This window comes from Salvelinus fontinalis, chromosome 15 (genome assembly GCF_029448725.1).
Source record: "Salvelinus fontinalis isolate EN_2023a chromosome 15, ASM2944872v1, whole genome shotgun sequence".
NCBI lineage: Eukaryota > Metazoa > Chordata > Actinopteri > Salmoniformes > Salmonidae > Salvelinus > Salvelinus fontinalis.
Window position 1 is genome coordinate 12434684 of NC_074679.1, and position 144179 is coordinate 12578862.

Below are 144179 nucleotides of genomic sequence, written 5' to 3' on the forward strand. Positions count from 1 at the left end.
GCTGTGGCGATCTGGTCATACTCCTATTCATAATAGGATCCATTTTATCACACTTGAGTCTCGTAATTGGATTTACTTGTGATCGGAAAAATCTACAAGTACGCTTTAATTGCCTGTAAAGCCTATTCCTATCACTCAGAGCGAATTGGGATGTTCATTCACACACACTGTTCAAAGGTAAACTACACCGACTGATGAAAATGCACATGATTTACTTACTAAGTGATTTGGACCATGATTTACCTATCACGGACAAACACACCAACACAGACGTGAAGAGGGCACTACAACGCCTCTTCCCCCTCAGGAGGCTGAAAAGATTTGGCATGGGCCCTCAGATCCTCAAAAAGTGCTAAAGCTGCCCCATTGAAAGTCTCTTGAATGGCTGCATCACTTCTTGGTATGGCAACTACTCAGCACCCAACCGCAAGGGGCTACAGAGGTACTGAGCCATACGCACTACCATCACTGGGGCCGAGCTCCCAGCCATCCAGGACCTCTATACCAGGCAGTGTCAGAGGAAGGCTCTAAAAATTGTCAAAGACTCCAGCCACCCAAGTAATAGACTGTTCACTTTGCTACTGAAGAGTAAGTGGTACCGGAAAGCCATGTCTGGGACCAAAGGCTCCTGAACGGTTTCTACCCTCAAGCCATAAGAATGCTGAACGGTTAATCAAATGGCTGCCCGGATTAGTCTGCAGTGCTTGAAAAAATGTGTTTGCCAGGAATGTCCAGAATGTTTTGGTGTCTCATTCTTTACTCCAGTGAAGACAGTTGTCTGGATCCACGTTGGATCCAATATCCCTGGCGAATGGATGTTGATCATCTGTTGTTGTATGCTAGATTTACAACAGGGTCTCGTTACATTTAACAGAGAAAGCATCAAGATAATGAGTTCATGTTTTTGTGCCTCGGGTTGGACACCGAGTCTAGTGTGCACAATTGTGTAGAATATATTATTGCGCACACCCAACGTTATTCCTATAAATTATTCTGGATAAGATGACAACAAATCACATTCCCCTAGTGGGCTTATTCCCAATGTCATCTTGTTGAGTTGAGTTGAGTTTATTTTATTTTTACAGGGACAGTGCACATTAATCAACGTTTCATTAAAAGTGACGGTTTTAGCCAGCCGGCTAATTTTCAACCGCAGTCCCTGGGCAGGTTATTAAAAACAATTACAATTGTAATGAAAGAACATGATGAATACATTTTTTCCATGTTAGATCAGCAAATTTAACCAATACAAGGGGCTTGAAGTAGCCTACTTGAACTTGAATGTGGAGTTGAGAAATTCAAGTAGTCTACTGCTTTAATTGAATGGTGTTGCGCTACTCTGTTGCGATAAAAACACGTGCAGTTATTATGATGACAACATCTAACGTTGGCTTCAATTTGTCTTTCCATACATTTTTATTTTAATGGAAGGATTTGTATCTGAATTTTGTTTACTTTCTCGTTATAAATACAGCAATGGTGAGATTAATGTTACCACTATTCATGGCATTATGTGTCTGAATCACCATGCATGCATCCAATATATTTAGTCAGGCAATGTGCAAATTATTCTCATATTTTATTATGTAATAGTAATTTGAATATCAAAGCCTAAAAAAATGTATTACTCTTAAAGTGCTAATGGCCTACTTGTGACACTTTTTGCATGCTTTTTTGGGGTGTGGGGGGGGTCTATATTAGGCCCCATACTTAAAATTATATAAAGGATACAATTTTATAACATTGAGGTCCTACAATTAAGTGCTTGAAAAAGTCCCTGAAAGTCCTTGTATTTGACTTTCGAATGTCTGTATGAGCCCTGCTTAAAGGATGTATAGTCCTAGGCCTATAGGTGGGTAGACCTACATGTTGAGTAATGGGTAACTTGCAAATATTCACTTTTATTCTTCTAAGTACACATGGGGAACTGCATGAAAATCCTATTTACGTTTGTTTCAAACCATTTGGAAATGTTGATCCCAATGTCACACATTGAACCCATTATTTTTAGAAAGACCCTCCCTCCCCCACACACACGCCTATTGACGCATTTGTACAATCAAAATAAACTATCTGCTGTAAACTAATAAACTAGAATACATAATAATAGCAAGCATGCATGGGCTTGGATCAAGACATAATTATTCCAGCAATAGTGCCCCGCAGTGGAGGAGTCAAAATATTCGTAAAACCTAGCGGGCAAACAGGGAAGAGGTTCCAATCGTTTTCCACCATTTCATTTTTCCCATAGGGGATTTTAGAAACACTTACAATAAGGGCTGTGATTCATGTAGGCTTACCCTGGCGTCATGTTTTGATAACCGTGTAAATCTCTCAAGGACAAGGTGACTTATCAATATATGCCTGCTCGCAACTGCCCCCTAACTGTGAGGAGGACTCAGTTCTCACACCGCTAAAGACTGGTGTCGCTTGGAATCCAATGTGTACACTTGAGATGATCTACACTCCTTGGTCTTCATATTTGGGCCATCTTTTGGTGACACAGGCTGCAGAGGGATCTCAGCATCAATATGTTGTATGCATTATGTAGATATACATATTACAGGGTGTGTGTGCCTTTATACATGTGAATTGTGTCTGTATTGTGTCTATGTTTTGTAAGTATTACATGGAAAACACAAATAAATTGAACAAAATTATCATTATTTTTGGACTGCTATGGTGTTTTTTTCCATCAACCTCCCAACATTTGCTGACTGACTGAAGAAATGGTCAAGCTGAGAAATTATTAAATTGCTTAGTTCTGTCATGTTCCCCCTAGTCTCTTCCGACAGCCGTCTTCAAGGCCTACCTTCAAACTCAGTGCCTCTTTGCTTGAAATCATGGGAAAATCTAAAGAAATCAGCCAAGACCTCAGAAAAAACAGTAGAACTCCACAAGTCTGGTTCATCCTTGGCAACAATTTCCAAATGCCTAAATGTACCATGTTCATCTGTACAAACAATAGTACGCAAGTATAAACAGCATGGGACCACACAGCCGTCATACTGCTCGGGAAGGAGACGTGTTCTGTCTCCTAGAGATGAACGTAATTTGGTGCGAAAAGTGCAAATCAATCCCAGAACAGCAGCAAAGGACCACCATACACCGTGTCAGCGTGCACTGTGCCCGGTCCGCCAACAGGAGTCGCTAGTGCTCGATGGAACAAGGACATCCCTGCCGGCCAAACCCTCCCCTAACCCGGGTGACGCTGGGCCAATTGTTTCCTGCCCCATGGGTCTCCTGGTCGCGGCCGGCTGCGACAGAGCCTTTACACAAACCCAGAATCTCTAGTGGCATAGCTAGCATTGCGATGCCTTAGACCACTGTGCCACTCGGGAGATCCCCTAGAGGCAACTTCTACCGTAAGTGAAACTGGTGATGGTAATTATGAATGGGGTGATGATGTTCACTGCTGGTCCTGGCTGAGGTGTGTTTGTGGGACTTCCCCCTTGTTCATGAGGAGTAGAATAATGCCTGTCTCAGCCTAACAGGGGGTGAGGATGTGAACACATACATACCTAATGACCACTAGTGCTCCCGCCCTGCTATATTTCCTGCCACAGAGATGTCTAAACAACACATTGATCAGAGTTATGCATCATATTTATTTTTAGGAACTATTTCTGGCTTAAGAAGGCGGCGAACGCCTTGGAAGGGAATCCTCAAACTGTTTCCAGGTTACTTAATATAGGTAATGTGTATTTACTTAGTGAGTTTGTATAAACTTATTGTCATTTTTTCCAGTAGTTGGTATTACTTGTTGGCGAAATACTCTCAGCTGGAAAGCAAAGCTATGAAAGTCAGGCCTTTCTGTTTTTGCGTCCCTGAATGTTGTTTCAGAAGCATCTGCACCCCACCAAGACAAACACTATGAGAACCAAAGACATACAGTGCCTTCAGAAAGTATTCATACCCCTTGACTTATTCCACATTTTGTTTTGTTTCAGTCTTAATTCAAAATGGATGAAAGATATAAAAAATCTGATCCGTCTAAACACAGTGCCCCATAATGACAACGTGAGGACATGTTTTTAGACATTTTTGCTAATTTATTGAAAATGAAATACAGAAATATTTCATTTACAAAAGTATTCACAACCCTAAGTCAATACATCACCTTCGGCGGCGATTATGTCTGTGAGTCTTTTCAAGCAGACATAATCTTGAAAGCAGATTTAAGTCAAAACTGTAACTCAGCCACTCAAGAACATGTACTGTCTCTTGTTAAGCAACTCCAGTGTAAATTTGACCTTTTGTATTAGGTTATTGTCCTGCTGAAAGGTGAATTTATCTCCCAGTGTCTGGTGGAAAGCAGACTGAACCAGGTTTTCCTCTAGGATTTTGCCTGTGCCTAGCTCCATTCCATTTCTTTTTTTATCCTGAAAACTGTTACAAGCATACCCCCAAAAATAATGCAGCCAACACTGTGCTTGAAAATATGGCGAGTGGTACTCAGTAATGTGTTGTATTTGAATTGCCCAGTAATGTGTTGTATTTGTATTCAGGACAAAAACTTAATTGCTTTGCCACCTTTTTTGCAGTATTACTTTAGTGCCTTTAGGATGCATGATTTCTTCTTTTCACTCTGTCAATTAGGTTAGTATTGTGGAGTAAGTACAATGTTGTTGATCCATCCTCAGTTTTTTCCTATCATAGTCATTAAACTCTGCAACTGTTTTAAGGTCACCATTGGCCTCATGATGAAGTCCCTGAGCGGTCTCCTTCCTGAGTTAGGAAGGACAACCTGTGTCTTTGTAGTGACTGGTTGTATTGATACACCATCCAAAGTGTCATTAATTACTTCACCATGCTCAAAAGGATATTCAATGTCTGCTTTTTGAATGTTTTACCCATTTACAAATAGGTGCCCTTCTTTGCAAGGCACTGGAAAATGTCCCTGTTTTTTGTTGTTGAATTTGTGTTTGAAATTCCCTGCTCGACTGAGGGACCTTAAGTATAATTGTATGTGTGGGGTACAGAGAGGAGGTTGTCATTCAAAAATCATGTTAAACACTATTATTTCACACAGAGTTAGTCCATGCAATTTATTACTTACTAACTTATTTAGGCCATAGCAAAGGGATTAAATACTTATTGACTCAAGACATTTCAGATTTTAATTTTTACATTATGGGGTATTGTGTGTAGACCAGTGACCAAAAAATCAAAATGTAATACATCTTAAATATTTTAAACTCTTTTTAACACAATAAAATGTGGATAAATTCAAAGGGTGTGAATACTTTCTGAAGGCACTGTATGATACTGACTTGTAAGACTCTTTGCTATGTCCCTATATGGCCTTGTAGGGTCCCATGATTCAGTACCCTCTCTTCAGTGATGGTAACAGCACCGCCCCGCTTTCTGCAGTAGCCTGACAGGCAGCTGTGAGTGTGCAGGACAGGCCAGGCTAGGTGTTTGTAGTTGGAAAATGGTCTAACTCTGACATTTGAGGCCGTCTTTTATACAAAATCTTGTCTCTCCACTCTCCCCCGCCCACGCCCTCGTAGTGTCTGGAGGAGTTGGACTGGAGTGTGAACCTGTTGGGTGATGGACCCTGTTCGGCCTGCTGTCAGCCTGCCCCCTACTGGATAGGCTCTCCCTGCCGGCCTGCAGCCTCACAGCCTGCTACCAGTTGCCATACAGCCTCATACTGGCCAGCGCCTTCTTAGATAAACAGCAACACCACATCGTACTGGCCAGTACCCTGGCAGGTAAACAGGCTCATTAATACCCTTTTTAAACTGATATACAAATATTATTAGCATTAGATTAGCATTAGATCATTTATATAAGTGGTGAAAAGCACAGGAGCCAGAATGGAACCTTGGGGACACCAATTTTCAACTCCACATGGATACATTGAGATCTGTTTATGAGGTGGTTCTTGAAATGTGACCTCAGAATCATGTCATCGTCCTCAGGCACAGAGCACCTGAAGTTGGTGAATCTGTCCCATAACGCCCTGTGCGCTACGGGCTTTGAGCTGGTCTTGAAGACTCTGCCTCTTTCACACAACTCGATCTGTCTGCCATCCGCTGTGGACCCACTGAACCACCCTGCTTTAGAACATCTGACGTCAGTCCTCCTTTCCCAGGTAAACACACACACACACACACACACACACACACACACACACACACACACACACACACACACACACACACACACACACACACACACACACACACACACACACACACACACACACACACACACACACACACACAAATGCACACACAAACACACACACACAAATTCAAATAAAGTTATTCTATTGTGTACTTTCACATTAAGTACACAAACATTAATTGTTTGTCTAAAGAAATGCATAAACTATCACAGGATCTACAGTAAGTATTTACTTAGTAGAGGAAATTTGTCCAGGAAGGTACACAATGAAGACTGCAAATACAAGAAATAGATCAGTAAAATGATAAAGAAGCTTTTAACAGAATTTGTTGAAACAATTGGTTGGGTTTCTGGTAATGAAACTTTTGTTTCTCTGTAAAGTGTTTGTTATCTGTGGTCTGCTAACCAGTAAACCTAAACCACGGGTCTGAGGCAGGCACCTTGCAAGTTGTGAAAACATTTCACAGTTTGAAAAGGAAGTTTGTCATCCGCTTATCTGCTGCACAACTTTGCCTTTGGTATTCAAGCTAAGACACGTGTTGATATGATAGTTAGGATACAATGGTTGTATCTTAATTGTATATTTCACTTAATGGGGAGCTATGGCAAGATGATATTTAATAGAGGAGCAAATGTAGTTGTCACACCCTGATCTGTTTCACCTGTCTTTGTGATTGTCTCCATCTTCCCCATTATCCCCTGTGTATTTATACCTGTGTTCTCTGTTTGTCTGTTGCCAGTTCGTCTTGTTTGTCAAGTCAACCAACGTTTTTTTGTCTCAGCTCCTGCCTTTCCCAGTCTCTCTTTTTCTCGCCCTCCTGGTTTTGACCCTTGCCTGTCCTGACTCTGAGCCCGCCTGCCTGACCACTCCACTTGACCCTGCCTGCCGTCCTGTACGTTTACCCCACCTCTGGATTATTAACCTCTGCCTACCCTGACTCTGAGCCTGCCTGCCGTCCGGTACCTTTGCCCCTCCTCTGGTTTACTGACCCATGCCTGCCTTGACCTGTCTATTGCCTGCCCTTGTTGGATTAATAAACCATTGTTAATTCGGCATTGTCTGCATCTGGGTCTTACCTTCATACCTGATAGTAGTGATGGCTCCTCTGTAAGTAAGATTCATGTCAACTAGTAATGTTTAAACTGAGAACTCAACACTGACATATTGGGTGATAGTACTATGTCTAACTGCCTGGTTAAGGGCATACCATGAGATCTGGGATTTGATTGGTCCCTTGCTGAAAATGGAAAAGGAGTCACAGAGAACATGGTTCTCATTGGTTTCTTTGTGTGTTCCACAGGATGACTGCTCCCTGACCCACCTGAATCTGGCAGGAAATGGACTGATGGACAGCAGCGTTTCCACCCTTGCCAGGTGTGTGTGGTTTCTCTCAATGTACACTACTGTTCAAAAGTTTGGGGTCACTTAGAAATGTCCTTGTTTTTTAAATAAAAGCACATTTTTGGTCCATTAAAATAACATCAAATTGATCAGAAATACAGTGTAGACGTTGTAAATGACTATTGTAGCTGGAAACGGGCTGAATTTCTTTTTTTTAATGGAATATATACATAGTTGTACAGAGGCCCATTATCAGCAACCATCACTCCTGTGTTCTAATGGCATGTTGTGTTAGCTAATCCAAGTTTATAATTTAAAAGGCTAATTGATTATTAGAAAACCCTTTTGCAAACTGTTCTGATTAAAGAAGCAATAAAACTGGCCTTCTTTAGACTAGTTGAGTACCTGGAGCATCAGCATTTGTGGGTTCGATTACAGGCTCAAAATGGCTAGAAACAAAGAAATTTCTTCTGAAACTCGTCAGTCTATTCTTGTTCGGAGAAATGAAGGCTATTCCATGCGTGAAATTGCCAAGAAACTGAAGATCTCGTACAGCTCTGTGTACTACTCCCTTCCCAGAACAGCGCAAACGGGCTCTAACCAGAATAGAAAGAAGAGTGGGAGGCCCCAGTGCACAACTGAGCAAGAGAACAAGTACATTAGTGTCTAGTTTGAGAAACAGACGCCTCACAAGTCCTCAACTGGCAGCTTCATTAAATAGTCCCCGCAAAACACCAGTCTCAATGTCAACAGTGAAGAGGTGACTCCGGGATGTTGGCCTTCTAGGCAGAGTTCCTCTGTCCAGTGGCTGTGTTCTTTTGCCCATCTTAATCTTTTATTTTCATTGGCCAGTCTGAGATTTGGCTTTTTCTTTGCAACTCTGCCTAGAAGGCCAGCGTCCCGGAGTCACCTCTTCACTGTTGACTTTGTATTTAGCTAGTTGAGCTGCCTGGGTCTTTTCCAAGTGTCTGCCCTGTACACTACCTCTGGTTCATGTGACCTGACTGTCCAGTACTGAGATCTGTATGTTCTGTGTGTTCTGTTGTCCAGGCGTCTGCTTCTCTGTCCCTCCATGGTGTCTGTGGACCTGTCATGGAACCCAGCGGTGACCTCAGCGGGACTCCACAGCATCCTCTCCAACCAGCGACCTTTGACCTATCTCAACCTCCAAGGTACAGGAGGCCTATAGTAGTCTATTGGTTCTCAGTCTGATTCTGTCTCTTTCTTAGTCCTAATTTGTTACCTCTCTCTCTCTTTATTCAGGTTGTCAGGTAGCCGGACCCTGGGACAGCTCTAGTTTGACGACTTGTCAGACCAGGTCCAGGACCTGTGGCTGTGCTCCCAGATGCTCAACAAACTGGACTGCAAGGCGCTGCAGCAGATCTGGGGCCAGAGGAGGCCCGGGGGCTGCTTCCTCTCCAGGGATGCCAAGTGCCTGCTCACTACTACCCCTTCACTGTGAGGGAGACTCCTTGAGTTTTCACACCTTTAAAGACTGGTGTCGCTTGGATTCCAATGTGTACACTTGAGATGATTTACACTCCTTGGTCCTCATATTTGAGGCATCTTTTGGTGACGCAGGCTGCAGAGTGATTTCAGCATCAATATGTTGTATGCATTATGTAGATATAATTATTACAGGGTGTGTGGGAACGCTTTCAAGACTGTTGGAAAAGTATTCCTCATGAAGCTAGTTGAAAGAATGTCAAGAGTGCAAAGCTGTCATCAAGGCAAAGTGTAGCTACCTTGAAGAACCTCAAATATACCATTTGTTTAACACTGTTTTGGTTACTACATGATTCCATATGTGTTATTTCATAGTTTTGATGTCTTCACTATTATTCTACAATGTAGAAAATAGTAAAAAATTAAGAAAAACCCTGGTACTGTACGTGTAAATTGAGTCTGTATTTGTATTTTGTCTAAGTTTTGTAAGTATTCAATGGAAAACACAAATATTAAGTGAACATAATCATCACTTTTTAACTCTATTTGCCATGGTGCTTTTTTCCATGCAACCCCCCAACAGTTGCTGACTGACTGAAGAAATGGTCAAGCTGAGAATTTATTAAATAGCTTCATTCTGTAAAGTTCCCCCTAGTCTCTTCCTACAGCCGCTGTATCTCCAACACAACTCTGGGGGTGGAGCGTCATGAGTCTTGCAAGTGAAACAATTTTCACACCCAACTTGGTGTGAGTTTCTAAAGACCCACAGCTTCACACTGTAGTTTCCTTTCTTGTTTGTTAAACCACTGACTGGCCTTCTTCTCACTGTTTAATATTTCCACAAAGGAGGGTGTTGGGTGGGCTTCAAGATACTGTGGGAAAGTTCCTAGTCACACATCAGTGTTGTCACCTCAGTGTATCGCTATATCACTCAGAGATTGGGCCACGGTGATTATGGTTAGAATAACTAATTTCATCACCTGTTATTGTAATTTCCAATTTATAAAAAGCAATTACTAAATGGTCTCTGTTAGTTCAATTTGTGAATGGTGCTACTGCCACCTTGATAACATTTGTGAGAATACCCATTTGTGTACAGTGCTGCAAACCACACTATTATGGTTGGGGACATTTTTGAAAACATGCACAAACCTTTTCACAGTTTGAAAGATGTAGTATGCATGCATACTGACATACTTTATAGAGAGTGCAGCAAGTGCAAATCATTGGACACGTAGACTCTTCCCACAACTACTGTGTCTAACCTATCAGTTTGAGGCGAGCCAGACTAAGACATGCATGTGGTTATGCTCTAGTCTAGCTAGAATCCTCTCAGAAGAAGATATATAAACATTACACTACATAAACCTATGTATATTTTATTTGAGTCTCCCCCAAACCTCAACCCTTCCCAGTTGGCTTTACAGCATTTTATTTTACCAGTAGACCTGTATTTTTTTGGGAACTCAGTCGGGTCTTATTGTTGAGAGTTATTAAAGTAGAATACACAAGGTGTATCTTCTGCTGACAGGCTGCAGAGGGATCTCAAGCATTCATATTATATTATATTTATGCACTATGTAGATATACAGTGGGGCAAAAAAGTATTTAGTCAGCCACCAATTGTGCAAGTTCTCCCACTTAAAAAGATGAGAGAGGCCTGTAATTTTCCTAAGTCACTTTACCAAAACCCAAAACGACTTTTACTGTTCACATCTCCACCACCACAAATCATGAAGACATCTCTGGTCCTCCTTGCCCTCAGTATGCTGGCTTGTTCGGGTGAGATTTTATTTAACTCAAGTACTAACTACTGTACATGCAGCATATACATTGGGTCAGGGTGCAAGGGGAACTGTGGGCAGGGGGCCTAAATCAACTCCAAGTTCACTTTTAGTTTTAGTACAATACAAGTTAAGTACCCATCACGTGAGTGACTGTATAATTCTTTCTTCACAGTTTGGGAAATCCATGGGCGAATACCAAGAGGTTTTAACCCTGATGACCAGGAAGTAGTAGAAGCACAGCCGGAAAAGTGCATGGTAATAGTATGCTATGGTCCAAATGTTATGAACTAGCAGAAAGTGTAGACAATTCTGCAACGTCCTATTGGAATACTCAACCTGATACTGTGTAACAGAACTTAACCATAGACATAAATGTAACTAAAAACATACATGGACTGAAGAAACTATTGTCCAACCTGACTTTCACTCTCACATTACATATTCAAATGTACTTAAACCATAACACTGAATACATCACACCATAATTTAATTATTAATAATACTTTTTGGGGGAGGGCTTATATTTGTATTATTTCACAAGTTTGTAATGTAAATGTATTTTTTTGCATATCCCAACTCCCCCTGAGACACCCACATGGAGTGGGGTCACGGTCAGGGTCACCATTGTAGAGAACCCCTGAAGCAATTAGAGTTAAGGGCCATGCTCAACTGCAGCGCGACAGATTATTATCCTTTTTTCTGCCATGTCCTTTCTTGTCTGTTTGTGCTTTCCAAAGGAGAACAAGCTATTGGGAACCTGCTGAGTGTGTAAGTGGGCACTGGAAAAAGTGAAGGAATCCAGCTCCACTTCCTCTAGCCAGGTAGCTACCATAGCATTACAATTCATAAGTGGCCCTTCAATAAATTGCACTATTTACTATTTACTGTGATATTTCTCTGAAAATGTCAACTGTTGTTGATGATGATTTCTTGTCAACAGGAGGAGCTAAAGCAGAAGCTGTTGTCTGTTTGCGATAATGTTGGCTTCCTAAAATCTATGTGTAAAGGCCTGGTGAAAAAACACTTGTGGGTGCTGATTGAGGAGCTTAGCACAAGCGATGATGTGAGGACCATCTGTGTTAACATTAAGGCCTGCAAGTGAGTACAAGAAACCGTTCGACATACTCTTTAGTCACTGTTCAGACAACTTTCGGGCTCCTGAGTGGCACAGCAGTCTAAGGCACTGCATCTCAGAAATAGAGGCATCACTACAGACAACCTGGTTTGATCCCGGGCTGTATCACAACCAGCCGTGATTGGGAGTCCAATAGGGCGGCGGACAATTTGCCCAACATCGTCCGGGGTAGGCCGTCATTGTAAAATCAGAATTTGTTCTTAACTGACTTGCCTAGTTAAATAAAGGATAAATAAAATATTGAACTAACGGTATAGCCATGATCACTTGTGCTTAATAATTTAAACACTATTGAGTAGAATGTATTCATTAATATGAAAATATGGGTTTATGTCTTCTGATTTCCACTCATGTTGTCTTTTTGTGCAGCTTTAGACCAAAGGAAGTTTTGGACCTGAGCTACTGACCAAGCAGCCAGTATCCAGATTCCAAAGTGAGAAGATGGATGTTCAGGTGTCAAGACAATGCTATGCTGCCAGCCTCTTGCTCTTTCTTTTTCAAACTAGTCACAACACAAGCATATAAATGAATAAATCTGTTCCGGAGTTCCAAATTAAGCAGCAGCAGCTGAAAAGATGAGCTCCTACAAATATTGAAATTTAAATGTTTTTTTAGAGTAAAGTACATCGAAAAAAATCAAAAGAAAACTGCAAACTGAATAGGAGACCAAACAAGCAGCAAACAAAGAAGAAAGGCTTTTGAAAAAGTATCAATTTTTTCATAAAATTATATCGTTTTCTTAGCTAGCTAAGTTGTTTACCTGTTGCTAGGCAGTTGCTAGGGACATTCCTGGAAGAAGCTAGCTAGCTAACAAGGAGTGTCTAGTTGGCAGAAGAGAAGAAGGGACAAAGAAGGGACAAAGTGGGACAAAATAAGGACAGAAGAAAAGGGAAAGGGGGGAAAAGGGACATTAAGGTGAAGCAGTCCTCTAAAGACACAAAAGACAATAATACAAGAAACAAAACTTCTATTGCCTCTCCCTCTACGATACGCACTTCTGGGTTGGAGCGAGTAGTTGCATTCCGCTTTGCTCCACAGGTAGTATAACATTTCATTTCATTACAGTACAACAGTTTGATTTGTTTGATCTTAGCTGGCTACATAGCCGTCTTTGTATCCAAGATAATTGTGTAGTCTAGAGTAATTGTCGAGGTTACCTAGCCAGTTAGAGGTTACCTAGCCAGCTACACTTTCAAACAAAGTCAACAACGCAGCCACTGCTAGCTAGCCTATTTCACCAGCCAGCAGTACTATATCATTTTAGTCAATAAGATTTTTTGCAACGTAAGCTTAACTTTCTGAACATTCGAGACGTGTAGTCCACTTGTCATTCCAATCTCCTTTGCATTAGCGTAGCCTCTTCTGTAGCCTGTCAACTATGTGTCTGTCTATCCCTGATCTCTCCTCTCTGCACAGACCATACAAACGCTTCACACCGCGTGGCCGCTGCTACTCTAACCTGGTGGTCCCAGCGCGCACGACCCACGTGGAGTTCCAGGTCTCAGGCAGCCTCTGGAACTGCCGATCTGCGGCCAACAAGGCAGAGTTCATCTCAGCCTATGCTTCCCTCCAGTCCCTCGACTTCTTGGCACTGACGGAAACATGGATTACCACTGATAACACTGCTACTCCTACTGCTCTCTCCTCGTCTGCCCACGTGTTCTCGCACACCCCGAGAGCTTCTGGTCAGCGGGGTGGTGGCACTGGGATCCTCATCTCTCCCAAGTGGACATTCTCTCTTTCTCCCCTGACCCATCTGTCTATCGCCTCCTTTGAATTCCATGCTGTCACAGTTACTAGCCCTTTCAAGCTTAACATCCTTATCATTTATCGCCCTCCAGGTTCCCTTGGAGAGTTCATCAATGAGCTTGACGCCCTGATAAGTTCCTTTCCTGAGGATGGCTCACCTCTCACAGTTCTGGGTGACTTTAACCTCCCCATGTCTACCTTTGACTCATTCCTCTCTGCCTCCTTCTTTCCACTCCTCTCCTCTTTTGACCTCACCCTCTCACCTTCCCCCCCTACTCACAAGGCAGGCAATACGCTTGACCTCATCTTTACTAGATGCTGTTCTTCCACTAATCTCATTGCAACTCCCCTCCAAGTCTCCGACCACTACCTTGTATCCTTTTCCCTCTCGCTCTCATCCAACACTTCCCACACTGCCCCTACTCGGATGGTATCGCGCCGTCCCAACCTTCGCTCTCTCTCCCCCGCTACTCTCTCCTCTTCCATCCTATCATCTCTTCCCTCTGCTCAAACCTTCTCCAACCTATCTCCTGATTCTGCCTCCTCAACCCTCCTCTCCTCCCTTTCTGCATCCTTTGACTCTCTATGTCCCCTATCCTCCAGGCCGGCTCGGTCCTCCCCTCCTGCTCCGTGGCTCGACGACGCATTGCGAGCTCACAGAACAGGGCTCCGGGCAGCCGAGCGGAAATGGAGGAAAACTCGCCTCCCTGCGGACCTGGCATCCTTTCACTCCCTCCTCTCTACATTCTCCTCTTCTGTCTCTGCTGCTAAAGCCAATTTCTACCACTCTAAATTCCAAGCATCTGCCTCTAACCCTAGGAAGCTCTTTGCCACCTTCTCCTCCCTCCTGAATCCTCCTCCCCCTCCTCCACCCTCCTCCCTCTCTGCTGATGACTTCGTCAACCATTTTGAAAAGAAGGTCGACGACATCCGATCCTCGTTTGCTAAGTCAAACGACACCGCTGGTTCTGCTCACACTGCCCTACCCTGTGCTTTGACCTCTTTCTCCCCTCTCTCTCCAGATGAAATCTCGCGTCTTGTGATGGCCGGCCGCCCAACAACCTGCCCGCTTGACCCTATCCCCTCCTCTCTTCTCCAGACCATTTCCGGAGACCTTCTCCCTTACCTCATCTCGCTCATCAACTCATCCTTGACCGCTGGCTACGTCCCTTCCGTCTTCAAGAGAGCGAGAGTTGCACCCCTTCTGAAAAAACCTACACTCGATCCCTCCGATGTCAACAACTACAGACCAGTATCCCTTCTTTCTTTTCTCTCCAAAACTCTTGAATGTGCCGTCCTTGGCCAGCTCTCCTGCTATCTCTCTCAGAATGACCTTCTTGATCCAAATCAGTCAGGTTTCAAGACTAGTCATTCAACTGAGACTGCTCTTCTCTGTGTCACGGAGGCGCTCCGCACTGCTAAAGCTAACTCTCTCTCCTCTGCTCTCATCCTTCTAGACCTATCGGCTGCCTTTGATACTGTGAACCATCAGATCCTCCTCTCCACCCTCTCTGAGCTGGGCATCTCCGGCGCGGCCCACGCTTGGATTGCGTCCTACCTGACAGGTCGCTCCTACCAGGTGGCGTGGCGAGAATCTGTCTCCGCACCACGTGCTCTCACCACTGGTGTCCCCCAGGGCTCTGTTCTAGGCCCTCTCCTATTCTCGCTATACACCAAGTCACTTGGCTCTGTCATATCCTCACATGGTCTCTCCTATCATTGCTATGCAGACGACACACAATTAATCTTCTCCTTTCCCCCCTCTGATAACCAGGTGGTGAATCGCATCTCTGCATGTCTCGCAGACATATCAGTGTGGATGACGGATCACCACCTCAAGCTGAACCTCGGCAAGACGGAGCTGCTCTTCCTCCCGGGGAAGGACTGCCCGTTCCATGATCTCGCCATCACGGTTGACAACTCCATTGTGTCCTCCTCCCAGAGTGCTAAGAACCTTGGCGTGATCCTGGACAACACCCTGTCGTTCTCAACTAACATCAAGGCGGTGACCCGTTCCTGTAGGTTCATGCTCTACAACATTCGCAGAGTACGACCCTGCCTCATGCAGGAAGCGGCGCAGGTCCTAATCCAGGCACTTGTCATCTCCCGTCTGGATTACTGCAACTCGCTGTTGGCTGGGCTTCCTGCCTGTGCCATTAAACCCCTACAACTCATCCAGAACGCCGCAGCCCGTCTGGTGTTCAACTTTCCCAAGTTCTCTCACGTCACCCCGCTCCTCCGCTCTCTCCACTGGCTTCCAGTTGAAGCTCGCATCCGCTACAAGACCATGGTGCTTGCCTACGGAGCTGTGAGGGGAACGGCACCTCCGTACCTTCAGGCTCTGATCAGGCCCTACACCCAAACAAGGGCACTGCGTTCATCCACCTCTGGCCTGCTCGCCTCCCTACCTCTGAGGAAGTACAGTTCCCGCTCAGCCCAGTCAAAACTGTTCGCTGCTCTGGCACCCCAATGGTAGAACAAACTCCCTCACGACGCCAGGTCAGCGGAGTCAATCACCACCTTCCGGAGACACCTGAAACCCCACCTCTTTAAGGAATACCTAGGATAGGATAAAGTAATCCTTCTAACCCCCCCCCCCCTTAAAAGAGTTAGATGCACTATTGTAAAGTGGTTGTTCCACTGGATATCATAAGGTGAATGCACCAATTTGTAAGTCGCTCTGGATAAGAGCGTCTGCTAAATGACTTAAATGTAAATGTAAATAAATGGATGATGAAGTTATTGGAATGATTATGTTCTGAAATAATGTTGTGGGAACATGTATTATAATTATGCAATGGCCAAAGGCCAGAGGGGGTGTGGTACATGGCCAATTTACCATGGCTATGGGCTGTTCTTATGCACCATGCAACATTATAGTATAATGGCCCTATCCCACAAACCCTCAAGGTGCCTTGATGCTATTATAAACAGGTTACCAACGTAATTAGAACAGTAAGTTAGTCGTTTTGCGTCATACCCGTGGTATATTGTCTCATATACCATGGCTTTCAGACAATCAGCATCCAGGACTCAAATTATCCAGTTTATAATAGTGTATGTGTCTGTCTTAAATTGCATTACATTTTGTATCATCTACAAAGGTAAACCTTTTGCTACTTTAGTCACATATGTTGAAAAAAAATTATGTTTGTTTGTGTGAACTTTTTGTCCAGGAAAAAAATAAAGGTCAATTGATAGAGAGTACAACTCCTTCTTTGACACCTCTAACATAACTCTAGAAATGTATCTAATTTGAATTTTTACTGATTAACATATAGTAGAATTTGTTTTATGATAAAGCATTTAATTAACATGTCTCGGAACTCATGTTGGCAAACTTTTTTGTTTGGAATCTCAGTTTTCTGTAAAGAATCTTGATTGCTTGTTATGTGGCTTAAAGTATCTGTCCAGTGTTTCCAGATTTCTATGAAATATGACTTATAATGAATTACAATATGAGTTTAAAAGTTTTCCTTCCCAAATGTTTAATTAAGTTTGTTAAAAGGCAGCTTTTCTGTGAATGGTGTGGGTGTACACCAACAAGAGAATGGGGTGGGCGTATACCGGTCATTACAAATATTAATGTGAGTATACTGCTGATTGGCCAGCTCATCCTCTTCAGGGAGATGACATCAAGTTCTATGAGGAAATAGCAAGCATTTTTGAAAAGGTCTGTTTATTAAGATAAGTTTGAGATGGGTTTTTTTAAGTGTTTTTTTCTCCAATTTATGTTTCTGCTACAAATACGAGTATAGGATAAGTCAACAACAATATTTGGGTAGGAGTTGATCGAACTTTTGCAAGTGAGATTTTCACTGTACGGTTACTTTAAATGACATCCAGCAATGGCTTTCATCTGAAACATTTTTATAGAAATATTAATTCTAGAGATACTCCATGTCATCAATTAAATGAAACATGACATTGCTAATACAGTACCATGCCTCTGATGAAAAGCTATTTCCCAAATTACGTTGAAGAATAATGTATTTTTACAGAACTCACTTGCAGAGCTTAATTTTAGCTAAAAACTATCCGTAGTTGAAAAGTTATTCAGTCAGCAGCATCAAACTGATAAACTTATTGCACAAACTTTTTTTCACAAAGACTAGAGGAAGTCAATTCGATCACAAATGGTCTCCAGCTGTTGTCTGATATGTCCCTGTGGAGTGGAAACACATGAAATATTGTAAACCATAAGATTTTATCAAGGCTCATACAATCTTATAACAAGCGTTAAACCTGCAGGCCTGTTTAAATCAGATCAAGTATATTTGTCACATGAGCCGAATTCAACATTACAGTGAATTACAGTGAAATTCTTACTTACAGGCCCTAACCAACAGTGCAATTTAACTAAATAATAGGTATTAGGTGAAGAATAGATAAGGAAAGAAATAAAAAACAACAGTAAAAGACAGTGACAAATAACAGTAGCGAGGCTATAACTGTAGCCAGGCTATATACAGGCACCGGTTAGTGGGGCTAATTGAGGTAGTATGTACATGAATGTATATTTTGAGTGACTATGCATTAATGATAAACAGAAAGTAGCAGCAGTGTAAAAGAGGGGTTGGGGGGACACAATGCAAATAGTCCAGGTAGCCATTTGATTACCTGTTCAGGAGTCTTATGGCTTGGGGGTAAAAGCTGTTGAGAAGCCTTTTGGTCCTAGACTTGGCGCTCCGGTACCGCTTGCTATGCGGTAGTAGAGAGCACAGTCTATGACTGGGGTGGCTGGGGTATTTGACCATTTTTAGGGCCTTTCTCTGACACAGCCTGGTGTAGAGGTCCTGGATGGGAGGCAGCTTAGCCCCAGTGATGTACTGGGCCGTACGCACTACCCTCTGTAGCGCCTTGCGGTTGTAGGCCGAGCAGTTGCCGTACCAGGCAGTGATGCAACCAGTCAGGATGCTCTCAATGTTGCAGCTGTAGAGGCTTTTGAGGATCTGAGGACACATGCCACATCTTTTTAGTTTCCTGAGGATTTGTTGTGCCCTCTTCACGACTGTCTTGGTGTGTTTGGACCATTCTAGTTTGTTGGTGATGTGGACACCAAAGAACTTGAAGCTCTCAACCTGCTCCACTACAGCCCCATCGATGAAAATAGGGGCATGCTCGGTCCTCCTTTTCCTGTAGTCCACAATCATCTCCTTAGTCTTGGTTACGTTAAGGGATAGGTTGTTATTCTGTCACCACCCGGCCAGGTCTCTCACCTCCTCCCTATAGGCTGTCTCATCGTTCTCGGTGATCAGGCCTACCAGTGTTGTGTCGTCTGCAAACTTATTGATGGTGTTGGAGTCGTGCCTGGCCACGCAGACATGGGTGAACAGGGAATACTGGAGGGGACTGAGCACGCACCCCTGAGGGGCCCCTGTGTTGAGGATCAGCGTGGCAGATGTGTTGCTACCTACCTTCACCACCCGGGGGCGGCCCCTCAGGAAGTTCAGGATCCAGTTGCAGAGGGAGGTGTTTACTCCCAGGATCCTTAGCTTAGTGATGAGCTTTGAGGGCACTATGGTGTTGAACGCTGAGCTGTAGTCAATGAATGGCATTCTCACATAGGTGTTCATTTTGTCCAGGTGGGAAAGGGCAGTGTGGAGTGCAATAGAGATTGCATCATCTGTGGATCTGTTTGGGCGGTATGCCAATTGGAGTGGGTCTAGGGTTTCTGGGATAATGGTGTTTATGTGAACCATTACCAGCCTTTCAAAGCACTTCATGGCTACGCACGTGAGTACTACGGGTCTGTAGTCATTTAGTCAGGTTGCCTTACTGTTCTTGGACGCAGGGACTATGGTGGTCTGCTTGAAACATGTTGGTATTACAGATTCAGTCAGGAACATGTTGAAAATGTCTGTGAAGACACCTGCCAGTTGGTCAGCACATGCCCGGAGCACATGTCCTGGTAATCCATCTGGCCCTTCGGCCTTGTGAATGTTGACCTGTTTAAAGGTCTTACTCACATCGGCTATGGAGAGCGTGATCACACAGTCGTCCGGAACAGCTGATGCTCTCATGCATTCCTCAGTGTTGCTTGCCTCGAAGCGAGCATAGAAGTGATTTAGCTCGTCTGGTAGACTCTTGTCACTGGGCAGCTCGCGGATGTGATTCCCTTTGTAGTCTGTAATAGTTTGCAAGCCCTGCCACATAAGACAAACGTCGGAGCTGGTGTAGTACGATTCAATCTTAGTCCTGCATTGACGCTTAGCCTGTTTGATGGTTTGTCGGAGGCCATAGCAGGATTTCTTATAAGCTTCCGGGTTAGAGTCCCGCACCTTGAAAGCGGAAGCTCTACTCTTTAGCTCAATGCAAATGTTGCCTGTAATCCATGGCTTCTGGTTGGGGTATGTACTGTACGTACAGTTACTGTGGGGACGACGTCCTCAATGCACTTATTGTTAAAGCCAGTGACTGATGTGGTGTACTCGTCAATGCAATCGGAAGAAGGCCGGAACATGTTCCAGTCTATGATAGCAAAACAGTCCTGTAGTTTAGCATCTGCTTCATCTGACCACTTTTTTATAGACCGAGTCACTGGTGATCCCTGATTTAATTTTTGCTTGTAAGGAGGATAGAATTGTGGTCAGATTTACCAAATGGAGGGAGAGCTTGGTACGCGTCTCTGTGTGGCGTACAGGTGATCTAGAATTGTTTTACCTCTGGTTGCGCATTTAACATGTTGATAAGAGAGTAGGCAAAACTGATTTAAGTTTCTCAGCATTAAAGTCTCCGGCCACTAGGAGCGCCGCCTCTGGGTGAGCGGTTTCCTGTTTGCTTATTTCCTTATACAGCTGACTGAGTGCAGTCTTAGTGCCAGCATCTGTCTGTGGTGGTAAATAAACAGCCACGAAAAGTATAGATGAAAACTCTCTTGGTAAATAGTGTGGTCTAATTTATTGTCCAATGATTGTATGTTGGCGAGTAATATTGACGGTAACGGCAACTTTCCCACTCGCCTTCTGCGGATCCTAACGAGGCACCAAACTCTGTGTCCTCTTACCTGCGTCTCTTTCTCTTGCCAATAACGGGGATGTTGGCCTTGTCGGGTGTTAGCAGTATATCCCGTGCATCCTGCTTGTTGAAAAAATATCTTAGTGTAATCCGAGGTGAGTGATCGCTGTCCTGATATCCAGAAGCTCTTTTTTGCCATAAGATACTGTGGCAAAAGCATTATGTACAAAATAAGTTACAAATAACGTGAAAAAAAAACATAATAACACAATTGGTTAGGCGCCCGTAAAACTGCTGCCATTTCTTCCGGTGCCATTTTACCACACATTTCAACAGCCTTGAGGGCTAACACAGATTGGTTACAAGCCCTGCATCATGTAGGATCCATGTAAAGCAGAGATATATATCAGATGTCATGACCTGCTAATGCTTAATACCTTCGGCTCAGCTGCGTCAGAGACAGAAATGTGCTCCGACCACCAACTGCCTATCAAATGTGTGCAGCTTAATTGTCTGCGTTTAGGCATCATGTACTCCACCTTCCTCAGGGCCCACTTACATCGCCAGCAGACTCCAGGAAGCGTTGCTTTAACCTGGCTCTCAACCTGTAGCGTTTTGAAACAGCTGATTGCCAGTTGAGTCATTCCTATATTTTGGTTCTCATAACTTTTTGGGGGGAAGATTATTATTTTTTTGTATAAATTAGCCATAGTGGTGTCGTTGTAGGAAGGGGTTGTTTTCTTAAATAGAGAATTACAACAAACTAAAAAGGTGGAAAGAGATTTTTTATTTTATTTATAAAGGCACCGCAAACGAGAAATGACCCGGCAGCTTCTGGTTGGTTGAAGCGGAAGAGCGCTAGAGCGACAGCGGGAAAGAAAGAGAAAGTTCCCTGCCTATCTGCCATGAGTTGAACCTCATCTGATGCACAAGTCCAACAACAGTGAGATTTACTGATAAGGCTACACACAAAGACACAGATAAAGCATGTGATAATTACCTTGTTTGTGTGGGAGATCGTCTGCTGGGTTATTTCCATTATCTGTCTGATAACTGATAGTGATGTGCACTTCGCCAACGATTCGTTCTTTTTGAATGACTCTTTTACTGACTCAACAGTCATAATTTGTTTTTTTCTGAGTTGCTCAGTCATTTTAGTCTCTCGTTTTGACCTGCTAATGCTTAATACCTTCGGCTCAGCTGCGCCAGAGACAGAAATGTGCTCCGACCACCAACTGCCTATCAAATGTGTGCAGAAAAATAGATCATGAGCATAGAGAAGAAAAATGCATGTTTAGAACTGATAATTGATCGCATGACTGCAATTAATTGATTAGTGAATGTTATGATGGACACAACAGCTTTGTAAAACCAAAACAAACCCTGCATCTTCCGGGAAGTAGGGGTTGCTGAAGCACCCCCTGAAAAATCAGGGGGAAAAAATGTATATTATATATATATATATATAGAATTGATATATTTTTTTATATAATATTAATATTTATATATTTATATTTTATTTATATATTTTTTAATGTGTGTATATATATATATATATATATATATATATATATATATATACACACACATTAAAAAATATAGAAACGCAACAAGCAACAATTTCAAAGATTTAACTTATTTACAGTTAATAGAAGGAAATCAGTCAATTCAAATACATTCATTAGTCGCTAATCTATGGATTTCAAATGACCGGGCAGGGACGCAGCCTATCACCCACTGGGGAGCCAGGCCCAGCCAATCAGAATATGTTTTCCCCACAAAAAGGCTTTATTACAGACAGAAATACTCCTCAGTTTCATCAGCTGCCCGGGTTAGAGAGTCCCCGCAGTTATGTCAGTGGGGCGGATGGGTTTAAGGTCATTAAATATTGGGTGGCTGAAAGCGGGTTGGTGTTGGATGGGTTGAATTCTGAGAAACAATACCTTAAAAAATCCATGAATGTATAATTTTTGTGCAATTTATGAGGCTTTCCTTTCATTATTTTAGGCTATCTGGTATTACTGCTTAAGCCTACACTTTAGGGCTTAACTGCATGCACGCCAAATAGCCTACACAGCCAATAGTCAATAACTTTTTTTGCACGTTCCCAAAATCATTAACGTCAATCCAGAGGCAATAAGGACACTGTCAAAGTTTAATTCAATAAGACAAGCTGCAAAAGGAGAGTTGAAAATAAAGAGGAGGGAGGGCCAGAAAAGTAATGTTTGGAAAAGATCTGGAGTGGTATGTTATGTGTGATGATTGTGAGGCGCTATACTAATTCGACAGTAGATATCTCAGATAGGTGGAGTGAGGCCTAAGAGGGTTTTATAAATAAGCATGAACCAATGGGTCTTGCGACGGGTATACAGAGATGACCAGTTTACAGTGGAGTATAGAGTGCAGTGATGTGTCCTATAAGGAGCATTGGTGGCAAATCTGATGGCCGAATGGTAAAGAACATCTAGCCGCTTGAGAGCACCCTTACCTGCCAATCTATAAATTATGTCTCGGTAATCTAGCATGGGTAGAATGGCCATCTGGAACAGTACGGTCTGGGCCGCGGAGGTGGAAATCCCAGATGATGTTGGGATCCAGGATGTCATCCACAGGGATGCAACATTGTTCCAAACCTCCTCTGCGTGTCTGAACCACTTGTCTACCGCAGGAGCTTCGGTCTGGCTCGGAGTCCACGGAGCCAGGGCTTGCTGATATCTCAGGACGCAATGGAAGAGGGTCAGCCCGGTGGAGGTGTGAGGCAGTGAATTCTGGGCGTACTCCGCCCAGGGAAGGAACCGGGCCCACTTCCCCTGCCATTCCTGTCAATGGCTCCGAAAGAACTTCCCCATCTCCTGGTTTATCCTCTCCACCTGCCTGTTGGACTGGGGCCGGTACCCAGAAGTGAGGCTGACCATGATCCCCAGCTTCTCCATGAAGGCTTTCCATACCCGTGACGTGATTTGGGGGCCACGGTCGGAGACGATGTCCTCCGGGAAGGCCATAGTGACGGAAGACCTGCTGGAACAGTCCCTCACAGCGACCTGGAGAGTGGTAGGGAGACCAGAGAGAGGGGTAAAATGGCAGGATTTAGGGAATCTGTCCACTACAACCATAATAGTAGTGAAACCATCAGAAGAGGGGAGATCAGTGACGAAATCAATGGACAGATGAGACCAAGGCCACTGAGGCACGGGAAAGGGAATGAGTTTCCCTGCTGGAGCATGCCAGGGAGATTTAGTTTGGGCACATAGTTGACATAGTGGGCGACATCCTGCACCAAGGTGGGCCACCAGTACCTTAGATTGAATAGTGCTGGTGAAAGCTGGGTGTCCAGCGATGAGAGATGTGTGCGCCCAGGTCAACAGCCGATACCTTATCCCAGTGGGAACGTAGGTGCGCTCTGGAGGACAGGTTGCAGACGCGGGTTCCCTCTCCAGAGCCTGGCGATCTACACTATCGGTCAAAAGTTTATTTTTACTATTTTCTACATTGTAGAATAATAGTAAAGACATCAAAACTATGAAATAATACATGTAGTAACCAAAAAAGTGTTAAACAAATCAAAATATATTTGAGACACCTGTATTTGGAGAGTTTCTCCCATTTGTCTTTTGGTACCCTTCTTTAGATCTGTGCCTTGACACAATCCTGTCTCTGAGCTCTACGGACAATCCCTTTGAACTCATGGCTTGGTTTTTGCTCTGACATGCACTGTCAACCCTGGGACCTTATCTAGAGAGGTGTGTGTGTGGTGGTCAATTTATTTACAATCAAATGAGGAGAGACAAACTTATCACACAAGTCAGAGTTATAATTTTAAAAATCTTTAAGGGAGCAGGTCAATACAACACAAACATATAAAGTGAATCGATTGAGTGCTCTACGATAATGATGGCTGGTCGACGAATCACCCTCAGCTCAGATACACCCCCTTCAGTCTACATGACAAACAACAGATGTATGGAATGGGTCACAAGGTTAAGATTTGCATGAAAGATACTTATAATTCACAGCAGACAGTATCTGCTGTAAAAACTGTTCTCATTGTGTAGAAACCAGGGTCTAGCCCCGAGCCATCTCTCCCTGGTACCTTACAGAACAGAAACATTAACTCATGCTCTGGAATGCGGTATCAACCAAAGACGTCGTACATCTCCTGTCAGTGTGAAATCTCCTAGAGGCCCACTTTCAGTTCACACATACACAATAGAGTTATAAGAACCCTATATTATGTTGCATAAAACAACCATTTGATGCAATTGCAGTATTATAACATAATCTTGCAATTTTGCTCTCACGTGACTTTCCAAATCATGTCCATTCAATTGATTTTACCACAGGTGGACTCTCAAGGATGCGAATGGAAACAGGATGAACTTGAGCTTAATTTCGAGTATCATAGCAAAGGGTCTGAATACTTGTGTAAATAAGGTATTTTTTTGTTATTGTAATACATATGCAAACATTTCTAAAAACCTGTTCACGCTTTGTCATTATGTGGTATTGTGTGTAGATTGATGAGGGAGAAAAACTATTTAATACATTTTAGAATAAGGCTGTCACATAACAAAATGTGGAAAAAGTCAAGGGGCCTGACTCTGGCAGTCATGAATAATTAAATGTCCATTGGGGTGGATGCAGAGTAAAGATTGTTGAGGGGGTAGGGTGGAATGACCATAGGGGGAGCGGCAGCATGACAATTGAGTGAAATAAAAACAAACATTTTAATAAAAAATATGTAATAATATACATATTGACAACTGCAACAGTGATGAATGTCATTGGGGTGGGGCAGAGTAAAGTCTGTTGGGAGTAGCGGGGGGGGGGGGGCAGCAGGTAAGGTAAGTGAAAGTAGAGGGTGTGGGGGGAGTGCAAAGGGGAGCAGGTAGCTGACTAGTAGTGGCTATTCAGCAGCCTGATGGTCTGAGGGTAGAAACTATTGGCCAGTCTTTCAGTTTTTGCCATGATGCTCCTTTACTGCTCGCATCTGAGTGATTGAATTGGGGAGAACGGTGCATAGCAGTGGTCCCTGAGGATCTTCTTGGCCTTCCTGTGACACCTGGTGTTGCAGTTGTCCTGTAGGGCAGGGAGTGTTACTCCAATGGCACGTTCGGCTGCACGTATCACTCTCTGAAGAGCCTTGGGGTCTGCGGCGGTAGAGTTGCCGTACCAGGCTGTGATGCAGCCCGACAATATGCTCTTAATGGTGCTCCTGTAGAAGACTGTGAGGGCCCTCGGGGACAGGCTGAATTTCTTCAGCATCCTGAGGTTGAAGAGTCGCTGTCGTGCCTTATTCACTATGACGTCCGTGTGGTTAGACCATTTCAGCTTCTCTGAGATGTGTACGCCGAGGAATTTTAAGTTATTGACCATCTCCATGGAGGCTCCATTGATGAGGGTGGGGCCATGTCCAGACTGATTTCTCCTGAAGTCTACTACCAGCTCCTTTGTTTTGCTAACGTTGAGGGAGAGGTTGTTTACCTGGCACCACCCCGTCAGAGTGCCTACCTCCTCCCTGTAGACTGTCTCGTCGTTGTTGGTGATCAGGCCTACTACTGTCATGTCATCAGCGAACTTGATGATGGAGTTTGAACTGTGTGAGGCCAAGCAGTCGTGGATATACAGGGAATACAGAATGGGACTGAGGAAACACCCTCGTGGGGCCCCCGTGTTGAGGATCAGTGTTGAGTATGTAATGTTGCCTACCTTCACCACCTCTGGGCAGCCCATCAGGAAGTCCGTGACCCAGTTGCATAGGGGGGAGTTCAGACCCAGGCTGTGAGCATTGTAATGACCTCAAAGGGCACTATGGTATTGAAGGCCAAGCTGTAGTCGATGAACAGCATCCTCACATACTGTATGCATTCCTTTTGTCCAGGTGGGTAAGGTAGGTGTGCAGTGCAATGGCGATTGCGTGTTCCATGGATCTGTCAGAGCGGTTGGCGAATTGGAGAGGGTCGAGTGTGTCGGGGAGGGAGGAGGGGATATCGTCTTTGACTAGTGAATGACTACTAGTCGGTAGTCATTAATTTCAGTTACTTTCAATTTCTTGTGCACATGGATGATAGTGCACATCTTGAAGCAGGTGGGCATAGAGGCCTGAGCTAAGGAGAGATTGAAAATGTCAGAACCCTAACCCCTTGAAAATGTCAGAATTCACTCTGAGGGCATGGCTAGAGATGTCGTCTGTGCCGGCAGCCTTGTGAGGGTTAACATGTTTGATTGTCTTGCATACACGTTTGAATGACTTGCATACACCGGTAGGGTGTCGTTGGTTACCGTGATGTGGCTGTCTTTCTTTTTGTAATGCGTGATCATTAGGAGCCCCTGCCACATGTCCGATCTGCTGAATTGCTCCTCCATTTTGTCACTATATTTGTGTTTTGCCATCTTGATCGATCTGCGTAAATCATATTTGTCATGTTTAACCAAACTATTGTCCCTGGTCACCTTGCTGTGTTTATAAGCAGCATCTCCATTTTTCCGTTTTCCTATAAGGCTGCTATCAATCCACGGTTTTTGATTCGGGTACGTCTTGAAAGACACTATCAGTATTCTGTCATCTATGCGTTTCTTTGATGAATCCGGTGACGGAGTCGGCCTGTTCATTGACGTTTTCTCCAGAGGCTACCCAGAACTTATTCCAGTCCACTTGATCAAAAGTCTTGGAGCGTGAATTCTGATTGGTCGGACCAACGCTGTACAGACCTGACCGCCGGAACTTCCCTCTTGAGTCTTTGTATTTACTTAAATATTACATGGTAAAATTATAATAAATAATAACCTATATGAACTTAGGGACTTAATAATAGTATGACGTACTAGTAATAGGGCCTACATAATAGAATAAAATGTCTTCAACTCAACTTCAGGAGTAAAAACAACAGGCGAGTGAAGCGACCGACCTTGACTTTAGTGCTTATTTATATTTTTATTTTGCTATGAAATAAACAACACACAAAAAAAAAATTGCGCTGCAAAAAAAATATAAATATATAAGCACTAAAGTCAACATCAGTTGCTTCACTCACCTGTCATCTCTAGTTGGCAGTTTTTGCTCTTGTTTTGAATACTAGTTGTTCCTGCCGACGCCCAGCACCTGGATCTAAATGCACTGCTGTGCACAGGGTTTCTCTTTCTTTTCTTGTCTACAACTCTACCTTGGTGTGGTTGTCATCTCTGTCTATTATGTAGTCCCCCCACATGTCCTCCTACTCTTTCAGATACCCTCCTACTCTTTCAGATACCCCCAACCTTGAAGCTTAAAGGATTGAGCAGAGGCTGGCCAAAAAACTAACCATCTAATTAGCATTTGACATTTTTTCCACATACAGTGAATTTTACATCAGCTAATTCCATTAGACCTATTTCGTTACATTTCATGAGGACTCTTTAGATACATTTCATTAGGCCTATTTAGTTACTAACTATATGCCTTACATTTTACCTCAAAAAAGAAGGGCCACATATTTACCTGCACAAACCAGCAGAAGACTAATACTGGTTATAAGAGAACTGGCCCTAATTCTCCTCAGTCACAAGATACTGAATGTTTTGGGCCAGTGTTGTCGGCAAAATACATTTTATGCATATAATAACACCCTTGAAATCCTTAGTAGTTACCACAACACTTTCTCGTTAGCAGTTACCACGACTAACAGTGTTACTTGCGGTTACATTTTTTGTGATATTCTGATAGCACTGAATATAGCATTTGTCAGGTGAGGGCTGGATTCAATCCGTATCGCAGAACTATTGCGGAAGATCCATGTTAAAATGTGAAGGTAATTCCCGATTAAGCTGACATATGCATAGTTTATTGATAAATGCAGTGTCCGCGGACGTGGGAACATTGCCTTTAAATTTCAGCTATAACTTGAATCTTCCACAATACGAATTGATCCCTATTTCAAAGGTTGATCTTTCCAATGTAAAGTGTCCAAAAGGGAGACACCAAGCCCCTTTTTCTAGACTGCATTCCAGCGAGATAGTATACATTAATAGCAAGGGTTTTATTGTGAAATTAAGGAGACCGTTTTGAATAAGTTTCAGTATTTAATTCAATGAAAATTGCAGTAGCAATACAAGTGACTTTAAAGACTGCCATTCCATCCAGACAGTTGTGTATGAAAATAATGTAAAGCTAAGCTATGACAGCGTGTTCATCTGAAAGAAAAACAGACAGAACATGTATGCTCAGACCCATATCCAGGGCAATCGTGGGTGAATGGTATCTCATTTGCATAGCTTCAATTTCTGACAGGCAACCCTTGCATCCACATCACTGACAAGTGCATCAATCAGTTGTTCTTTGTATTTATTGACCAGTCTCTTGCAGACGCCTTTGAGCTTCCCCAAGCTGCGACAAATAGAGTCCAGTTTAGCAGCAATGTTATCCTGCAAGTAAAAATATAGAGCTATATCACAAACAGAATGTGTTAGCTTGTGTCATTGGTGACAAATTAATTTGCTTACATAACATTGTGAGAATTGCATAGATATACAGTCGAAGTCAGAAATGTACATACACCTTAGCCAAATACATTTAAACTCAGTTTTTCACAATTCCTGACATTTAATCCAAGTAAAACTTCCCTGTCTTAGGTCAGTTAGGATCACCACCTTATTTTAAGAATGTGAAATGTCAGAATAATAGTACAGAGAATGATTTATTTCAGCTTTTATTTCTATCATCACATTCCCAGTGGGTCAGAAGTTTACATACACTCAATTAGTGTTTGGTAGCATTGCCTATAAATTGTTTAACTTGGGTGAATTTTGGCCCATTCCTCCTGACACAGCTTGTGTAACTGAGTCAGGTTTGTAGGCCTCCTTGCTCACACGCTTTTTCAGTTGTGCCCACACATTTTCTATAGGATTGAGGTCAGGGCTTTGTGATGGCCACTGTCATCATTACCCTGTCATTATCACCATTCAGCTTGGCCTTGACCTTGTTGATGATGCCCTTACACGCAGAGCAGGTACCTGGAAGGACAGCTTTGATCTGAGGGAGAGGGAGACATTTTAGGCTACAAAAAATAACCAGGTATTTACTTAAATATGACATGGCAAAATTGTACCACCAAATAATGACATAAACCTTGATGCACGTTTCTTTCTTTCTTTCTTTGGGATTAATTAAAACAAGCATCACTAGGATTAGTCTGTTTCTGCTCTCTTGACATGTTTGACATGACAATGGGTTACAAGGAGTTGGGATTTTTTGTTACCACATGAATGTTACTACATGCAAACCCCAATTTATTTAGGCTACCCAGCTATAACATAACATTCTGAAAACCATATATTTCATAGAGCTTGGTGAGAGTGTTATTGGCCTGTGTCGTTATTTTGAAAACAACCTTCCCACAACTTTCTGGGAAAGGTGCAGGATAGTTGCTTCCCACAGACATCAAATCCGTGTCTATTCCACGTTGGTTCAACGTAATTTCATTGAAATGACATGGCTACAACGTTGATTTAACCAGTGTGTGCCCAGTGGGTTGGCTTTGGAACATTCTCAGCACATTTAAGGATTTTCAAAAAACTATTTTCTTGGTATTTCATTACTTTAACATAAGGTTTCCTAAAAGTTCAAACATGGTTACATTTACATTTTTGTAATGTTCTAGGAACGTTCTCCAACTGGTTTGATATCGGGAATGTTCTCAAATAGTTCAGAGAACGTTAAGAAACACAGTTCTCCAACTCGCACGCCCCCACGCCTCTAACTCAATCATCAAGTTTGCAGACGACACTACAGTGGTAGGCTTGATTACCAACAACGACGAGACGGCCTACAGGGAGGAGGTAAGGGCCCTCGAAGTGTGGTGTCAGGAAAATAACCTCACACTCAACATCAACAAAACAAAGGAGATGATTGTGGACTTCAGAAAACAGCAGAGGGAGCACCCCCCTATCCACATCGACGGGACAGTAGTGGAGAGGGTAGAAAGTTTTAAGTTCCTCGGCATACACATCACGGACAAACTGAAATGGTCCAACCACACAGACAGCGTGATGAAGAAGGCGCAGCAGTGCCTCTTCAACCTCAGGAGGCTGAAGAAATTCAGCTTGTCACCAAAAACACTCACAAACTTTTACAGATGCACAATCGAGAGCATCCTGTCGGGCTGTGTCACCGCCTGGTACGGCAACTGCTCCGCCCATAACCGTAAGGCTCTCCAGAGGGTAGTGAGGTCTGCACAACGCATCCCCGGGGGCAAACTACCTGCCTTCCAGGACACCTACATCACCCGATGTCACAGGAAGGCCAAAAAGATCATCAAGGACAACATCCACCCAAGCCACTGCCTGTTCAACCCGCTATCATCCAGAAGGCGAGGTCAGTACAGGTGCATCAAAGCAGGGACAGAGAGACTGAAAAACAGCTTCTATCTCAAGGCCATCAGACCGTTAAACAGCCACCACTAACATTGAGTGGCTGCTGCCATACATGTAAAAAATGTGTCACTAGCCACTTTATATAATGTTTACATACCCTACATTACGCATCCCATATGTATATACTGTACTCGATACCATCTACTCCATCTTGCCTATGCCGTTCTGTACCATCACTCATTCATATATCTTTATGTACATGTATCTTTATGTATATCTTTATTACACTTGTGTGTATAAGGTAGCTGTTGTGAAATTGTTAGGTTAGATTACTCGTTGGTTATTACTGCATTGTCGGAACTAGAAGCACAAGCATTTCGCTACACTCACATTAACATCTGCTAACCATGTGTATGTGACATACATTTTGATTTGATTTGATTTCTTCTGTGGGAATTTCAGTACTTCAGCATAAAGTTGTTTTCATGGTTCTATTTATTCATGTTCTCAAATCTTTCAGAGGATGTTAAGAAAACCATAAAAAACATAAACTTTAGTAACGAAATATATGGTTTTCAGCACCTGAATGTAACGGTCCTGACCTGTTTTATGTTGTTTTTGTATGTGTTTAGGTCAGGGCATGTGTTTTGGGTGGGCAGTCTATGTTATCTGTTTCTATGTTGGTTTTGGTTGCCTGGTATGGCTCTTAATTAGAGGCAGGTGTTTTGCGTTCTCCTCTAATTAAGAGTCATATTTAGGTAGGGTGTTCTCACTGTTTGTTTGTGGGTGATTGTCTCCTGTCTGTGTCGATGTTACACCATACAGGATTGTTTCGGTTTGTTCGTGCGTTTTTGTAGTAAGTACTTGTTCGTTCGTTCTGCGTGTGTTATGTCAGTTCGTCGTACTAAGTCTGTCTATTTTCGTTTTGTTAGTTTATTCAAGTATAGTTTGTTTCGTTTTGTCTTATAAATAAAACTCATCATGTTTTCACAACCCGCTGCGCCTTGGCTCGATCACTACACCTCCTCTTCTTATGAAGAGAGAGAGGATGCCGTTACACTGAACAGCTTCTACCCTCAGGCCATGAGACTGCTGAACAGTTAATCAAATGGCTACCCGGACAATTTAAATTGAACCCCTTTGTTATTTGTTTCTTGATCTAAATTGACTTCCTTGCACTGGCTCTATGCACACTCACTAGACTCAATCTACACACTCACAAATACTACACTGACACTCCAACACACACACACACACATGCATATTGACGGCACACACACTCACACATAGACCCACTCCCACGTACACTGCTGCTACTCTGTTTATTATATATCCTGATTGCCTAGTTACTTTTACCCCTACCCACATGTACATACTAAATTACTTAAACTACCTCGTACCCCTGCACATTGACTTGGTACTGGTACTTAGTACCTTGTAAATAGCCTCGTTATTGTTTTTATTGAGTTACAATTTCCTTTTGTATTCATCAAATATTTGTGTTACTTTTGAACTCTGCACTGTTGGAATGGGCTTGTAAACACTCCACTGTAAAGTATACGACGCATGTGACGAACAGGATTTTAGTTTTCTTATTATGATCTTATTGAGTGCTTGTTTCCTTTGAAATTGAGTCTATTTTAATAGATGAAAATGTACAGATTTGAATGTTTAAACTAAACTTGGCATGCTAGCTCCATCCTGGTGGCTCAGTGGACTAATTCTGTGTTACAATAAAAAATAAATGTTTTTGCATAATTAATGAATAAGGAATTTCCATGTGTCCTATCTGTGCTTGGAGTTCAAAGAAATAAGCTAGCAGTGTTATTAAGTCTTTTTGAAACATTTTGTGAAAAACCTCAAAATAACATAGAATTTCCCTTCTCAAAGCATTAATATAACCTCCCAGAAAAACATTAAAGGAACCAGAATAAAACGTTCTTAGAACCTCCCTGCAACCTAAAAATAAACATTCACAGAACAGACAATGTTCTGTTTTACTGGTCAGGAAAAATATGGCTTCTTTCCCACATCCAATGTTAAACCAAAAACATACGTTCCCACACCTTCCAACAAACCAAATGTGCTAGCTGGGTATTATGTAGGGCAGTGTTTCACAACTACAGTCCTTGAGTATCCCCAATAGTACAAATTATTTTGTAGACCTGGACAAGCATATCTGATTTAACTTATTAACTAGTCATCAAGCCCTCAATGAGTTGAATCAGGTGTTTTTGTCTGGGGCTACAACAAAAATGTTTTCTGTTGGGGGTACTCACTAACACAATACAATGAAAAGTCTCCAACTCTACCTCGGCATGGTTGTCATCTCTGTCCATTAGGTAGTTCCCCCACATGACCTCCTCCTCTCTCAGACTCCCCCCACCTTGAGACTTGAAGGACTGAGCAAAGGCTACCCCCACACACACACAAAAAAAATACTATTAGCATTGTCATTTTATGATATTTTTGAAAAGCAGTGAATTCTTTACAATAGCTACATGGTCAATCCATTTGGATTCAATCACTTTTTGACAGCACCACTTTTTGATTTGAATGATTCCTTCCGTATTTGTCAATTGTAGAAGTGCTCAGGAAGTGACTTTTTACACCTGAATGCCCAACATTAAAGAGATAAAGGTGCTCAAAGTTCTCCCATTTTGCATCCCCCTCCATACCATCAGACATCCATGTCTTCATCACTGGGAAATATTCAATGGTTGAGATTATCATAATTTAAAATCTTACAATAAGGGCAGTCAAATATTTTATCATTTCTGGGGATTAAGAAAAATAATATACAGTATATATATTATCTTTTAATATGAATGATCTAAAACGCGTAAACTTCCATTTTTTTCATGTTCACAGATGTAGTTTAGACCCTATTTTACATCATCTAAGGTATTTGTGTTGTGCCCGCCATCGGTTGAGACACATCGTGCTCTTGTGGATACGGTGGATATGATGTTTTGGCTGATAAATGCACTAAAATATGAATCAAATTGAAATGTTCAAATGGTACCAGAAAGATGGTTGGAGGTCCACACATCAGAGAATGTTGACTTGAATGGGAATATCTGTTGTTTTAAATTATACTGTCAATCCTCCATAGGAAACCTATTGAAATCATAAAAGATACCAGAATAGACATGACCATTTAAGTTGACATTAGGCGGCGGGTGTACCGGTGGTCATCTTTGTGGTAGGAATTAGAAGTAAAAATTTCAATTCAATTAAAATGTTAATGGTTTACCATCTAAATTGCAGTGGTCTGAAGGGATAGGTCCATTTTATGAATTATATTTTCTATGATTGAAATTACACCTATACTGTATTCAGAAGCATGTTGTGTCTCAACCGATGGTGAGCACAACACAAAAAGCTCAGATATGAGAAAGGGTCTAAGCTACAACATGAAAATAATCGGAGTTTAAGCGTTTTTAGATAATTGACGTTAACGATTTTCAAAATGACAATTCTTTATAAAAAAAAATATTCAAGACAAAATAAAATACTGTAGTTTGACAACACTTTGTAAGCTTTTGAATTATATCAAACTCACCCATTTATCTTTTCCAATGATGAAGACATGGATGTCTCATGGTATGGTGGGGTATGCAAAATAGGTACATTTTGAGCACCTTTGTCTCCTGAATATTTTGGCACTCAGGTCCAAAATGTTACTTTCTGAACACTTCTTCCATGGGCAAACATGTATGCAATTAAAACATACTTACCCTAAAGCTGGATTTCAATATTAAATTTTCCTGACTTTTCACCCATATTTCACAAAAGAAGACCCATATATCATATATTTACCTGCACAAACCAGCAGAAGACCCATATATTTACCTGAACAAACCAGCAGAAGACCCATATATTTACCTGCACAAACCAGCAGAAGACCCATATATTTACCTGCACAAACCAGCAGAAGACCTATATATTTACCTGCACAAACCAGCAGAAGACCCATATATTTACCTGCACAAACCAGCAGAAGACCCATATATTTACCTGCACAAATCAGCAGAAGACCCATATATTTACCTGCACAAACCAGCAGAAGACCCATATTGACGACCCTCATCTTCTTCTCAGTCAAAAGGAAGGTAGAAATGGATAATAAAGCAACTGTTGTAAGCCAGTGTAGTTAACTTGGTCCTGGTTGGAGAGCACAGAACGTCTGCTCTTTTCTACCCATTGACTCTGGCTTGATTGGTTGCCGTTGTGGAGGGGAAGGAGCGTGGTTAGCAAGGTTGAGGGATTGGATCTGAGCCCGGGTAAGGTCGGTGGGGGGGGAAATGTTGTCGTTTAAGATATTTTATACATGTGTATTGAAACACTATCATTCTTCAAAGCGAAGATCAGAAAGCTGACTTCCTTTTTCGCTAGCAATACCACAAATAATTGCCCAAATAAAGGGAACACCAACATAAAGTGTCTTAATATACTGTTGGTCTACCACGAGCCAGAACAGCCTCAATTCACCTTGGCTTAGATTCTACAAGTTTCTGAAACTCTATTAGAGGGATGCATCTCCTTTCTTCCACAATAAATTCCATAATTTGGTGTTATGTTGATGGTGGTGGAAAACGCTGTCTCAGGCACCGCTCCAGAATCTCCCATAAGTTTTCAATTGGGTTGAGATCTGGTGACTGAGACGACCATGGCATATGGTTTACATAATTTTCATGCTCATCAAACCATTCAGTGACCACTCGTGCCATGTGGATAGGGGCTTTGTAATCCTATGGGGGCGTAGCCATGGTAGCCAAAATATTGGCCTGCCTAGCATTGTTATACATGACTCTAAGCATGATGGGATGTTAATTGCTTAATTAACTCAGGAACCATGTGTGGAAGCACCTGCTTCCAATATACTTGTATCAATCCCTCATTTACTCAAGTGTTTCCATTATTTGGGCAGTTACCTGTAAATGCAACATCCTGACTTGTGGCAACTCAGTGTGCAGCCTATAACTCTCATAACCTAGAGCCACATTTTCTAAACGTGTACACAATTGGCAAGCCCACTTACATGTTATATGATAGAAGTGCTCTCCTGACCATGCTAATGCATGACATTGAAATTAAATGGAATGCTGCAGGGATCTGAATCTGAAATTAGCTGACCACAATGCCTCTCCCCAATGTTTCAAGGTTTAATGTCACGTATACAAGTACAACAGTGAAATGCCTTTCTTGCTACTGTAGCTTTAACCACAACAATGCAGTAATCAATAACAATATAATACTAAAAATAACAAGGTAGAACAAAAACACACAAGATATAAAAATAAGAAATAAGAAGAACACGATAAAGTAAGTAAGCATACTATATACAGAGTCAGTTCTAGTACCATGATTATAATGTGCAGGGATACTGGAGTGACAGAGATAGATATGTATTGGGGTAAGGTGACTAGGCATCAAGTGATATAATAAACAGAGTAGCAGCACCATATATGATGATTGTATGTGAGTGGGTGTAAGTGTGTGTAGAGTCAGTATAAATGTATATACATAATATATGTGTGTGAGCAAATGATGGAGTGTGTGTGTGTGTGTGTGTGTGTGTGTGTGTGTGTGTGTGTGTGTGTGTGTGTGTGTGTGTGTGTGTGTGTGTGTGTGTGTGTGTGTGTGTGTGTGTGTGTGTGTGTAGGGCATTGTGAGTGTGCATAGAGACAGTGCAAAAATTTGAATAAAATACAAAGGTCAACTCAGATTGTCTGTGTATCCACTTTGTTAGCTATTTAGTTAGCTATTTAGCAGTCTAATGGCATGGGGATAGAAGCTGTTCAGGAGCCTGTTGGTGTCAGACTTGATGCACCGGGACGCAGAGAGAACAGTCTATGGCTTGAGTGGTGATATAGAGGTCCTGGATGGCAGGAAACTCGGGCCCCAGTGATGTACTGGGCTGCCCACACATGCGATCGAGGGTGGTGCTATTGCCATACCAAGCAGTGACGCACCAGTCAAGATGCTCTCAATGGTACATTTGTAGAACTTTTTGCGGATTTGAGGGCACATGCCAAACATTTTCAACCTCCTGAGGGGTAAGAGTTGCTTTCGCTCCCTCTTCAAGACTGTGTGTGTGTATGTGTGGACCATTTTAAGTTCTTAGTGATTTGGACACAGAGGAACTTGAAACTCTCTACCCACTCCCCTACAGGCCCGTCGATGTGGAGGGGGCATGAGGGCAGTGTGGAGTGCTATTGAGATTGTGACCTACTTTTTGTGTGTATCTACCAGTGGAGGCTGCATGCTGAGGGGAGGACAGCTCATAGTAATGGCTGGAATGGAGTCAATGAAATGGTATCAACCAACTGGAAACCATATGATAGATACCATTCCATTGAGTCCATTTCATCCATTATTATGAGCCGCTCTCTAATCAACAGCCTCCACTGGTATGTACTGACATGTATGTGTAATAGTGATGCACGGGTTGACTCATAACCTGCAGTCCCCGTGGTTATATCTGCGGGGCAGACGGGTTTAGGGTAATTAAATATTGTGAGGCTGAAGGGTGGATGGGTGGCTGGCGGGTTGAATAAAGAGAAACAATACCTTAAAAAAATGCAGAAATTTATAATTCTTGGGGAATTTATAGAGGCTACGTTGAGGTTTTTCTTTCATTATTTAGGCGATCTGGTATTGTGCATAAGCCTAAACGTTAGGGCTTAAGTGTATGCGCGCCTACACATCCAATCACGAAATAATGCTTTTGGGAACAAGCAGAAAACCAAATAATGCTTTTGGGAACAGGCAGAAAACCAAATAATGCTTTTGGGATCGGGAAGAAAAAGTTCACTTCAATCCACGGAGGCAAAAAGGACATTGTCGAAGTTTAATTCAATAAGAGAAAAGCTGTGAAAAGAGAGTTGAAAATAAAGAGGAGGAAGGGACAGAGAAGTAATATTTGGAAAAGATTTGGTGAAGTGGTAAAAGAGGATGATAGCAGTGCTGTTTGTGGGTTAGGGTTGGGTGCGGGCCTCAGATTTTCACCTTATCACATATAGTTGGGCGGTTGCAGTTGGCTTATTGGCTATTGCGGTGCGGGTGAAGAAACAGCTGACCTTCGCATCACTAATGTGTAACTGCTAGATGCACACACACATATACACACACATTCACACACTACATGTTCATGTTTTAAATGTATGTAAATTGTAAACTATTTTGTCTGTAATGTTTTTTTCATTATGTGTCAGACCCCAGTAAGACTAACTGGAGATCCTAATAAAATCGAACTCATTCATTCATTACAGTAGGGAACTACAGTCACCAGAAAGCTGCCAGTCAAAATCATAGGCGAAATTCTCAAATGGGATCTGGGGACATGTTCAGATGCTTGAATTGTTGCAATTTACAGTATAATTCCTTTAGTCTGCACCTTTGTGGCCCCAAATAATCAAGAAGTTAAGGACTGTCAGCAAAAAACAGTCAGAGAAAACAAACATCCATGCTCATCATAGCTACATGTTCAGTTCCCATCTTCCACAATCACCTGGCAGTTTCCCTGGTGTCAGCACAACTCCACTGCCCCATAAAGTGTCCGTAAAGTGACCATTTGACTTGCCACCGTGCTGACTGAATACGTTTGTAGGGACAACAGTTTTGAAAACATTTATAATTGAATCGCTCTCACATGCCAATAGAGAACCAATGGTGTGCTAACTTTTTGTAGCATTTCTGAGAACGCTAATATTTTTTTAAGCTGTAGCGCAGTTCTAAAACCAGTTCAAGAAATGTAGTTGCTTGGCAACAACACAACTGCTGCTTCACCAGGCTACCCAATTCATAAGAAGTACAGTTGAAGTCGGAAGTTTACATACACTTAGGTTGGAATCATTAAAACTTGTTTTTCAACCACTCCACAAATTTCTTGTTAACAAACTATAGTTTTGGCAAGTTGGTTAGGACATCTACTTTGTGTATGACACATTTTTCCAACAATTGCACACAGACAGATTATTTCACTTATAATTCACTGTATCACAATTCCAGTGGGTCAGAAGTTTACATACACTAAGTTGACTGTGCCTTAAAACAGCTTGGAAATGATGAAAATGATGTCATGGCTTTAGAAGCTTCTGATAGGCTAATTGACATCATTTGAGTCAATTGGAGGTGTACCTGTGGATGTATTTCAAGGCCTACCTTCAAACTCAGTGCCTCTTTGCTTGACATCATGGGAAAATCAAAAGAAATCAGCTAGGACCTCAGAAAATTGTAGACCTCTACAAGTCTGGTTCATCCTTGGGAGTAATTTCCAAACGCCTGAAGGTGCTACTTTCATCTGTACAAACAATAATACACAAGTATAAACACCATGGGACCACGCAGCCGTCATACCGCTCAGGAAGGAGACGCGTTCTGTCTCCTAGAAATGAACATACTTTGGTGCGAAAAGTACAAATCAATCCCAGAACAACAGCAAAGTTCATTGTGAAGATGCTGGAGGAAACAGGTACAAAAGTATCTATATCCACAGTAAAACGAGTCCTATATCGACATAACCTGAAAGGCCACTCAGCAAGGAAGAAGCCACTGCTTCAAAACTGCCATGAAAAAGCCAGATTACGGTTTGCAACTGCACATGGGGACAAAGATTGTACTTTTTTGGAGAAATGTCCTCTGGTCTGATGAAACAAAAATAGAACTGTCTGAACATAATGACCATCGTTATGTTTAGAGGAAAAATGGGGAGGCTTGCAAGCCAAAGAACACCATCCCAACCGTGAAGCACGGAGATGTCAGCATCATATGGGGGTGCTTTGCTGCAGGAGGGACTGGTGCACTTCACAAAATAGATGGCATCATGAGGTTGGAAAATTAGGTGGATGTATTGATGCCACATCAAGACATCAGTCAGGAAGTTTAAGCTTGGTCGCAAATGGGTCTTCCAAATGGGCAATGACCCCAAGCATACAGTGAGGGAAAAAAGTATTTGATCCCCTGATGATTTTGTACGTTTGCCGACTGACAAAGAAATGATCAGTCTATAATTTTAATGGTAGGTTTATTTGAACAGTGAGAGACAGAATAACAACAACAAAAAATCCAGAAAAACGCATGTCAAAAATGTTATAAATTGATTTGCATTTTAATGGGGGAAATAAGTATTTCCACGGTCCGGATCCACGGTCCGGATCATCCGGCGACGATCCACGGTCCTGTTCCTCCGGCAACGGTCTACGGTCCGGTTCTTCCGGCGATTATCCACGGTCCGGAGCCCCACGGAAACGGAGGGATCCACGAGCGGAGCGGGATCTAAGTCCCGAACCGGAGCCGCCACCGAGGCTAGATGCCCACCCGGACCCTCCCCCATAGAGTCAGATTTTGCGGCCGGACTCCGCACCTTTGGGGGGGTTACTGTCATGCCCTGACCTTAGAGAGCTTTTGTATTCTCTATTTTGGTTAGGTCAGGGTGTGACTAGGGTGGGTACTCTAGTTTTGTATTTCTATGTTGGCCTGGTATGGTTCCCAATCAGAGGCAGCTGTCTATCATTATCTCTGATTGGGGATCATATTTAGGCAGCCTTTTCCCACCTGTTGTTTGTGGGATCTTGTTTTTGTGTAGTGCCTGTTAGCACTGCATTTGCTTCACGTTTTGTTTCTGTCTGTATTTGTTTTGGTGATTTTCATTTATTAAAATTATGTGGAACTCTACGCACGCTGCGCCTTGGTCCATTCAGTATAACGATTGTGACAGCATGCTGTCTTCCCTGCTCCTCTGTTTTACCTCTTTCCTTTTGTGTCTTCTACACCTCTCTCCCCACCTCCTCTTTCGCCCTTTTTTTAATAATGCACACCATATGTGCATTGAAGTACAGATTGAACTTGTATTTATAATATTACAATTATAATATTTATAATGCATGTATTATGTGTTTATAACACCTGGATAATGAACTTTCAATAAAGCATTTCACAGTGTACTGTTTTTTGTCTGTGTATATTAATTACAAATCAGCCTTTACTTGAAACATGTTTCTAGTCTATTGCATAGTTACAATGTGTAACCATTGATGTCCCAGGAGCAGGAGTGGTAAACACTGTTGAAGTGTATAATTGTAATACATACATGCAGACACAGCATCATTCAAAGAATGGAGTTTGATACACCTGGTATTGGATATGACTGAAAAAGAATGTCTCACAGAGACATACCTAAACTGCACCTTTATGTGCCAAGGAAGAGTACATGATCAATGAATATATTCATTGTACAGGCTACAATGTGGGGATCTCATACGTGGTAAGAACTACAGTACATGTATATAGCACTTGCATCCTTGGCACAATAAAGTTAATATATTCTACTTTATCCATATGCTTCATTAATGCCATTCAGACTTGAAGTCGATACAACAACTATGATAGCTGAGGTTCATAAATAGGTTCTGAACTAATATTCATACAAAAAGTTTTAGAGTCCATACACAGATAGGCTACATACTGTAGCTAGCGACACATCCATAGCCATAGAGTTATTTTTAACCTCCACTACACAATAAACAAATAAATAGTAGCTATGTTACTTCAGCTGCATTGCATGGCAAATATAAGCAAGACAAGCTAACACAATTGTACATTCAATTTGCAGTAAATGCTTTAGCTAGCTAGATTCTTTACATCCACTGTTTCACAAGATGACAGCCTGGTTTGCTGGTTTTCTCAGGAGTCCCTAAAACATTAAACAGCATGAATTACAATTTTATACGCATGTCATAACACTAGCTGTCACGTTCTGACCATAGTTCTTTTGTGTTTTCCTTGGTTTAGTGTTGGTCAGGACGTGAGCTGGGTGGGCATTCTATGTTGTGTGTCTAGTTTGTCCATTTCTATGCATGGCCTGATATGGTTCTCAATCAGAGGCAGGTGTTAGTTATTGTCTCTGATTGGGAACCATATTTAGGTAGCTTGTTTTGTGTTGGGGTTTGTGGGTGGTTGTCTTCTGTCTTTGTGTTCATTGCACCAGATAGGACTGTTTCGGTTTTGCCACATTTGTTATTTTGTATTGTGTAGTGTTCTCGTTTATCGTCTTTTATTAAATATGTTGAACACGAATTACGCTGCGTCTTGGTCCGATCCCTGCTACATCTGCTCTTCAGACGAAGAGGAGGAAGGCTGCCGTTCCACTAGCTAGTTAGCTGGCTAATGTTAGCTAGTAAGCTAACTTGCTAAATAGCGATTTTCGTAAATTAACTTTGACAAAAAAATATTCAGAATCGTTTGTCTCGACACTAACTAACATATTCCTCTCAATTGTAATTTTTTTGCTTGACTCGTTATGACGTTATAATTATTTACATTTGCTTCCACCGTGATGTTTTGTTAGCCAATTTGCTGAAGAAAGTCACCAGCGAAGGATGGCTCGCGCCAAATTCTTCATTGGAACCACTCGATAGGACCCAAATGCATAATGAGTGCTCTAACTCCCCCTTGCGGTGGTCTGGAGCAATGAAGCCGTGTTGCTGGATACCTCTAAGTCCCACGGTGTAAGCAACTTTTAAAGGAGGAACCACTGTATATACTGTATACTGTATCCTTCACTATCTATTCTTTACTATCTATTACATCTTAGCTGCTCTGTCACTGCTCATCCATATATTTTATACATATATATTCTTATCCCATTCCTTTACTACATTGTGTGTATTAGGTTTTGTTGTGGAATTTGTTAGATATTAGGTTTTGTTGTGGAATTGTTAGATATTACCTGTTAGATACTGCTGCACTGTCTGATCTAGAAGCATAAGCATTTTGCTACACTCACAATAACATCTGCTAAGCATGTGAACGTGACCAATAACATTTGATTTGATTTGAGACGACCTTGTCTACCCATTTTATGGGTCAGGGATTAATTAATAGTTGTGTATAAATCCTGGGGGAAATGAATACAATTATTGTTTTGACAAATTTGTGACACCTGGCTATATGCCTGTGAGGAGTCTGTAGTTCATTAAAGTCATTGAGAGAGTCTTGCTGTAATATCGACAGAAAAGCTCTTTTGAAGAGGCATATAATGTTGGGGTTATAGTACTGACAAAACAAAGAGAATGGATCGTATGCTCTATGTCACTGAAGCAGCCTCTTTTCTTCTTACTTCCTTAGGCAATCTAACTGACCATCTGGATATAGTCCAGGCCTTCCTAGCCGAGGCGAAGCAATGAAGCCGCCGAGTGGATTTTGCTGTGTCATTAATCACAGCTCACTTTTGCTGCAGTTTCTCTTTTATTATTCTGTCAATTACTTTTTTTATTTTAATTTTGACTACCCAAAGAGACAAACTGCCACTCTAGCCCATTTATAATGGCTTAGAGCTAGACTATTTTGTTTGGCACCTCTTTCTTCCCCATCCAACACACTCGCACGCACATATACCCACTCACTCCATTGCACCACAAAGAGTGTATCTTGTGAGATGTGTGATATATGTCAAACGAACATCAGACCAAGTGCATGCAGTGTGAAATGACTGATGCTTACTCATCTATCTGAAACTATTATACAGCTATTCTTGCCTGTGTTATGACAAAGACAGAGAATAAGGGCACGTCTTTAGAACGGTCTCTGCAATTTACTGTCTTGCTGGTAAGCAACTCCAGAGAAGATTTGGCTTTGTGTTGTAGGTTATTGTCCTGCTGAAATGTGATTCCTTCCCCAGTCCCTGGTGTAAAGCAGACTGATGCAGGTTTTCGTCTAGGATTTTGCCTGTGCTTAGCTCCATCCCAATTATTTTCATCCTGAAAAACTCCCCAGTCTTTACCAATGTCAAGCATACCCATACCATGATGCAGCCACCACCATGCTTGAAAATAAGGAGGCAGGTACTCAGCGATGTGTTGTGTTGGATTTGCCCCAAACGTATGCATTTAGGCCAAAAAGTGTATTCCTTTGATGTGTTTTGTTTTCTTCTTCAATGTTACTTTAGTGCCTTGTTGCATATATATGCATATTTTGGAATGTGTTTATTCTGTATATTTTTATTCTTATTTTCACTCTGTCATTGGTGACATCCCTAAGCAGTTTCCTTCATGTCCTGCAGCTCAGTTCAGAAGGACAACTGCATCTTTGATGTGTCTGGGAGGTTTATGACATCATCCATAGCATAATGATTACCTTGACCATGCTTAGATATATTAAATGTCTGATTTGTTATTGTTAACCATCTACCAACCACTGCCCTTCTTCATGAAGCTTTCGAAAAGCTCCCTGGTCTTTGTAGTTGAATTTGTGCTTATAATTCAGTACTTGACTGAGGGACCTTACAGATGTTTTATGTATGGGGAACAGAGGAAGGGGTAGTCATTAAAAAATAATGTCAACCTCTATTATTTCACACAGAGTGAGTCCATATAACTTATGTGATTTGTTAAGCCACATTTTACTTCTGAACTAATTAAGGCTTGGCTAAACAAAGGGGGTGAATACTAATGTGACTATATTTTAGTTATTACAAAGTAAACCATTTTTACTTTGTAACTTTGTTACGCAACACCATGTAAAAAAGAGGGTGCAGACTTTCTATTGGCTCTACTTTACACCAAAGTGATTAAAAAACAAACTGTAACATTGTCAATGCAATACAGGCTAATGTCAGGCCACTACCAACGGGGGTGCTAGAGTCTGGTGGTTGAGGCCTGTATCAGCCCTGGTGGACTGGCCTGTGTCATGACAAAGACAAACAGGGGAACAAGACAAGTGTGAGTATTTAAAACTGTCTCTGCCCCCTGCCAGGAGAATCGTCCACTACACTTCTGAACAGCTGCCTAATGGGGCTACTGAACCTAGGAGCCGCAGTAAAAACAAAATAACAGCTTGAAGATAATTAAAGTGGTACAGTTGAGCAAATGATGAGCCAATTAGCAACAGTTAATAAAGTAGTGGGTGGGAGAATCAAAGGCACGGCTGTCTGTGTAGGGCTTTATGAATAGTTTGTGACAGATGTGTAAAAAGACATGGAAAACTGTATCACTCAGTGACTTGGTGACTATATTGCGTATTGATGCTACAGGATGTTGCAGTATAATCATGAGAACACAATGCACAATGCTGTCAGTAGAGGGTGTTCTTCTGCATAAAATATGTGATCAGTCTAGATGGCCACATGGCATGTAGTTGTTAACAGTTCTACCATGTGAGCTATTCAACATTTTATTACCAGAGATTTCAAAGGGAAATATATTTCAACATTTTTTGTGAAGGTAGAGCATCATTATTTCCAGGAAATATCAACGTGATTCCCATATTATTTATATTTGTTATGAGGGAATGTGCATCCCTTTCTTAGTTCTCATGTGGAAAATGTGTATGGAGCTGCAGAAGGGGAAGCAGGTGAGGATGAGGGGGGAAGCAGCCTCTTCATCACGGTAGATGGGTTCTCATAAGATATTATATCTAATAGGGCAGCAGGCCCCAGGTTAACCAAGGTTTGTCTTAGCTAATATTATATTGGAGGTCATACAGGTGGAATATAAGAGTCATACCGCCGAGTTATCCTCTTTCCAAATGAGAGGAAAAGTCCAAGCTTATGTTATGGCCTCCCTTTTGGGACATTATTGAGTTATATTGCACCAAAGCAGTTCTTAAATGGATACTTTTGGGATTTTGGCAATGAGGCCATTTATCTACTTCCCCAGAGTCAGATGAACTTGTGGATACCATTTTTATGTCGCTATGTCCAGCATGAAGGAAGTAAAAGGTAGTTTCACAAGAAAATATTAACTTGCATTAGCGCAATGACTGGAAGTCTATGGGTATCTGCGCTAAAGCTAGTTAGTATAGGCTCGCGAAACTACCTCTAACTTCCTTTATACTTCAATGTATAGTCAGCACAGGCATACATGACTGTGATGTTTTCTGTGTTCCGAGTATGAAGACAAAGCTATCTATCTCGAGTTAAGGACAGTGCTTTATATATTCTGTAAATAGTTTCCCCAAACGGCGATAATAAATTGATACCATTGATTAAAAAATTCTAATCAATTTCTTTTTTATTCTGTGCATACAATCTATACAATACAGTGGTCTTTGACTATGGTTGCAAAATTCCAGGAACTTTCAATATTTTCCCTGGTTTCCCAGAAATCCTAGTTGGAATATTCCATATTTCCTGCTTATTGTCTTCTTATTCTAAAAATCCTCCAACTGGGATTTCGGGAAAACTAGGGAATTTATTGAAAGTTCACGGAGTTTTACAACACTATCTTTGACATCTAATACAGCCAAGTTTCAGTGCAGGTTAGATGAACTTATAGAGAGACACATTTACTACCATACCTTTCCTTTGACAATTCATAAGTTATAATAATATTTTAACAGAAAACAAATATACATGAGGATGATCAAGAAATCCTCAAAGAACATTGCTATTCCTCAAGAGAAAGGAATATAACAGGAGTGTGTCATAAAGAGTGACATTAAAGGGATAGTTACATCTCAACAAGCATGTCTTGATTCGACGAAAAATGAGTTTACATTGTTTAAAGTGAATAGCCATATCTGAGTGACCATTTAGTGCAATTGGAGCAAGCATACATGAATGTAAATCAAAGCTGAATTTCATGTAGCTCATGCATTGAAGCTTCTCTGATCAAATACCTTGACAATAACAGGTTGTATAGGAAAAAAATGTCTATAACTTGTTTTGGTTTACTTGTTATTGTGTATAGAATCTAATGTAATTGTGTTGAAATGTATATTAGAAACCACACCAAGCCACCACAACAGGTATGCAGATTTTATGACATATATTCAAAAACAATTGATCTAACCACTTGTTAGAGGTTGCCCGCTTCCTAAATTCACCTAATTTCTCATCAAATCCATTATCCTTTATAAAACACATCAAGAAACAAGGTCATGATGAGTTACCTGAAGAGAACATTATCACCAGACTTTAAGTTGCAAATTTAGATATTCATTGTTTTGAAATATTCACAAAATCTGTTTGACAGGTTTGTAGTCCTTTTGTGGTGTCATATTTTTTAAACTCAAATGTGGATGGGTAAGCAGCTAGACTAGGAATTTCATTAGATTTATGCAAAAGATTTTTCTCCTTTGAACAATACTACCTCAGAAATCTTGATACATTTCCGCTTCGTCTAATTCTTTTTGTTGTTCCTCTCCAGTGACATATCCAAAGTATGGAATTTTTTGTATCACAGAGGGACGGATTCTTGGGAGAATGGGTCTGTAATTGTGAGCTTGAGGCTATCAAGACTCAGTAGAGCCATCATACGAGCATAGAAGAAAAGGGATTTATCTTCTATGCTTTTGATTAATATGCTGTTTGTAACCTCAACTGCTTGCATCAAAGTTAGCGTAAGTGAATAAAATATGATTTTATTATTTCAGAACAGAATCTTCAGCTATAGAGAACAAGTGCTTCAACATTTGGGCTTTAGGTTAAACAGGTGGTTCAAACATACTGCAGCTGATGCTAAATAAGCAAGAATGTATGCATAAAGAAAGTTGCCGAAAGTTGCTTTCCTTGCTCTACCTGTCTCAGTAGTAGACACACGAGTACATTCAGTATATTCATGCATGATGCGTCACCTGCATTCTCCACTGGGAAATCCCACAAAGAACAAACAATGCTCAGCTGTCCTAAAAATCTAACAAAATCGGAATAAAAATCTAACCCCACTCTCCCTCCCTGTGACCACAAAGTCAGGTTATGTGATCTGTCGCAACATTTTCCCCTTCAGGCTAAAAGGGAATGAGGAAGGTTGGCTCTGACTCTGACAAAGCCATTCCCTTAATGGCAACAGCAATATTTTGGAGTTTGGATCCACAGCTCAACAGAGGATTTCCTCCATGGTTTCAGGCGGCCATTTTGTGGGAACAATGGTCCTCTCCCTCACGCCTGAGGTTGGCATCTAATCAGAGCTACTGTCAGAGCCATCCCTGCGCATCATGGGAGTGTGCCACTGTGCCTCTCCTCCCTCCTCTCTTTCCTTCTCTTCCTCTCGTTATCTCTCTCCAGCACTCTCTATTTCTCTCTCTCTCTCTCTCAGATGTTTTCCAGGACATCACAGGGCACGTAGCCTCTCTTCTTTCCACTGGCCACTCGGATGAAGCCACTGTGTTCATCCTCACCGCTTACACAAATCTGATGAAACAGTGAAGAATGATCTCGTAATTTAGTTGCTTTTTGTACAAACAAAACACAATTTAACACATTCAATTCACAATGCACAGTGGCCCTAAAGGGCGAAGTAGCTTTAGGGTCACTGTAAGAAATATATAATTCTCCCACCAAACAACAATGACACCTGTCTGTATTTGCCTGATAGTCTTTGATAGAGCTGCAGAGGGGTGGTTTGAATAGTCTTTGATACAGCTGCAGAGGGGTAGTGTGAATAGTATTTTATACAGCTGCAGAGGGGTAGTGTGAATAGTATTTTATACAGCTGCAGAGGGGTAGTGTGAATAGTCTTTGATACAGCTGCAGAGGGGTAGTTTGAATAGTATTTTATACAGCTGCAGAGGGGTAGTGTGAATAGTATTTTATACAGCTGCAGAGGGGTAGTGTGAATAGTATTTTATACAGCTGCAGAGGGGTAGTGTGAATAGTCTTTGATACAGCTGCAGAGGGGTAGTTTGAATAGTATTTTATACAGCTGCAGAGGGGTAGTGTGAATAGTATTTTATACAGCTGCAGAGGGGTAGTGTGAATAGTCTTTGATACAGCTGCAGAGGGTAGTTTGAATAGTCTTTGATACAGCTGCAGAGGGTAGTTTGAATAGTCTTTGATACAGCTGCAGAGGGTAGTTTGAATAGTCTTTGATACAGCTGCAGAGGGTAGTTTGAATAGTCTTTGATACAGCTGCAGAGGGGTAGTGTGAATGGCTGTGTGACTGGAAACAGCGGATGTTGCTACTCATTGGGGATGGAGGCAGGGCTATGAGGTCACTGAGTCATCTTCAAAGTGTTAGGAATGGATGCATCTCCATTGGGGGTTACTAGCATGAACTCTCCTCTGAATCCTAAAATGGCCATGCAAAGCATTGTGGGAAAAGGATTTGAGACGGCAAAGCCATTTGCCATGCCAAAATGGTAATGCCATGGAATCTGCTGAGAGGGGGGGGCTACCAATTGGCCAGCTCAGGTCCATCCTTTGAAGTGAATGTTCCGGGAGAGAGTCTTTGGATTGAGTGCCCAGGACTCCCATTGCCTATGGGAATTGGTGAGCATATGAACTGTGTCTGATGTCCACTTGTATCTGGGGCTTAAACATGAACTGCAGCAAGTAAAGTTGTACATGGAAACATTTAAGGGACTAACTATACAATTCTTTAACAACAGATAATAACAATCATGTTTTCTTGTATATTAGTTCAATTGGGGATAATTGGGTACTTTTTTGTCACAAAATAGTTTGACATAATTATCGTATGATTTAAAATAATGCTGTTATGGAATTTTCAGATTTTATTGGAGACATACAGATAGAGGATGACAGGAAAGATAGAGAGATAGAAATATAGAGAGATGGAAAGATAGAGAGATAGAGATAGAGATAGCAAGATGGAAAGAAAAGAGGGCTAGAGATAGCAAGATAGAAAGACGGAAAGATAGAGATAGCAAGATAGAGAGACAGAAAGATAGAGAGAGGTTGTCTCAAAAGGCAGCAGGCCAGATTCAAACCTATGCCGATACCGTAAACATGCGTGCCGGAGGCCGGGCATTACCACTCAACCAGACAGGCCACAATTATCATTGTATTGTGGGTAAGAGTGAGATCACATACCTGGCCCTCCTTCAGAGTGATCTGGCCTTGCTCCTTACAGCCGATGAACGTCCGGTGACACCTGAACACTCTGTCTCCGGTCTTCACCTGGTGAGCAAAGGCTGCTGGAAAGAAACCGATCCTGTCCTCGATCATGCCCTAGATCCATCATCCAGAGGAAACATTATACACCATCACAGCTACTGGTCATACTAACATGGCAGCAGACTGGTGCAGACCCAGCGCCAGAAAGAATCCGTTGGACCGGCCTTTGATTTCCATAGGGGGTCATGTTTTTCCACAGGACCTCCTATGTGTGCACCCGCTTGAGCGTTCACAATGGGTTAATGGGTCTAACAGTAAAGCACATAGGCAGCTGGTGAGTTTCAAATTCAACTAAATTCATATGGACACATTGATACACTGTGATCCATTGGCGGCTAAAGAAATGACAGCATAGAACTCCGAGACAGCCTATAGGCCAATGCAGCAGTAGGCCTATAACTTCCATCGTCAACTAAGTAAAATACATAGGCATAAAGCCGACAAATACAAACAGTAGAAAATATCCTGATGAAAATTCTGGTTCTTTCAATCACATTCATCTCTCTGCCTCCCTTTCTATCTGTCTTGTAATTAGCTATTGCTAGTGAAGTGCAACATTGTATCAAATCATCACTTGGTCCAGCCTGAAGCTGTAGCTGTAGCTAGTGAACTTGCAACATTGTATCAACTAGTCTATTCTGGGCCCATGTGAGTTTCCTGCAGCAGTGAGCTCAGGACAGAAATATGTTTTTTTTATTTTTATGATGTTTCCACTGGATATATGGGATTATGATATTTTGCTCTTTCACACCGAGGCTTGGTGATTATCGAGGCCGGGAGTGATGGATAGATTTTTCACATACTGAGGAACTATCATTCGCAATGGATGTAAAAAAAATAAAAATAAAAATAAAAAACAGACTTCGTTGACTTGTATGAGATGAAGAAAACATTGACTGAGAGGCTCAGCTTATTAGTGGTGTACGTGGTGAGTTAAAACAATCAGAAATCAGATGGGCTCTTTCCTACAAATGCATTCTGGAGAGAGATGCACCATATTCTCCACACAAACCTCCCCTTCTTCTTGATACAACATTTTAAATTATAGTCAAAACGCATGCCATGCTATTTTGGTCCCGACAGCATCCGATACATGGTCTACACATACTAAGACAAAGGGGCGCTGTTTCATTCGCTTGGATGCTTTAACTGAGATTGATGAGTCTTTCTGTTGGCACGTGTCTCGGTCAAATAAATGATCAATAAGGAGGTAGGGTAGGGTAGGGAGGCAGAGTGGGGTGGGCCAGGCCCCCTAAGGCCCCCCCATAACGCCGGCCCTGGACTGGTGTAGTGTAGTGGTTTAAATGTCAGTACTAGCTGTCTTCCACTTAAATACATACCTTCCACCAGTCATCATTGGAGTCGTCAGCCAGGACAATTCTGTCTCCGGGTCTAAATTAGAAAAAAATTGCGTATTAAAAAAATCAACGTCTCTGATGCTGTAAATTAGATTTAATCTGACAATAAGAAAAACGAATCTGAAATAATGTTTCAATTATGACTCGTTGCTTCCTAGAGTGATAATGTCTCTTTAAAAAATATCCTGTCTATTGAATCAGGTCTGTGAGAGGGAAAACACTGTGGTTTTAGTTTGAACATGTTAAAAATGGTCGTCTATTAATGGACCTTTTGGTTTATTAAATATATTGCCAATTGGAATATGTTTGGAATCATGCTTTCATGGTATCATCACCATCATCGTGGGGCGACAGGTAGCCTAGTGGCTAGAGCGTTGGACTAGGAACCGGAAGGTTGCGCAATCGAATCCCCGAGCAGACAAGGTAAAAATCTGTCGTTCTTCCCCTGAACAAGGCAGTTAACCCAATGTTCCATGGCCGTCATTGAAAATAAGAATTTGTTCATAACTGACTTGCCTAGTAAAATAATAAAATAATCATGTTGCAGTAGACTAATAACAAATTATACAGAAGAAAGTTATCACAAGACAGGTGTCACAACATGTAATGTAAAAAGAGAGTGACATTTCTCCACCTTTTGATGAGGGTGCCTTCAAAGTCTACAGTACAATGTGATTTATTGTATCTGTCTGAAGTGTTGATTAGGGTCTGTAATGGGATCCTGAGACCTTGATCCTGTCTAGCTTGTCTTTCATAGGAGAAGATTTAAAACAACACTTTGAAGCAGCACCCAACTGTACAGCAGCTTTTTGTGAGTTGGAAGTCATGCTGTGATGTGGGTGTGAATGAATTTCAAATGAAGTGGGGGATGATTGAAGTCTTTCTGGGGAGCAAGATCTCAGATGATTGGAGCGTCTGAGAGGAGACAGTGTAGACATTATACACGCCAGGTCCAAGGACTGGATTACTAAGGGAACAATGGAGTAAAATGGATACTTAGGGTCAAGATCTGTTGAGAGAGAAACTCTTATTTCTTAAGGGCCCATTGCAAAATGACAAAGAAAACGGTGCCCTATATGTTAATATTTACCTAGTCCAGACAATTCTCACTGGGCACAGATGTCAATTCAATGTCTATTCCACGTTGGTTCAACGTAATTTAATTGAAATGACATGGAAACAACCCAGTGGGTTGCCAGGTTTCCACAGGTTCCCGAAAATATCAGAGATGTTGATATTTGTCTCATTAAGAATGAGTGGGTGTGGTATATGGCCAATATACTAAAAACCTCCGAGGTGCCTTATTTCTATTATAAACTGGTTACCAACGTAATTAGAGCAATTCAAAATAAATGTTTTGTCATACCCGTGGTATACGGTCTGATATATCCCGGCTGTCAGCAAATCAGCATTCAGGGCACGAACCACAGTTTATGATAAGCAATAAACCATCAGGTATTGTTTCTATCTCATCATATTGTGATTGTGTCAAATCACAACCATATTTATGTAACAACATCTTTATAAGCTAATGAATCGGGTCAAATCATAACCATATTCATGTGTCTATCTTTATAATAAAATTAATTAATGTGGGTTTATGCCTGGCTCATGATTAAGAGATAGTCTTATGGTCGTTAAACTGAGCAAAGTACAAGCAGAAGACCACACACAAATCACAGACAATTTAATTGTCATGCATAACAAAACAGACAATGTTTATTCATGTTGTATTAGAGAATAGCACTGGCAAAGAAAAGATATCTATTGAGCAGTGATTACAGTGTACATTCAGTGACGTCTGCCTGCTTATCGAGGTAAACACAGTGTGTTCAACATTCAAGAGAAACCTAAGGTAATTGTTAACGTCGTGGTTTTAACAAAGAAAATGCAGGAAATGTCCAGTCAAGGCCAAGGCCCATCAGAAATCAATCAAACACCCCGTTTTGACAGTGAGCTAGTAGGAGCTTCTGGCCCTTGTAGATAAGAGAGTTTAAACTAAGCAGTCCCATAAATCAGTCACACCATTTATGACACTGTTTTTGTAAGTATTACAAAAGTGAGACAACGGTAATGTGTGACTGACTGGCCATTGGTGCCTGCTACCAGGTTAACGGACAGCTTCGGTGTGTGTAGATGTGTGTGTAGATTTGTGTGTGTAGATATGTGTGTAGATTTGTGTGTGTAGATATGTGTGTAGATGTGTGTGTGTAGATATGTGTGTAGATTTGTGTGTGTAGATATGTGTGTAGATTTGTGTGTGTAGATATGTGTGTAGATTTGTGTGTGTAGATATGTGTGTAGATTTGTGTGTAGATATGTGTGTAGATTTGTGTGTGTAGATATGTGTGTAGATTTGTGTGTGTAGATATGTGTGTAGATTTGTGTGTGTAGATATGTGTGTAGATTTGTGTGTGTAGATATGTGTGTAGATTTGTGTGTGTAGATATGTGTGTAGATTTGTGTGTGTAGATATGTGTGGGTCGACTGAAGCTTATTTCCATTACAATTTGCCACCACAATTGGGGGCCAGTCACAAAAAGAATATCAACTTGGAGAGAGAAAGGGAATGTGTGTGTGTGTGTGTGTGTGTGTGTGTGTGTGTGTGTGTGTGTGTGTGTGTGTGTGTGTGTGTGTGTGTGTGTGTGTGTGTGTGTGTGTGTGTGTGTGTGTGTGTGTGTGTGTGTGTGTGTGTGTGTGTGTGTGTGTGTGTGTTTGTGTATACCACTGACCTCATCTCCAGGTCTTCACTCTCCTGGGGAGTGAATGTAAACAAAGCAACGTAGGTGTTGAGCTGAAGTGTGTCCTTCTGCAGCCATTTCCTCTCCTGCAAGGCAAAACACACACACGCACATGCATACAGACACACACACAGACACACACACACACACACAGCAGCTGTCAGCACGATCCACAAAACAGAGTATAGACGTGCAAAAAACTACTACAGGTTTGTTGTTATTCCCTAATCAAATCGCAAAGGAAATGCATTACTTCTTTCATTCCTTTTGATTATTCCTAGAATAGAATGAGCTCTTGTTCTGATGGAAAAAGAGAGAATTGGCAAAGTCGTTCTGCCACCTGCTACTGTAAAGTTTCCACAACATTATATACATGTGTGGGAGGAAGCATCCTCTTGTTGAGTTGATCTGTTTTCATAAGCTCCCAGGAAATTAAAAGACAATAATAGCAGGGGCGGAGAGGATGTTGTTAGAGAAGTGCTAACACAATTATCGCAGACACATTCAGTAACCGTATTTGTACACACTCGCACCTTTAGGCACTTTCTACTTTTGTCACAATTAGTCGTAATGTCACAATGACCCAGAATGCCAGGCGGTGTCTGAGAAAGGCCCATAAAATTGCCAAAGACTCCAGCCACCCGAGACATGGACTGTTCTCCATGCTCCAGTCTGGCAGACGGTACCGGTGCATCAAGGCTCAGACCAACAGACTACTAAACAGCTTCTATCCCCTGGCCATAAGACTGTTAAATGGATAATAACTACTGCTCACCCTCACACCTACGCGGCTGCTATAATGATTATTGGTTTGATGTATTACTACCACTACGCTGCTGTTCACTGATTATTGATTGCCATTAGTACCTATCTATTTTAGCCTGTTACTTGTCACTGTTACTCCTGTTTACATGTTTACTGAGCGTACAAAACATTAGGAACACCTGCTCTTTCCATGGCATAGACTGACCAGGTGAATCCAGGTGAAAGCTATGATTCTTTATTGATGTCACCATAAATCCACTTCAATCAGTGTAGATGAAGGAGAGGAGACAGGTTAAAGAGGATTGTTAAGCTTTGAGACAATTGAGACATGGATTGTGTGTGTGTGCTGCTGGGCCTGGGTGAACCGTTCTGCTGGCCCTGGGTGAACCGTTCTGCTGGCCCTGGGTGAAATGTTCTGCTGGCCCTGGGTGAAATGTTCTGCTGGCCCTGGGTGAAATGTTCTGGGTGAAAATGTTATGCTGGCTCTGGGTGAAAATGTTCTGCTGGCTCTGGGTGAAAATGTTCTGCTGGCCCTGGGTGAAAATGTTCTGCTGGCTCTGGGTGAAATGTTCTGCTGGCCCTGGGTGAAATGTTCTGCTGGCCCTGGGTGAAATGTTCTGGGTGAAAATGTTCTGCTGGCCCTGGGTGAAAATGTTCTGCTGGCTCTGGGTGAAAATGTTCTGCTGGCTCTGGGTGAAAATGTTCTGCTGGCCCTGGGTGAAAATGTTCTGCTGGCTCTGGGTGAAAATGTTCTGCTGGCCCTGGGTGAAAATGTTCTGCTGGCTCTGGGTGAAATGTTCTGCTGGCCCTGGGTGAAATGTTCTGCTGGCCCTGGGTGAAATGTTCTGGGTGAAAATGTTATGCTGGCTCTGGGTGAAAATGTTCTGCTGGCTCTGGGTGAAAATGTTCTGCTGGCTCTGGGTGAAAATGTTCTGCTGGCCCTGGGTGAAAATGTTCTGCTGGCTCTGGGTGAAAATGTTCTGCTGGCTCTGGGTGAAAATGTTCTGCTGGCCCTGGGTGAAATGTTCTGCTGGCCCTGGGTGAAATGTTCTGCTGGCCCTGGGTGAAATGTTCTGGGTGAAAATGTTATGCTGGCTCTGGGTGAAATGTTCTGGGTGAAAATGTTATGCTGGCTCTGGGTGAAATGTTCTGGGTGAAAATGTTCTGCTGGCTCTGGGTGAAAATGTTCTGCTGGCTCTGGGTGAAAATGTTCTGCTGGCCCTGGGTGAAAATGCGGTAAGGCACAACATAAACTTTAGGGGATCATTATGGCAGACTAACAGCTCTCTGGGGACATTTCCTCCGCCCTGGGTGGTTATAATTGTCTGTATGTTGGCCATTACATTGGAAAATGTTAAAACAATGATAACTGCAGTAGGGCCAATGAGACAGAGGGAAGAGTTAAACGAGCAGCAAAAAAAACTTTAACTTCACAAATCAGTGTAAGAAAACAATGTACAAGCCATTTGATTACTTCTCAATCATTCAAGAAATAGGGACCTAACATGTCCAGAGAACAGGTCTTGTTGGTTCAAGACAGGTGTTTTTTAAGACAAGGGGATGTAAGATGTGCAGGGAACAGTTGTTGGTTGGTTTGGAATATAGGACAAGAAATGGGCTGTACATTTGAATAGGCCAGCTAGTAATTTGTGTCTCTCATTTCAGATAGAGGCAACATGGGACAATCTGCTCCTGCAGCGTGTGGTTCATTCCTCTGCTCGTTATCCTGTAGAGCCTGTGTCTGTGTGTCCTTGTGTTTGGGTGCCAGGCTGCTTTTATAGACCTGCCTTCAGACGAACAAACGACGTCCTCCCAGCTGTGCTAAGCTTGCCAGATAAGAGTGGTGGAAAACACCACTTTACATGTTTCAGCGAGCTGGCCAGGAGAGATCGCATAGGGTGTGTGTGTGTGTGTGCGTGGGCGCGTGTGCACGTGTGTGTGTGTGTGCGCGTGTGCACGTGTGTGTGTGCGTATGTGTGTGTGCACATTCACATGCATGTTTGCTTGTATATATTTGTGCTTCTCTGTACTTTGTGTGTTTTTGGTCATTTCCAAAGTTGACATTAAGGATAAACATGTAAAATGAATGATAGAGGCTGGCTAGGAATATTACAATTATGAAACGTTCTGGGAACATGAATACGGCATTTCTTATACAAGTATTTTTTTCATTCTACCACCGTAGAAGCCAGAGAGAGGGCAAAATAAATCTGTCTGAGATTTGCTAAGCAATATTACACTACAGGGAACAGTATGGAGTTTGCACTAGTTTTGTAACATGTCAGGCTGCACGCAGAAAATAAATATTGCACAGACCAGAGCTGGAGATATAAACATCAGGGTCAGAGCCTATTCATATCTGTGTGTGTCAGTGGCCGAGGCAAGGGTATAATTTGTCTGTAAGGGAGATATGTTTTTCTCCTAACTCCTGGGAAAGTAAGTAGTAATGGGAGTCTGGCCAATAGTAAGTAGCCTGCTGATGGACACCCACACAGCAAGAACTGGCTCAGGATCAGGTCTCAGGCTGAAGGCACAGAGTAGAGTACAGCCCACCAGCACGCACAGCACAGACACAGTTCTCAGAGGCTTTCAATAGAATACTGTACAATATCTCAGGACATCCTTTAGTCCAGAGCTATGATTTGCTCAGGGCCAACAGACAACAAAAGCTAATGCCTCGTCAATTCTCTTCCTCGCCATAGACTAATTGTGACATGTTGAAATCTAAGTTTAGAAGCTAGTTATTGATTGGATTTTCACACTGCTGCTCTTTTGGGTAGGTCCAAGCCCTACCCATTATAGACAATGCATGTTTCAAATTGGGATGACACCAACCTTACTAAGTCCAGAGCTCATTCGTCTCCAGAGCAGTTTGTGCTATCCTTAGACTTTATGTCTGTGTTAATCCGTAGGACAAATGGGCAATAGACTAAGGATAGCCGTGGGTTAAGAGACATTCTAGAGGGACATTTCTGCAGCAAACACAAACAATAAGGACTGAGAAAATATTCAGTCACTGGGCTCCACTGAAGAACAATAACTTTGCATTTCCATTTCCAGATCTGAAGTTATTATGATGTGTCATGAACAGCTCTTGCAGTGTTTACCTGCGTTCTATGTGCCAGCAGTCTTTCTCAATGCATTTGTGTTTCGTCATGAGAGCTCATCGCTCAAGACAACGGAACTGTACTGTAGATGAGGCAGGCGCCTCGCAAGAGACATTATTTGTGACCTCATAAAACAGTATTAAAAGGATGTTGGTGTGTTCTACTCTGTTCCGCCTGTGTAAGACAAGACAGGCTGGCCGTTTCTCACACCCTCAGCTTCCATACTCTACCCTTTCCTCTCTCTACTGACCCTGTTGTCTCAAAACATCTGGGTGTTCAGGGGCATCCTGGATGAGCACACAATTACACAATTTCTCATTTAAAAAAGATCTGTAACTCCCTTAGCCACTGATGTGCTTGGGCGGGAATTAAATGAGTAACACTAATGTAATTCACAGTAGGAAAAACTCTGTGTGGAAGTTGAACTTTTCTCTCCGCTGTCCTCCTCGGCGTTACAGGGAGTCTGGTTACTATACTGTGAACTTTTCTCTCCGCTGCCCTCCTCGGCGTTACAGGGAGTCTGGTTACTATACTGTAAACGTTTCTCTCCGCTGCCCTCCTCGGCGTTACAGGGAGTCTGGTTACTATACTGTAAACGTTTCTCTCCGCTGCCCTCCTCGGCGTTACAGGGAGTCTGGTTACTATACTGTAAACGTTTCTCTCCGCTGCCCTCCTCGGCGTTACAGGGAGTCTGGTTACTATACTGTGAACTTTTCTCTCCGCTGCCCTCCTCGGCGTTACAGGGAGTCTGGTTACTATACTGTGAACTTTTCTCTCCGCTGTCCTCCTCGGCGTTACAGGGAGTCTGGTTACTATACTGTGAACTTTTCTCTCCGCTGCCCTCCTCGGCGTTACAGGGAGTCTGGTTACTATACTGTGAACGTTTCTCTCCGCTGCCCTCCTCGGCGTTACAGGGAGTCTGGTTACTATACTGTGAACTTTTCTCTCCGCTGTCCTCCTCGGCGTTACAGGGAGTCTGGTTACTATACTGTGAACTTTTCTCTCCGCTGTCCTCCTCGGCGTTACAGGGAGTCTGGTTACTATACTGTGAACGTTTCTCTCCGCTGCCCTCCTCGGCGTTACAGGGAGTCTGGTTACTATACTGTGAACTTTTCTCTCCGCTGCCCTCCTCGGAGTTACAAGGAGTCTGGTTACTATACTGTGAACTTTTCTCTCCGCTGCCCTCCTCGGAGTTACAGGGAGTCTGGTTACTATACTGTGAACGTTTCTCTCCGCTGCCCTCCTCGGCGTTACAGGGAGTCTGGTTACTATACTGTGAACGTTTCTCTCCGCTGTCCTCCTCGGCGTTACAGGGAGTCTGGTTACTATACTGTGAACTTTTCTCTCCGCTGCCCTCCTCGGCGTTACAGGGAGTCTGGTTACTATACTGTGAACGTTTCTCTCCGCTGCCCTCCTCGGCGTTACAGGGAGTCTGGTTACTATACTGTGAACTTTTCTCTCCGCTGCCCTCCTCGGCGTTACAGGGAGTCTGGTTACTATACTGTAAGTGTTTGTGTTCCTTACCGGTGAATCATCAGGTTTCCTCTCAGCTACGTGGCAATAGGGAATGGGCTCCGTCCCATTCTCAAGTGATGTGAACACTGGAAAATGTCAAAACATTCAGTAAATCACCCCAAATCAATGACAAATAATTCAATTATCAAAGACAACACTAAAGCTATCAACACTTTGACAATCATAGAAAAGACAGCGAAGCTTGGATGAATCTCGATAGCAGTGGGATTTCATCTACTGAACATCCTGGAAAAAACCGAAGTATTTATTTTTACACCGAACGTCCTGGAATAAACATAAGCATTTATTTTTACTGTACAAGCTGTGATAGAAAAGCTATTTCAAAGACAAATACATAATTTCAGAATCCCATACTGGAATCTGTCCCATATTTTTCCTCTTCTTAGTGAGCACTGTCCAGATATTCAAGTAGGATTGGGGAGTGATTACAGTCTCTACATGTGGCAAGTAGAGAGGAACACAGAAGAAGGTTACCCTTCCTCAATCATCAGGGGTCAGATGATATTCTTTTTGTGGAGCTTCTAAAGGCATTTTGAATAATGTGAGGTCTACTTCAACCAGTGTCCCTTCTACAACTTCATTGTTCTGGGTGAATGCTACTGCTGTTTTCAACTCTCTAGAGACAGCAGGAGCGGTAGAGATACTCTTAATGATCGGCTATGAAAAGCCAACTGACATTTACTCCTGAGGTGCTAACTTGCTGCACCCTCGACAACTATTGTGATTATTATTATTTGACCATGCTGGTCATTTATGAACATTTGAACATCTTGGCCATGTTCTGTTGTAATCTGCACCCGGCACAGCCAGAAGAGGACTGGCCACCCCTCATAGCCTGGTTCCTCTCTAGGTTTCTTCCTAGGTTTTGGCCTTTCTAGGGAGTTTTTCCTAGACACCGTGCTTCTACACCTGCATTGATTGCTGTTTGGGGTTTTAGGCTGGGTTTCTGTATAGCACTTTGAGATGTCAGCTGATGTAAGAAGGGCTATATAAATACATTTGATTTGATTTACTGCATGCAAAAGGTCAGGGCAATAGGCGTATTACTCTTCCTCTTTGAGATCTTACATAGAACTGTACATAGAACTGAGAATCCAATGCATTCAGTCAGCATCCATTACATTCAGTCGGCATCCATTACATTCAGTCGGCATCCATTACATTCAGTCAGCATCCATTACATTCAGTCAGCATCCATTACATTCAGTGAGCATCCATTACATTCAGTCGGCGTCCATTGAGCAGTCAGTAATGCTTCATTCGTAAAGTCTATGCATAACAGAAGTGCATTTCCCAGTGTCACTGATGGCTGCCTCTTAGTCACTGATGGCTTAGTGGCTGATGGCTGCCTCTTAGTGGCTGATGGCTGCCTCTTAGTGGCTGATGGCTGCCTCTTAGTGGCTGATGGCTGCCTCTTAGTGGCTGATGGCTGCCTCTTAGTGGCTGATGGCTGCCTCTTAGTGACTGATGGCTGCCTCTTAGTGACTGATGGCTGCCTCTTAGTGACTGATGGCTGCCTCTTAGTGACTGATGGCTGCCTCTTAGTGACTGATGGCTGCCTCTTAGTGACTGATGGCTGCCTCTTGTACACCATGTACAGTACTCACCATTATCACTGTGCTTCCTGGTGAGTTCATGTGGACTGCTGTGAGGGTCCTCCTCCTCTGGAACCTGGGCTAAGTCACTGGTCTATGGGAGCAGATAGAGAGCATTACATCTAACTGACAGATTGTTGCCAGTCATTCAGATCCTACAGTAGCTAGATACCTAGACCACACACACATTTCTGATCTTTAAAGTGATGCAGCAGAGTTTTTGTAGTTGCTAGTAGTTTTGAAGTAGCACTCACCAGTCAAAATGGGTCCCCGAAAATTGTGTACAACGTCATCCATTTCTTATGATATGTTACATCCTTATTTAGTTTTTTCCCCCTGCAGTTCATATGATATGTTACATCCTTATTTAGTTTTTTCCCCCCTGCAGTATGATATGATATGTATGATATGTTACGAATTCCAATTTGTAAGTGCTTAAGATCCTGTTAAATCTCTTTAATGTTTGTGACACATCTCCTAGAAATCGTAGAGGGTGGTCTAGATTTAGGACCACCAAAAAAGCTTTGATGCTATCTTGAATTTACAAACGCTGCTCAACGGAGCACAAAAACTTTGACTAATATTATGACTGAGCAACAGTTGAAGGAATCATAACAACATATGAACCCACCAAAGCAGTACTGTACAAGTTCTAAATCGTTGCCAATTATCATTGTAACCGCGAAAAGTGTACAATGTGTATGACAAGTTTAACATGCAATTTATGTATTATGTTGAGTGTAGAATATAGTGCGTCTATTTTGTATGCAGCACTACTGTGTGTCTAAGACTATTTTCCCCTCGGGGACATTAAAGTTCATCCTATCTTATCCTTACCAGGGATGTACTGGTAAACAAACTAGGTGGGTGAACTGAGTTTACCCTCTGCTATCACTGATGCTAACCATTGTCCTAGTTTTTAAGCGCCAGGTACTTCAGCTTAAAAATAGCAGCTGCAGTTGGCAGGACTTCCCTGGTGGTTTTAAGACATCATTTCCAGGACTGATTCAAGCCGCAGATACAGTTTAAATTAGATTTACACAGATAAGCTGCAGAGAGGAGAAGAGAAGATAGATACTCCCTTTTTCTTTTGCAATGGCTGCATTGTTTACACTTTGAGTCTTCAAGTCCTCCTCTCTGTCTAAAAGCTCAGCAGATATCTCTCCTAGAATAATTATTTCAATCCTCTCATCATCATCATCTCTTCCTGGAGTAGATTTCCTTTATTGGTAATATTTACTCCACAATGGCTGTATCCAAGTACACCTTTATTGGTCATATTTACTCCACAGTGGCTGTATCCGAGTCTACCTTTATTGGTCACATTTACTCCACAGTGGCTGTATCTACACCCACCAGACATGCCACCGGGGGTCTTTTCACAGTCCCAAAATCCAGAAGAAGTTCAAAAAGCGTACACTATCATATAGAGCAATTATTGCATGGAACTCCAATCTCATATTGCTCAAATTAACAGCAAACCTGGTTTCAAAAAACAGATAAAGAAACACCTCACGGCACAACACCTCTCCTCTATTTGACCTAGATAGTTTGTGTGTATGTATTGATATGTAGGCAACCAGTGCCATTTTTTTATTTATCTAGTTCTGTCCTTGAGCTTTTCTTATCTTTTAATGTTCTGCATTATGTCACGTTTCATGTTTTGTGTGGACCACAAGAAGAGTAGCTGCTGCTTTCGCAACAGCTAATGGGGATCCTAATAAAATAACAAATCTGAGTACACCTTTATTGGTCATATTTACACCACAGTAGCTGTATCTGAGTTTACATATATCGGTCATATTTACTCCACTGTGGCTGCATCTGAGTACACCGTTATTGGTCATATTTACTCCACAGTGGCTGTATCTGAGTACACCGTTATCGGTCATATTTACTCCACAGTGGCTGTATCTGAGTACACTGTTATTGGTCATATTTACTCCACAATGGCTGTATCTGAGTACACCGTTATCGGTCATATTTACTCCACAATGACTGTATCTGAGTACACCGTTATTGGTCATATTTACTCCACGGTGGCTGTATCTGAGTACACCGTTATCGGTCATATTTACTCCACAGTGGCTGTATCTGAGTACACCATTATCGGTCATATTTACTCCACAGTGGCTGTATCTGAGTACACCGTTATCGGTCATATTTACTCCACAGTGGCTGTATCTGAGTACACTGTTATTGGTCATATTTACACCACAGTGGCTGTATCTGAGTACACCATTATGGGTCATATTTACTCCACAGTGGCTGTATCTGAGTACACCGTTATTGGTCATATTTATTCTACAGTGGCTGTATCTGAGTACACCATTATCGGTCATATTTATTCTACAGTGGCTGTATCTGAGTACACCATTATCGGTCATATTTACTCCACAGTGGCTGTATCTGAGTACACCATTATCGGTCATATTTACTCCACAGTGGCTGTATCTGAGTACACCATTATCGGTCATATTTACTCCACAGTGGCTGTATCTGAGTACACCGTTATTGGTCATATTTACTCCACAGTGGCTGTATCTGAGTACACCGTTATCGGTCATATTTACTCCACAGTGGCTGTATCTGAGTACACCGTTATTGGTCATATTTACACCACAGTGGCTGTATCTCAGTACACTATCATTACTCAAGGTAGAGCTGGCATGCGCTTACAACAACACCATTACCGTAGCTTTTCAATCTATACTTTGCCTTTTTGTACATTCATTGCTGTAAGTAAGAGACAGAGCTCACTTGGCCTACACTAACATGAGTCTACCGTCTCTACCATTAATCCAGCTGAATATGATGTATTCACTTGACCCATCATCCATGCTCCCAGGCCCCAGGTTAAAAGGAGTGATCGAACTCTAATTAATTAAATTAATTAAGATGGGATAACAGCAGCCGTAGAACTGCGCCTGAGCACAGATACACCAACAGGTTTCCTGGGTGCCAGTGTCTCTTCTTATCTACTGCACCCCTACATTCCGACACTCATTCACTCACAGTAGGCAAAGACGAAAGAGAAGTAAAACCAAAAATCATGCTGGTTAAGTGTGCCTTCAATTCTATATAAATCACTGACAGTGTCACCAGCAAAGCACCCCCACACCATCACACCTCCTCCTCCATGCTTCACAGTGGGAACCACACATGCATAGATTATCCGTTCACCTACTCTGCGTCTTACAAAGACACGGCGGTTGGAACCAAAAATCTCAAATTTGGACTCCTCACACCAAAAGACAGAATTCCACCAGTCTAATGTCCATTGCTCTTGTTTCTTGGCCCAAGACAGTCTCTTGTTATTATTGGTGTCATTTATTATCTGCAGCAATTGGACCTGATTCACGCAGTCTCCTCTGAACAGTTGATGTTGAGATGTGTCTGTTACTTGAACTCTGTGAAACATTAATTTGGGCTGCATTCGGAGGCTGGTAACTAATGAACTTGTCCTCTGCAGCAGAGGTAACTCTGGGCCTTCCTTTCCTGTGGCGGTCCTCATGAGAGCCAGTTTCATCATAGCGCTTGATGGATTTTGCAACTTTCAAAGTCCTTGAAATTTCCGGATTGACTGACCTTCATGTCTTATTAAAGTAATGATGGACTGTCGTTTCTCTTTGCTTATTTGAGCTGTTCTTGCCATAATATGGACTTGGTCTTTTACCAAATAGGGATATCTTCTGTATACCACCCCTACCTTGTCACAACACAACTGATTGGCTCAAACGCATTAAGAAGGAAAGAAATTCCACAAATTAACTTTTAACAAGGCACACCTTGTTAAATGAAATGCATTACAGGTGACTATGAAGCTGTTTGAGAGAATGCCAAGAGTGTGCAAAGCTGTCATCAAGACAAAAGGTGGTGTCACGACTTCCGCTGAAGTCGGTCCCTCTCCTTGTTCGGGCGGCGTTCGGCGGTCGACGTCACCGGCCTTCTAGCCATCGCCAATCCACTTTTCATGTTCCATTTGTTTTGTCTTTGTTTTACACACCTGGTTTCAATCCCCCAATTACTTGTTCATTATTTAACCCTCTGTTCCCCCATGTTTTTTTGTGAGTGATTGTTTGTATGTATACCGTCCGTTATTGTGGACTAGTTTTTGTGTTGTATATATTTGAATTCTTGAGTAAAGTACGTTCATTACTCATATCTGCTGTCCTGCGCCTGACTCCTCCACACCACCTACACACAGGCCGATTACAGGTGGCTACTTTGAAGAATCTCAAAAATAAAATATAATTTGATCTGTTTAACTCTTTTTTGGTTACTATATGATTCAATATGTGTTATTCCATAGTTTTGATGTCTTCACTATTATTCTACAATGTAGAAAATAGTCAAAATAAAGAAAAACCCTTGAATGAGTAGGTGTGTCCAAACTTTTGACTGGTACTGTTTGTCACCTCAAACCTTGTGTGTCACACCTGTTGTTTTGCAGCAACAGTCTTCCAATGACCTTCCACCTGCCCACCACCACCAACAATAAAATTCCATATTGTATTCTGTCTCTGTTGTCATTCAGTTAAGCCTTTACTTGACTGAACTGTAATAGATTGTGTTGTTCTTACAGAGTTCCTGTGGGGGGACTCGGAGGCACTGGCCCTCTTGTCCCTTTGTGCCAGAGAGGTCCCAAACCGGAGAGCTTCATACACAGGGTCCACTTTACTGCCACAAGCTGGGGAGAGACAGCAGAGAAGAGAAGCTTGTGTCAGTCAAAACAGCCAGACAAATACAATCTAGTTGTGCATCAATTTACTGTAAGTGTATTGACATTTTGAAAGGCAGGCCTATATAAATCGCTTTGGCTTGTCTCACATTGCTTTCAACAATAAAATATATATTTTTTTAAGGAAACTTCCATTGTCTTATAAAGGATTGCTGAGTGTCTTCTCATCTTCAGTTTTCTCCACTGTTCATACACCTTGGTTTGTAATGACATATATTTATCTCTAGAGTATTGTAAGGCAAAGGGACGGAACGCGTGCTTACCAATGGGCATGACTTCTTTGATGCAGCCAAATTGCTCTGTTATCAGCAGTGGGGAGCTGTAGTACCTTCGAAAGCCCTTTGGCTGTGGAGGGGGAAAGAGAAGGGAGGGAGGAAGGGAGGGAAGGAAGGATGAAGGGCAGGACCATCATAGGGATCAATACATCAACAGGCAGTGCAGCACACCACTAGCAAAATACATTAGAGCCACTGCATAACCTAATTTCTCTATTAGTTTCCACATGCACTATGCTGTACTCTAGTCTGGGTTTGTTTCTGTTTACAACAACACAACATCATTGTTTGGTGAGACAACAACAAGCTGGCTAAAGCAGAGGAGACATTTTAGACATATCCCAAGCCAGAACAACTGGTTAAAAGCCTTTGACCATTACAGACCTCTCTGTGATCACCACCTGCTGATCACTCTCCCTACCTCAGCCATGCTAAACAATATTAAACAATGTGAAAATAAAAAATAGCTTGATGAGGGTTGAGTGAAGATGTGCATCTGGAACAGGATCAGATTAGTCCAGTAGGGTAAGCAAAGATACATTGGTGGGTGGGCCTGCAGGAACTTGTGTGGGCCCAAAATAATATATGTTTTAAAGCAAATTTTCTGCTATTCTACACATTTTGCCATGAGGCTGAGATAAAATGCTGCAATTTTAAACCTAACTTAAGCTAGAACACACAGTCCCTTCGGAAAGTAGGTTAAAGCCTTATTTTAAAATGTATTTAAAAAAAATCAACAATCAATCTACAAACAAAACCCATACTGACAAAGCAAAAAAATTGATTTTTAAAATTATACTAATTTATATATTTTTTAAAACTGATATAGCACATATACATAAGTATTCACACTCGTTACTCAGAACTTTGTTGAAGCAACTTCGGCAGTGATTACAGCCTCAAGTCTTCTTGGGTATGACGCTACAAGCTTGGCACACCTGTATTTGGGCAGTTTCTCCAATTATTCAATTATAACAGGCTGTCATGTGCCTTTTACTGAGGAGTGGCTTCTGTCTGGCCACTCCACCATAAAGGCCTGATTGGTGGAGTGCTGTAGAGATGGTTGTCCATCCAGAAGGTTCTCCCATCTCCACAGAGGAACTCTAGAGCTCTGTCAGAGTGACCATCGGGTTCTTGGTCACCTTCCTCACCAAGGCCCTTCTCCCCCGATTGCTCAGTTTGCCTGGGCGGCCAGCTCTAGGAAGAGTCTTGGTGGTTCCAAACCTTCAATGGTGCAGAAATGTTTTGATACCCTTCCAAAGATCTGCGCCACGACACAATCCTGTCTCGGAGCTCCACGGACAATTCCCCTCGACCTCATGGCTTAGTTTTTATCCTGACTTGCACTGTCAACTGTGGGACCTTATATAGACAGGTGTGTGCCTTTCCAAATCATGTCCAATCAATTGAGTTTACCACAGGTGGACTCCAATCAAGTTGTAGAAACATCTCAAGGATGATCAATGGAAACAGGACCTTGCACCTGAGCTCAATTTCGAGTCTCATAGCAAAGGGTCTGAATACTTATGCAAATAAGGTTTTTCTGTTTTTTATTTAATACATTTGCTAAAATGTCTAAAAACCTGTGTTTGCTTTGTCATTATGGGGTATTGTGTGTAGATTGCTGAGGATTTTTTATTTTTATTATCCATTTTAGATTAAGGCTGTAACATAACAAAATATGGAAAAAGTCAAGGGGTCTGAATACTGTCAGAAAGCACTGCAAGTGTGTTGACTGTGACAATGGCACCGGATTATGAGCTGCTATGTCTGCTAAATGAAAAAAATGAAATAAGCAGTGTCATGGTGCATATAGCCATAGAAACACAGTGACATATGCCTTAATGTGGTCATATTCGTGGCCTTTTGGAGGTGTGGTTTTCAGTTTGTTTTTTTTGGCCACCCATCCCATGAAAGTGAATGTCATTCCAGTGTACTTCTTGCTATAAATTATGTCTGATGGTGTTTAGGTAAAAATACAAATAATGTCCCATTTGGAACACTGACAAGTAGAGAGCATTCCATTTTTTTTGCTCAATCTGATCTGCCGGGTCCACCCTGTCCCGCCCATACGTACGCGGCTAGATTAGTCCAGCATCAATTCTGTTACTTTGACTAGTTTGTGTACAGTTAGTACAGCTCAGTTGACAGAGTGCCAGACTGCAGATTTCCGGGCCGATATCCACATAGTCTCAGAGGAGGAGTGCTGGTCTCGGATCAGTTTTTTTCCTTTTAGAATATAATGAATTAGATGGGGGACCTGATTCTAGATCTACTACTCTACTCTGAGACACTTTTTGAATACAGTCCCAGAGTCATTAACAGGATGTGTACCAGTCCCTTTGCTGTTATGATCCGTCCCATTCCTTACGTACCAAGTGCAAACAAGGACACTCCTCTATATGTCTATCATCTACAGTGCCTTCGGAAAGTATTCAGACCCCTTGACTTTTTCCACATTTTGTTAAGTTACAGCCTTATTCTAAAATGTATGAAATGCAAATCCTTAAAATTACACAATACCACATAAAGACACAGCAAAAACAGGTTTTTAGAAATTGTTGCAAATGTATAAAAAAACAGAAATACCTTATTTACATAAGTATTCAGACCCTTTGCTATGAGAATCGAAATTGGGCTCAGGTGCATACTGTTTCCATTGATCATCCTTGAGATGTTTCTATACTTGATTGGAGTCCACCTGTAGTAAATTCAATTGATTGGGCATGATTTAGAAAGGCACACACCTGTTTATATAAGGTTCCACAGTTGACAGTGCATGTCAGAGCAAAAAACAGGCAATAAGGTCAAAGGAATTGTCCGTAGACCTCCAAGACAGGATTGTGTCGAGGCACAGACCTGGGGAAGGGTACTACAAAATGTCTGCAGCATTGAAGGTCCCCAAGAACACAGTGGCCTCCATCATTCTTAAATGGAAGAAGTTTGGAACCACCATGAGTCTTCCTAGAGCTGGCCACCCGGCCAAACTGAGCAATTGGGGAAGAAGGGCCTTGGTGAGGGAGGTGATTAAGAGCCCGATGGTCCCTCGGACAGAGCTCTAGAGTTTCTCTGTGGAGATGGGAGAACCTTCCAGAAGAACAACCACTCCACCAATTAGGCCTTTATGGTAGAGTGGTCAGATGGAAGCCACTCCTCAGTAAAAAAGGCACATGACAGCCTGCTTGGAGTTTGCAAAAAGGCACCTAAAGACTGTCAGACCATGAGAACCAAGATTCTCTGGTCTGATGAAACCAAGATTGAACTCTTTGGCCTGAATGCCAAGCGCCACGTCTGGAGGAAACCTGGCACCATCCATACGGTGAAGCATGGTGGTGGCAGCATCATGCTGTGGGGATGTTTTTCAGCGGCAGGGACTGGGAGAATAGTTAGGATTGAGGAAAAGATTAACGGAGAAAAGTTCAGAGAGACCTCACACAGTGGCGAAGGTTCACCTTCCAATAGGACAACAGGACCCTAAGCACACAGCCAAGACAACTCAGGAGTGGCTTCGGGACAAGTCTCTGAATGTCCTTGAGTGGCCCAGCCAGAGCCCGGACTTGAACCCGATCGAACATCTCTGGAGAGACCTGAAAATAACTGTGCAGCAACGCTCCCCATCCAGCCTAAAAGTGCTTGAGAGGATCTGCAGAGAATAATTAGAGAAACTCCCAAATACAGGTGTGCCAATCTATGTTTTCCAGGTGTTCCAAGCTCAAGAAGACTTGAGGCTGTAATCGTTGCCAAAGGTGCTTCAACAAAGTACTGAGTAAAGGGTCTGAATACTTATGTAAATGTGATATTTCCGTTTTTATTTTTAATAAATTAGCAAAAATATCTTAAAACCTGTTTTTGCTTTGTCATTATGGTGTATTGTGTGTAGATTGATGAGGGAAAAAATGTATTTAATACATTTGTAACATAGCAAAATGTGGAAAAAGTCAAGGGGTATGAATACTTTCCGAAGGCACAGTATCTAACCATGACGTTTCTCTGTTACCGTCTCCCATACAATCAATATTTCCCATCAGAGATGTCATTCATACATCCAGAAAAATTACAGTGGATGGCCTCCATTTTCAGAATTTCAGTTTCTCAGAATCTCGCCCAAGAAATAGTAATTATCTTAGGCAAGGATGGTAATGTCAGTGCAATACATGACAAGACAAGTAGGTAGAATAATTAAACTACAGATGTAGGATCTTATTTTGATCACCCTGTTGCAGGAGAACTGTCCTGCAATACAATACATTAAACTTGTGTATTTGAGGTTTAAAAAAAGGCTTCTGAAGTTTGTAATTTCCACTTTGACATTTTAGACTTGATTTTCCTTACGAAAAATGTATCAATCCATACAAAAATGTCCATTACTTATAATCCACATAATAATTCAAATTTCCTGTTGCCGCAGGATTAATTCCTGCTGTAGCAAACTGGCTCAAATTAAGATCCTACATCTTTAGGTGTTAATCACATACTAAGCTTATCAAAACAAGGACAGATTCACCCTGGTATCATATACAGTGAAAGGTCATTTCAAAATCGGGTATTAACTGACAATGAAATCAACTTATTGTGTTTAGGTGCTTGGCAGCCATTATTCCTGCAATAAGCACAGCCACTCTGCCTCAACTGTACAAAGAAGAAGCATTTCTGTTTGATTAAATTTTGAATAATCAACCGTGGGTTCAGGCAATCTGCATGTGTACTCTGCCTTGATTAATTCTCAATGTGCCGCGGCTGGTAATGAGAAGGTAAAAGAAGCAACTCTTGAACTTTATAAGCACCTCTGAAGTGCCACCCAATGTCAGGCCCTGTCAGAGCGCAAGCTCCTTAATGAAAAGGTTGTCTGGTTGATGCATGAGACCACTGAAACTCATCTACTGAAATAACATGGAGGTTTGAATCCAGTTTGAATGGTCACTGGTCAAAAGTGTGGAATTATCGTTGTGATAGTCATGTTAACTGTTTGGGAAATATAAAAGGATGTATGTTTTCACTGACTGTGTCATACAGTACACATATTGGTGGGATAGCCTATACCTACAGTGTGAATGTTGTAGGCTGTGTTTACACAGGCAGCCCAATTCTGATCTAAAAAAACAAAACGAATTGGTCAGAATTGGGCTGCCTGTGTAAACGCAGCCATATTGACTGAAATACTAAGAAATATGATTTCAGCTGTAGTATGTAAGTGGCCATTTCATATGACTATGTCTAATCTAATCTAGTCACTGTTTCACTGTTATGACATGTCATGGTGTAATATTTTGATCTTCAACTCAAACAACACATCATGATATAAATTTGGTTTCATGTACACTCTTTTTTCTCTGACCAAATTCTCTTGCCAAGAGAAATAAGCAGGGTTGAACAAATACAACCTGCCAAATTTTGCGAAACCTTAATTTAGAGGCGAGCCCCACTGGGAGTATATTCTGGTTTTATGCTTGACCCCTCAACCTCATTTTCCACTCCTGAAAGCTGATCCCTATCTCCACAAGGCTCATCCTCAATGCATTAGGCAGCTCATGAAAAAAAGGAAAATGGAGGGCAAAGGGAACTCTTGTCTTCCTGTATCCTGAGCAGTCCCATGGTCACGGTACACACGTTTCACTAAACCCCAAGTCAATCCTGATTACCCCTGTTCAATCCCACCCATTCCTGGCCAGTTCTTTATTTCAGCTCAGTAATGTCCAGTTATTCCCAGTGATTCCCTGTCAATCCCAGTTAATTCCCTCCCATGCAGGCCAGGGGCACCTGGACTCTGGAGAAGTTAGTCACTGGAGAGCCAAGCAAATGGAAATCACACATGATGGAACCGCACACGCTATATATTTTCCGCGTGGGACGTGTGATTCGGTGTGAATGACTAAAAAGCCCCAGTGCAGTCGTGACTGCCAGTTCCCCAGAGTACATTGGACAACAGTGAAATGACAGATTGGTCTTGGCATTCTCTGCATCCCCCCCCCCCCCCCCCCTCATTAAAATGCAAGCTCACAGTTCACATACTGAGATAAATGAGGGAGAGTGATGAATCACACTGTATATAATGGAATTGCCTGATAATGGGAGGACACAATACCAGCTATGTGCAGTAAGTTCAACCCAGTCAGAAATATGGATATTTCAGATAATGGACAATAAAGTGTTCTTTTTCTAGTATTATATCACCTTTTTTATGAGCTGCTTATTGACTCCTCTGGCAGTGGACTGTCAGCACCACCATGATTATTAAATTCCGTAATTGCAGTACCGCATTACTAATCTACCTTTCATGTCTTTGTGATGAGTACATTAACCTCTGAGGAGTCCTGCCTCGCTGCACAATATGTTCCGCACCACAGCTTTAATCTGGTATTCTGGTGGGACTGTTGAGACAAATATATGTGAATCATACTAAGCAATAGGCTGTAATTGCCATGGTGTACTTCTAACAGAATGGCATATAGCACTTCAATATATTCCAATGTAATAAAAAGATTCCTCGAGGCCAGACCTATTGACCTTGGATTAATGCTTAATGCGGGGAGAAATACTGTAGGCACGAAGGGAGCTTGATGGCACCGATGATGTTAATACAACATTTTCAATACATTCTCTGGTTAGCTGGGGAGAACACTGACGACACTGATGACAATGACAGTGATAGAATATAGATGTAACTCTATGGATGATGACAGTGACGATGTCATTGATGATGACATTGATAACGACACTAATGATGACACCGGTGATGATGTCCATAGAGATACAGTATATATAATACCTTTATTCTATATTTAATTCTGTGATGATGTTCAGGCTCTTACCAGCTTGCCTTGGCAGCGTTGCGATCCCACTCCTTTCTCACACTTGTGGTGGATGCTCATCTTGCAGGCTTTGCAGCGGAGGCCATGTTTGGCCGTGTTGCCTGCCAGCATCACCACATGCTTGGAGGTGGTACCTGTCAAAAAAAGCACAACATGAAGTCCATTTCATCTTTAAAGAGTCATCAAAGTTTGGTGATGTATTCATAAATTATTTGGCTGAATTATCTACAATTTCCATGACACAATTCATTTGGCAATTCCCATGACAGAATATGATTCCCAAAACACAATTTATTCAACATTTTCCATGACAGAAAAAATAGGATACAATCACAACTACCATGTCATGTCATAACTGCTTTCATCAGACTACAGGAGAAGGAAGAGAGGACAGGTGCGTTAACTCAGTTCTGTTGTAATCACGGTGGTTGCAGCTAAATGTACTACTCAGACATTGCACATTTGCAGTGCTGTCAATCTCTGACACAGCAGTGTTCACCTTGAGAGTGCAGTGGACCATACTTTTGTCTAGACTTGACTGTCTGGTTAAGGTAATCAAATCCAGTGTTAAATTAAAAACGGAACAAATATGACCTCCCTCAACCCCAAACCATGTCCCCAAATTTCCTCTTAAAGTTTCATTAAATTGGACCCAACTTAATCCAATACTCTTCTCCTCAGTGTCCAGATGCACTTCTGTTCACCTTCAATATCTTTCCCGTTTCTGGATACAAAGGAAGTTTGATGAAAAAAATCCCCATGCGGAATGATGCCTCCTGTCTATGTGTCTACACCACTAGTGGTTTCATTGATGTATGAGTCAGAGACATTGTAATAATTGAGGACTAATTAGGCTTAATTGCATTCGGAAGTTATGAAACAGACAATGTGACTGTCTGTAAGCAAGAGAGAGCGAGACAACAGTAGAGAGAGAGAGAGAGAGCAGAAGAGATAGAGGGAGGGGAAGAGAGAGAGCATGTAACAGTCCTGACCTATTTATGTTAGTTTTTATGTGTTTTTGGTCAGGGCATGTGTTTTGGGTGGGCAGTCTATGTTATCTGTTTCTATGTTGGTTTCGGTTTGCCTGGTATGGCTCTTGATTAGAGGCAGGTGGTTTGCATTTTCCTCTAATCAAGAGTCATATTTAGGTAGGGCATTATCACTGTGTGTTTGTGGGTGATTGTCTCCTGTGTCTGTGTTATGTCTTACACCATACGGGATTGTTTCGGTTGTTCGTTTCGTTTCGGTTTATGTAGTCTGTTCCTGTGTCAGCGTGCTTCGTGTATATGTAAGTTCGTTTGTTCAGGTCTGTCTACATCGTTTTGTTATTTTGTTAGTTATATCCAGTATAGTTCGTTTTCGTCTTTGTCTATTTTGTTTATTTAATAAATCATTATGTGTTCAAACTTCGCTGCGCCTTGGTTCCCTCAATACTCCTCCTTTTCCGAAAATGGAGAGGAGGAGGAACGCCTTAACAGAATCACCCACCAACCCAGAGCCAAGCAGCGGAGTCAAAGGAGAAAGGGACAGGAAAAGAAGGAGCAATGGACATGGGACGATGTTTTGGACGGAAAGGGTGTCTACACATGGGAGGAGATCCTAGCTGGTAGAGATCGCCTCCCATGGGAACAGCTGGAGGCACTGAGGAGAGCGGAGGCTACCGGAGAGAGGAACCGGAGCTATGAGGGAACGCGTCTGGCACGGAAGCCGAAAAAGCCCGTGAGTAACTCCCAAAAATTTCTTGGGGGGGGGCTAAAGGGTAGTGGGCCAAGGGCAGGTAGGAGACCTGCGCCCACTTCCCAGGCTCACCGTGGAGAGCGGGAGTACGGGCAGGCGCCGTGTTACGCAGTAGAGCGCACGGTGTCTCCTGTACGAGTGCATAGCCCGGTGCGGGTTATTCCACCTCCCCGCACTGGGAGGGCTAGATTGGGTATTGAGCCAGGTGTCATGAGGCCGGCTCAACGCATCTGGTCACCAGTGCGTCTCCTCGGGCCGGCATATATGGCACCGGCCTTACGCATGGTTTCTCCGGTTCGCCTACATAGGCCGGTGCGGGTTATTCCACCTCCCCGCACTGGTCGGGCAACCGGGAGCATTCAACCAGGTAAGGTCGGGCAGGCTCAATGCTCAAGAGAGCCAGTACGCCTCCACGGTCCGGTATTTCCGGCACCACCTCCCCGCCCCAGCCTAGTACCTACAGTGTATACACTACGCACTAGGCTACCAGTGCGTATCCTGAGCCCTGTTCCTCCTCCAGTGCGTGTATCTAGCCCGGTGCCTCCAGTTCCGGTCCCACGCACTAAGCTACCAGTGCGTCTCCAGAGCCCTGAACCCACTGTATCTTCTCCCCCTACTAATCCTGATGTGCTTGTCCTCAGCCCGGTGTCACCAGTGCCGGTACCACGCATCAGGGATAGAGTAGGCTTTGAGAATACAGTGTGCCCTGTCCCTGCTCCCCGCACTAGTAGGAAGGTGCTTATCATTAGCACGGTGCCTCCAGTTCCGGCACCACGCACCAGGTCTACAGTGCGCCATATCCGGCCAGAGCCATCCGTCTCCCCAGCGCCATCTGAGCCATCCGTCTCCCCAGCGCCATCTGAGCCATCCGTCTCCCCAGCGCCATCTGAGCCATCCGTCTCCCCAGCGCCATCTGAGCCATCTGTCTCCCCAGCGCCATCTGAGCCATCCGTCTCCCCAGCGCCATCTGAGCCATCCGTCTGCCAGGAGCCTGCAAAGCCGCCCGTCTGCCATGAGCCTGCAAAGCCGCCCGTCTGCCATGAGCCTACAGAGCCGTCAGCCAGACAGGAGCCGCTAGAGCCGTCAGCCAGACAGGAGCCGCTAGAGCCGTCAGCCAGACAGGATCTGCCAGAGCCGCCAACCAGACAGGATCTGCCAGAGCCGCCAACCAGACAGGATCTGCCAGAGCCGCCAACCAGACAGGATCTGCCAGAGCCGCCAACCAGACAGGATCTGCCAGAGCCGCCAACCAGACAGGATCTGCCAGAGCCGCCAACCAGACAGGATCTGCCAGAGCCGCCAGCGAGCCATGAGCAGCCAGAGCCGTCAGAGCGCCATGAGCAGCCAGAGCCGTCAAAGAGCCATGAGCAGCCAGAGCCGTCAGTGAGCCATGAGCAGCCAGAGCCGTCAGAGAGCCATGAGCAGCCAGAGCCGTCAGAGCGCCATGAGCGTCGTGAGCCGTCAGCCTGCCATGAGCGTCGAGAGCCGTCAGCCTGCCATGAGCGTCGAGAGCCGTCAGCCTGCCATGAGCGTCGAGAGCCGTCAGCCTGCCATGAGCGTCGAGAGCCGTCAGCCTGCCATGAGCGTCGAGAGCCGTCAGCCTGCCATGAGCGTCGAGAGCCGTCAGCCTGCCATGAGCGTCGAGAGCCGTCAGCCTGCCATGAGCGTCGAGAGCCGTCAGCCTGCCATGAGCGTCGAGAGCCGTCAGCCAGCATGGACCTGCCAGAGCCGTCCAAACAGGACCTGCCAGAGTCCTTCAGCCGGGATCTGCCCCTTGTCCCGGTGTTGCCCCTTGTCCCGGTGTTGCCCCTTGTCCCGGTGTTGCCCCTTGTCCCGGTGCTGCCCCTTGTCCCGGTGCTGCCCCTTGTCCCGGTGCTGCCCCTTGTCCCGGTGCTGCCCCTTGTCCCGGTGCTGCCCCTTGTCCCGGTGCTGCCCCTTGTCCCGGTGCTGCCCCTTATTCCAGTGATGGTCCTTATCCTGGTGCTGCCCCTTGTTCTGGTGCTGCCCCTTGTCCCGGTGCTACCCCTTGTCCCGGTGCTGCCCCTTGTCCTGGTGCTAGCTGTTTATTTAGGGGAAGGTAGTGTTAGGGTGGGCATTAGAAGGGGTAGAAAGAAGAGGGGAGTGACTATGGTGGTACGGGGACAGCGTCCTGAACCGGAGCCACCACCGTGGTCAACTGCCCACCCGGACCCTCCCCTGGACTTTGTGCTGGTGCGCCCGGCGTTCGCACCTTGGGGGGGGGGTACTGTAACAGTCCTGACCTATTTATGTTAGTTTTTATGTGTTTTTGGTCAGGGCATGTGTTTTGGGTGGGCAGTCTATGTTATCTGTTTCTATGTTGGTTTCGGTTTGCCTGGTATGGCTCTTGATTAGAGGCAGGTGGTTTGCATTTTCCTCTAATCAAGAGTCATATTTAGGTAGGGCATTATCACTGTGTGTTTGTGGGTGATTGTCTCCTGTGTCTGTGTTATGTCTTACACCATACGGGATTGTTTCGGTTGTTCGTTTCGTTTCGGTTTATGTAGTCTGTTCCTGTGTCAGCGTGCTTCGTGTATATGTAAGTTCGTTTGTTCAGGTCTGTCTACATCGTTTTGTTATTTTGTTAGTTATATCCAGTATAGTTCGTTTTCGTCTTTGTCTATTTTGTTTATTTAATAAATCATTATGTGTTCAAACTTCGCTGCGCCTTGGTTCCCTCAATACTCCTCCTTTTCCGAAAATGGAGAGGAGGAGGAACGCCTTAACAGAGCAGAAGAGATAGAGAGCAGAAGAGAGAGATAGAGGAAGAGTGAGAAAGAGCAGAAGAGAGAGGGAGAGCAGAAGAGAGAGAGCAAAATATAGAGATGGGGAAGAGGGAGAGAGAGAGAGAAACAGAGAGAGAAAAATAGAGAAAAAAGAGAGAAAGAGCAGTGGAGCTGCTATAGATGGAAGGAAAGTATCATAGAAACCTACCAAAAAACAATTAGCCAAGAAATTCAAACTGTTTCTACAATAATTTTCTTCCTGCTGCTTTTGCAACAGCTAATAGGGATCCTAACAAAATACCAAATACCAAAATAAATAAACATGTAAATAGACAACCAAAGAAAATGAACAACAATGACAAATGGTTTTATGAAGAAAGCAAAAACCTAAAAAAGACATTGAGGAACCTATCCAACCAAATACACAGCGACCCAGAAAAGCTGAGCCTATGCCTTCACTATGGTGAATCACTAAAACAATACAGAAATACACAAAGAAAAAATTATGGACAGCACATCATAAATCAGCCCAATGTAATTGAAGAATCCATAGAATCTAACGACTTCTAGGAAAATTGGAACACATTAAACAAACAACAACATGAAGAGTTATCTATCCAAAATGGAGATGTATGGATAAACCCCATGTCCTATCTTGTAGGCCCTATAACAAAGAACAAACAGACAAAACATATACATGAACAAATACAAATCTTAGAATAAACTATTAAAGACTACCAGAACCCACTGGATTCTCCAATTACCTTGAATGAACGACAGGACAAAATACATACCCTTCAACCCAAAAAGGCCTGTGGGTTGATAGTATCCTAAATGAAATTATAAAATATACAGACCACGAATTCCAATTGGCTATACTTAAACTCTTTAACATCATCCTTAGCTCTGGTATCTTCCCCAATACTGATAACCCCAATTGTCACGCCCTGACCTTAGAGAGCCTTTTTATGTCTCTATTTTGGTTTGGTCAGGGTGTGATTTGGGGTGGGCATTCTATGTTCTGATTTCTATGTTTTTGTATTTCTATGTGTTGGCAGGGTATGGTTCTCAATCAGGGACAGCTGTCTATCGTTGTCTCTGATTGGGAATTATTTTTAATTTCAAAAAATCTTTTGACTCAATTTGGCCTGCAATATAAATTGATGGTAGGGGAAAGCGGTGTTGGGGGGAAACCATACAACATTATAAAATTCATGTAAACAAACAACAAGTGTGCGGTTAAAATGGGCAAAAAACACACAGATTTCTTTCCTCAGGGCTGTGGTGTGAGACAGGGATGCAGCTTGAGCCGCACCCTCTTCAACATATATAAATTAATTGTCGAGGGCACTAGAACCATCTGTAGCACCAGGCCTCACCCTACTAGACTGAAGTCAAATGTTTACTGTTTGCAGACAATCTGGTGCCTCTGTCCCCAACCATGGAGGGCCTACTGCAGCACCTAGATCGTCTGCACAGATTCTGTCAGACTTGGGCTCTGGCAGTTAATTTCAGTAAGACAAAAATAACCTATTTCCAAAAAAATTCCAGTTGCCAGGACCATAAATACAAATTTCACCTAGACATTGTTGCCCTAGAGCACACAAAACACAATACCTACCTCCGCCTAATCATCAGCCCTTCAGGTAAATTGCACAAAGCTGGGAACGAGAGACAAGGCAAGAATATAACACAATAGATCGGGTAAAAGATAATACAAAGAAAAAACCAACCGTTCTTTTGTATTTTTTTGTACCATCATCTTTGAAATGCAATAGTAAGGCCATAATGTATTATTCCAGCCCAGCTGCAATTTAGATTTTGGCCAATAACAGTGTATGTGCAAAGTTTCAGACTGATCCAATGAACCATGGCATTTCTGTTCAAAATGTTGTATCAAGACTGCCGAAATGTGCCTAATTTTTATATTAATAACTTTTCATGTTCAAAATTGTGCACTCCTCAAACAATAGCATGGTATTCTTTCACTGTAACAGCTACTGTAAATTGGACAGCACAATTAGATTAACAAGAATTTACACTTTCTGCCAATATCAGATATGTCTATGTCCAGGGAAATGTTCTTGTTACTTACAACCTTACAACCTACTAATCACATTAGCCTCAACCGTCCCATGGACGGGACACCAAACCCAAAGAAGTTCCATGTGTGTCAGGTGTATACTTTTGTTTCAAAGTAGATTTGTTTAAGACTAGCAAGGAACACTCTGTGTGACCCTGATTTAGCCCACTGCAGTAAAAGGTTAATTTGCCTTAGTGAGGCTGAAACAAAGGGTCACAGGTTAAGAGCCAAGTGATACGATCCTCATGGCATATGTCTTCGGAAAAAAACGACCTTTATTTACAGAAAGCCAAAGTGTGCTGCTGATTCCTAGACCCCCCAAAATACCATTCATTAAAATTTGGCAGTCAGTCAGAAAGATAGTGCCGAGCATCTGCTATCATCACCAGGTTTCCTTCACCCAAACAATGCTCTCTCTCTCTCTACCTCTCTTTCTCTCTCTCTCTTCTGCTCACAATATCTCTCTTTCTCTCTCTCTCTCTTCCACTATATCTCTCTTCTCTCTTTATAACAATGTGAAAATAGTTGAAGTATGAAATGAAAATTAAATAAACAGATAAATATAGGTTGTATTTACAATGGTGTTTGTGCTCCACTGGTTGCCCTTTTCTTGTGGTAACAGGTCACACATCTTGCTCCTGTGATGGCACGCTGTGGTATTTCACCTAATAGATATTGGAGTTTATCAAGATTGGATTTGTTTTCAAATTCTTTGTGGGTCTGTGTAATCTGTGGGAAATATCTGTCTCTGATATGGTCATACAGTTTGCAGGAGGTTAGGTTGTGCAGCTTGGTTTCCACCTCATTTTGTGGGCAGTGGGCACATAGCTTGTTTACTCTTGAGAGACAGGTCTGCCGATGCAAGGCCGTACCATCTGAGTCTGTACATAGTCAAAGCTTTCGTTAATGTTGGGTATTCTGCTACTTTGTACTCTCTGTTTAGGGCCAAATAACATTCTAGTTTTCTATGTTAAAAAATATGTATTTCCAAAGTGTTATTCTTTCCAGTATAGCCAATTGATGTTTTAGTTTTTCATGATTTGGTTGGGTCTAATTGTGTTGCTGTCCTGGGGCTCTGTGGGGTTTGTTTTTGTTTGAGAGCAGAGTCCCCATACCAGCTGGCAGAGGGGACTCTTCTCCAGGTTCATCTCTCTGTAGGTGAGGTCTTTGTTATGGTTTGAGAATCACTTATTTTTAGGTTTTTGTAGAATTGAATGGCTATTTTCTGGATTTTACAGATATAGAGTTGAAATGTATTCAAGTTTGAGTTTGCATCCCAATGTTACACTTCATATACAGTACGAGTCAAAAGTTTGGACACACCTACTCTTTCAAGGATTTTTCTGTATTTTTACTATTTTCTACATTGTAGAATAATAGTGAAAACATCAAAACTATGAAATAACACATATGGAATCACGTATAATCCCAAAACGTGTTAAACAAATATATTTTATATTTGAGATTCGTCAAAGTAGCCATCCTTTGCCTTGATGACAGCTTTGCATACTCTTGGCATTCTTTCAACCAGCTTCATGAGGTAGTCACCTGGAATGCATTTCAATTAACAGGGGTTAACAAGTTAATTTGTGGAATTTCTTTCCTTCTTAATGCGTTTGAGCCAATCAGTTGTGTTGTGACAAGGTAGGGGTGGTATACAGAAGATAGCCCTATTTAGTAAAAGACCAAGTCCATATTATGGCAAGAACAGCTCAAATAAGCAGATAAACAACAGTCCATCATTACTTTAAGACATAAAGGTGTCTTTTACACCCTGATCTGTTTCACCTGTCTTTGTGCTTGTCTCCACCCCCCTCCAGGTGTCGCCCATCTTCCCCATTATCCCCAGTGAATTTATACCTGTGTTCTCTGTTTGCCTGTTGCCAGTTCGTTTTGTTCGTCAAGCCTACCAGCATTTTCCCCCTTGCTCTGTTTCTAGTTCTCCCGGTTTTGACCATTCTGCCAGCCCGGACCCTGAGGCTGCGTGCCTTTCTGTACCTTGTCACACCACACTGGATTATTGACCTCTGCCTGCACTGACCCTAAGAATGCGTGCCATTCTGTACCTTTTGGACTCTGATCTGGATTGCTGACCTCTGCCTCCCCTTGACCTGTTATTTTGCCTGCCCCCTGTTCTAGTAATAAACTTTGTTACTTCGACACTGTCTGCATCTGGAATTCCCCTAAAACGTGATAGAAGGTCAGTCAATATGGAACATTTCAAGAACTTTGAAAGTTTCCTCAAGAGCAGTCGCAAAAACCATCAAGCGCTATGATGAAACCGGCTCTCATGAGGACCGCCATAGGAAAGGAAGACCCAAAGCTACCTCTGATGCAGAGGATAAGTTTAATAAAGTTAACTGCACCTCAGATTGCAGCCCAAATAAATGGTTCACAGAGTTCAAGTAACAGACACATCTCAACATCAACTGTTCAGAAGAGACTGTGTGAATCAGGTCTTCATGATTGAATTGTGCAAAGAAATCGCTACTATAGGACACCAATAAGATGAAGGGACATTAGAGCGGTGGAAATCTGTCCTTTGGTTCCAGCCGCCGTGTCTTTGTGAGACGCGGAGTAGGTGAACGGATGATCTCTGCATGTGCGGTTCCCACCGTGAAGCATAGAGGAGGAGGTGTGGTGGTGATTTTCTGGTGACACTGTCTGTGATTTATTTCGAATTCAAGGCACACTTTATTTTTTTTATTTTTTTTTGTTACCCCTTTTTCTCCCCAATTTTCATGTCCTCCGAAACACGACCCACCAAGCCACACTACTTCTTGACTTCTTGCTCGCTTAACCCGGAACCCAGCCGCTCCAATGTGTTGGAGGAAACACCGTCCACCTGTTGACCATGTCAACGTGCATGCGCCCGGCCCGCCACAGGAGTCGCTAGAGCGTGATTGGAAAAGGACATCTCGGCCGGCCAAACTCTCCCGAAACCCAGACGACAATGGGAAATTGTGCACACCCATCTTGAATCTCCTGGTCGCGGCCGGCTGCGACACGGTCCGGTATCGAACCAGGATCTGTAGTGATGCAACTAGCACTGCGATGCAGTACCTTAGACCGCTGTGCCACTCGGGAGGCCCAATTCAAGGCACACTTTAACCAGCGTGGCTACCACAACATTCTGCAGCAATACGCCATCCCATCTGGTTTGAACTTAGTGGGACTATCATTTATTTTTCAACAGGACAAGGACCCAAAACACACCTCCAGGCTGTGTAAGGGCTATTTGACCAAGAAGGAGAGTGATGGAGTGCTGCATTAGATGACCTGGCCTCAACAATCACCCAACCTCAACCCAAATGAGATTGTTTGGGATGAGTCGGACTGCAGAGTGAAGGAAAAGCATTCAACAAGTGCTCAGTATATGTGGGAACTCTTTCAAGGCTGTTGGAAAAGCATTCCTCATGAAGCTGTTTGAGAGAATGCCAAGAGTTGTGCAAAGCTGTCATCAAAGCAAAAGGTGGCTACTTTGAAGAATCTAACATATTTTGACTTGTTTAACCTTTTGCCAATAGGTGGCGCAATTAGCATTTTTTATTTCTGGGTGTCGCCAAATTAAACTGCCTCGTGCTCAATTCTTGATCGTACAATATGCATATTATTAATTCTATTGGATAGAAAACACTTTCTAGTTTCTATAGCCGTTGGAATTTTGTCTGTGGGTGACCCAGAACTCTTTCTACAGCGAAATCCATGACAGGTACTGCGATGGTCTGAGAGCGAAGCTCTGATTTCAGATCAGTTTTGAAAGTCTGTGTATATCCTATGGAACGACATGAACTGCACCCGCCTTCCCCTGGATGTCAGTAACCAATGAGAAGTGGAATGGGCTTGCTGCGTAGCTCTCAGAGGTTATAAAAGGCCAAGGAGCGAGAGGAGCCTTCCTTTCCACGCTGAGCATTGCGCAGAGAGGGACCTCAGGATGCCATTTTCAAACGCTCAATTTTAAACGTTAGATGTATCCATCTGTAATTTAATTAGACATAGGTGTTAGAAGCATCATAACGAAGCTATTTTAAACCGAGTTATATCAGATTATGCGAGTATATTGCTATTTTTCGGAATTTCCTCAGTATTGCGCCTTGAGGATTTGGACACGTTATGGCAAAATAGCTATGGCTAGCTAGTGTTAGCTGCTATATCAGAAGTTGAATGCAACGTTTTACAACCAAGCAACGGATCTTTTGGACAAAGAACCACCATGGCAAGATTCTGATGGAAGCTCGTCGAAAAGTAAGAGCTATTTATGATGTTATTCCGTTTTTATGTGGAAAAATGTAAACTCAATAATGGTGATTAGTGACGCCGTTATTGCGTCACTAGTCTGACTGTAACGCACACTGTATGTCTAGTAACGTTAATTTTAAAAATCTAACTCTGCGGTTGCATTAATAACTAATACATCTTTCATTTCATGTCCAACCTGTATTTTTTTTGTCAAGTTTATGAATAGTTTTTGATTAAAATATTTGTATTTTCAAAATGGCGCCGGCCAGATTGCTTGAGTAGTTGAACACTATTTCCATTGTGTAAGCACGATTTGTGCCGCTAAATATGCACATTTTCGATCAAACTCTATATGGATTGTGTAATATGATGTTACAGGAGTGTCATCTGAAGAATTCTGAGAAGGTTAGTGAAAAAATTAATATATTTTGGCGATGTTGAGTTATCGCTCTCTTTGGCTAGAATCAATGCTCTGGTAACGTTTGCATATGTGGTATGCTAATATAACGATTCATTGTGTTTTCGCCGTAAAACACTTAGAAAATCTGAAATGTTGTCTGAATTCACAAGATCTGTGTCTTTCCATTGCTATGTGCTGTGTATTTTTAAGAAATGTTTTATGATGAGTAAATTGGTAATACACGTTGCTGTCTGCAGTAATTCTAGGAGCTTTGGTGAGATTTGTGATGCTGGCTGCAATGGCAAACTATGATTTATACCTGAAATATGCACATTTTTCTAACAAAACCTATCCTATACCATAAATATGTTATCAGACTGTCATCTGATGAGCTTTTTTCTTGGTTAGTGGCTATCAATATCTTAGTTTAGCCGAATTGGTGATAGCTACTGGTGTTGAGAAAAAATGGTGGACAAAGAAAAAGGGTGTCTTTTGCTAACATGGTTAGCTAATAGATTTACATATTTTGTCTTCCCTGTAAAACATTTTAAAAATCTGAAATGGTGACTTGATTCACAAGATCTGTATCTTTCATTAGGTGTCTTGGACTTGTGATTTAATGATATTTAGATGCTACTATTTAAATGTGACGCTATGCTAGCGATGCTAATCAGTGTGTGTGGGGGGGGGGGGGGGGGGGGGGGGGGGGGGGGGGGGGGATCCCGGATCCGGGTTTCAGAGGCAGTAAAAGTTAACACGTTTTTGGTTACTACATGATTCCATGTGTGTTATTTCATAGTTTTGATGTCTTCACTATTATTCTACAATGTAAAAAAAATAGTAAAATTGAAATAAAACCCTAGTAGGTGTGTCCAAACGTTTGACTGGTACTGTACATCACAGAAGACTGAAATTTAACAAAACCATTTGACATAGAAACATTAGATTTCCGGTGTAAACCCCCCCCCCCCCCCCCCAAAAAAAAAAATAAACATTTATTAATTATGAAATTCTAACAAAATATTAATAACATTACACCTATGAGGCAACTAGGGGGAAATTTGGTCATTTAACTGCAGGAAAGGCGTACACATACACACTTTATCTTCAGATTTAATATAGAAGCTTAATACTTTTTAATCAAATACAGATTCAATCCTGGCCACATATACCACACTAGTGGCATATAGAGTGTGGCTGGCCTGAAAAACTGTAGTAAACTAATTAAACTAAATGTCCTTAATACTCGATTGTAATATCCCACGGTTTACACCCAAGCACACCTGTGTCTAGTCCATTTTTGTCTCAACCCATTTCCCTCTCTTTTCTGCCCATGTTTTGATTGGCTTTGTACAGTAGACTTTACAGTAGCATGTTCCTATGAAATATCACTGATATGTAATTACATAGACAATGTTGCTTACATAATAATGTTAAAATGCTACATATGAGTGCCTATTCGACTGTAAGCAATATGCCATGGTGAAGCCCCACTGCCATTTGTCATTTGTCTAGCAAAACGTTTGCTTCCAGGACTTCATTGATTAATCAATGAGCACGTGTCCATGCAGCCCAGACCCTATACGCGTGTGGATATGTGAAACACAATCGATCGATTCCTTCACATCGCACAGAGGCAGAGTAAGGCCTGTTTTGTTTGACTTCTATCAGTAACTATGTTGACCTACTGCACAGGCATCATTCATAATTAACAGTGGCATCTGGATTAGCAGTGAGATGTGTTACAGGCCCAAATTATAGCAGTAAAACCTGATCCATAGAATGAGAGCTTACATGAGACATGCGGCACTGAACAAGCTGAACACACAACTCTTCCCCTCATCCCCACATACTACAGTACTTAATATAGAATTCTGTAGTAAACTGTAGTATACTATACTACACACTGTAGTATCCCTCGTTCATGTGTAGTACTTAGTATATAATTTTTTAGTATACTGTAGAATACTACAGTGAATATTACATTATTATCCACACAAAAACACTGTAGTAAATACTACAGAAATGTCTGCAAACACCGCAGTCCGCAAAAACACTACAGTATTTAATTTGCATATACCCTGTCCATTCCGCTCCCCCACATCCACATTTGTGCCACCCGTAAGAGAGAAACCTACATGCAAACCTACATGCAGAGTATAGACCATATTCATAATTCATAATTAATTCATAATTAATTACCATTCATAATAATAATCTTTATGGTTATAGAAAAGAGCAGAAGATCTGATCCCTCCATTCAGAACCGAGTCCTACCTACATTTGAAGTTGGAAGTTTACATACACATTAGCCAAATACATTTAAACTCAGTGTTTCACAATTCCTGACATTTAATCCTAGTAAAAAATCTCTGTCTTAGGTTAGTTAGGATCACCACTTTATTTTAAGAATGTGAAATGTAAGAATAACAGTAGAGAGAATGATTTATTTCAGCTTTTATTTATTTCATCACATTCCCAGTGGGTCAGAAGTTTACATACACTGAATTAGTATTTGGTAGAATTGCCTTTAAATTGTTTAACTTGGGTCAGACGTTTCGGGTAGCCTTCCACAAGCTTCCCACAATAAATAAGTTGGGTGAATTTTGGCCCATTCCTCCTGACAGCGCTGGTGTAACAGAGTCAGGTTTGTAGGCCTCCTTGCTCGCACATGCTTTTACAGTTCTGCCCACAAATTTTACATGGGATTGAGGTCAGGGCTTTGTGATGGCCACTCCAATACCTTGACTTTGTTGTCCTTAAGCCATTTTGCCACAACTTTGGAAGTATGCTTGGGGTCATTGTCCATTTGGAAGACCCATTTGCGACCAGCTTTAACTTCCTGACTGATGTCTTGAGATGTTGCTTCAATATATCCACATAATTTTCCTCCCTCATGATGCCATCTATTTTGTGAAGTGCACCAGTCCCTCCTGCAGCAAAGCACCCCCACAACATGATGCTGCCACCCCCGTGCTTCACGGTTGGGATGGTGTTCTTCGGCTTACAAGCCTCCCCCTTTTTCCTCCAAACATAACGATGGTCATTATGGCCAAACAGTTCTATTTTTGTTTCATCAGACAAGAGAACATTTCTCCAACAAGTACGCTCTTTGTCCCCATGTGCAGTTGCAAACCGTAATCTGGCTTTTTTATGGCGGTTTTTGAGCAGTGGCTTCTTCCTTGCTGAGTGGCCTTTCAGGTTATGTCGATATAGGACTCGGATTCTGGGATTGATTTGCACTTTTCGCACCAAAGTACGTTCATCTCTAGGAGACAGGACGCATCTCCTTCCTGAGCGGTATGACGGCTGCATGGTCCCATGGTGTTTATACTTGCGTACTATTGTTTGTACAGATGAACGTGGTACCTTCAGGCGTTTGGAAATTGCTCCCAAGGATGAACCAGACTTGTGGAGGTCTACAATTTATTTTCTGAGGTCTTGGCTGATTTCTTTTGATTTTCCCATGATGTCAAGCAAAGAGGTACTGAGTTTGAAGGTAGGCCTTGAAATACATCCACAGGTACACCTCCAATTGACTCAAATGATGTCAATTAGCTTACCAGAAGCTTCTAAAGCAATGACATAATTTTCTGGAATTTTCCAAGCTGTTTAAAGGCACAGTCAACTTAGTGTATGCAAACTTCTGACCCACTGCAATTGTGATACAGTGAATTATAAGTGAAATAATCTGTCTGTTAACAATTGTTGGAAAAAGTATTTGTGTCATGCACAAAGTAAATGTCCTAACCGACTTACCAAAACTATAGTTTGTTAACAAGAAATTTGTGGAGTGGTTGAAAACGAGTTTTAATGACTCCAACCTAAGTGTATGTAAACTTCCAACTTCAACTGTACCTACCTACAGTACCTACCTATACAGGTTATGGAAAATTAGCTCCTTTACTTTTTCTCCAGTAGGCTTCCTCAAGGAGAAAGCACCCTACTTCTATGTCAAAGATAATAATACAAAAACTCTTCAGTAAATACTACAGTAATGTACCCAAAAACACTACAGTAAATACTACTGAACACTACCGTAAATACTACAGTAATATCCCCAAAAACACTATAGCAAATACTACAGTACACTACCGTAAATACTACAATGAATACTACAGTAAAGTCTGCAAAAACACTAAAGTGAATACAATAGTATTCATATGCGATCCCTCCAAAGAAACTTAAACTAGAGGGAAAAGCTAGGTCCTTGTCATGCAGTCTGCTCCTGTGTTGCTTGACTAAGCCTCATTAATACTCAACAACAGGAGTCATTAGTGATACTGATCTGTTTTTGCTTTCTTGCCAACTCCTTATGGCTTGAAAATGACACTGGAGTAGGCAAAAGCACAAACAGACCTGGGACCAGGCTACAGACAGACCTGGGACCAGACTACAGACAGACCTGGGACCAGGCAACAGGCAGATCTGGGACCAGGCAACAGGCAGATCTGGGACCAGGCTACAGGCAGACCTGGGACCAGGCTACAGACAAATCTGGGCCCAGGCTACAGACAGATCTGGGACCAGGCTACAGACAGATCTGGGAATATGATCCTTGTCTGGGACGGAGAGGGATGGAGAGGTCAATAACAGAGCACAACAACAGCAAGGCCACAAACAAACCAACAGCAACTGTAAACCAGAGAGGAGCCCGAGCCCTGCACGGCTAACCCTACAGCTGTAGAGATTTGGGTCAGAAAAAGTCAGCTTACTGCTAGTCTCGTGCACCACACTTCATATGCCTCAGGACAAGGTTAGGTTACTGCCAATGTCAAAATATGTCAAGGTTACAAAACAAATGATCTCATATTAGTATGGTTTGGAAGGCATTGATTTTTGTTTTTTCTGCATTTATTGTGTAGCCTACAGTAGTACATTACCGTTTTTAATGGGAACTATGGTTGTCCTTGAGCACAATATACTGGGATCATTGCAATGTCTATCCGGATGGGCTAGGGTGCCTGACAGTGATAGAATAGCAAAGGCCAAATTAAACCCTTGTTGCAGTTGTTAAATGGGGGTGCTTTCACTGACTCATTGCAATAACGTGGAGGTATGATGAGAACCCCTCACGCTGAATGAGATGAGTGCAGCTATGGGATGAGCCATGGTGCCCAAGTGCCTAGACACTTCCATCTGACAAATGCCCTTTCAGCTGTGGTGGTGAATGGTGTCTGGTGGGGTGAGCTGGCAATGAGCCAAAATTGGAGAAGTGATGGCACCCTGGCATCCAATCACACTGTGGTGGCATCTGCTCTCATGGCTGAGGCAACCTTAACAGACCTTTTGTTTTTTATAAAAGGAGAAGTGATGGCATCCAGGCATCCAATCACCCTGTGGTATCTGCTCTCATGGCTGAGGCTACTTTTAACAGCCCATTTTTTATTTATACCGCAGTAATAGTTTAGACACCTGCCAGACCTGAACTTCCTCTTCCTTCTCCCTCACTCTCTCTCTCCCCCCACTTTTTTTGTCACTCTTTTTTCCCTCTCTCTCCACACGTGAGCATGTGCACACACACACACACACACATGCCCAAACTCTGATACAGTGAGTCGGCACATTGATCCGTTAAGCCCCCTTTCCTGCCTGGATCCTCTCATTTCCTGTGTAAATTACCTTCATCGTGCCTGAGACTCGCCTGCCTGCCTCCCGCCGCCTCTCTCTTCCGTACCCTTACTCCACTTCAAATGAGGACCTGTACAACTAATTTTGATTAATTTATAAACTTTTATCCGTTTTTGTTCAACTGGGTTTCGGCGTATGACTTATTCAGCGGTACTGAAAAAGAACAGATTTCCCTTGAACCCTTCATTAAATGAAACACTGTAGTAAATGAATTAAGGATGATGAAGATGAATATTGTTGTTTGGATCAGAAGGAAGGAGATAAGATTGATCATTCTTTCATGAAGGAGCTTACTCATTCCTGATCATCACTGTTATAGCCTGCTGTAACAATCACAGAGCAGAGTCTTTGCTATGTTGTACATCTATGTTGTATATTTCTATGTAGGCCTACGTTGTACATTTTTCTAAGTGCCATACTCATTACTTATAATACATACTGTACATGGATTAAAGCAGGTGCTATTCTTTGAGCTCTTGGGCTTAGAATGGTTGTGTATTTCCCTATTGCTTTCCTGGAGCAATAAGGCATCCTAGTTTGTTTCTTCAATACTCATACACACACTCATACAGAATAACGGCTAGAATATTATTAATTTCGAGGCATTCGAGGTAAAAGCTGGATGAAGATTTATAACCTATTTTCAACTAAATTCAACAAAATTACTCTCCACCTTTTGTCACCCTCCCTCCCGATAGATCTCCTATTCACTCCCCAGTAACAAGGTAGACGTTTATTTAATAAGTAATTTGCAGCAAGGCCCTGTACTCAATAAACGACTAACGTGCTGTGCTCAATCAGAGGCATTTTTATGTACTTCAACTAATCTGCTGTGGAGTTACAGTTTTTCTCAATTGCTAAAACACTAAAGCCCATTGGCTGAACAAAGTTCTCAGTTGCCTGGACTCATTTAGCTAATTATGCAGTCTGTTGTCAATACCTTAAACCATTTCACATGGTAAAACACAATTTGCAGATCTCACTTAGACTTTTCAGCAAAACTCTAAACACATTCTCATTCTCAAAACACATTCTGCACTCTAATGCACATGTCATCCATACTGGTAAACACAAGTGGCAACAATCAAATACAAATAGAGAACACATGTCATTGATTGAACACAACCACTCAAAATGGATTTAACCTGTTTCAAATGATGCGACACAACCAATATAAGCCAGTTCAGAGAGCAAACAGGTTGTTGAAGGTGGGAAGGAGAAAGTCTGAGAATGGATAGAAGAAACAATGTGAAAGGACGAGGACGAGTGCGTATGCGAGGTGGGCGACGAGGAGGAAGAGGAGGAGGGCAAGAAAGAGGAAGAGGAGGACGAAGAGGAAGACAAAGAGTGGAAATATCTGATGAAATTCGAGCAACAGTTATAGACCATGTTCTTGTCCATGGACTGACAATGAGGGAAGCAGGACTTAGAGTGCAACCCAATTTGAGCCGATTTTCTGTGTCCACCATAGTAAGGACATTCAGAGAAGAGAACAGGTACAGTATACTACTGTCATTTTGTAATTGCAAATTTACTGTACTACACTATGTGCAGCTTTTTCAATAGACATTTGTAAAGTTAATCACTCTATGTATTGTACTGCATGAATATGTTTTGTAACTGCACAACTACTTTTTGTAGAATTGCAAGGCTGCCACATGCAGGTGGAAGGACAGCTATATTCACTCGGGAGCAAGAAGCCGTTATAGTTGGCATGGTCCTTCAAGATAATGCAATACGACTCAGAGAAATCCAGGAACGAGTGATACAAGACAACACACACTTCCAGGGAATCGACAGTGTGAGCATTTCCACAATTGACCGTGTCCTCCATCGTAACAGGATGCGAATGAAACAAGTATACAGAGTACCTTTTGAGCGCAACTCACCAAGGGTGAAAGAACTGCGAGCTCAGTATGTGCAAGTAAGTGTACATTCAGAAACATTTACTGTAATCCAGATTGTCTACAGTACTAACACATACTATGTGAATTACATTATTCTTCAGTACATACAATGTATGTGAATCAGAAGCCTAATTGTACTCTACAGTATACCACTAGCTCTGTACAACTTACAATATACTGTATGTAGGATTTTGTATTTCTATACAGACAATATTTGACTTGGAATCCTTGGACAGACCCCATGAGTTCATCTTTTTTTCGATGAAGCAGGCTTCAATCTAACAAAGAGGAGAAGGAGAGGCCGAAACATGATTGGACAGCGGGCCATTGTTGAAGTCCCTGGTCAACGAGGTGGCAATGTCACAATCTGTGCTGCTATCAGCAACCATGGTGTTCTACATCACCATGTTACACTCGGGCCATATAACACCCAGCACCTTCTAAGATTTATTGCCAATCTAAGAGATATTTTATTTGAGCAGCAGGTTCAAGAGCAGCAGGGTCAAGAGCTAAATGAGAATCCCATTCCCACCTATGTGATAGTGTGGGACAATGTCAGTTTCCACCGAGCTGCTCAGGTAAGGGAATGGTTTAACATCAATGGGCAGTTTATGAACTTGTACCTCCCTCCATACTCGCCTTTCCTGAATCTGATTGAGGAGTTTTTCTCCTCTTGGAGATGGAAAGTATATGATAGACAACCCTACACCAGAGTAAATCTGCTGCAAGCCATGGATTTAGCCTGTGGTGATATAGGGGAGGAATCATGTCAGGGCTGGATACGGCACACAAGAGGCTTCTTCCCCCGTTGCCTCAGGAGGGACAATATTCCTTGTGATGTCGACGAAGTGCTCTGGCCTGGCCCAGCCCAAAGACAAGAAGAAGTGCTCTGGCCTGACCCAGCCCAAAGACAAGAAGAAGTGCTCTGGCCTGACCCAGCCCAAAGACAAGAAGAAGTGCTCTGGCCTGACCCAGCCCAAAGACAAGAAGAAGTGCTCTGGCCTGACCCAGCCCAAAGACAAGAAGAAGTGCTCTGGCCTGACCCAGCCCAAAGACAAGAAGAAGTGCTCTGGCCCGACCCAGCCCAAAGACAAGAAGAAGTGCTCTGGCCCGACCCAGCCCAAAGACAAGAAGAAGTGCTCTGGCCCGACCCAGCCCAAAGACAAGAAGAAGTGCTCTGGCCTGACCCAGCCCAAAGACAAGAAGAAGTGCTCTGGCCCGACCCAGCCCAAAGACAAGAAGAAGTGCTCTGGCCTGACCCAGCCCAAAGACAAGAAGAAGTGCTCTGGCCTGACCCAGCCCAAAGACAAGAAGAAGTGCTCTGGCCTGGCCCAGCCCAAAGACAAGACGAAGCACATTGATCACATGTTAACTCCTTTGATTTGTGTCCCTTTTAGTATTGTATACTGTAGTACAGTGCATTGTAGGCTGTATACTGTAGTACAGTGCATTGTAGGCTGTATACTGTAGTACAGTGCATTGTAGGCTGTATACTGTAGTACAGTGCATTGTAGGCTGTATACTGTAGTACAGTGCATTGTAGGCTGTATACTGTAGTACAGTGCATTGTAGGCTGTATACTGTACAATGGACAAATTGTATGGCCCTGAACATTGTGCTTTCCATGTATTAACAGTACTGACTGCTCAATAGATTTTGACTGGTTGCAGGTTCATATCAACAAAGAACAAGAATTACAGTAGCACAGAGACAAAGGACACGTTTGTGAGATGCAGGGTACAGTACTGTAAAAATAGGGGTACAAGGAGGAGGAAGAACAAAAAACAAAACTGCAAAGAGCAAAGCAGAGTAGTAATTTCTGATCAATTTTGAGCTACTATGATAGAACATGTTTTCGTTCATCAAAAGACAATGACGGAAACATATTAATCTTTTTTAGGTAAAAAAAATTACTTCTCCCTGAGAATTGTATGTTTTGAACAATGTGTTTTCTATTTTTCTGAGAATTGTTTACTGACTGCTTAAGAGTGTATATCATTTTGATCACTTTGTTTATGATTTGAGAGCAGTGTTAGATTTCGAACACAGGTAAAGGCGAATGTTGGGCCGAATGTTTTTCGAGAGGAGTCAGAGGTTATGTAAATAGTGCTTGAAGATGAGGTTTTGTGTTTAATGTTTTCAGGAAATGGAGCAAGGTTTCAGAAATTGTGTTTTAGCAATTGATAAACTTTTAAGCTAATGAAGTTTGACCCGTATTTTGGAGGTTTCCTTCTGTTTACATGTTTATCTTAGGGATTGAATTTGCAGAAATGCATCAAAGCGAATAGATTACTTTCCTATGTCTTAAGACAACTATGTGATTTGCAATTTGCCAAATCAAATGATATACAATAGAAGAACCCATTTCATCCATCCAGCAGCACAATTAAATTTTCACATAGGAGCACACGCAAGAAGGGGAACATGCTCGGGGGCTCAATTGATTTCCAACAAATGGTGTGTTTGCATTCCATAATATACCCCATCAATCCAATGAGCCGGAGAACAAGGTAATAAAATCAGCTTTTTCATTATGGATGACATTAATTCTGCATTAACTTTTATTAAATAAAAGCACCCTATGTGCAAACAGGGTGATGTTGACTCGTTGTAGAGGATTCTCAACAGGTCTTCCAACAGGTCTTCTAATATAACTCCCTTTCCAGTTCTCTAGAGTCTAGACAGGCATTAGAGATTGAGAAAAATTCATCAGGCCCCTTAATTGATACATAGCGCAGACATTTGTACAACTCCCAAGATAAAATTATTCTATCGGAGAGCAGCATTGAAATTCATATAATCTGTCTGAATAAAGGTATCCGATATCTTATCTGAATACCTCTACAGTGCCTTCACAACATGTACCATTTCTTGCATAATTGCATTCCTGAGTACACCTATACCTAGTCTGTATCACCCTGACCAAGTCAATTTTGCTCTGTGATTCAGTATGCTGACAACCCAGCATCTACTCTACAGTAAGCCTTTAGTTCTATGTGATGGTCTTGCTGCCCTTCTGTGACTCTCTGACTCTAACTCTCCTTCCACCGGGCTCATTAAACTCTCTCTCATTAAACTCTCTCTCATTAAACTCTCATTAATCTCTCTCTCTCTCTCTCTCTCTCTCTCTCTCTCTCTCTCTCTCTCTCTCTCTCTCTCTCTCTCTCTCTCTCTCATTAGATCTGGTGAGCTGGACAAATGGAGAGTAGTTCACCCATGACTGTGTCGCCATGCACGACTCCAACACCATCATCAAGTTTGCTGATGACACGACGGTGATAGGTCTGATCACTAACGGCGATAGGTCTGATCACTGACGGTGATAGGTCTGATCACGCTCTCCGTAGCCGATGTAAGACCTTTAAACAAGTCAACATTTACAAGGCCGCAGGCCAGATGGATGACCAAGACGTGTACTCGGAGCATGCGATGTCCAACTGGCAACTGACTGAGTCTGTAATACCAACATATTTCAAGCAGACCACCATAGTCCCTCTGCCCAAGAACACTAAGGTAACCTACCTAAATGACTACCGACCCGTAGCACTCACGTCTGTAGCCATGAAGTGCTTTGGAAGGCTGGTCATGACTCACATCAACACCATTATCCCAGAAACCATAGAACCACTCCAATTTGCATACCGCCCAAACAGATCCACAGATGATCTAATCTCTATTGCATTGCAGACTGCCCTTTCCCACCCTTTCCCATTCATTGACTACAGCTCAGCGTTCAACACCATAGTGCCCTCAAAGCTCATCAATAAGCTAAGGACCCTGGGACTTAACACTTCCCTCTGCAACTGGATCCTGGACATCCTGACTTCCCCCAGGTAGAAAGGGTAGGTAACAACACATCTGCCACGCTGATCCTCAACACGAGGGCCCCTTAGGGGTGTGTGAAAAGTCCCCTCCTGTACACCCTGTTTACCCATGACTGCATGGCCAGGCACGACTCCAACACCATCATTAAGTTTGCCAACGACACAACAGTGGCAGGCATGATCACCGACAACAATGAGACAGCCTATAGGGAGGAGGTCAGAGACCTGGCCGTGATCGTGATCAAGACAAAGGAGATGATTGTGGACTACAGGAAAAGGAGAAACGAGCACGACCTCATTCTCATCCACGGGGCTGTAGTGGAGCAGGTTGAGCGCTTCATGTTCCTTGGTGTTCACATCACCAACAAAAAATCATGGTCCAAACACACCAAGACAGTTGTGAAGAGGGCACGACAAAGCCTATTCCCCCTCAGGAGACTAAAAAGATTTGGCATGGGTCCTGAGATCCTCAAAAGGTTCTACAGGTGCAACATCGAGAGCATCCCGACTGGTTGCATCACTGCCTGGTACGGCAATAGCTCGGCCTCCGACCGCAAGGCGCTACAGAGGGTAGTGCGTACGGCCCAGTACATTACTGGGGCCAAGCTTCCTGCCATTCAGGACCTCTATACCAGGCGGTGTCAGAGGAAGGCAGCATCTACACTGAGGTTTCTCTGCAATACACTGCAGTGTGAATGTTTGTTTGAATTCGAAGGGTGACCATTACCTACGATCATGTGGTTGCAGACGTCGCAGAAGGTGGGCTTCTTGAAGATGTGCTCCATGAAGCCGTGTCCAGTGGGGTCGATGGCAAGGGGGTGGCGTCCCGGGGAATAGACCAAGGAAGGTGGGGCACACGGGATGGCCGGGGGCGCATTAGAGATCACCAGGTTGGAGGTTGAGAGAGGGGGGGCATGGTGGATGGGGTGGACTGGGTAAACGGGGTGGACAGGGTGGACGGGGTGGACAGGTTGGACAGGTTGGACGGGTTGGACGGGATGGGCCACCGCCACCCCGATCACGCTCAGTTGGCACGTGCTGCTGCTGTTGTCAGAGAGCAGCTCCGTCGATAACTTGGCGTCATTGTTGTTGCGCTGGAAGAAGTTGTCAGCGCTCTTGCTGCGCATACTCTTGGTCTTGAAGGAGAGGGAGCGCTTCAACTTCTGCATCTGCAGAGTGAGAGAGAAAGGGAGAGGGAGAGAGAGAGAGAGAGAGAGAGAGAGAGAGAGAGAGAGAGAGAGAGAGAGAGAGAGAGAGAGAGAAATAGATTGAGAAGAAATTGACCTTAGAACATGTTTATTACCGTACAATATTGTACAGTATGTATCAAATTAATTCAAATTGGTTCCATTACTGTAGCATGGGTATCTTTGCTCCATAAGCACCACATTTATACAAGGTGCCATACAATCCTTTTCTGCATTATTAATCCTTATGACTTCTCATTGGGCTGTTCCAAGATAACTCACATTGAGTCTTCAACTGAAAGAGTCTTCAACTGAAAGCTTCAACTGAAAGAGAAAAACATTCATGAATGTTCACTCATATTTTTCTAAGTTTATTTCTGACGCTCATACTGGAAGTGGCCACTGAAATTGCTAAGTCAACCTGCAGTTCTTTTGTGGAAAACTGCTGTATAGGTTCAGTCCCCCACATGGAAAGGAAATGTAATTTCCCGGGTTACGCTTTGCATCATGGAGGAATCATTTCTACCATGCTGGGCCATAACCTGAATCAATTTCCTTACTGCTTCTCTTTTTTTAGGTATAATTTATAGAGCAACCCGGGAGACAGGAAATGTCTCCTCTACCATCTCTACAAATGTATTTCCTCATCTTGAAGGACTTATTGTTTACTACACTCTCACTTGGTTTGTGATAAACTCTCAACAAATTCCTTACTGTACACCCTGAGGCTATGCAACCAAAACATGTCAGAGTTTTAAAAAATGTTTCCATTGAACATGCCATACAAATAAAGGCATTTTAATTCATTCTATGAAGAGTGCCTCGGTCCTCCTTTCTTTTTGATGACCAATTTATCCCTTTTACCAAAGAGCACCTTCTGTCTACAAAAACCGACTACTGTGTACCTTAGCACCTTCTGTCTACAAAAACCGACTATTGTGTACCTTAGCACCTTCTGTCTACAAAAACCGACTATTGTGTACCTTAGCACCTTCTGTCTACAAAAACCGACTATTGTGTACCTTAGCACCTTCTGTCTACAAAAACCGACTATTATGTACCTTAGCACCTTCTGTCTACAAAAACCGACTATTGTGTACCTTAGCACCTTCTGTCTACCATAAACCGACTATTGTGTACCTTAGCACCTTCTGTCTACCGAAAACCGACTATTGTGTACCTTAGCACCTTCTGTCTACAAAAACCGACTATTGTGTACCTTAGCACCTTCTGTCTACAAAAACCGACTATTGTGTACCTTAGCACCTTCTGTCTACAAAAACCGACTATTGTGTACCTTAGCACCTTCTGTCTACAAAAAACGACTATTGTGTACCTTAGCACCTTCTGTCTACAAAAACCGACTATTGTGTACCTTAGCACCTTCTGTCTACAAAAAACGACTATTGTGTACCTTAGCACCTTCTGTCTACAAAAACCGACTATTGTGTACCTTAGCAACGGTTCCCTTCCTCCTTTTTTTCTACAAAATCCTTACTGCTTCTGTTTATTTTTTTGTATAACTTAAAGAGCAACCCGGCAGACAGGAAATGGCTCCTCTAACACCTCTACAAATGTTTTTCCTCATATTGAAAGACTTATTGTTTACTACGCTCCCACTTGGGTCGTGACAAACTCTCAACAAAACGACTCTCCGCCAAACTATAATTTCATTGCTTCTGTATATCTGCCCAGTCAATGCCTGCACCGTCACATTAAAGAGCACTTCTTTATAAATGATGGTGAATGGTGGTCAGAGAATGGACTCATTAAACAATTATTTTCCATTTCACAAGTCAGTGGCTGAATCTGTAATGGGGACCTAACACCAGGGTGAGTGGCTATTTTCAACTTGTTATTTAGGTGCATTTGTCCCTGCAGTTGATCTGTTTTCATTCGATTGGCCTCAATGATTTCCAGGTTCCATGACTGGAAAGTGTTGAGGATAACACACATATACTACATATCATAAAATGTTTTGTTGGATGAACAAATCTCCTGTGGTGACCAATGATTGCATTATGTCAAATGCAATTTGCAATGTGTTCCCCTGTTGTATTTTCCATTCAAATGAATCCAGCAGTGAAACTGAGTTTTGACAGTATGCGTGTACGTGATCATGACTTGTTGATCAATCTGGTCAATCTGGAAATAATTAATTCAACCCCCCACCAACAGAGCATGGTACTCTGGTAGTTCAGTGTAGCTGTCTTTTCACAATTAAGCTTTGATGTTGTCTAGCCTTGACTCTAGGAGATGGTGATTGGAAAATAAAATACCTATCTATAATGTATAGATCCAGTCTTCTTCCTCACTGAGAAAGGCTGCCTTTTTTGTTTGTTTAACTTCTCAGTAATGACATTGAAATGAAACAATGGTCAAGATAAATTAAAATAAATCCTAAATTGTGTCATCTTGAAAGTCAAATTGCAATGTTATAATTGAATTAAACAGATATGGTGGGGTAAGACATGAGCTGATACCGTATCTGTCTACTCCCGCTCCTCCCCTCCGACGTTCGACATAGCCGGTTTACTAACCACCGGTCCAGGAAACCATCATTACGTGCACCTGGCTTTCATCATTACTCACACCTGCGCTTCATCATCAAGCACACCTGCTCTCCAATACCTCACCTTTATCAGGCACTCCAATAGGTTCCTTCCCCAGGCAGTATTGTTTCTGTTTGTTCATGTCTAAACGCTATTCCTACGTTGTATCGTGCCATGTTCGTTGTTATATTAAACTTACCACCTGTTTCTCGACTCCCAGCGTCGACGTTACAGAATACAGTATCTAAGGAATACCTATTCCCCATTTCAATAGGATCCGACTGAGAATTATAATTATTTTAAGTTAGAGCTTGGGGATGGACAAAATACAGATGTGTTATCATTGCATTTTTTTCTCTACTAAGATCAGAGAGAGAACCATAATACACCAGATGTCAATATTTTATGAGCATCTGTATTACCCACTCTATCATGAGCTTAGTGGCTGGAATCCTTAAAGCCCCTACATGTGCACATTAAAGCAGTCAGAGAATTGGAGAGGTGGGATCTATCAAAAATATATTGTACTTTCTTCCTCTCTCAATAAGGGAATGATGTGACTGCTCTGTGATTTAATGGACGGAAAAAGAAAACTGTACTTCAATTAGCCGCCCATCTAAAATTATTTGGCATGTTTTATATTCTATAGAAAATATGTTTACTGGTATGTTGCACCCCTTCCATGAAAAATACAACAAACTATGAAGAGCTTTCAGCTATATTTCTATAAATGCAGCTGCCACTCAACGCACTTCGTCATAAACAATGAAGGCTGCACTGTTCTCTTTCTCAATACTAGAACTCTACATTAAGGTCTTCCTCAGCATAATAAGACAAATGAATCAACAGACCAGGCTGAGGGAACCCCGTTGGGAAATGTCTGGCTGTTGATACAGGATCCATCACAAGAGCAATAGCCACATGGACAAGCTTAAAAAGAGCCACTCTATCATACTTCACAGGGGGCTAATGAGAAGGGGGGATTTCAAGCTAAAAGCTAATTTACCAAAAACACCTCAGGGAATCTTATGAATTACAAATTTCCCAAGGAAGCTTAAATAGTGTTTCTCATCAAGAGTATATAAAATGGAGGTTTGTCAAAGAGGCTGATTAAAGTTTTGATAGGGCACTTCACTTTTCTTACTTTATGAACCCCAACTTTCCTTTAAAAGGAAAAACAATGAAAGTCACATCGAAACAAGTGAAAGAGTCCCTATATGGTGCCTTTAAAGAAGTAGCCTAGTTATTTCTCTGCAACTTGCATTACAAATGGTTTACTATGCATTCCAAATGAAATCAACAGCCTGTGCCATGTGCATTGAATCACACGTGTGAGGTATGGTTTCATGCAGTATTCTAACATTCTAGAATGACTTAGTGTAAGTGTCATTCTGGGAACAGGTATCATTTCTCATTAATAAAAAACGATCATGACACGTGACTAATAACTAATTATCCATTCAGAAGGCAATCAGCATACCCACAGTCACACACTTCTCTCAAAGGAACCCAATCATAACATCCCAACTGAGACACCTGGAAGAAATGATTACAGTTGCTTGCCCACAGCTGCTAACTACTCCAGGATACCTGCCAAGAATCCCTTCAAATAGCAATCTAGCGACCACATTTACTGATGTGTAGAGATGGGAAGTGCTACAGACTAATGTAACGATGAAAGGGAAAAAGGTTATGTTTTGCCTTCGCTGAAGCAACTGGCTGCCAAGGAAAGGGAATGGAAAAACTGAAATGGTTTCTCTCAACTTGAGATGATCATTTACGAGAACTGAGAAGCGTGTCTAAAGTGTCCCGCATAAGCCAGAGAGCTTTGGGACAGGAAGAGAGTGTAACTGGCTGAAAATCTACAACCATAATGATAGTGACTGGTCCAGTATTTTAGAGGTAATTATAGCTAGTACTTACTCAGGGCTATGGGTGACCCAGATAAATAGGTGTGGACCACACAATTAGACAAAATGCCAATGGCAGAGCTGGAACCCTCCTATAGCTCCCAATTGCAGCAACCCCCATCAACTTTTAGGGTCCATCTGTCTGTCCTATTCATAAATATTCATATTTTTATGATACTGTACTTTCATTGGCAAGGCTAGATATGATACTGTACTTTCATTGGCAAGGTTGGATGTTATAAGCCAATATTGTTGGCTGAAATCAATCAGTGGAAACACTCCACTGGAACCAGTGGAAAAACTCAAATCAGACTAAATCGAACTCGGGAACAATTAGTGTTGTTATTATTGGATTTTGAGCTATAATACAACATAGTAGCCTAAAATATTATTTCAGAGTATATATAGTTTAAATATGTCCGTCATATAACTTTACTTTAAGAATGCCTATTGTGGGACAGACACTTAGATCCTGCACATATATAATACATAAAACATGTATGAATGGGTGGAATATACCATATGAACATGTTTTTGTTTACAACGTGATGCACAAGTATGACCATGTGCAATATATGAGCCATTTAAAATATATAAAAATAGACTTAATTGACCGTTTGGCTAAATAATTGAAATAAGCTACATGTCTAAGCTTTGGCTGTTCCAGACAGATTGAGAGGCAGTCATGCAGGTTCTTTATCTATTTTAAACCATTTCACGATCTATTGATTCATGGAATGGGCACATCAACTAAAAACTGACCTTCTTGGGTACCACTACCTTTGTCTCCTGTTGACTCGCGCTGGGCGCTGGTGACTGAGGCTTCTCGTGCTGCTCGCGCTCGTTCTCCTTGCCCAAACTCTCGTCTTGCATGATGTTAGCTGGGGGAATCATGTTCTTTCCTCTTGGACAAAAAAAACTTAAAGACCGGCTTCGGGTTGCGCTGAGGACTTTGTACACTCGTGTGCAGCTTTGAATATCTGAATTGGCTACATTTTTCAGTGTTTCTTCATTCTTCGTCGTGACTTCGTTTTCAACTGTCCTGAGATGAGAAGTCGGTCTTATGGCGATTCTGAAAGATAGGCTACAGAATCGACTGCGGGGAAAAGAAAACTATTTGGTGCGTAGAATACATACTTGCAAGTCAATTGCCTTATAAGTTCACCCACTATCGACTCTGCTCGGGACTTTCCATCACTCTCCTGCTGCGTAATGTTGCCAACATCCCATCCGTGTCCATGCGGCGCGCTTCGTCTGGTCTTGAGCTGTTCGTGCCCTTGCTGTCAGTGATCAACCGGATTCTGCTGTCAGCTTGGTTATGGGCGGATATCTGAGCGCCTGCCTCATTGCTGCGAAGGGAGGGGTCTTTCTTGTCAACGTAGTTTGGTAAACCAAGGCAGGCGTTGACATCCTTCCATTTCTGTCATGATACATTTCAGAAAGAATACTACATGTATTTGGTTATTTTGGTTCAAATCGAAGCAGGCAGCTGGCAGGCTATCATATTTACATAGGCTATATAATATACATGTTAATACATTTATATTTCTGAAATACTGGTGTACTGTTTAGTGACTCACAGGACGTATGATTGTAAATACATTTGATCAAGCTACAGTATGTAGCCTATTGACAATGTTTTGTTGTTTCTCTGTAATACTAGGGAGGAGGTGAGGGCCCTCGGAGTGTGGTGTCAGGAAAATGTATGAAGATAAGACCCAGATGCAGACCACGTCAAATAAACAATAGTTTAGTATTCCAACAGAGCCAGGCAATAGTCAGGTCAAGGCAGGCAGGGGTCAGTAAACCAGAGGTGGGGCAACAGTACCGGGTGGCAGGCAGGCTCAGGGTCAGGGTAAGGCAGAGGTTGGTATTTCAGAGGGGGGCAAAGGTACAAGTCGGCAGGCAGGGTCAGGACAGGCAAGGGTCAAAACAAGGAGGGCGAGAAAAAAGAGACTGGAAAAAGCAGGAGCTGAGACACAAAAAAAGTGTCAACAGACAAACAGAGAACACAGGTATAAATACACAGGGGATAATGGGGAAGATGGGCGACACCTGGATGGGGTGGAGAAAATCACAAAGACAGGTGAAACATCAGGGTGTGACAGAAAATATTCTCACTCAATGTCAGCAAAACAAAAGAGATGATCGTGGACTTCAGGAAACAGCAAAGGGAGCACCCCCCTATCCACATCGACGGGACAGCAGTGGAGAAGGTGGAACGTTTTAAGTTCTTTGGTGTACATATCACCGACAAACTCAAACTGAGCCAAAGCTTCCACGCACACAGACGAAGTGAAGAAGGCGCAACAGCGCCTCAAGAGACTTAAAAACTTTTACAGGTGCACAATTGCATCCTGTCGGGCTGTATCACCGCCTGGTACGGCAACTGCACCACCCACGATCGCAGGGCTCTCCAGAGGGTGGTGCGGTCTGCACAACGTATCACCGGGGGCAAACTACCTGTACTCCAGGACGCCTACAACACCTGATGTCACAGGAAGGCAAAAAGATCATCAAGGACAATAACCACCCGATTCAATACCTGTTCACTCCGCTTCCATCCAGAAGGAGAGGTCAGTACAGGTGCATCAAAGCTGGGACAGAGAGATTGAAAAACAGCTTCTATCTCAAGGCCATCAGATTCAACCACAGAGACCAGGGAGGTTTTTCCTATGTCTCGCAAAGAAGGACACTTAATGCAATTAAGTTGCAATTAATTGCAAAGTCCCTCTTTGCCATGCAAATGAACTGAATCCCAAAACAACATTTCCACTTCATTTCAGCCCTGCCACAAAAGGACCAGCTGACATCATGTCAATGATTCTCTCGTTAACACAGGTGTGAGTGTTGACAAGGCCAAGGCTGGAGATCACTCTGTCATGCTGATTGAGTTTGAATAACAGACTGGAAGCTTCAAAAGGAGGGTGGTGCTTAGAACCATTGTTCTTCCTCTGTCAACCATGGTTACCTGCAAGGAAACACATGCCGTCATCATTAGTTTGCACGAAAAGGTCTTCACAGGCAAGGATATTGCTGCCAGTAAGATTCCACCTAAATCAACCATTTATTGGATCATCAAGAACTTCAAGGAGAGCGGTTCAATTGTTGTGAAGAAGGCTTCAGGGCGCCCAAGAAAGTCCAGCAAGCGCCAGGACTGTCTGCTAAAGTTTATTCAGCTGCGGGATCGGGGCACCACCAGTTCAGAGCTTGCTCAGGATTGGCAGCAGGCAGGTGTGAGTGCATCTGCACACACAGTGAGGCGAATAGTTTTGGAGGATGGCCTGGTGTCAAGAAGGGCAGCAAAGAGGCCATTTCTCTCCAGGAAAAACATCAGGGACAGACTGATATTCTGCAAAAGGTACAGGGATTGGACTGCTGAGGACTGGGGTAAAGTCATTTTCTCTGATGAATCTCCTTTCCGATTGTTGGGACATCCGGAAAAAAGCTTGTCCGGAGAAGACAAGGTGAGCGCTACCATCAGCCCTGTGTCATGCCAACAGTAAAGCATCCTGAGACCATTCATGTGTGGGGTTGCCTCTCAGCCAAGGGAGTGGGCTCACTCACAATTTTGCCTAAGAACACAGCCATGAATTAAGAATGGTACCAACACATCCTCCGAGAGCAACTTCTCCCAACCATCCAGGAACAGTTTGGTGACAAACAATGCCTTTTCCAGCATGATGGAGCACCTTGCCATAAGGCAAAAGTGATAACTAAATGGCTCGGGTAACAAAACATCAATATTTTGGGTCCATGGCCAGGAAACTCCCCAGATCTTAATCCCATTGAGAACTTGTGGTCAATCCTCAAGAGGCGAGTGGACAAACAAAAACCCACAAATTCTGACAAACTCCAAGCATAGATTATTCAAGAATGGGCTGCCATCAGTCAGGATGTGGCCCAGAAGTAAATTTTACAGCATGCCAGGGTGGATTGCAGAGGCATTGAAAAAGAAGGGTCAACACTGCAAATACTGACTCTGCATCAACTTTATGTAATTGTCAATAAAAGCCTTTGACACTTATGATATGCTTGTAATTATACTTCAGTATTCCATGGTATTATCTGACAAAAATATCTAAAGACACTGAAGCGGAAAATTTTGTGGAAATTAATATTTGTGTCATTCTCAAAACTTTTGGCCACAACTGTACATAAAAATATATGTATGAGCGATGGCCGAACGGCATAGGCAAGATGCAGTAGATGGTTTAGAGTACAGTATATACATATGAGATGAGTAATGTAGGGTATGTAAACATTATATAAAGTGGCATTGTTTAAAGTGGCTAGTGAAACATTTATTACATCCCCCAAAAAATTTAAGTGGCTAGAGATTAGTTAGTATGTTGCCAACAGCCACTCAATGTTAGTGATGGCTGTTTAACAGTCTGATGGCCTTGAGATAGAAGCTGTTTTTCAGTCTCTCGGTCCCAGCGTTGATGCACCTGTACTGACCTCGCATTCTGGATGATAGCGGGGTGAACAGGCAGTGGCTCGGGTGGTTGTTGTCCTTGATGATCTTTTTGGCCTTCCTGTGACATCGGGTGGTGTAGGTGTCCTGGAGGGCAGGTAGTTTGTTGTTGCCGTACCAGGCGGTGACACAGCCCGACAGGATGCTCTCGATTGTGTATCTGTAGAAGTTAGTGAGTGTTTTTGGAGATAAGCCAAATTTCTTCAGCCTCCTGAGGTTGAAGAGGCGCTGCTGCGCCTTCTTCACCATGCTGTCTGTGTGGGTGGACCATTTCAGTTTGTCCGTGATGTGTACACCGAGGAACTTAAAACTTTCCACCTTCTTCTTCACCTTCCACCTACTGTCCCGTTGATGTGGATAGGGGGTTGCTCCCTCTGCTGTTTCCTGAAGTCCACGATCATCTCCTTTGTTTTGTTGACATTGAGTATGAGGTTATTTTCCTGACACCACACTCACCTCCTCCCTGTAAGCCATCTCGTCGTTGTTGGTAATCAAACCTACCACTGTAGTGTCGTCTGCAAACTTGATGATTGAGTTGGAGGCGTGCATGGCCACGCAGTCATGGGTGAACAGGAAGTACAGGAGAGGGCTGAGAATGCACCCTTGTGGGGCCCCAGTGTTGAGGATCAGCGGGGTGGAGATGTTGTTTCCTACCCTCACCACCTGGGGGCGGCCCGTCAGGAAGTCCAGGACCCAGTTGCACAGGGCGGGGTCGAGACCCAGGGTCTCGAGCTTAATGAGTTTGGAGGGTACTATGGTGTTAAATGCTGAGCTGTAGTCGATGAACAGCATTCTTACATAGGTATTCATCTTTTCCAGATGGGTTAGGGCAGTGTGCAGTGTGATTGCGTAGTCTGTGGACCTTTTGGGGCGGTAAGCAAATTGGAGTGGGTCTAGGGTGTCAGGTAGTGTGGAAGTGATATTGTCCTTGACTAGTCTCTCAAAGCACTTCATGATGACGGAAATGAGTGCTACAGGGCGATAGTCATTTAGCTCAGTTACCTTAGCTTTCTTGGCAACATGCAAATATTTTTCTGTTTTCATTGTTCAGTCATAGTTTTACTATTTATGCCGTTTCACCATCTCCGGATATTTATAAGGAGTGTTTAACTTTGCAAGCAGAATTTGACACATTATTAACAGACCAGGTTACTGAACTGCTTGTCAAGTCTAGGAACACTTACTATGAACAAGGAGATAAAGCCAGTAAATTATTAGCTCACATTCGTACATTGGGATATCATTAGACCCTAGGGGGATCAATGATGAGTTCAAGAGATTTACATTGGAATTGGATGATTTCTTCCACTCACTTCCGTTCAATCTTCAACGATTATTTAATATTATATATAATCCTTCTGTCGCCAATGCTTCTGAAGCCATTGTATCCCTGGATGCGGAGAAAGCGTTTGACCGGGTGGAATGGAAATACCATTTTTAAACTGTCACAGCCGTTGAATGAAGAGGACCAAAGCGCAGCGTGGTAAGCGTACATATTCCCTTTTATTTAGGATGACGCCGACAAAAACAATAAACAATACAAAAACAACCGTGAAGCTTAAGGCTATAGTGCCACAAACAAAGACAACTTCCCACAAAGAAAGGAGGGAAAAGGGATACCTAAGTATGGTTCCCAATCAGAGACAACGATAGACAGCTGTCCCTGATTGAGAACCATACCCGGCCAAAACATAGAATGCCCACCCCAAATCACAGCGTGACACAAACTCCAAGTAAATTTGGCTTTGGCTCCAAATTAATGACTTGGATAAGACTTCTGGACTCATCCCCTCAAGCCTCTGTCAGGACTAATAACACCCAATCAGATTGCTTCCCTTTGCAACGATCGACACACCAGGGTTGCCCTTTAAGTCCCTTACTGTTTGCTCTCGCCATAGAACCCCTTGCAATAGCACTTCGCTCCAACTCCCTCATCAAAGGTATAGTCAGATACGGACGCGAACACAAACTGTCTTTATATGCAGATGATTTATTATTATACACATCCAACCTTTCTGTTTCTGTTCCTGCTGCCCTTGCCACTTTCACATCCTTCGGTCACTTATCAGGGTATAAACTGAATCTCGGTAAAAGCGAATTGATGCCGCTTAATATGGCCGCAAAAAAATCCACTTTACATAGCTTGCAATTTAAAATTGCTCACAGTAGTTGTATTTACATGTCACAATCAGGTTTGAAAACCTTTTTCAAGTCAACTTTGCTCCTCTTTTAACCCGTTCTAAGGACAATTTGTAATGCTGGTCTTTGCTACACCTCTCCTTAGTCTAGTCTCGGTATTAAAAGATTCAGAGATCTCTATATTAACAATACATTTAGTACGTTTGAACAATTGTCAGCTAAATTTGGTCTTTCCAGACATCATTTCTTTAGGTTTTTACAAGTCCGGAGTTACTTCCACAGCATAGATCCCCAGTTCCCCACCCTTCCTGGTGAAACCCAGTTTGACACATTTCTTATCCCACTTTCTACTTTGAAAGGCACCTTGTCAATAATCTATAGTCAAATTTGCTCACTAGAAGTAATCTCATTAAACAATATTAAATCCTCATGGGAGGAGGAACTGGGTGAGGAAATATCTTATGAACTACGGGAAGGGGCACTCAAAAGGGTACATACCTCTTCTATTTGTGCTCGGCGCGGTCTCATTCAATGCGAACTCATTCATAGGGCCCACTGGACCAAAGCAAGATTATACAAAATTTACAAGGATGTGAACCCTTGTAACCAGTCTCCTGCTAATCATGTACACTTGTTTTGGTGTTGCCCATCTTTTGTTGGTTTCTGGAAAGACATCTTTAACACACTCTCAGAATTAAGCGGCACACAAATCGAGCCAGACCCTTTTATTGAATTATTTGGTGTTTCCTTACCCACAATACAATTTACCAAAATCAATAAGGATGTAATTGCCTTTGTCACTTTGTTGGCGAGACATACACGACATCTTGGATGTTAAGGACTGTATTATCTGTGCTAGTTGAACTGTAACAACTGTATCAAAATATAATTTTTTTCTTGCCTTTAAATTTTTTAATTAATTTTTTTTTTTTTTATGTGTTTGTCTCTCTCTTTGCTGTATTGTTGCCTTTGATGTGTTGTTTTATATTACTACCAACTAACTTACAAGTGGAATTCTTTTTTAAATGCTGGTGTTGAAAATTTGATTAATTAACCTCAACCTCTCTTTCGCGTCGTCCGAGATCCCTAAAGATTGGAAAGCTGCCGTGGTCATCCCACATTTGCACATTTGTGGCCTGCTGGAGGTCATTTTGCAGGGCTCTGGCAGTGCTCCTCCTGCTCAAAGGCGGAGGTAGCGGTCCTGCTGCTGGGTTGTTGCCCTCCTACGGCCTCCTCCACTTCTCCTGATGTACTGGCCTGTCTCCTGGTAGTGCCTCCATGCTCTGGACACTACGCTGACAGACACAGCAAACCTTCTTGCCACAGCTCGCATTGATGTGCCATCCTGGATGAGCTGCACTACCTGAGTCACTTGTGTGGGTTGTAGACTCCGTCTCATGTTACCACTGGAGTGAGAGCATCGCCAGCATTCAAAAGTGACCAAAACATCAGCCAGGAAGCATAGGAACTGAGAAGTGGTCTGTGGTCACCAACTGCAGAATCACTCCTTTATTGGGGGTGTCTTGCTAATTGCCTATAATTTCCACCTTTTGTCTATTCCATTTGCACAACAGCATGTGAAATGTATTGTCAATTAGTGTTGCTTCCTAAGTGGACAGTTTGATTTCACAGAAGTGTGATTGACTTGGAGTTACATTGTGTTGTTTAAGTGTTCCCTTTATTTTTTTGAGCAGTGTAATAGGCGGTGTCAGAGGAAAGCCCATAAAATTGTCAGAGACTCCAGTCTCCCATGTTATAGACTGTTTTCTATGCTACGGCACGGCAAGCGGTACTGGAACGCCAAGTCTAGGACCCAAAGGGTCCTCAACAGCTTCTACCCCGAAGCCATTAGACTGCTGAACAATTCATAAAAATCGCCACCGGACAATTTACATTGAGTAAAACCTGGTTCAGTCTGCTTTACACCAGACACTAGGAGATTAATTCACCTTTCAGCAGGATAATAACCTAAAACACAAGGACAAATCTACACTGGATTTGCTTACCAAGAAGACAGTGAATGTTTCTGTGTGGCCGAGTTGCAGTTTTGACTTAAATCTACTTGAGAATCTATGGCAAGACCTGAAAATGGTTGTCTAGCAACGATGAACAACCAATTTGACAGAGCTTGAAGAATTTTTAAAAGAATAATGGGCAAATGTTGCACAATCCAGGTGTGGAAAGCTCTTAAGAGCATACCCAGAAATACTCATAACTGTGGTGCTTCTACAAAGTATTGACTCAGTGTCCATTTGGCAGTCAATGGGGCAGTGTGGCAGGTGTACTTATTAACTCCTAAGGTATTAAATTTCTTAAAGAATCAATGTGCATCATTTATTAAAATGACAATTGAACAGGTAAAGAGGTATGCTTAGATAACCTATGCATAAAAATAGAGGAATAGTGATTATATCTCTAGATTGCAGGAAAAAAGCGGTTTCAGGTGTTTGAGAAATGCTCAATTCTACGCCCCCCCACCCCCACCCTATATATCATGCCCACCCCCACCCTATATATCATGCCCACCCCCACCCTATATATCATGCCCACCCCCACCCCATATATCATGCCCACCCCCACCCCATATATCATGCCCACCCCCACCCCATATATCATGCCCACCCCCACCCCATATATCATGCCCACCCCCACCCCATATATCATGCCCACCCCCACCCCATATATCATGCCCACCCCCACCTCATATATCATGCCCACCCCCACCCTATATATCATGCCCACCCCCACCCCATATATCATGCCCACCCCCACCCTATATATCATGCCCACCCCCACCCCATATATCATGCCCACCCCCACCCCATATATCATGCCCACCCCCACCCCATATATCATGCCCACCCCCACCCCATATATCATGCCCACCCCCACCCCATATATCATGCCCACCCCCACCCCATATATCATGCCCACCCCCACCCCATATATCATGCCCACCCCCACCCCATATATCATGCCCACCCCCACCCTATATATCATGCCCACCCCCACCCCATATATCATGCCCACCCCCACCCCATATATCATGCCCACCCCCACCCCATATATCATGCCCACCCCCACCCCATATATCATGCCCACCCCCACCCCATATATCATGCCCACCCCCACCCCATATATCATGCCCACCCCCACCCCATATATCATGCCCACCCCCACCCTATATATCATGCCCACCCCCACCCCATATATCATGCCCACCCCCACCCCATATATCATGCCCACCCCCACCCCATATATCATGCCTACTCTAAAATAATAGGTGCATGATGCCCCTGCTTTCACCTTGAAGTTCCATAATTACCCTGTCACTCTCCAGATCCAGCGTATCTTGTTTAAATTAGAAGACTTTAGGAAAATATTTCAAGCAATTGGAACAAAACCTCTTGACATTTGGTATAATTAATTTTTGTTCTATTTCTGCATACCTTCTAAATTACTTTTGCTGGAGAGCAGAGACAGAATTCTGCTAGAGACAGTCAATGCAATGAGACAGGCATGTGTCTTTATTGACAATCATTTTGGTATAATTCTACAATATGTTGAAGCCACAAACAAAACATAATGCATATGTTTTCTTTTTTCTTATGTGTTTTCATTGTTTTAGATTCATTTGGTTTGTAGTGCAGGACTATAATGACTTGCAATAGGCATTTCTACAAACAAATTAATTCCCCTAATGCTCCTCTGCAAGGTCATGTCCGTGAAATTCTAGTAGAGAGAGCTAGACTGCAGCCTCACTGTGACTCGAATGCAAACCACAGAGCAGGGTATGATATACAGATATTATGATACTGATCTTATATCAGGATACGTTCATCCCAAAAAGGTAAGGGTCATAAAAAATTTGAATCTTAACGTTATAACCTGGCCTATACGTCTACAATCAATACTGGTGTTAGCCTACTCTACTGTGAAGCGATAAAGTTTTTTGTATTATCTCCTGTTGCTGGATAGTGCTGCTTGAAACGAATGAAGACAGCAAGCCCTTAACAACATGGTACTTTATTTTGTTGTAATCCATAATATTAGGCAGAAGGACACATTGTGCCCATAATGCGGCAGGTGGGGGCGGCAGGTAGCCTAGTGGTTAGAGGGTTGAACTAGTAACCGAAAGGTTGCTAGATCGAATCCCCGAGCTGACAAGGTAAACATATGTTGTTCTGCCCCTGAACACGGCAGTTAACCCACTGTTCCTAGACCGTCATTGTAAATAAGAATCTGTTCTTAACTGACATACCTAGTTAAAAATAAAAATGCCTTTCATCAGCATAAAGTCTCAGAGACAGACACAAGGTGAGACCCAGATGCTGACACAGGAGGCAGATGGTTGGAGTCTAAGATGTTTAATTATCCAAAAAGGGGTAGGCAAGAGAATGGTCATGGACAGGCAAAAGGTCAAAACCAGTTCAGAGTCCAGGAGGTACAGAGTGGCAGACAGGCTTGAGGTCAAGGCAGGCAGAATGGTCAGGCAGCTGGGTACAGAGTCCAGAACAGTAAAGGGTTAAAATCAGGAGGACTAGAAAAAGGAGAATAGCAAAAGCAGGACAACAAGAAAAAATGCTGGTTGACTTGGAACGTACAAGACGAACTGAGACAGGAAACACTGGGGAAAACAAGCGACACCTGGAGGGGGTGGAGACAATAACGAGGACAGGTGAAACAGATCAGGGTGTGACATCAACATTGTTCATGACACATCATTATACATAATAAAATTTCTCAAACAAGTAAGTAAAAATGACTCAACCAAGATGGTGTGTTACTGAGAACCAACTCATACGAGGAAAATGCATTACTACTTTGAGACAGGAAGTTGGAAGGTGAAGGAAGAGAAACACTATAATTTTCAGGCTCAGCTGCTGGTCATGACTGAGAGCCAAAGGGCTAGGAGAGATGGAGGGTTAATTATATAAAATGAAGTGTCTCGGCTGAGGCACTGCAATGAGAGCTGACTTGTGTAATTTCATGGCTGACTGACTGGTTATCACAGATCTTTTATTTTCTATCCGTTCTTTCTGTCTTTTTTTCTTTTCTTTTTTTTCTTCTTTGTCGTGGCTTCCGTTCAGCATCAAGGCACTACTTACAGAAAATAAAGACTTTTTTCTCTGCCATTTTTCTCTCAGGCAAGATATTCAGATATTACATTTTGAAGATTTCCAGTGTTGTTTTTCAATTAGTGTGCGAGTCATTACCCAAGGGAGAGAGTGAAAAATAAAATTATATTTATTTCTCATTATGACTCCGATATGCAGTGGCAGTCCCCCACATTCGACGTGGCAGAGTAATAAAGAGAGACCTAGCCAACTTCGTTCATTCTAACCTTGATGTCTATTCATATTACTGAGAGAAGCTAATCCAGGGGTTTACAGTGTTTGCCAATCTCTGGAAGAGATCCATTGAGATTGTTGTGTGTTATGTAACTCTACAGCAGGGCTCATCAGCTAGATTCAGCCGCGGGACAATTTTTTCTGTTGGGGGGCCGGAACATAATTACAAATAATTTGTAGACTGCAAATTGACCGCAAGAAGCCCAAACAGATATAATATTTGACTAAAACATAATCATTTCAAACCTTACTTACGTTGTATATGATCACGTGTCTCTCTATTATGCATGGGAATACTTGGGAACAGATTTCTTAAATTAAAATAACTTGGAGCTGATGTTTTTATGTCCAACAATGAAAACCTGTGTGCTGCCAGTTAGGGAACGCCACTCTTCAGTATAATGCATACTGCATCCTATCAGGAGAGGATCTACAAAGAAATGTTCATATTAATGGTAACCATGTCATAATATTTCATAACAGCTGACATAACCTGTCATAACATTGTCATAACACTCTCATGACACATATATTTAGACCTGTTGTGTTTGGACACACCTACTCTTTATTTGTACTATTTTCTACATTGTAGAATAATAGTGAAGACATCAAAACTATTAAATAACACATATGGATTCATGTAGAAACCAAAAAAGTGTTAAACAAATCAAAATATATTTTAGTAGCCACCCTTTGCCTTGATGACAGCGTTCCACGCTCTTGGCATTCTCTCAACCAGCTTCAACTGGAATGCTTTTCCAACAGTCTTGAAGGAGTTCCCACATATGCTGAGCACTTGTTGGCTACTTTTCCTTCACTCTGTGGTCCAACTCATCCCAAACCATCTCAATTTGGTTGAGGTTGAGTGATTGCGGAGTCCAGATCTCCTGATGCAGCCCTCCATCACTATCCTTCTTAGTCAAATGAGAAAACAAATGATAGTCCCACTAAGCGCAAACCAGATGGGATGGCATATCGCTGCAGAATGCTGTGGTAGCCATGCTGGTTAAGTGTGCCTTGAATTCTAAATCACCAACAGTGTCACCAGCAAAGCACCCCCACACCATCACACCTCTTCCTCCATGCTTCACGGTGGGAACCACACATGGAGATCATCTGTTCACCTACTCTGCGTCTCACAAAGACACAGCCGTTGGAACCAAAATTCTCAAATTTAGACTCATCAGACCAAAGGACAGATTTCCACCTAATGTCCATTGATCATGTTTCTTGGTCCAAGCAAGTCTCTTCTTATTATTGGTGTCCTTAGTAGTGGTTTCTTTGCAGCAATTTGGCCATGAATGCCTGATTCACGCAGTCTCCTCTGAACAGTTCATGTTTAGATGTCTCTATTACTTGAACTCTGTGAAGCATTTATTTGGGCTGCAATTTCTGAGGCTGGTAACTGTAATGAACTTATCCTCTGCAGCAGAGGTAACTCTGGGTCTTCTTTTTCAGTGGTGGACCTCGGGAGATCCATTTCCATCATGGCGCTTGATGGTTTTTGCGACTGCACTTGAAGAAACTTTCAAAGTCCTTGACATTTTCCGGATTGACTGACCTTCATGTCTTAAAGTTTCTCTTTGCTTATTTGAGATGTTCTTGCCATAATATGGACTTTTACCAACACAACTGATTGGCTCAAATGCATTAAGAAGGAAAGAAATTCCACAAATGAACTTTTAACAAGGCACACCTGTTAATTGAAATGCATCCCAATAGTGTGAAAAGCTGTCATCAAGGCAAAGGGTGGCTACTTTGAAGAATCACAAATATAAAATATATTTTGATTTTTTTAAACATTTTTTTAGTTACTACATGATTTCATGTGATATTTCATAGTTTTGATGTCTTCACTATTATTCTACAATGTAGAAAATAGTAAAAATAAAGAAAAACCCTTGAATTAGTAGGTGTTTTGAATGTGTAGATGGTTACAACATGATTTAATTTTTTATTTCATAGTTTTGATGTCTTCACTATTATTCTATAATGTAGAAAATAGCAAAAATAAAGAAAAACCCTTGAATGAGTAGGTATGTTTTATAACATTTCGTCAAATTTGCTATTCTATTCACCTTGTAATTGTACACACATTAATGTCAAACATGTGCCTAGCCAATGCTCTGTCGCTGATGACTGGGATGAATGCAGGAGCAGGACAAAACGCTCTCTTTGTGACGTGTGACTGACATATGCTCATGTACTGTAAGTGATAGGCCTATCTGGCTTATATTATTACCCTTACAACAACAAGACATTTCTTGTGATAGATTTTATAAATGTCCATATTTTGGAATCAAAGTTTGTTTGTTCATAACATTGGTTTTGTAGTCCTAGCACACGAATAGCTGAGAGAAAACGGGATTGTAATGTATTTGAGAATGTATGAAAGTGTTTGCTATTGCCATAATATATTTAGTATGAAGTTTTAGTTTTCAATTTTCTTTAGCGGCGTCATTGCATTGTAGCATACTCTATTCTCTGATTTCTGCTCTCTACTTAGCTATATTGGTCAGAGAAAGTAATGCATCGGCTGCATCCAGGGGTGGAAGGAAACGTATTGGCAGGGAAAAAATACATTTTAATAAATTATTCGATTTAGAGTTAAATCGTTTGTTGTCGTTGTAATTCATTACAGTCATGTTTCATTTTCATCGTATTTTTAATAACTTGTAGAAAATACACTTTATGACACTGTCAAGAAGCATTATGACCATCATAATAATATAAGCCAGATAGGCCTGTCACGTACATGGTCTTATGTCGGTCATCAGTCACAAAGAGGGTGTCTTGTCCTGCTCCTGAAATCTGCTCCTGCATTCATCCCAGTCATCAGAAACAGAGCATTGGAGTAGGTACATGTCTGATATCAATGTGTGTGCAATTTCAATTATAATTTAATGTGGTCAAATTCAGAAAATGCTATATAACATAAACATACTGTTATTTTTGTATTTTTTATTTAACCTTTATTTAACTAGGCAAGTCAGTTAAGAACAAATTCTTATTTACAATGACGGCCTGCCAAAAGGCAAAAGGCCTCCTGCAGGGATGGGGGCTGGGATAAAAAATGTATAGGACAAAACACACATCGCGACAAGAGAGACATCACAACACTACATAAAGAGAGACCTAAGACAACAACATAGCACAGCAGCAACACATGACAACACAGCATGGTAGCAACACAACATGGCAGCAGCACTACATGGTAGCAGCACAAAACATGGTACAAACATTATTGGGCACAGACAACAGCACAAAGGGCAAGAAGGTAGAGACAACAATACATCACGCAAAGCAGCCACAACTATCAGTAAGAGTGTCCATGATTGAGTCTTTTGAATGAAGATATTGAGATAAAATTGTCCAGTTTGAGTGTTTGTTGCAGCTCGTGCCAGTCACTAGCTGCAGTGAACTGAAGAGACGAGCGACCCAGGGATGTGTGTGCTTTGGGGACCTTTAACAGAATGTGACTGGGAATATGGCAGAATACAAACAGTGTAGTTATTCCCTCAGCAAGGCAATCAAACAGGCAAAACGTCAGTATAGAGACAAAGTGGAGTCGCAATTCAACGGCTCTGTCACGTGTGCTCCCTCTCCGGCCTCTAGGTCACCAGGCTGCTCGTTATGGCGCACACCTGTCACCATTGTTATGCGCACCTGCACGTCTTCAGACTCACCTGGACTCCATCACCTCCCTGATTACCTTCCCTATATATGTCACTCCCTTTGGTTCCTTCCCGACGTCTTGCTTCTGGACGAGTAAAATACCTTCTTCGCCCACTTTGAGGATAACACAGTGCCATCGACACGGTCCACTACCAAGGACTGTAGGCTCTCATTCTCCGTGGCCGACGTGAGTAAGACATTTAAGCGTGTTAACCCTCGCAATGCTGCCGGCCCAGACGGCATCCCTAGCCGCGTCCTCAGAGCATGCGTAGACCAGCTGGCTGGTGTGTTTACGGACATATTCAATCTCTTCCTATCCCATTCTGTTGTCCCTACATGCTTCAAGATGGCCACCATTGTTCCTGTACCCAAGAAAGCAAAGATAACTGAACTAAATGACTGTCGATCCATAGCACTCACTTCTGTCATCATGAAGTGCTTTGAGAGATTAGTCAAGGATCCTATCACCTCTACCTTACCTGTCACCCTAGACCCACTACAATTTGCTTGCTGCCCCAATAGATCCACAGACGATGCAATCGCCATCACACTGCACACTGCCCTATCCCATCTGGACAAGGGGAATACCTATGTAAGAATGCTGTTCATTGACTACAGCTCAGCCTTCAACACCATAGTACCCTCCAAACTCATCATTAAGCTCGAGGCCCTGGGTCTGAACCCCGCCCTGTGCAACTGGGTCCTGGACTTCCTGACGGGACACCCCCAGGTGGTGAAGGTAGGAAACAACACCGCCACTTCGCTGATCCTCAACACTGGGGCCCAACAAGGGTGCGTTCTCAGCCCCCTCCTGTACTCCCTGTTCACCCATGACAGTGTGGCCAAACGCGCCTCCAACTCAATCATCAAGTTTGCAGACAGCCTACAGGGAGGAGGTGAGGGCTCTGGGAGTATGGTGCCAGGAAAATACCATCTCACTAAATGTCAACAAAACAAAGGAGATGATTGTGGACTTCTGAAAACATCAGAGAGAGCACCCCCCTATCCATATCGCCGGGACCGAAGTGGAGAAGGTGGAAAGCTTCAAGTTCCTCAGCATGCACATCATTGACAAACTGAAATGGTCCACCCACACAGACAGTGTGGGGAAGAAGGCGCAACAGCACCTCTTCAACCTCAGGAGGCTGAATAAATTTGTCTGGCACTTAAGACCCTCACAAACTTTTACAGATGCACAATTGAGAGCATCCTGTTAGGCTGTATCACCGCTTGGTACAGCAACTACACCACCGTCCATATATCTCTATATTCTTACTTCCTTTACTTAGATTTGTGTGTATTGGTTATATGTTGTGAAATTGATAGATATTGCTTGTTAGATATTACTGCACTGTCGGAGCTAGAAACACAAACATTTCGTTACACCCGCAAAAACATCTGCTAAACAGTGTATGTGACCAACATTTTTTGATTTGATTTAATTTGACTGGCAAAATGGGTGTTGTATGTGGAGGATGAGGGCTGCAGTAGATATCTCAGATAGGGGGGAATGAGACCTAAAAGGGTTTTATAATTAAGCATCAACCAGTGGGTCTTGCGATGGGTATACAGAGATTACCAGTTTACAGAGGAGGATAGAGTGCGGTGATGTGTCCTATAAGGAGCAATGGTGGCAAATCTGATAGCCGACTGGTAAAGAACATCTAGCCGCTTGAGAGCACCTTTACCTGCCGATCTAAAAACTTACGTCGCCGTAATCTAGCAAGGGTAGGGTGGTCATCTGAATCAGGGTTAGTTCGGCAACTGGGGTGAAAGAGGAGGGATTACGAAAGAGGAAACCAAGTCTAGATTTAACTTTAGCATGCAGCTTTGATAAGTGCTGAGAGAAGGACAGTGTACCGTCTAGCCATACTCCCAAGTACTTTTGTGAGGTGACTACCTCAAGCTCTAAACCCTCATAGGTAGTAATCACACCTGTTGTAGAGCATTTAACACAAAATCCGGGGAGGGGCCAGCTGCGTATAAGACTGTATCATCTGCATGTAAATGGATGAGAGAGCTTTCTACTGCCTGAGCTATGTTGTTGATTTAAATTGAGAAGAGCGTTGGGCCTAGGATCGAGCTTTGGGGTACTCCCTTGGTGACAGGCAGTGGCTGAGACAGCAGATGTTCTGACTTTATACACTGCACTCTTTGAGAGAGGTAGTTATCAAACCAGGCCAAAAAACCCTCAGAGACACCAATACTCCTTAGCCGGCCCACAAGAATGGAATGGTCCACCGTATCAAAAGCTTTGGCCAAGTCAATAAAAATAGCAGCACAACATTGCTTAGAAATCAAGGGCAATGGTGACATCATTGAGGACCTTTAAGGTTGCAGTGACACATCCATAACCTGAGCGGAAACCAGATTGCATACCAAAGAGAATTCAATAGACATCAAGAAAGCCAGTCAGTTTATTATTGTTTATATTTTATTTAACTAGGCAAGTCAGTTAAGAACAAATTCTTATTTACAATGACGACCTACTCCGGGCAAACCCGGACGATGCTGGGCAAATTGTACGCCGCCCTATGGGACTCCCATTCACAGCCGGATGCAGCCTGGATTCGATCCACTGAGATGCAGTGCCTTAGACCGCTGCGCCACTCATTATTGACAGGTTTTTCCAAAACTTTTTATAAACAGGGCAAAATATAAATTGGCCTATAACAGTTAGGATCAGCTTGACTCCCCCTTTAAATAAAGGATGAACCGTGGCTGCCTTCCAAGCAATGGGAACCTCCCCAGAGAGGAGAGATAGGCTAGGCGATGACAGCGGCAGCAACCTTAAAGAAGAAAGGGTCTAAACTTTGTAACAGAGCAGCGGGAAAAGAGGGAGGAGCTTTGGTGCTAGTCGCATTAAAAGGGGTGTGAGATGAGGAAATGTTGGATTGGCAAGGAGGCATGGCTGAGTCAAATAGGAATCCTGACTTAATGAAGTGGTGATTAAAGAGCTCAGCCTTGTGCTACCTGTCAGTAACAATCACATCATCAACATTAAGGGACATGGGCAGCTGTGAGGAGGGTTTGTTCTCCAAGTCTTTAACCGTTTTCTAGAACTTCTTGGGGTTAGACCCAGAGAGAGAGTACTGCTCCTTAAAGTAACTAACTTTGGCCTTCCGGATAGCCTGAGTGCACATATTTCTCATTTGCCTGAACGAGAGCCAGTCAGCCTGAGTATGCTTATGCCGAGCCTTTCGCCAAATGGAATTCTTGAGGTGGAGTAACTCTGCAAGATCACGGTAGAACCAGGGGCTGAACCTGTTTTTAATTCTCATTTTCTTCATTTCTTTATACAATCAAACTGATTCTATACCAATTTACAGAGGCCAGGTCATGAAGGAAGGCTTGCTCATTCAAGTTTTTTAGCAAGCGTCTATGACAAATCAGGACAGGTCGTTTCACTGAGCAGCCATTACGAACACAGGCTGTAAAACAGTGATCACTAAGGTCATTACAGAAAACACCATACTGATACCTATCAGGATTATTTGTGAGGATAACATCGAGGAGAGTAGCCTTTTCTGGGTGTTTGGAGTCATACCTTGTGGGATTGGTAGTAATGTGAGAAAGATTTAGGGAGTCCCATTGCTTTAGGACTTGATCAGGTGGTTTAAGCATGTCCCAGTTTAGGTCACCTAGCAGGACAAATTCAGACTTAGTGTAAGGGGCCAGGAGAGAGCTTAGGGCAGGTAGGGTACTGCCCGGTGCTGATGGAGGACGATAACACCCAGCAACAGTCAACAAAGAGCTATTTGAAAGTTTAATGCTTAAAACCAGCAAATCAGATTGTTTGGGGACAGACTTGGTGGAGACAACCAAGCACTGAAGGTGATCCTTGATAAAGATTGCCACTCCACTACCTTTGGAAGATCTGTCTTGCCAAAAAAGGTTATAACCAGAAAGGTTAACATCAGTATTCAAAATGATCTTCCTTAACCACGTCTCAGTAATGATCAACACATCTGGATTGGAGCTGTGAACCCATACTTTCGATTGATCCATTTTAGGTAATAAGCTTCTAGTGTTAATGTGCAGAAAACCCAGGCTTTTACGAGAGCAGAAATCAGTGAAGCAGATAGTCAGAATTGGGGCTAGCAACAGTAGATGGGCGAGGGTATACATGCACATTTCCAGATATAATCAGCAGTAATACAATCAGGGTACGGCAAAGGACAAGGAGAGCTCTGCAGTGTTGATTTATGACATTTGAATGTGCATTAGATAGCAACAAGATTATATTGTACAGCTATTTCATTAGGTAACATGAATACAAAGCCGGCGAGAGGAGGTTAGAATAGGATGGGAGGCCAAGAGTCTGTGTAACCAATAGAGAGTCAGTCCCGAGTGTGGGAACAAACATACACTGTCCCACGGTTGGGTAACAAGAAAGTTCATAGTCAACAAAGCATGCAGGAGTCATGAGGCAAATACCATTGTAAATTCAGAGTCACTCGCCCCAACAGTGTGTGTATGCTGGAGGCGAGCGAAAGCTCGGGAGAGAGGTGTGGCTGGGGTACCTGTACCAGACAGGGGGAGACAGGCCAGGGCTTGGAATCCAAGCGGTAGTGCAGCAGGGAACAGGAGTAGGTGTCACACCCACTTGTGAGAAGCTTTTTTCTGGTGGCAGATTTCTTGTAGAAAATGTCAGTGTATGTTCTCTGAACAGCGGGAGGAGGTCTCAAGGGCCTCTGGGTTTGGGTGGGGTAGGCTGTGAGAGACTCCTGCTATTGTTGGGCTCAAAGGCTTTGACACCTCTCACTTCACACCTCAGTGCTAATTGAAGTTGCATCGGTTCTGTCCTAGCAAGCTTGGCAGCCTTATCTTAGCATTCTGTCCCTATAATGTAAAATATATCATTGTAATGTACTTTTTTATTTTTTATTCTTCTTGGCTTTCAAAATAGCATCAGACCAAGCATTACTCACTCAGTTCCTGGTTGGATCCAACCTCAGGACACCAAGTCGGATGGTCTCTGCTGTTTGTTTACCAAAGCACCCGCTGTATTGCTTGGAAAAAATAATCCTTAGTAGTAGGAATCAATCTAAAATCAGGTTGTAGGTTTGGAGTTTTGACCTGGAGTGAAGGTTATGCTGTGGAGGGTAGTATCCTGTATATGTCCCAGCCGAAAAATCCAAGTTTATTCTGTTCATGAGAGATGGTCTTCCACAGCTAGATGACGATGCTGTTCATGGGAGATGGTCTTCCACTAGTCTCACGTTGCCATTCCTCCAAAATCACGTTGTCACGCCACACCACCCTTGGAGGTCTGGAGAATTTTGTATTGCAAAAACAGTTTGAATGGTCCGCTGGTTCCCAACTGCAAGATTTTGATTGGATGTTACATTTCAAGAACGCTCCACCCACACACCCATAGAATGGGTACTGTTTTCTGTACGAGTAAGACACATTTTGTAGAGAGTTGTTGCGTATTGTAGTTTCAAGTGCTAGTTTTCAAGTGTGGCCGCCAGTCTGCAATTTATAATTATTGAAACTGAAAGTGGATTACGTTTGTAAAGTCAAACATTTCAACACAGTCTAAACCACTCTGGTGACAAACACATCATTTTCCTTGTCTCCATTCATCCACATGGCGCTTTGCTACCACCGGAAACATCTTGAAGATTGCCCATTATCTCGGTTTGTAAGGACCCAAAAACGGAGGTAGTGCGAGAACCTACAATATTATATATTGTTTTATTTTACATTTTTTGTGAATTTTGTCGACTGTACAAAAGGGGCCAGTTGCCCATCCCAGCTCTATACCATGGGTTATATGTAAAGTGAAAGTGTAGGCTACTCTGAACAGGATAGGTCATTTTATGGGAGGACATTATGAAAATATTCTACAGTTCCAGTCCCTAGAGGGTTAAACCTTGAAGACAGAGAGATAATAGCGAAATAATATTCAGTGCTGTCTAATTTGAGTATAATGAAGCCTGTTTCTTTGTGATGTTCTCTGTCCTCAGATATGGAAATCTGTGAAAGCCTGTTTGCATATGAAAAGAGAGGTCCCAAGTGACAAAGAGTATATCCTATATGCCATGGCTTATACTGTATGTGTAGGCCAACCTATATTAGCACATGTTGTATACAAAAATACAGTTAAACACCACACACAATGTATAAAGCTATTACAACTGGAGCAGGCCAACCCTGCTGGGTGTGCAGGGTTCGGTTTCAGCCCAGCAATAACACACCTGATTCAACGTATCAAACCTAATGAGTTAATAATCTAGTGTGCTATTGCTGGGCTGGTATAGAAGTCTGCTCACCCAGTAGGTCAGGGATCAGTGGAGCAAGGTTGGCCACTGCTGGTATGGAGGTTTTTTTGTTCACCTGAAATTATGCCTCAGTAATAATAACCTACTTCTTACTACTCAACGATCTATTGTTGTTGAGACTAAGATGTCTAATCTTTACATACGAGTTAGCTTATTTGTACATTTTGTAGTGTTGATTCTTTGAAGTAAAGTGTTCAAACTTGTTTTAATTGTTAAACTATTATTCAAAATGTACTAGTGCCAATGTTGGTTAATCACATATCACAATCCTGCAATAAAGAGGAGAAGGGGTTCTGTCTGTAATGTGTCTGTGTTTCTGTGTTGTGTTCTCAAATCAACATTTCCTTTTTGTCTAGTAAGATCTCCAATCTGTTTATTGCACCCATAGGCCTACAGTATGACGGCATTACTGGGCATCTGTTATCTGAAGCAGAGAATAACTCAACTCACACATTGAGCTACAGTATATGTTACTCACACATTGAGCTACAGTATATGTTCTAAATTGAAAATGTTACCAGTAGACAATGTACAGTATATGAGGCAAACCATATACCAGATTTTGTACATACTGTACATACCTTTTAAGTGCTGACATGCAAAATAGATTAGTGCAAATCCAACCCTTGTAATTTAGATACAGTGTGAACATATGGAAATGACAAGTAGGCCACAGGAGATGAGCATTACAGGTAACATATTATGAGGTTCTTTTATTTTATACATTTTAGCAATGCTGCTTGTAAAAAGGTTGCAGTTGGTCCCATAGTAGATAGAGTCCAGAGGTATTCAACTCTTACCTTACGAGGTCCGAAGCCTGCTGGTTTTCTGTTCTACCTGATCATTAATTAAATCCACCTGGTGTCCCAGTTCAAAATCAGTCCATGATTAGAAGGGAACAATGAAAAAAAGCAGTGGAACTGTCTTCGAGGTCCAGAGTTTGAGGGAGATAGAGAGTACATGGTTGCTCTATGTAGGCCTATCACTGACCCCCAACATTTTGTTGGCTTTATAATTGTGAGCAAAATGTAACTAGCTAATGGTAGCTAGCTAGTTATACCTTGCAAATTTTTATCAAAACAAATTTGTATTACACTGCGCCGAACTACACTTCAATGTATTTTGTAACAAGATACTTTCGAAAGCTGTGATTTGTATTTTCAAAATACAAAATACATTTCTATACCACTTGGCATTTTTATGGTATCCCTGATGATGATGCAGTTAATGAGAGATGGTGTTCCAATGCTAGATGATGATACATTTCACTAAAGGTGTAGTTTGAGTGCAGATGGCGTCGATGGTACAGCCAGGGAGAAAGAAACATCAGGCAGGCCGCAATCAGGCACTTCTGTTTTTGAAGTTCACAGCTACTCCTCCTCTGTAGGTAGGCTGGAACATCCACCACCTAATGTGCAGCACCCACCTGGGTGATGCTTCGCCAGTTGTAAGCGCCGGAGAGACTACCTCAACTCAGCAGCAGTCTCCTACGAAGCGAGCCTCTGTCATCCCCTCCTACCACAGTGTGGAGAGATTTGTCATTGATTTAGCGAACAACACTATTCAAGTGCTCATCTTCCATGGCCTGTTTGTGAGTGAATGTTCACACTGTTCTGGTACTAGAATCATAGTACCAGCCGCTTTATGGAATTCTATTTACTAGATGGGATGAGGGATGATGAATGCATGAATTAACTTAACTTAACCTTTCAAGCACTGCATGACTGAAAGTGTTGAATAATGAGAGGTCATGATCATTCACTGCTCAACTGGATTTTATAAATGGGTGGCAGTTAAATTTGTCGCAAAGCACAGCAAAAAAAACTAAAACTAAAAACTATCCACTTGAAATAGAGGTGACATTCACAAGTTCAATGTTTGAGAACACAGTCCATGCGGTTCCCCTGGCAAGGCTATTCCAAGAACTGGTGGTCGTAGTATTTACTAGATGGATGGATTGTGCTACACAGAGTATAGAGAAGCAATACGTTTGGCTGTGATTGATGAGTAGTCTTTGAATGTTAGAAGCGAAGTCTTTGGCGATAACGTCAATGCCTTGGCAGTGCCTTCATGATTTAGTCCTTGTATGTTGAATCAGAATCAGTGCTGTGCTGTCAGACCCATTGCCTTCCGAGAACACACATACACACACGCACACGCACGCACACACACACACACACACACATCCAAAAGAGCCCACAGATGCTACTCATTAAGGTAAGGTCATTTCAAGTCTCTCAGTTGCCTCATCACCTACTTTACCAATATAACTCTACTTTCATAGTCATTACAAAGGAAAGCGAGATCTGGTGTGTTCAATTCGGAGCGCTTTCTAAGCTCTCAGTTTATGAACATGTTCACAGGGGTCTTCAACAAGCCAATCGCGAGCTACCAAACAATTCTGAAAGTACATGCAATTTTCAAGTTTTACATGGCAATACTGTCATAAACAAATCTCACAAGCATTTCACTACACGCGCAATAATATGTGTATGTGACCAATAACATTTGATTTGATTTGACAACACAAGCTCCCAGGTATTAGCTAATCAATGCAACTTTGACATTATCCCACCCCTGGCTAAAAGAGCCAAACCTAAAACAATATCTGCCAATGAATTTCCAGCAATATTGCCCGTCTGACTGTGTGGTAAGTGCGTTTGTCCATCACTAAGGGTGCAGCCAGTTGATGTGATAACCTTGTTGTGGGTTGACAAAAATATTTTCCCCAAAACCTTCTCAATTAAATGTTAACTGCAAAGTAGGCTTACCTGGCAGAAGTATATCATGAGTAAGTATATTTATTATTATTATTTGTATCTATTATTTGTTATTTGCTAACTTTGCCATGAAATGAGCAACAGCAGTACAGAGCCATCGCTAGACCAGCACATTATATGGAACATTCCCCACTCGCTAGATACACGATTAAGGGGCCAGATGTGAAATGAAAGAAAAAAATCAACAACAAAAATCTAAATGTTTTTCCAGCCCTAAAAAATGTTTTTAAAACATTGACATGGACTCAGAACATCCAATTCCATTGCTTCTCTATGAACAATTGTCATTTTGAGAGTAAAAGAAAATCTACAACCACGAAAAATACAACTGAGAACATTTTTTCGTGAATTTATAAAACAGAATTTGTGGGGAAGAGTTACAGGGGAGAAGAGAAGAATGTAGCTATTTGAGAAACTAGAAATAAATGTGTAGCTCGCGATCATTGCCACAGCCTTTCTCTGTTAAAATAATCTTTATTGATGTTTTTCACATTTTGTAATCATAAATAGTTCGCATAAATACAAATCAACTTTCACATCAATACATTTGAGTTCATAATTACATAACATGATTTACAGACTTTCTTTCCATGAGTCCCAATAGATGGGTGGGTTGTTTAGCAACAAAACCGATGCATGCGCAACTTTGGGGCAAAACAACTGTCAGCTCCTTAGGATTATTGACAACGTTAACTATATTTAGCCCACAAATGTTTATTGAAAACATAATCCAACGTGCACAATAGGCGCTTGTTGTCTCTCAAATGCATCATTACAGTTAGTGGTTAGCTAGCTAGCAAATTTTAGCCATATTATCATAGATGTGACAATCTGTCAAAACACCTCAAAACAAGACAGATTTGGATTTTAATTTGATGCAATGCAGGACATTTAAAACTTGTAGTGTATTTGAAGTTTAAAAAGGCTTTTGATGTTTGTCATTTCTACTTAGAAAGTTAAGACTTGATTTCCCTTGTGAAAAATGTATCAACCCCTACAAAAATGTCCATTAATGTAGCACCATGCAGAAATCACTCCGCCATTTCCCGGTTGCTAAAACTCTAACAGTTCACCTAATTTCAGTTTATGTGACAAAATATGCTAGCATAATGTAGAGAATCATTGTACCATCTAAATCCCTGTTAAATATATTTTCCATTACCAAAAATACTGTTGTTTCAGTTGTTTGAAGCTGGTGTACAAAACCGAAAGTAAAAGATGCAACTACAAAATGTAAAAGCAGGAAACATAGAAATAGCGCATATAGAAGATATCTCTCGCTCCTTAGATTTGCTTTCAAGTAGAATTATATATCTATGACTAACATTTCTATGTGAATTTGGTAGGGTTGCCCAAAAAGTTAACTATTGCCACTTTAATTATAATCCACATAATAATTCACATTTTCTGTTGCTGCAGGATCATTTTTATGCTGTAGTACACTGGCTCAAAAGTAAGGTCCTACAGTGCCTTGCAAAAGTATTCATCCCCCTTGGTGATTTTTCTATTTTGTTGCATTACAACCTGTAATTTAAATGGATATTTATTTATTTGGATTTCATGTAATGGACATACACAAAATAGTCGGAAATGAAAATGAAAAAAAATTACTTGTTAAAAAAAAAAAAAAAAACGGAAAAGCGGCGCATGCATATGTATTCACCCCCTTTGCTATGAATCCCCTAAATAAGATCTGGCACAACCAATTAGGTTCAGAAGTCACATCATTAGTTAAATAAAGTCCACCTGTGTGCAATCTAAGTGTCACATGATCTGTCACATAATCTCAGTATATATACACCTGTTCTGAAAGGCCCCAGAGTCTGCAACACCACTAAGCAAGTGGCACCACCAAACAAGTGGCACCATGAAGACGAAGGAGGTCTCCAAACAGGTCAGGGACAAAATTGTGGAGAAGTATAGATCAGGGTTGGGTTATAAAAAAATATCTGAAACTTTGAACATCCCACAGAGTACCATTAAATCCATTGTTACATTTTTTTAAAGAATATGGCACAACAACAAACCTGCCAAGAGAGGGCCACCCACCAAAACTCACAGACCAGGCAAGGAGGGCATTAATCAGAGAGGCAACAACGAGACCAAAGATAACCCTGAAGGATCTACAAAGCTCCACAGCTGAGATTTGAGTATCTGTCCATAGAAACACTTTAAGCCGTACACTCCACAGAGCTGGGCTTTATGGAAGAGTGGCCAGAAAAAAAAGCCATTGCTTAAAGAAAAAAATAAGCAAACACATTTGGTGTTCGCTAAAAGGCATGTGGGAGATTCCCTAAACATATGGAAGAAGGTACTCTGGTCAGACTTTTTAGCCATCAAGGAAAACGCTAACCCAACACCTCTCATCACCCCGAGAACATCGTCCTGTGGGGATGTTTTTCATCGGCAGGGACTAGGAAACTAAATACAGGGAAATTCTTGAGTCTTCCAGAGATCTGAGTCTTCCGGACAATGACCCTAAGCATACTGCTAAAGCAACACTCCAGTGGTTTAAGGGGAAACATTTAAATGTCTTGGAATGGCCTAATCAAAGCCCAGACCTCAATCCAATTGAGAAGCTATGGTATGGCTTAAAGATTGCTGTACACCAGTGGAACCCATCCAATTTGAAGGAGTTGGAGCAGTTTTACCTTGAAGATTGGGCAAAAATCCCAGTGGCTAAAAGTGCCAAGCTTATAGAGACATACCCCAAGAGACTTGCAGCTGTAATTGCTGCAAAAGGTGGCTCTACAAAGTATTGACTTTGGGGGGGGGGGGGGGGTGAATAATTATGCACGCTCAAGTTCTGTTTTTGTTGTTTGTTTGTTTCACAATGAAAAATATTTTGCATCTTTAACCCCCCCCCAAAAATCTATTTTAATTCCAGGTTGTAAGGCAACAAAATAGGAAACATGCCAAGGGGGTGAATACTTTTGCAAACCACTGTACATCAGTATATCACGAACAAGATACAACTAGTTGAAACAAGCCATCTGCGATTCCCCACATGGCAGCTTGTAATTGTTGCTAGATATCTGACCGTTCAGAGTCATAACAGCACACAGCCTTCTGTCCCATCGATGCACCCATCATTTTCGTGACGTTGTGAGGCAACCCGTCTATGATCCAAGCACAATTCTGTAAGCCTATAAAAAGCCTGACCACATCCATTAGATATGACTCATCTCTTGTGGACCCTGTTCCTGAAGGGAGCCTCTTTCCTGGGTTAAGCCACCCAGTACTGAATGCTGTCCTGTACTATTCTTATGCATTCATTATCAATGCATAATCCTTTGTGAAAGGGACAAGCTGCCAAGAGACCTGATATTTGGGGTCCCAATGTTTTTCTTGTATTTTGTATGTTTGGTGAGTATCGTTCTGCCAAAGAGACAATTCAGCAAGCACAAGCATTTGGCATTTAGCGGTTTATTGGTAATGATGACTCTGCCAAACCACATGTTACACATGTGACAATGATGTCATTGTCACTGCCAAACCGCACCCAATTCAAACACGGTACAATGGTTATGGAAGACAACTGAGATATTGGCTACAGAATCAAGGTTATGGATGGTGGCCATCTGCGTCTGTGATTTCAGAAACACTAAATAAACAGAAGCCTCAACATTCTCAGAATCTTCACCATGCTGTCAGATGTCTTAGTTTTATTTCTGGACCTGTCGAGTTTAACATGTGTGAATGACGTACTGGGGTAGTTGTGCTCAATAGGTGTTTGCAGGTTGGCGTCATGGACCTGTGAATACTATATATACACAGTTCCAATTCCACACTGAATATTTAATGATTTTACACACAGATGTGCTATATTGAAATACAGCTGTTCGGTTCCCTCCCATTGATGAAACAATCAATGACCCAATAACTTCTAATATTATTATTTCACCTAGTTAGGCTTTATATGGTCAAGACTGTTTGTTCTGACAAAAAAAACACCAGTACTGATGTAGCACATGTAGAAAGGTTTTTTATGGCTATTTGTTTTGACTTTTGTTGGAGACTGTTTTGCAGTACAGTAGAACTTTGCAGGATACTAAATTCTCATTCCACACCAAAAGCAGTGCCAAAATATGGTAAAATTGTAAAAAGTACTGAAGATTGGCAAGGGACTCTCTCTCTCTGTGCTTCATGAATTGTATTTGCCTCGGCGCTTTATAAAATACCAGGATGTATAAAAACGATCCAATGCGTCAGAAGCTTTGTCACCCTTGTCGGCCAAAATCTCAATTTCCTTCTTTGTGATTCTAAGCTCCTGTGAGAGACTGCACGTGTCATTCGCACATGGTGTTAACTGCCTTGACAAGCAGTGGTCAAGGTAGCACTTTACATTAGTGGTAATATAGCTATGCAATTATCAGGAAATTATCACTGTTTATCATGCAAGCGTGTAATGCACTTACATATTTATGTGGTAGTGCTTCTATTTTTAAATGCCCCAAAATCAACAAGTTCTTATGTAAGATGTCACGCTTGTAGATGTTGCGCTTGTGTAAAACCACTCTAATGTAAGGTGTCATGCCATTAGAGGGGCAAACAAATCATATACAGTTTTGAAGTAGAAGTGAGAATGTCTAAATCGTTATGCTGACATCACCCTGTGAAAAACGTCCTGTAAAAATCCAACAAAATGTACCTTTAAAGATGAAGCACTGCAAATGAATTTGTATTTCAGTGAAATTTCTAAGCTATGGATGAAAGATTGCTAATTCCCTTCATAATTCCCTTTCTTTGGCAAGAATTCTCTCTGATGGGCATATCAACTATTACAGGCTGTGGGAATGTCAGCACTCCAGTTATTCTAATGGAATTTTAATCAGGAAGCTAACAAGCTTTGTGTCTCACAAAGAAACATGATGTTAAAACCAAATATGTGACTGAAATATACTGTGTCCCCACCCCACATGACCTGACATACACCTCCCCTACTGTCTGTAGCTACTTGGGAGGGCGGAGAGAGGCACAGCGTGGGTTTGGAGTAATGGGTAAATGGATTCCCTAAGAAGCTCTTCACTGGCACCGGGCTAATTAACCCAACTCATAATGAGGAATCCAAGGAAGGATCTCAGCAGGGAGGGAGACCGATGTGAGATAAAAGACAGAAAATATAATTTAATTGAGCATGGTAATTTTGTGAATGTATCTTTTTAAAATTACACAAATTATAATCGGTGCACAACATCACTTTTTTAAAACAGAATAATGTACCACGGTCAGGGTCAAGTGGCTGTGTAGCACTTAATAGCACTTCGATATCACAATTTACTTGACTATCCTTTCAGTAAAGCGGTTGAAACTGATTATGAAGTCTGATATGAGAGCAGGGGTCTTCAATAACACAAAAACTCAACAGTTGCATGTATTTGTATTGTAAACATGAAATGCACTGCCTTAATTCTTCGAATGGAGAAAATACATCAACGAACTGTCGTTGCCGAGTGTCATGTTTTGAACATACCATCCTGTGTATTTTCATCTGCTGACGCACACAACTGAACCCCAAAGACCATGATGCTGCTGGTCTCCAGCTGGTCACTTCGTCTCTGTGTGCAGCAGCCAGCATTAATGAGGCTGCGTAGGGATAAAAACAGCATGCAACAGCAACAGCAGCAGCCCCCTGCCTCACTGAAAGCATCTCTCTCCTAAAGTGGCACTGTGCTAAAGGCTGCCTCACCCCAGGGAGAGATGTAACACACAGTGAGGGCTCAGACAGTGAAGCTGGTCTGGTAGTAAGGGCTCAGACCGTGAAGATGGTCTGGTAGTGAGGGCTCAGACCGTGAAGATGGTCTGGTAGTGAGGGCTCAGACAGTGAAGATGGTCTGGTAGTGAGGGCTCAGACAGTGAAGATGGTCTGGTAGTGAGGGCTCAGACAGTGAAGATGGTCTGGTAGTGAGGGCTCAGACCGTGAAGATGGTCTGGTAGTGAGGGCTCAGACCGTGAAGATGGTCTGGTAGTGAGGGCTCAGACCGTGAAGATGGTCTGGTAGTGAGGGCTCAGACCGTGAAGATGGTCTGGTAGTGAGGGCTCAGACCGTGAAGATGGTCTGGTAGTGAGGGCTCAGACCGTGAAGATGGTCTGGTAGTGAGGGCTCAGACAGTGAAGATGGTCTGGTAGTGAGGGCTCAGACAGTGAAGATGGTCTGGTAGTGAGGGCTCAGACAGTGAAGATGGTCTGGTAGTGAGGGCTCAGACAGTGAAGATGGTCTGGTAGTGAGGGCTCAGACAGTGAAGATGGTCTGGTAGTGAGGGCTCAGACAGTGAAGATGGTCTGGTAGTGAGGGCTCAGACAGTGAAGATGGTCTGGTAGTGAGGGCTCAGACAGTGAAGATGGTCTGGTAGTGAGGGCATTTACAGCATGGAAAACCCAAGGGTTGTATTCTTTCCCCTTTAACATTTATGTACCGTGTTTTTCCTCAATCCCTCAATCCACACATTTCTCATTCTTAGTTGAAGTCATACCTCTATATACATTGCTTTCAGAAAGTATTCATGCCCCTTGACTTATTCCACATTCTGTTGTGTCACAGCCTGAATTCAAAATGGATTTAATATTTTTTCTCTCTCACCCATCTCCACACAATACCCCATAATGACAAAGTGAAAACATGTTTTTAGAAGTTTTTGCAAATTTGTTGAAAATGAAATACATAAATACCTCAGTCAACGTTAGAATCACCTTTGGCAGTGATTACAGCTATGAGTCTTTCTTGGTAAGTATCTAGGTACTTTGTATACCTGATTGTACTATACTCTTCAAGCTCTGTCAAGTTGGTTGTTGATCATTGCTAGACAGACATTTTCATATCTTGCCATAGATTTTCAAGCTAGTTTAAAAGTCAAAACTGTAACCAGGTCACTCAGGGGAACATTCAATGATGTCTTGGTAAGCAACTCCAGTGTATATTTGGCCTTGTGTTTTAGGTTATTGTCCTGCTGAAAGGTAAATTTAAAATAAAATATAGTATTAGTTACATGCGCCGAATACAACAGGTGAAATGCTTACTTACGAGCCCCTAACCAACAATGCAGTTTTAAAAAATGCAGATAAGAATAAGAAAAAAAAGTAACAAGTAATTAAAGAGCAGCAGTAAAATAACAATAGCAAGACTATATACAGGGGGGTATCGGTACAGAGTCAATGTGCGGGGGCACCGGTTAGTTGACGTAATATGTACATGTAGGTAGAATTAGAGTTATTAAGGTGACTATGCATAGATGATAAGAGCAGAGAGAAGCAGCGGTGTAAAAGGGGGGGGGGGGGGGGGGGGAATGCAAATAGTCTGGGTAGCCATTTGATTAGGTGTTCAGGAGTCCTATGGCTTGGGGCTAGAAGCTGTTTAGAAGCCTCTTGGACCTAGACTTGGCGCTCCGGTACCGCTTGCTGTGCGGTAGCAGAGAGAACAGTCTATGACTAGGGTGGCTGGAGTCTCTGACAATTTTTAGGGCCTTCCTCTGACACCATGTTCATCAGCATGTTGGATGTGGTGTTACCTACCCTTACCATCTGGGGGCGGCCCGTCAGGAAGTCCAGGATCCAGTTGCAGAGGGAGGTTTTTAGTCCCACGGTCCTCAGATGAGGTCCTTATTGATGAGCTTTGAGGGCACTATGGTGTTGAACGCTGAGCTGTAGTCAATGAATAGTATTCTCACATACAGTACAGTGGCTTGGGAAAGTATTCACCCCTTTGCATTTTTCCTATTTTGTTGCCTTACAACCTGGAATTAAAATGGATTTTTGGAGGTTTGCGTCATTTGATCTAGACAACATGCCTATCACTTAGAAGATGCAAACTAATTTTTATTGTGGGACAAACAAGAAATAAGACAAAAAAAATGAACTAGAGCGTGCATGACTATTCACCCCCCCCCCCCCCCCTCCCAAGGTCAATACTTAAGTGTAGAACCACCTTCTGCAGCAATTACAGCTGCATGCCTCTTGGGGTATGTCTCTATAAGCTTAGCGCATCTAGCCACTGAGATTTTAGCCCATTTTCTAAGGCAAAACTGTTCCAGCTCCTTCAAGTTAGACGGGTTCTGCTGGTGTACAGCATTCTTTAAGTCATACCACAAATTCTTAAATGGATTGAGGTCTGGGCTTTGACTAGGCCATTGCAAGACAATTAAATGTTTCCCTTTAAACCACTCGAGTGTTGCTTTAGCAGTATGCTTAGGGTCATTGTCCTGCTGGAAGAGGAACCTCTGTCCCAGTCTCAAATCTCTGGAAGACTGAAACAGGTTTCCCTCAAGAATTTCTCTGTATTTAGCGGCATCCATCATTCCTTCAATTCTGAACAGTTTCCAGTCCCTGCTGATGAGAAACATCCCCACAGCATGATGCTGCCACCACCATGCTTCACTATGGGGATGGTGTTTTCCGGGTGATGAGGTGTGGGGTTTGTGCCAGACATAGCGTTTTCCTTGATGGCCAAAAAGCAAAATTCTCATCTGACCAGAGTACCTTCTTCCATATGTCTCCCACATGCCTTTTGGCACAAAAAAATGTCTTTAAAAGGTTAAGCAATGGCTTTTTTCTGGCCACTCTTCCGTAAAGTCCAGCTCTGTTGAGTGTACGGCTTAAATTGGTCCTATGGACAGATACTCCAATCTCCGCTGTGGAGCTCTGCAGCTCCTTCAGGGTTAGCTTTGGTCTCTTTGTGGCCTCTCTGATTAATGCCCTCCTTGCCTGGTCTGTGAGTTTTGGTGGGCGGTCCTCTCTTGGCAGGTTTGTTGTGGTGCCATATTCTTAAAAAAAATGTATAATGGATTTAATGGTGCTCCGTAGCATGTTCAAAGTTTCAGATATTTTGTCCCTGACCTGTTTGGAGCGCTCCTTGGTCTTCATGGTGTCGCTTGATTGGTGGTGCCTCTTGCTTAGTGGTGTTGCAGACTCTGGGGTTTTTCAGAACAGGTACACATATACTGAGATCATGTGACACTTAGATTCCACACAGGTGGACTTTATTTAACTAATTATGTGAATACATATGCACACAACCCTTTTCCGTTATTAATTTTAATTTTGGGGGGAAATAAGTAATTTCTTTCATTTCACTTCACCAATTTGGACTATTTTATGTATGTCCATTACATGAAATCGAAAATAAAAATCAATTTAAATTACAGGTTGCAATGCAATAAAATAAAATAGTTAAAACACCAAGGGGGATGAATACTTTGCAAGGCACTGTAGGTGTTCCTTTTGTCCGGGTGGGAAAGGGCAGTGTGGAGTGCAATAGAGATTGCATCATCTGTGGATCTGTCGGGGCGGTATGCAAATTGGAGTGGATAATGGTGTGGATGTGAGCCATGATCAGCCTTTCAAAGCACTTGGGAACAGGCACTATGGTGGTCTGCTTAAAACATGCTGGTATTACAGACTCTTGACAGGGAGAGGTTAAAAATGTCAGTGAAGACACTTGCCAGTTGGTAAGCACATGCTTGCAGTACACGTCCTGGTAATCTGTCTGGACCTGCTGCCTGTGAATGTTGACCTGTTTAAAGGTCTTACTCACATCGGCTGCGGAGAGCGTGATCACACAGTCTTCCGGAACAGCTGGTGGTCTCAGGCATGTTTCAGTGTTATTTGCCGCGAAGCGAGTATAGAAGTAGTTTAGCTCGTCTGGTAGGCTTGTGTCACTGGGCAGCTCTTGGCTGTGCTTCCCTTTGTAGTTTAACCTGTCTAGGATCAGCGTGGCGCTAGCGGCACACCCCCCCCCCCCCCCACTGAAAAACCAGTGCCGCGAAATTCAAAAAAAATATTTTTTTTAAATATTTAACTTTCACACATTAAAGTCCAATACAGCTAATGAAAGACACAGATCTTGTGAATCCAGTCAACATGTCCGATTTTTAAAATGTTTTACAGGGAAGACACAATATGTAAAGATGTACATCTATTACCTAAAAACACATTAGCATAATCCACCATCTTTTATTTGTCCACCAACACCAGTAGCCATCACCAATTCGGCTAAACTAAGATATTTATAGCCCCTAACCAACAAAAAAACTCATTAGATGACAGTCTGATAACATATTTATGGTATGGGATAGGTTTTGTTAGAAAAAAGTGCATATTTCAGGTAGATGGCATAGGTTACAATTGCACCCACCGTCACAAATGGAATAGAAAAACTACTTAGAGCAACGTGTTTACCTACTTACTAATCATCAAACATTTCGTAAAAATACACAGCATACACGAATCGAAAGACACAGATCCTGTGAATACAGACAATATTTCAGATTTTCTAAGTGTCTTACAGCGAAAACACAATAAATCGTTATATTAGCATAGCACATAGCACATAGCAGCCCAGCATTGATTCTAGCCAAAGTGAGCGATAAAAGTCAACATCGCCAAAAGATATTAATTTTTTCACTAACCTTCTCAGAATTCTTCCGATGACACTCCTGTAACATCATATTACACAATCCATATAGAGTTTGATCGCAAATGTTTATATTTAGCCACCAAAATCATGGTTAGACAATGTGAAATGTAGACAAGCTGGTCAGAAAATGTCCTTGCGCCACTTAGACAGTGATCTACTCTTATACATAAATACTCATAAACGTGACTAAAAAATATAGGGTGGACAGGGATTGATAGACAATTTAATTCTTAATACAATTGCGTTATTACATTTTTTAATTTATCCTTACTTTTCAATACAGTTTGCGCCAAGCGAAGCTACGTCAAAAAACATGGCGTCCTAAGCCACTAAAATGTTTCGACAGAAACACGATTTATCATAATAAAAATGTCCTACCTTGAGCTGTTCTTCCATCAGTATCTTGGGCAAAGGATCCTTTCTTGGGAGTAAACGTCTTTTGGTGGAAAGCTGTCCTCTTGCCATGTGGAAATGCCAACTGCGTTCGGGATGAACTGAAAAGCGTGCCCAACTATTCACATCGTTTCAAAAATAAATGTCCCAAAATCGCACTAAACGGATATAAATTGCTATAAAACGCTTTAAATTAACTACCTTATGATGTTTTTAACTCCTATAACGAGTGAAAAGATGACCGGAGAAATATAACAGGCTAAACTAACGCTTGGAACAGGAGAGGGTCGGTGTCCTCCACGCGCGTGACGCACCAATAAAAGACTTGCTAGCTACAGGGTTTTTTGATTTATAGGGCCTGTGAACGCGCAATCGACCCCATTGGAATCGTCATCACGTAAAGGCATCCAGGGGAAGACGTAAGAAGTGTCCGTATAGTCATAGCAATATCAGTGCCCTTTTAACTGACTTCAGAACAGTGGCCAACATTTCTGAAATCTGAATCCATGTCAGGGAAATTGCTGTAGAATGGGCTCTGTTCCACTTAGAGACAAAATTTCAACTCCTATAGAAACTATAGACTGTTTTCTATCCAATAATAATAATAATATGCATATTGTACGATCAAGGATTTTGTGGGAAGCCGTTTCAAAAATTACCCAATTAGCATAAATAGTCTAAACAGCGCCCCCATCCCCAACAGGCTAATGTTTTGCAAGCCCTGCCATATCCGATGAGCATCAGAGCCGGTGTAGTACGATTCGATCTTAGTCCTGTCCTGTCCTGACGCTTTGCCTGTTTGATGGTTCGTCGGAAGGCATAGCGGGATTTCTTATAAGATTCCGGGTTAGAGTCCCGCTCCTTGAAAGCGGAAGCTCTAGCCTTTTGCTCAGTGTGGATGTTGCCTGTAATCCATGGCTTCTGGTTGGGTTATGTACGTACGGTCACTGTGGGGATGACGTCATCGATGCACTTATTGATGAAGCCAATTACTGATGTGGTGTACTTCTCAATGCCATCGGAGGAATCCTGGAACATATTCCAGTCTGTGCTAGCAAAACAGTCCTGTGGCTTAGCATCTGCTTCATCTCACCACTTTTTTATTGATCTGGTCACTGGTGCTTCCTGCATTAATTTGTGCTCGTAAGCAGGAATCAGGAGGATAGAATTATGGTCAGATTTGCCAAATGGACGGTGAGGGAGAGCTTTGTATGTGTCTCTGTCTGTGGCGTAAAGGTGGTCCAGAGTTTTTTCCCTCTGGTTGCGCATTTAACATGCTGATAGAAATTTGGTAAAACAGATTTAGGTTTCCCTGTATTAAAGTTCCCGGCTACTAGGAGTGCCGCCTTTGGGTGAGCGTTTTCTTGTTTGCTTATGGTGGAATACAACTCATTCAATGCTGTCTTAGTGCCAGCCTCTGACTGTGGTGATATGTAAACAGCTACAAAAAAATACAGAGGAAAACTCTCTAGGTAGATAGTGTGGTCTACAGCTTATCATGAGATACTCTGCCTCAGGCGAGCAATAGCTCAAGACTTCCTTAGATATCGTGCACCAGCTGTTATTTACAAAAATACAGAGTCCGCCGCCCCTTGTCTTACCAGATGCCACTGTTCTATCCTGCCGGGAACAGCGTATAACCAGCCAGCTGCATGTTGATAGTGTTGTCGTTCAGCCATGACTCCGTGAAGCATAAGATATTACAGTTTTGAATGTCCTGTTGGTAGTTTAATCTTGCGCGTAGGTCATCGATTTTATTCTCCAAATATTGCATGTTTGCCTGCAGAATGGAATGAAGTGGGGATTTATTCGATCGCCTACAAATTCTCAGAAGGCAGCCCGCCCGCACTTTGGCCCCATTTTCTCCACTTCCTCTGCATGCAAACCCGGGGATCTGGGCCTGTTCCCGAGAAAGCCGTATATCGTTCGCATCAGGCTCGTCAGACTCATTAAAGGGAAAAAAGGATTCTGCCAGTCTGTGGTGAGTAATCACAGTCCTGATGTCCAGAAGTTATTTTCGGTCATAAGAGACACTAAAGGCAACATTATGTACAAAATAAGTTAAAAACTAAGTTACAAAAAAACACAAATGAATAAACAAAAAAACACAATCGGTTGGGGACACGTAATACGTCTGCCTTCTTTTCCGGCGCCATTTGTCTTCGAGTGTCTGTTGGAAAGCAGACTGAACAAGGTTTTCCTCTAGGATTTTGCCTGTGTTTAGGTCTATTCCATTTCTTTTTATCCTAAAAAACTCCAAGTCCTTGCCGATGACAAGCATACCCATAACATGATGCAGCCACCACCATGCTTGAAAAGTTGTCTAGGTGTTATAATTATTTCAGCTCTGTCCAAACTTGAAAACGGCTTGCTCAACCCGTGAAGGATGCAAAGGGACAACTCAATTCCTTTCCAGTGTTTTATTATGGTTTTGATGCCATTTGTTGAATATGTTGAAACAGTTGATTTGTTGAATAGAGTAGTTGAATGACAGAGGAATAAGGAATAGGGAATAGGAATAGGAATAGGTTGATAACCTTAAACAGAGAATAAACATGCATTATTTTACACTAAACAATGCATGACACAGCAACAAAGCATGGCTTTGAATAAAGTAAACATTTAAACAATTTAATCTAGCACTTCTAGCAATTACTTCTGCAGTCAGAAAATATCCACAACAAAAGAAGTCACTACTCCTACCAGAGTTAAACATGTAAATTGTGCTAAGCACTGGATGCAACATAATAAATAATTCCAAACATTACATACCAGTTGCGTCTTTAGGGTTGAACAATGAGCTGTGTGTATGTTGAGGACCAAACATTTTATACCCATGCTTATCTGCCAGGTGCGCATGTAAAAGTAGCCCCTCCAGAAATCCTGGCTCAATTTTTTAGTTCCACCCGTGTTTTTGGGTTATCTGCCCTCTTGAGGCCTGGAGTTCTTTAAAGGAAGAGCTGCCATTGTGCTCATGTTTTGAGTGTTCTGTTTTTTGACGCAACAATATAAAGAGTGGTACTCAGTGATGTGTTGTGTTGGATTTGCCCCGAACATAACTCTTTGTGTTCAGGACATAAAGGTTGTGTCTACACTTGACACACACATACGACTTATGTTATCAGAATATGAAGAAAAGATGGGTCTAGACGCACAAAATACGCTTTGTGGTCTGATTGTGTTCAGATCTGGCTGTTCAATTCAGGAGGTGGTCAGGGATGCATTGTGTGCAGATTTCTGTCTGGATGCATTCAGGCTACCGAAAGCACATACACTGAGTGACGTCATCAGCACTCCTCCCAAAAGTCTCCAGAAAACGTATGTTTTGGGACCGAGAGACACCTTTTTATTATAACGTTGGAGCAAATATGTTCCTAGCAAGTGAGGAACTTGTTTTGCTGCGGGTAGTCTTCAGACGCGCCCCCAATATCAGTAAACTGGTGGTGAGGCCACGTAGCACCTTCCTAGACAATGTGCCAGATGGTAATTACAGATGTGGCCAATGTACCTAGTGTAACTTTACGAACAAATGCACAATGTTCAATCACCCTATCACGGGCAAGGCCATTAAGATTAAAGGCATCCTTACGTGTTCCACAAAAAATATGATATACCCAATCAAGTGTATTTGTGGCATATGCTATGTAGGAATTACCAAACAAGATCTGAAACAAGGATAGCAGAACACAGGAGTAATATCAGGACCCTTGACCAGAGAAAACCTGTGGCGGAGCAATTCATGGAGGCTCGTCACAACATTAGCTCTCTGAAATACATTGGTATCGAACACATTAACATTACATTACATTTAAGTCATTTAGCAGACGCTCTTATCCAGAGCGACTTAGACTCTTAGGAGGGGGGAGATACTGATAATCTATTATTGAGAATAGAATTGTATTGGATTCACCATTTGTGCACCATGTCTCCTAAAGGTCTGAACCAAGAATTTGAAATCAGCTTCTTTTTTTTAAATACATTTTTTTAAATTACACCCTTTTTCTCCCCAATTTAGATCATGTCTCATCGCTGCAACTCCCCAACGGGCTTGGCAAGCGAAAGTTGAGTCATTGCGTCCTGCGAAACATGACCCGCCAAACCACGCTTCTTAACACCCGCCGGCTTAACCCGGAAGCCAGCTGCACCAATGTGTCAGAGGAAACACCATTCAACTGACGGCCGTGGTCAGCCTGCAGGTGCCCGTTCCGCCACAAGGAGTCACTAGAGCGCAATGAGCCAAGTAAAGCCCCCCTGGCCAAACCCTCCCCTAACCAGGACGATGCCGCGCCAATTGTGCGCCGCACTATGGGACTCCCAATCACGGGCAGTTGTGATACAGTCCGTGATCGAACCTGAGTCTGTAGTGACACCTCTAGCACTGAGATGCAGTGCCTTAGACCGCTGAGCCTCTTGGGAGGCCCAATCAGACCATTTCTTACTTGAATATGTCATTTTGATTTTCCTTGCCTTCCTGGTCACCCACTTGGTCATTTAGTAAATATATGTTCGATATGACTTTGTTGTCCTTAAGCCATTTTTCCACAACGTTGGAAGTACAGTGGGGCAAAAAAGTATTTAGTCAGCCACCAATTGTGCAATTGTCCATGTATCGTGAGATTTTGAGTGAAAACTTCCTTCCATCAGCATGGGCATTGAAGAGGAAACGTGGCTGGGTCTTTCAGCATGACAATGATCCCAAACACACCGCCCGGGAAACGAAGGAGTGGCTTCATAAGAAGCATTTCAAGGTCCTGGAGTGGCCTAGCTAGTCTCCAGATCTCAACCCCATAGAAAATCTTTGGAGGGAGTTGAAAGTCCGTGTTGCCTAGCAACAGCCCCAAAACATCACTGCTCTAGAGGAGATCTGCATGGAGGAATGGGCCAAAATAACAGCAACAGTGTGTGAACACCTTGTGAAGACTTACAGAAAACGTTTGACCTCTGTCATTGCCAACAAAGGGTATATAACAAAGTATTGAGATAAACTTTTGTTATTGACCAAATACTTATTTTCCACCATAATTTGCAAATAAACTCATTAAAAAGCCTACAATGTGATTTTCTGGATTTCTTTTTCTCATTTTGTCTGTCATAGTTGAAGTGTACCGATGATGAAAATTACAGGCCTCTCTCATCTTTTTAAGTGGGAGAACTTGCCCAATTGGTGGCTGACTAAATACCTTTTTGCCCCACTGTATGCTTGGGGTCATTGTCCATTTGGAAGACCCATTTGCGACCAAGCTTTAACTTCCTGACTGATGTCTTGAGATGTTGCTTCAATATATCCACATAATTTTCCTCCGTCATGATGCCATCTATTTTGTGAAGTGCACCAGTCACTCCTGCAGCAAAGCACCCCACAACATGATGCTGCCACCCCCGTGCTTCACGGTTGGGATGGTGTCCTTCGGCTTGCAAGCTTACCCCTTTTTCCTCCAAACATAACGATGGTCATTATGGCCAAACAGTTCTATTTTTGTTTCATCAGACAAGAGGACATTTCTCCCAAAAATACGATCTTTGTCCCCATGTGCAGTTGCCAACCGTAGTCTGGCTTTTTTATGGCGGTTTTGGAGCAGTGGCTTCTTCCTTGCTGAGTGGCCTTTCAGGTTATGTCGATATATTACTAGTTTTACTGTGGATATTGATACTTTTGTACCTGTTTCCTCCAGCATCTTCACAAGGTCCTTTGCTGTTGTTCTGGGATTGATTTGTACTTTTCGCACCAAAGTACGTTCATCTCTAGGAGACAGAACGCATCTCCTTCCTGAGCGGTATGACGGCTGCGTGGTCCCATGGTGTTTATACTTGCGTACTATTGTTTGTACAGATGAACGTGGTAGCTTCAGGCGTTTGGAAATTGCTCCGAAGGATGAACCAGACTTGTGGAGGTCTAAAAAAAAAAAAATCTGAGGTCTTGGCTGATTTCTTTTGATTTTCCCATGTCATGCAAAGAGGCACTGAGTTTGAAGGTAGGCCTTAAAATACATCCACAGTTACACCTCTAATTGACTCAAATTATGTCAATTAGCCTATCAGAAGCTTCTAAAGCCATGACATAATTTTCTGGAATTTTCCAAGCTGTTTAAAGGCACAGTCAACTTAGTGTATGTAAACTTCTGAGCCACTGGAATTGTCATGCAGTGAATTATAAGTGAAATAATCTGTCTGTAAACAATTGTGAAAAAAATGACTTGTGTCATGCACAAAGTAGATGTCCTAACCGACCTGCCAAAACTATAGTTTGTTAACAAGAAATTTGTGGAGTGGTTGAAAAACGAGTTTTAATGACTCCAACCTAAGTGTATGTGAACTTCCGACTTCAACTGTATACTGGCATTTGAATATAGTGCAGGAAAAGGGAATACGGACACACTGTGGACACTACACATTTAAATGTGGTGTAGACGCATGACGCGTTCTAAATTCCATGATCAGAACTCTATGATCAGAATACTAACGCTGCATGAAGTCAAGTCTAGACACGGCCAAAGTTAATTTCTTTGACACATTTTTTACAGTTTTGCTTTAGTGACCTATTGGAATATTTGTCGTCTTCTTCTTTTTCTTCTGTACAGGCTTCTTTTCAGGTGGGTTACTATGGTGGAATAACTACAATGTTGATCCATCCTCAGTTTTCTCCCATCTTAGAGATTAAACTCTGTAACTGTTTTAAAGTCACCATTGGCCTCATGGTGAAACTGAGTTAGGATGGTTGCCAGTATGTTTGGAGTGACTGGGTGTATTAATACACCATCCAAAGTGTAATTCATTACTTTTTTACCAATAGGTGCCTTTCTTTGCGAGTCATTGGAAAACATCCCTGGTCTTTGTGGTTGAATCTGTGTTTGAAATTCACTGCTCGACTGAGGGACCTTACAGATAACATTGAGCAAATTACACTCACTGGAGTATCTGACAATGGCTTTGAAAAAGCACCGGCGAACAGGCTACCAGTGCAGCAAGTGTCGCCTGGCTGCTGGTAAGTTTTCTTGACTTGGACATATGTTTTTGCCAACACATGGCTAACCTTTGTTTACAGTACTGCTTATTCTAATTGTGTCTTGTTGGTCAAATTCAGTGTCAGACCCCATATTCATTTGTGGATAAATCAAGCACATAGTTAACGTGAAGGCAGACACAAACACTCATGTAGTAGGTGATGTCACAAAAGCATGAATCATCTCTGACTGGAAATGACTTGTGTTCTGATGCAAGAAATTACCAATTAGTCACCAGTAGTTATTATTTATATTAAGACTAAATGGGTTTATTTGTGTGTACGACTCTGGAAGCTATGACTGAATCATCAGTGAGGAGGGGAGTGAATCTGCCACATGCACTGAATAATAATCATTTGATTGGTTGCTGAAGAAAGAAGCAAAAATATTTCCACTTGGCTTCTGTAATTGTTTCTTCATTAACTCAATTTACTCTCATTTGTTGTCTCCAGGTAGCATCAATTCTCCTCCCATGTCATCTTCTTCCCAAAGAAACCTCATTATTGTTTTGAAATAAAGTGTTATTCCTATCTGACAAAGAAGATGAGAAACTCAGTCGCATGAAACACATTATTTTGGCAATGATCCACAATCACACTTTAACTATACCCTAAAAAGGAACTATTTAATAGTGAGATGACACTTCAAGAATATCAGATTGTTCTCATATTTCCCGCCATAAATGTGATCGGTTTATTAATTTGGCCTTTAGTATTGCGGCAACATATGGACTTCTAACACAGAAGCCATGTTGCAAGAGTACCTTATGTGGA

The 144179-nt window shown here is 42.3% G+C and overlaps 2 protein-coding genes and 1 pseudogene across 2 annotated transcripts; 1 reads left to right on the plus strand and 2 right to left on the minus strand.

Annotated features, from left to right (window-relative positions):
- The first annotated feature begins 10656 nt into the window (after positions 1 to 10656).
- On the plus strand, positions 10657 to 12366 carry LOC129812138 (antimicrobial peptide NK-lysin-like; annotated as a pseudogene).
- A 16227-nt stretch (positions 12367 to 28593) lies between these two features.
- On the minus strand, positions 28594 to 36483 carry LOC129811429 (saposin-C-like). Its single transcript, XM_055862720.1, has 4 exons — positions 34949 to 36483; positions 33208 to 33308; positions 29469 to 29555; positions 28594 to 28948 (listed from the first exon to the last, which is right to left on the minus strand). Exons 1-4 carry the CDS (start codon positions 34986 to 34988, stop codon positions 28787 to 28789), a joined length of 390 nt encoding a protein of 129 aa, XP_055718695.1. The 5' UTR covers positions 34989 to 36483; the 3' UTR covers positions 28594 to 28786.
- A 9408-nt stretch (positions 36484 to 45891) lies between these two features.
- On the minus strand, positions 45892 to 102218 carry stac (SH3 and cysteine rich domain). Its single transcript, XM_055862719.1, has 11 exons — positions 101658 to 102218; positions 95974 to 96415; positions 72682 to 72815; positions 65861 to 65942; positions 65440 to 65546; positions 60869 to 60950; positions 59250 to 59326; positions 53845 to 53939; positions 51095 to 51146; positions 49671 to 49808; positions 45892 to 48029 (listed from the first exon to the last, which is right to left on the minus strand). The coding sequence occupies exons 1-11, from the start codon at positions 101787 to 101789 to the stop codon at positions 47931 to 47933; spliced, it is 1440 nt and encodes a 479-aa protein (XP_055718694.1). The 5' UTR covers positions 101790 to 102218; the 3' UTR covers positions 45892 to 47930.
- Positions 102219 to 144179: the final 41961 nt, after the last annotated feature.

What these genes read in the sequence shown, in the direction of transcription:
- LOC129811429 (XM_055862720.1), bottom strand. Translation starts at nt 34,988, where the DNA reads ATGAGGGTCGTCAATATGGGTCTTCTGCTGGTTTGTGCAG. An exon ending in GAGATGACAACCATGCCGAG is followed by an intron (nt 29,556 to 33,207) that starts GTAGAGTTGGAG and finishes CCTCTCCCTCAG; the next exon opens with ATCAAAGCTGTCCTTCCAGG. An exon ending in TGAATGGTGATAATGACAGG is followed by an intron (nt 28,949 to 29,468) that starts GTAATGATGACA and finishes TTTTACTTGCAG; the next exon opens with GATAACATTGCTGCTAAACT.
- stac (XM_055862719.1), bottom strand. Translation starts at nt 101,789, where the DNA reads ATGATTCCCCCAGCTAACATCATGCAAGACGAGAGTTTGGGCAAGGAG. An exon ending in AGTCCCCCCACAGGAACTCT is followed by an intron (nt 60,951 to 65,439) that starts GTAAGAACAACA and finishes CTGCTCCCATAG; the next exon opens with ACCAGTGACTTAGCCCAGGT. An exon ending in CCAATGATGACTGGTGGAAG is followed by an intron (nt 49,809 to 51,094) that starts GTATGTATTTAA and finishes TGATGGATCTAG; the next exon opens with GGCATGATCGAGGACAGGAT.